The sequence below is a fragment of the Lygodium microphyllum genome, chromosome 1 (assembly GCF_053477565.2).
Source record: "Lygodium microphyllum isolate KBCC chromosome 1, Lygodium_microphyllum_v1.1.10, whole genome shotgun sequence".
NCBI lineage: Eukaryota > Viridiplantae > Streptophyta > Polypodiopsida > Schizaeales > Lygodiaceae > Lygodium > Lygodium microphyllum.
This window is the reverse complement of record NC_141135.1, coordinates 102687952-102832130: the sequence shown is the minus strand read 5'-3', so window position 1 is coordinate 102832130 and position 144179 is coordinate 102687952. Positions and strand designations below refer to the sequence as shown.

The following is a 144179-nucleotide window of genomic DNA, read 5'->3' as shown; positions in this document are numbered from 1 at the left end:
TGAATGCAGCTTCCGCACTTCGATCTAAATTCTCGACCAAATAGGGCTTTAGGCTCAGTCACCTGTTCTCACTAGTCTCTAGGATCCGTGTTACATTATTCATCTCATTCAAGGCCAAGTATGGGTTTGCAGATCAGTTTATGGCTCTAAGATGGGCCAAAAGCTCTGACGTGACTGTCAACGGTCATGTCTAGCTACCCAACTGTGATTTATGAAAAATCAAAATCCAATCCTAAAGTAGCACCCCTAAAGTGATTCGCTTCAATTTCTTGATCCAATCCTACTCTAAATGCAACAAAAATCAAAATCCAATTATGAAAATGATTTATCCTACTTGTCTATTCATCAAAAACCCAAAATACTTACTTGTTTTGAAGATTAAAAACCCCAAATCTCCTACCCATATCAAGCACTGATGCGGGTATGAAACCTTTGTTCATCGCTCAATTTGAGGCATGCAAGTGCTCAAGCTTGAATTTGTTGGTCCTGGCAATGGAACCAAAATGTAGTAGAAGCTTGCACCACTCATCCACCAAGACCTATGGACCGCTTATTGCATCAAGCATTTCAAGCGAGTGCAAATGGCTATCTCTCTTCTTAGATTCATAAGCTATGGGTGTCCATCTTGCACCAACACTTCCCCAGTGCCATAATCCGATGATGCATCTATGGAGATTTCAAAGTGCTTTGTAAAGTTTGGCAAATTGAGTACAAGGGTTTGACTCTTACATTTTTTCATCAGCTCGAAAGTAGCCTATTGCTTGCTTCCGCATGTGAAATTTCCATCTCCTTTGGTGAGGTGGGATAGTGGAGTGCTTACCTATCCTTGATGAATCTTCTACAAAACACCATGAACCCTGGGAATTCTCGAACTTCCCTCGCGGTCTTTAGCACAAGCCAATTTTTCATTGCTTCTACTTTCTTGGGGTCTATTTTGATGCCTTCCTCACCTACGATGAAACCTAGGAATTCTAACTCCATGAAAACTTGCATTTTTCAGGTTTGGCATACGGTTTGTGCTGTCTCAACTTCTCAAAAACTAGACGTAAGTGTTTCTTGTGTTCCTCTAGGATTTTACTAACACTAGGAGATCATCTACGTAGATAATGATAAAGACATTTATTTCAGGTCAAAATAATCCATCCATTAGGTTGCAAAAGGTGCCTGGTCCATTGCTCAATCCAAATCCTAAGATGAGTCACTCGAAGCTTCCATATCCAGTATGAAAGGCTGTTTTGGTAATGTCTTCTTTTGTGATACAATTTTGATGATATCTTGACCTAAGGTCTATACAACTGAAGTATTTGGCTCCATGCGATCTATCTAATAGGTCTTCAACTAAGGGCATGGGATACTTATTCTTGATGGTGATGATATTAAGAGCCCTGTAGTCTACACATAGTCGTCCGCCATCCTTCTTAACAAACAACATTTGGGCACAGAGCAAGGACTTGCTAGGTCTAACGAATCCTTGCTCTTCCAATTCATGTAATTGTTTCTTCAACTCCATGAGTTCAGTGTGATTCATACAATAGGGGGCTTGAGTTAGTGGGACTGCCCCTAGGATTAGCTTGATCTTGTGGTCTATCTCTCTTTTGGGTGGTTGGCCTTTGGATAGTTCAGCTAGCATCACATCCTCATATTCCTCAAGTATTTCTTCCACTTCTCGGTCGCCAACTTGTGGTTTGGGCTTCTTGGTGACCTCCTACTCAATGGGCCGAATCATGCATAAATACACCATGTCTCTCTACTTCACTGATTTCTCCACTTGTTTAACACTACAAGTCATGATGCAAGGCCTAATATGGGTAACTTATTGAGGTAGTACTTGAGTTGGTGCTCTTGGTTTGTTAGGTACTCACTTTGTCGTTTGGCATGAGACTCTAGGCTCATTCTCCTTCATCTGCACTTTGATTGATGTCCTACAAAGGAGTTGCATTCTTTCACAGGTTACTATAATGCCCTCTCCTTGCATATCTAGCATCATTTCATTTACTTCTTTTCCAAACATTGCAGTAACATACTTGTCATAGAACTCTATGCCAAAAATGACTTCAAAATCATCCGTGGGAATGACTAAGAAGTTGAATCTAGCCTTCAATTTTCCTACTTCTACTTGCACTGCAAAGACTTGTTTAACTTCCTTAGCTTCTCCTTGTGCAAAGGTTACTATTAACTCTCACAGGGCCTTGGACAATTCGAGTCCATATTTGGCTACACAATCTAGTGTGATAAAGTTGTGGGTGGCTTCTGTGTCTACCATGATTGATTGATCCCCTTCACTCACTCTACCTTTGGGGTATAAGTGTTGTACTACTACTACGTGGGCCGCATGCATTGGGAAACTAATTGTCCCCACCCTCAAGTGGACTAAGCTCTCTTCACTTCCACTAGGGATTTCTTGGATGTGTGGGGGCTGCGACTCCTCTCCTCCATAAGCACTAGTGACTGCCATCCTAGACCCACTTGTTGAGGTCATATCTTCCATGGAGCATCTATTTTGATAGGGGATCCCCCACACTTAAAGCATCTAACCCCTATGGTTGAAGCTTGGGGTCTCCACCAAGATGTATTTGTAATGATTGTTCCCCATCGCCTACCTGTTCCTCTTGGCACCAAGGCTAATTGTGAAGTGATTGGGGTTATTGTGGAGACTGACCTTGAATCTCTGGGAAGGGGCCTCTTGGTGTATTGGGTCTCGAGTCCAAGAGTTGGTGGTGAGTTTGATATTGAATCTAGTTTGGCTCCCTTGGGTTGTCCTCCTCCCCTTTAGGTTGAGTAGTCTTTCAGTCATCCTCATGCCCTCAGCTAAACTAGTTGACTCCTATCTTTCCATGTCTCTCCTGGTCCATTCTTGCATGCCAAATAGAAATCCATGTAACTTAGTGTCAATGTCCATGTTGGGTAGTTGCAACATCAACTGCCTATACTTGCTAACATACTCTTTCATCTTCCCTTGTGTTTGCTTGAGATTTCTCTACTCATCTCTAACTTTCAATTTCTCCATCTTTGGGATGAAGTAGTCTTTGAGTTCCTGTTGGAGTTCTTCCATGAAAAGATAGTGCATCCTTGCTCTTGTTCCAAAAAATACCAGCTAGCAACATCCTCCTCTAGGTAGATGGCTATGACTTCTCCCTTCGTGTCTTCAGTAATCCTAGCATACTTCAAGTATTTGCCTACCTTTGCAATCCACTTCTTTAAAATCAACATGTCTCTCTGTCCTTTGTACTTGGTGGGTTGGGGCATTTTGAACTTGTCGTAGTCATCTTCTGAACTCTCACTCTCCTCTTCTTCCTTATTGTTTTGCCCTTTGTCTTTCTTCTTGTTTCCTACTTCAACTATCTTCTCCTTGTCTTTCCTTGTGTCCTGAGTTCTCCTAGATGTCTCCTCTCTAGCTAACATATATGCCAATCTATCCATCTCTTCTTGCAGTTTATGTATTTTCTCATCTTCATGTCATTGTATCACCCACTCTCTGTAACCATGCTCCAATTCTAGTTTTCTTCTCTTTTTCTCTTCTTCTTCCTTCATTTGCACGTTCCTTCAGATTGAGTCTAACAAGCCTAACATCCCCTCCAATTGGCTCTCTAGGCCAACTACTTTCTCCTCTTGAGCTTCTCTCCATTCTTGACATCGGCTCTTCTTCCTCTCTTCAACCACTAGGATGGGTGCATTCTCTCTATTATCCTCCATATTGTTGTGGGAAACTACGCCTCCGTTTTGGTATTGTCAACGCAGGGAAGCCACGTCTCGCCCTCGAATGGTGGTTGTGCTACCGGGAAACCGCATCACGTCTTCAGATGTTGAGTTGTGTTCGATTGTCATGCCGAGAGTCATCGCGTTAGGGGGTTGATGCAATGGGGGTCGACGTGACATGGGGTGACACAACGTGGGGCATCATGACAAAATTTTGGGGGACTTGATCTCTCCTACTTTTGTGAGCACTTCTTCACTCTGAGCAAGAGTTGATATGATACTAAGTGTGATGCACCTCCACACAATCACTCACTCAATACAGCATAGAAAGATAATACGATATGTGAGATCAAGGTATACCCTTGTATTATTCAATGAAAGAAATGGTACGACATAGGCACATCCCAAGACTACACCCTCGCGATGCCACATATGTTAGGGCTCACCACTGGGTATAGGGCATCATACATAGAGTGGAAACCAAGTAGGGCTCATAGTCACTATTTGATGCCAGGAGGCATATTCCACGGTGGATTCTGTGAGGTTTTGTGGTGGATTCCGTAAAATTTTATTACCGGGGCTCATACACAAGGTGGATTCTTTGTGCGAGAAGTCGATGGGGACGCCTATCCTTTTCGGGCGTTTTGTTAATTTAATGTGTAAGTGGGTGATTCTATAGCGTGTGATTCCGCAAAATACATATTTAAATTAATAAATATTTATGAGTTTAGAGTGTGCACTCGTAATAAATTAAGGTTAGGATTGATTTCTAACCAATTTATTTTTGTAGCTAAAGAGTACTAGATATTCACTTTTGTCAGTTTAATTGTATTATTTTTCTAACAATTGTGAATGCTTCAGTTGATGTGTAGAGCAAGCAGCGGTGGTAGTGGAAAGCATTGGAGGATAACGTGTATTCAAATTATCATCATTTTTTAATGGGTGCTTATCTTAGGCATGGTGCCTATATTTTATCGCGCTTATTTATTAAAGCGCTTGATATTTATTTATTACTTTTGTATGCGTATGGGTGCACAATTTAAATATTTGTATTGGACATTGTATTTGGGTACCGCCTGACTTCTTGGGCGCCCAATAGCTTTCATTCTTTAGTGGCACAAAAGCAAACACAAAAGCTAAAGCGTGCTATTTTGTAAATTGGGCTATTTCTTGAGCTTGAAGATGAATAATATATAAAATACATGCTTTGTGGAGCGCTCACACAAGGCATGGGGGGAGATTGTACCCAATTGGTCTCTTGTTCATGTCGTGCAAGATTTCTTCATTGGTTTTTGTAAAAAAAGTAGAGTTCTTTTGTTCTTGGGGACCTTCTGACGCTCACTACGCGCGCATATGGTGACCGATCTATGCACCAGTGGTATCAAAGTGAAGCTGAGATCGAGAGCTTCCAATTACTTACCATCTCACGCAAAGACAGAGCTCCTGGAACGATCGAGCTCTATAGTCAGCTAGTGTGTTCTTGGCAATCAAGAACCCCCTGCTGTACACTCAGATCGCGAGGGACCGGCCTCTGTAGGTGGAGGACCACGCGGATACTTCCTTCATCAAGTCATTGATACAGATAAGAAATTCTCCTCCATAGCTTCAAAGCTTTTAAAGCTTTAAGGATAAGCTTATTAAGCTTTACAAGAAGCTTATTAAAAAGCATTATAAAACGAATTTATGTGCCTGCAGCGGCAGTATGAGCTGGTCGCCGTCGACGCTGGCGAAAAGCTCCTGAGGTCCACGAAAATCAAGCTTAGTCACTAAAGCTTTAAACTCCAAGCTCTCAAAGTTCCTCAAGTCGTTAAAGTCTAACAAGTCATCTCCAACAACTACAATAGCGGCAGTTCGTATTCAATTACACACGACCCACTTTACTACTCTTTGGAAGCCCCTGTTCACACCTGTGAACTGACAGAAGCAGATTATAGTAATTAATCATCAACACGCAGATTATACGCAGTCTATATGCAAAATTACTTTCTTGGAAGACGATTGTGTTATCGAATTTCGCAATCGTAAAGGAGAAATACCATAAAAGCCAAACAATATATATACAAGCCTTGTAAACCCACCTTTGAGCTACGCTCATCCCACTAACAAGGTTTCGAGTGTGTGGGGTCTTTTGGAATTTTGCAGGATGGCTGATCAAAACATGGACGATCTTATTGGCTGAAGGTGATTTACATGAACGAACAATGGAGCAAAAGTTGGATTTGATTATGATGCAGCTTCAAAAAGAACGAAGAGCACGACAAGCTTTGCAAGCTCAATTGGCCAATCTGCAACGATCTGCCACCAACCAAGATGGATTGTAACCTAAAGATCTTATACGACATACCATTGATGCAACACTTAAAGCCCAATCCATTCGCAAAGAAACAAAGATAAGTAAAAGAAACTTCAAATTTTGTACTTTCAAATGGATCACGCGATGGAAAGACTGTTCTTGCTTTTATCAGTCAATTTGATGATTACTTCCATGAAGAAACATATGTTGAGAAAGGCAAAATTAAATGTGTCACTAACCATTTAGTTGACCGAGCATCCTTATGGTGGACTGTGGTCCACAAAAGCATTGATTGTTCCACTACTTGGAAGACTTTCCAAAAGGAATTTTTGCAGAATTTCCTTCCTCCTCAATTCCACGAAAAAGCAATCAAGCAATGGGATCTTCTACAACAAAGGGATCGCGAACCTATAAAAAAGAAGAAGAGAAGAGCTACTTTTAGCCACACACAAGAATGAGATTCTCATTCACTTTTCAAGTTTATATACAAAATGCTAACCCTAATTCCCTTTGGGCGATCATCCCCTTTTTGGTCCCGAGCTTGGCCCATTCCTCCAACCCTTCTCTTCCTCTTTCCCTATTGGCATGGCCTCAACCCGTGTCTCTAACCATTTACAAAATAAATCATAATGTGCATTGTGCTCTTTTACAAAAGTATTGACTTGCACTTTTTCTTGTGCGCCTCTCTCCTTGATTAAGGACTTTTTTGCACTTCTTGTGCTTCCAAATTTTTCTTTGTGCACCTTCGTCTTTCGTTTCACTTTTGCCTTCTTGGCCTTGTCTTCTACTTTAGATTTTTCAGATTTTTCACCTTATTCGTCTAAGGGTTAAGATTACCCCCTCCTAGACAAGTACCAGTCCTATGGCACTCTCCATCGTAGGTAGCATGTGTTTGCATGCATCGAAGACGTGGGCGGAAGGGACTATTATGGTTTGTCTTGGAGTAGTTTTGATAGTGGTGTGGATGAAGGTCATTGGGGGAACATTGTTGGCCTAATTGGCTGGTGATAGGGTTGTTATAGTTGGTGATAGGGTTGTTCTTTGTCGGGAGTTGCACTCATGACTGGCATAGGTATTGGTATTCATGACAAGATTCTTTCCTAGGCTTACATGATGATAAAGGACAAGAGTTCCAAGTTGAGTGTTGATGAAGAACTAACTATACTTTTGATGGAGTCTTCAATACTTGCAATTGAAAACCTCTCATATGGTCTCTTCCTAGGGGTTAGTGCTAATCTTCTTATCGTGCACAAGACGTAGTTTGATTAGTTTGGGAGACATGTCGATCTAAGCAAGCCGAGAGTATTGTCCTATACTTGAGGACCCAAATTGTGTATAGATTGTGGTGCAGATATTATGTGAGTGCCATCGCAAATTGTCCTGCCCTTGATGTGCCTTGAACAATTCTGGGGGATATATAAAGGGCTAGAGGACTAGAGATAGAGCCAGCCGACCAAGGTCATTGGACACACCTAATTTGAGGACCCCTAGGTGTTGTGACGTGTTGTGATCGTGGGTGCCTTCTTCTTTTCTTTTCTTTTCTTTTCTTTTCTTTTCTTTTCTTTTCTTTTTGTTTTCTCTTTTTTTTGGATAAAATGAATACAATCAATGCAATATGTTGAGGCTATCAACCTTTCATTTGGATTGAGAAATGTTGAGATCCAAATGCTGTGAAAAATGGATTCTACACAAATGATTGTGTTACTAGCCTCGATGCTAGAGGAACAATTGTTGAGATGAAGAGATACACTTGAGATTTTGCAAACCTCTTTGTAACATATGGAACATCAGAACAATTGAGGTAGCAACTGGAGTGAGTTGTGCATGGACAAGGGACAGAGCATATGGAGAATTGAATCCTAGTTGATGAAGAAGCATTTGTCATTGTTGGAAGCGTGGCTCCTACCTGAATGTAGAGTTTGGCCAATAAAGTTAGAGTAGCCAATGACTATGCTTTGGGCCATGCTCAAATGCACTATGTGCTTTCTGCAAGGTTGATTTTCTCTTCCAGCGGGGCTTCCATTATGGCTCTTTGTTTTTGGGTATTTCTGTTGCTTTCTCCATAATGGTTCTTTGTGGGGTTGGTGGTGTTGCAGTGACTTGGACATTGAATGCTTTCGTATAGAGACCTGTGTCATCCTGCATTCACTTGGCAACTCGTGAGAGTATATGCAAGTCATATGCTTCAACCATAATGAACATGTGCAACTCAAAAAGACATCACTTATCTGAATCCCATAGTGTTGACTTCAATGCATATCACCTATGCTTGATTATCATTGCTTGTGTGTGTGTGTTGGTTTTGCTTCTTTTGGTATTATTTATGCATAGTGACAAAACACATTGTTTATTTATAGTCACAAAACACGTTGTTTATTTATGTATACATTTATGAATCCATGTTGCTTTATGAGGATAAAAACCAAGTGTAGAACTCATGATTGTACTGGAGTGTGGCATAGGTATCCAGTAATCCTGGCAGTCTACTCAATAACAACAGATATTTTGCAACATCGAGTAGCATGGTGCCTTGTCCAAGTCTATTGGCAACATGTAGCTCCTCCTCAGTGAGAATTCTATCAATCAGAGAGTTCTCTTGGCTAGTTCCAGCTAATTCCATATCCCAACTGGTAGTCACACTCGAAGGAAAGTTGGTGCCACATAGGTGGGGTCTCTTTGAGATTGCTATTGGGCTAGTTGCTCCTCTAAGACTCTCATATTGGGCTCCAAGTTTGGCCACTATAGCACGGTTTTCAAACCAATGTTTTTCAAATTGTTTTCAACCCTCTGTTTGTCGCTTTAGCTGCTCTATGTCTAAGAGATTTGGTTAGCAAAGTACTTCATGGAATGTCACAATTAAGCGTAGTTTATTAGCTTCCTCGTCAGAGATGAGTTGCATGTGTTCATGTAGGAGCTTGTCATAATGCTTGTTAAGGTATTCTTGTTCTTCCCAGGATAGCAGATATGACAAATATTCCTCAAGCTACTCCCTAGGGAACGTGCCCATGTCTGCAAGGACGTAGACACGTGCAAATAATTTGATTTTAGCATCCAACTTGGTCAAGCACTCTGTGACACTTCTATGTTCGATGAGGGCTTGCTCGGTTGCTATCTTATGCAAGGTTCTAGGAGTTTGTCTAGGCTTTAGCATAGCTAGGGGCTCAGGCCTAGATGAGCAAGATTGGTCAATGCTAGGATTGCTCATGTCCTCGAGGTTTTCATGTTTCTCCTGAGGCTTTGCTACTATTATGTCATGGTTCTCCTCAGATGTCACTTGTATAGTTTTGTCAACCTGTTGTGACAGTGTTGTATCCACTCTTAATTGGTCAATGTAAGCTCTATTGTCAATGGATTAAGCGTTTCAAGAAACTGTTGATGGTAATGGTTGCTTTGATTTATTAGAATACATGGATGTGTCTGAGGTTTCACCACCGTTAGGAGAGATGGTAATGGGTTCATTCATGGGTGGACTCAATGCTTTATTCCTCATCTCTATAGCACTCTTGGTCTCAATTTTCTTGGTGTCTACAGCCACTTGCAACAGCCATTGTTTTCATTGTTTTCTCCTCTTTTTCTTGAGCAATCGAGGTGTATCCTTTAAAGACTCAAGACCCTGAACTAGGTCAGTCGTTAATGTGCTTGGTTTGGCCTCAACATTCTCTTTTTCTTGTGTGTCCTCATGGGACATAGCCATGGCCTGCTGAATAGCCTCGCTAGGTTGTGAGGGTACAACTACCTCTCTTTTTGGAGAGTCTAGCTCTTCAACTAATTCCCCTCCATTTAGCCCCTCATCCAATTGCATTGGTAGTTGCTCCTAGTTGGGCATTTGCTCTAGACTCTTGTCCTTACCCATTCGAACGAGCATGTCTTGGAACATGCCTCCATTGCTTATTATCAGAACATGCCTCCATTGCTTATTATCAGAGCATGTGTTGTGTTTAGAGCTATTTTTCTCTTGCTCTGGAGGTTTGGGTGACTCTAGTATAGAACCAAGAAACGGTTTAGGATTCCTATCATGTAGGCTTGGATGAAACCAACTAAAGAAGTTAGGGTTGTATTGATGGGAAGCATAGAGATCTAGGATTGCAGGGTCTTGAGTAAGGCAAAAGACATATGCGCTAAGATCAAGTACCATGCTTCCTACTCCTAGCTTGCTAGCCATGTGTAGATCTTCTTGTAGAAGCAGTTTATCGTACAAGGGATGTTTTTGGATAGTTGGCAGAAAGTTGGATCTCATGGACCATTGCCAACACTCTTAATGAGGTCAGGGTAACGTACATGGGATCATGTATTGATGTCCAAAGAGCTTTCCTTTGCTCAGTGAGTGTCATTAGTTAGTGGCTAATTTTGGCTACCAAACTTTGGTTGGAGTACCATTTCTACACAAAGTTACATTGTCCTTTTCCTTTTTGTTTGATTGCTTCGAGCTTTTCCATTCTTGTCTCACATTGAGCAGTATAGAGTGAGGGTATCAAGTGCAATTCCCTAGCTATGGATTTTGGGATGCCCTTTATGACTTCTTCAGTGATAGCTACAAAGTGGGGGCAAACATGTCGTTCCTCATCCAAGTCAAGGGTTCAACAGCTATGAGCTTTGTGTGCTCTAGTGTTGACCTTCCAATGTCCACATGGATATACACACATCTGATGGCTGTCAACTTGTGATCAAGCTTCATCATGCACTTCATCTCTGGTTCGTTGGTCAAATGTGCTATCTCTTTGGCCAAATCTTTGAGAGGTTTCTCCTCAACCCTAGGCTTTAAGTGCTTCAAAAGTGCTGGAGGTATTAAGGATATTGGTTGCAACATCTCTTCTGTAGGTGAATTGCTAAGGACACGTTCCATAAGGGGCGTCATCCCGGCCAAAGGCTGTGATTGTTGTGATTCCTGATTGAAAGTAGTAGCGGCTAGTTCATTGGACTAGCTACTGTTGGTAGACTACAGTGTCAAGTCCTTAGGTAGATCAGAGGTGGTCGTGTCTTTTTTGTTGCCCTTTGCACACTCACTTGTGCAGATCAAGAGCATCAGTTGAGCTAGTCACGATAGATTTCATAGGCATATCCTTAGGCTGAGAATTAGGGGTGGTGTCATGTCCCGCATCTTGGACATTTCGAAGCTCAAACGAAGATAAAGATTAGGATTGAGCAACTGTACTTGATGACTGTTGTTGTGCTTCTTGTGTCCGTTTAGGGAAAGAGGGTGTAGGAGATTTGGGACTCCTAGGTGGACTTGGCACTAACTGGAAAATTTGCTTGTGGCTGTTAGACGATTCTTACATTTTCTTTGTTGAGCAATCAACCTTATCATGAGCAGCATTGTGCCTGTGGTGCTCATTATCCTCTTGGAAAGTCAAAGGCTCCTTGGGCACTAGTGGTCTTTGTGCATGCTCAATGGTTACATCTAATATTTGCTTGTTAAGCACGCTAAGTTGAGGATCTACCTTTCAAATAGTCATGTTTGGTTTCTTGATTTCAATCGTGAGGGGCTCAATCACTCCAATGTTGTTGACTCGAGACTTGGATTTTTTTTTTTGATTTCCTCTTGCACTTCTTTGCTTTTGATACAATCTAGCCTTTAGTTGAGAAAGATGGTTTAGCAAGGGGTTTTGGTACCCAAATCCATCGATTACCTGCGTAATACCCTTGAGCATGTAGCAACATTTTGGATATCCATCGTGGCATTGTGCTAGCTCTCCATCAGTACCTTCGTCTATAAGGCTTGGGCTTCTTTTGTGGTCTTCTATGTGTAAGTCTAAAGCCTATCCTTGGCATTGTCTCCTAACTTTATTGTTTCAAGCATGGCCTCACTCACTAGTTGTCTCTATTTAACATGCGCTTGTGTCAAGTCTTTCAACAAGTCCTTGCTCTCGTTACTGAGCTTTCCTGGTATGTCAAAATATTCATTGTCTTTCCCTCGAGGTTTGATGAGGTCATCCTTGCTAAAGGTTGTGATTATCCTCACACCCGATAGTATCAAGTGTATCCTCTATGCTACATAATCGGCCTCACACTTCGCCGCCCTTTTAAAGGGTCTTCCTAGGAGGGTTTCCTTTTCACAATTTGCATTATTTGGAGAAACATGGAACAGGATAGGAAAGCTTTCAATTTCAATAGTTATAAGGATCCTACACTTCCCTATAAGTGCTTGTGGGTGTCCCCCATAAGGATTAAGAGTTGGATTAGTCGGTGTGAGCTTTGGTTGGTCTAGTCAAGTCCATGCTTCATAGGTCAAGATATTAAAATTTGCTCCTTCATCGATGAGAGCATCGACACTGTGCTCTCTTTTTGCGGTGAGTTTGACCTAAGATAAGCAAGCGGTACTATGTCTTCATCTTCTAGGTCTTGGCTTATAAGTTCAAGCCTTCTGATACATGCCTTTGAGTCCCCAACTACACAACCAGATGTGGATTCTCTATTAATGTCTTGGGTCTTCTATGCAGTGCTGTTCAAGGTGCATCTATCATCAAGATTGCCATGTCTAGCGAAGTTGTAGCTCGATGTTATTGCATTCCACTTTGACTAGATGCAATCTGAATACAATATAATATATACGTGTTTTTGTGATGTGGCCTTTTTACCCTTGTTGGCTAGATTGGCCCATTGAGGTTCTAGGGTCTTTGTTTGTCTTTGTTCAGGTATGGGCTTTTGGTTGTTGTTTTGTAAGTGAGAATCTATGCTTGTGCAGAGCCATTACTACACTAGGATTTAATTTAGATCACAGCACGCATTTTCTCTCCAACCTACTTAGGGGAGGTGCAGGGGTTTGCAGGGGTGCCATGGGGGGTGGGGTAGGCGATCCCCCCCAACTCGCAGAGCCATTACACTAAATACCATGTGCGATTTGAAGGACCATTCATAGCCAAGTTTTGAACTACATACTCTAGATTTTAGCCCAGTGATAGATCTATGATGTGCTTTCGGCTCTATATGGTCTTTGGGTCAGTTTCAGGGATTAGATGTGTCAAATTTGTATTATGTTCACATGTCTGATTTTGACAGCTCAAAAGTCTAATTATCAGAATCGGATGTCCAATTTTGGGTTGGTCTGATCGGCTGATCGGACGGTCCAATTTTCATTGTGGTCTAATTATGGGTTGGTCCGATTTTCGTGTGTCCGATTCTGGAAGTCCGATATTAGGAATCGGATGTCTGATTTGACAACATGTGTCTAAGGGTCCGATTTTCATTCCAATTATGGGAAGTTTGATTTTTGAAATTGGACAGAGGGAATGTCCGATCGAACAAGATGGGTTGGTCTGAGTATTCGATTCTGGGAATCGGACCTCCGAGTCCGATTCTAGGAATCTAACTCTGGTAACAGTGTCTAATTCCTACGGATGAGTTTCTAGGAATGACAAAAATCAATATTCTAATGATTTTGATTATGAGGGGGATCACACAAACTTCCATAATGTAAGAACAAACCCTAATGAAGGATTGTACATACCTGGAATAGCAAATAAACTCCAAAATACAAATCGGCAAACAAATCAAACCCTCTTGCCCTGTTATGATAGCAAAAACCCTAATGCTTGTTTTCCTTTCTTTTTCCTATCCTAATGAATCCAAATCACAAAGCAAAAACCTACACTTCTCCAACCTACTTTATCCAAAAAACCAAAAACTTACTTGCTAAGGAGATCGAATACCCTTCAAACTCCCTTGCTTTCTACCTATCTACCTCATGCACCGGTTCAAGGAAAACCCTACTTCAATGCTCGATTCAAAGTGCACAAGCACACAAGACTTGAATCCGTTGGTCCCGACAATAGAACCAAAATGCTCCATTCGAAGTGCACAAGCACACAAGACTTGAATCCATTGGTCCCGACAACAAACCCACAGACCGCTTATTGTTTCAAGCATTTCAAGCCAAGCACTAATGGCTATCTCTCACATAGCCAACGCATGCTCTCTCTCTACGAGTGTAGTGAGCTTACCTCCATGCCCAATCGATTTGCCTCCTCTCCCAAGCATGCCGATAGCTCCATGATCCAAGCGCAAGCTTCAAGCGATCTCGATCCTCAAGCTCCACGCTCTAAGCTCCATTGCCACGAGAAAGACAAGAGAAGAGAAGAAGAGAGGAGAAGATGGAGAGCTTCTCCACCACGGTCTCTCACCCTCACACACTCACTCCCTCATACTCTCACACTCCCTCTCTCAAGCACAAGCTCAAGCAAGCAAGAACAGTAAGAAGAAGAAGAGGAGGAGGAGGAGAGCTACTTTTGGCCACACACAAGAATGAGCTTCTCGTTCATTTTTCAACTTAAATACAAAACTCTAACCCTAATTCCCTTTGGGCAATCATCCCCTTTTCAGTCTGAACTTGGCCCATTCCTCTAACCCTTCTCCTCCTCTTTCCCTATTGGCATGGCCTTAACCCATGCCTCTAACCATTTACAATTTGCACGAGTGAGATCCTGGCGCTCTTTTACAAAATAAATCATGGTGCACCTTGCGTTCTTTTACAAAAGACTTGCACTTTTTCTTGTGCGCTTCTCTCCTTGATTTAGGACTTTTTTGCACTTCTTGTGTTTCTAGATTTTTCTTTGCACACATTCGTCTTCTGTTTCACTTTTGCCTTGGCCTTGTATTATGCTTTAGTTTTTTCAGATTTTCTACCTTGTTTGTCTGAGGGTTAACAACATCCAAGTCTAGTTTTAGTACTCACTTCCAAAAGAGATTTCTATTGACACTTCCATTAACACCATTTATGTTGAAAGTAGCCAATTATTTTTATCATGCATCATTATTTTTTATGTTTCTCAAGATTTTGCATTCTTTCAAAACCATTTCCATTGTTCTCTAATGCTCCTTGCTCATTAAACCGTGTATTATTCAACAAAACTTCTTGCATTCCCCAATCTTTCTATATTGATTTGAGTTGTAAATTATCTATACTTACTAACTCCATATTGGAAACTTCTTTAAATTCAAAATCCATCTAGATTTTTGCATCTCTGCAAGTATAATATGTATCCAATTGATCCAATGGTACAATATCGAGTTGTGTGAAGATGTTGGTTTTGTCCTTTCCTATTTTTCGATATAGTCACTTCACCCTGAAAGTTCTCAACCTGCAATGGCTTGATTAGAGTGTTATTTAGTGCCATTGTTTTTTCCCTTGTAGTATAACCCTTCCTTTTTTTGTTCCTAACCATTTTCTAGCCCTCTTCTTTTCTTTTGATTATTGCCAATGTTATCACCTTTGCCTCTAACTTGTTGGCTCCCCTACCCCCTACTTAGGCCTTTGATGCATTTCCCTTATGTATCTCATATGGGCACTCCCTAGAATAATGCCCCCACATAGAATGCACCTACAAATTTACTCAATCCCATCTTGAACTTGAGTTTTTGTTATGTAAGGAATGCCAACATCTGAGTAATCAAGCTTGCTCTCTTTTATGTCCCAAAATAAGCATGGTTTATTTCTAAATGGTCTTGCAAAAGGCAACATGTAGAGAGGCTTTCTCAAGCCCTTGGTGATGTCTATAAAAAATTTCCATAAGTATTTTGGCAACTTTAGGATTTTCTCTTGGATAGGAATGTCTTTTTCAAGGTCATCTTGCCCAATCTCTAGTAATTGGTCACGCAACAAATTTAACCCCCATAAGTAGATGCATATAAGCAAGGACCTTTTGCTCCACTTTCTAATGATTAAAGAATGCTTCAAAGTAGCCCTTACATGTTATATACTCGGTAAACTATTCCTTCATTCTTAAGATTTCTATTAAAATGTGCAACTACATCCATTGTTTTTGTTGATTTTCCTATAAAGAACACCATGACAACTCTTGCTTTGAATATGAGAACATTGCTATAAGCTATGTCATCATCAAGGACCACCTTATTCATTGTCCATTTGACTTCTCCTTCTTATTATTCCTAATGGAGTCTACAATGATCTCTAAGACTAGTTGGATATTGGCTTCAACCCTAATTTTGTTTTCTTTGATGTCAATAGAACCCCCTTACATTGGATGATCTTCAACTAAAGGCATTGTGGACTTTGTGCTACCTATTGGGGGTTAAAGGCACCTATGTCTAGCCACCCACATTTACTTGCTATACTCTATAGCTGCACACCCATACACTATAAGTGGTGAGCACCCATCATTGTCCCTTTATCATTTATTCTTTTAGTGACAATAGAATAAGGGAAAGGCCAGTCACACATTATGACTATTAGAATTACCACATACTTTGTCTCTATCTTTTGCTCTCTTACTTCATCTACCATAGCTCTTACTTCACTCTTGCTTCTACTTGTGTGCTTCCAATCGAGCTCTACCTTTCAATCAATATCAAAACCTACATTTAAGGAGCTTCTTCATTTGTATTTCTTTAGCCTGTGAAGACCTACAACTTTGCTCAGCCCTGTTCTGGATTTTGTGTACTTTTTTAGGACCTTAATGGGAATGCATTGAGCACTATAATGTGCTCCTTAAGCTTCGGTCCCAACAAGCAAGGCTCTTAACCTGATCTAGTGTGATTGCACCTACCCCCTAGCCCCTACCTTTTTTTGATCAAATTTCACCTCTACTACAACTCCTTAACCTCTTGAGCACTTTGATAAATACTTGAAACAGATCCTGGCAATGATTGGTTGCATTTATTCACTTCTTAGACATGAAATATTTCAACTATTGAGTGTGAAACAGAGCAAACATTGTTGTAAACACTCCAAGATAGCATGTGTTGAGCTTTTTGTTTCTTTTTTGATGCCTTTGGAGCTTAGTTTTGATGCCTGAATCTTATGATAATTCCTTGAGGTGCATATTGGATTGCTTTGAGCTCAAATAGCTTAGCTTGTGTAGGGTTTTATTGCTATGCACTATTTGGGAAGCAAGCATTTAACTAGAAAAGCTCTATGTATTGAATCCTACATGCTCCTAGAGTATGTCACATGCTTATGTGAATACTTGACACTAATATATGCTCAAATATGTCTATGGTGACATTCCAAGCTTGGCTTTGAGATTCCTAGATGTATTTGGGAACTTGCAACTTGATTCAATGCGTATTCACCTCAAGTTGTGGGTTTGAGACCTATTGGATTACATGCTCCTTGATGTATATATAGTGTATCTTGATTGCCTAAATGTTATGTACTTAATTGATTGAGCCTTGTTGTGCTCTTTTATATTGTGGATTTATTTCCACTAGGAGTGCCTTGGATCTTTTATGTAGAGCTTGGTTCTTTGAGGTAGTGGGACTCTCTCTTCATTTATATGATTTCATGTATGCTCTTAGATTCATTTACTCTTGCTTGTAGGTTGATTTGACTTTGTATGCTTTAGACACTCACCCTTACATCTAACAGCGATTTGTTAGTGGTGTATACATGCATTGAGATATCTTATATGTTGGGGGTAAAGGCGCCTCCGCCGTGCCGCCCCGTGTATTACTACACTGACAGTACCCGCCACTGCACACTGCAGGTGGCGGGCGCCCGTCACGTCACTTTATTCTTTATTCTTTTAGTGACAGTTTGAATAAAGGAAGGCCCGGTCACACGTTGTGACTGTTGGAGTTCCCATTTCTTGTCTCTCTCTTTCTTGCTCTTGCTCTCCCGCCATAGCTCGCGTGCAAGCTTCGATCCTTCTCACCTTTCAACTGGTATCAGAGCTTGGCATTCTCTTGCTCGAGCTCGACTCAGTGCTTCCCGACCTTCGCATCGACTCGCTTCACGCATTGGGTCTCCATCCCGGCAGCCATAGCCGACCTCTTGAGCTCCCGACTCTCCCCGGCTTCCCGAGCTCCATCCTGGCCTTCTTGAGCTTCATCAGGGCCTTGCCCTTGAGGTATTGCTTCAGCATTTGCAGGCATTTGAGTGTATTCTCAGATTGAAACAGGGCAGGAACAAAGGGCAGCCACTCTTCTTGAGCTCCATAGCTCATATCTTCCCTCCCCTTTGCATTGGGCCTTCATGGCTTGGTATGTGCCTACCTTGGGCCATCATTGAGCCCCCCATTACCCCCTTTTCAACCCATGTGGAGCAACAGCAAGTTCAGCACCAACAGGGCAGATTGCATCATTTTTTCCAGGCTGTGAGCACTCATCTACTTCAGCTCCACACTTGGCCATTGCTTCTTGCTCTCTACCTTGATCAAGAGGGCTATAGACTTCATGTTTGATGTCATTCAAGCTTTGGGTATTGGTCTTGATCTTTCGGGGCTGATTTCTTCAGATTTGGGACTGTCATAAACTGTCATAACAGGCTGAAAACAGGGCAGCACCATTGGCATTAGCATTTGTTGCTTATACTCCATTCCGGTTGTGCTATTTGATGCCCGTATGCGGTCTACATGATGCCTAGTGCCTTGGGAATGTATGCACATGATTATGCCATGATTTTGGCTTGAAATATTGGCTGATTTGGGACTGTTATTTACTGTTATACAGTGCTGGAAACAGGGCAGCCACACTTGGCATTGGCATTTAATGCTTATACTCTACTCCGGTTACCTTGTTTGATGCCCGTATGCGGTCTACTTCCTACCCGGATGTATTGGGGATGTATGCATTTGGTTTGACCATGATTTTGGCTTGAATTTGGGGCTGAAATCTACTGTTTAGAACAGTAAATACATGCTGGAATAACAGTGGGCTGAAGGTACTTTACATGCTTTGGCACTTACCTACCGATACCGGATGTATGCTTTGAGCTTTGGCATGATATCTCTGACATTTGGGGACGACTTGGAGCATATGTATGAGATTATGGGATGCTTTTGAGCTTCGCATTAGCTCCGTCTTCACTGGCATTTGGACCGACTCGGCATGCTCGTGGACCGCCTATGCCTCATGTCTCTGCTTGACAGTTAGGCTTTTGCATTACATGCTTTGGTTCGTGACATATGCTATTTGGTTCGTGTATGCCATACCGACATTTGGAGCTTGGATTTGGATGTATTTGAGCATTCCCGGCTTACTTGATCACTGATCTTGGTTGCTATTTGGATGTCATTGAGTTGACCGAGAGCTTATTTGGGCTTATGTATTGCTTCATGGTTAATACGACCGGTGCTTCATGTATGTCATGCTCTCTCGAATGCGCTTGATGCATTGACAGGGTCACTTATCACTGGTGCTTTCTCTTGGGTTGTTTGAGCTTCTGAGCTCGCTTTGTATGCCTTTTGTGCCAGTGGGAGCATTTTACATGCTTTCTTGACCTTTGACAGTTGCATGCTATTGGAGCACTTACATGTATTTGGAGCAGTTTATGTCTTGAGCAGCTACATACACATTGAGACTTTGGGATCATACTCCGATCTTTATGGATATGCATTGATGTACTCTTGGTTCACAGGATGCTTATGAGCTGAGTCTCATATTTGGATCTTTCTCTTTGAGCAGATACCTATTTGTGTCAGGTTTTGGCAGTTACAGGAACACTTTGCCTAGAGTGTCTGGGGGTGTGCCTTTCACTGGCAGATGTTATTTTGACATGCTTGGTGTTGAGCTCATGTTCTTTTCACTGTCATTGGCCTTGCTTATGTCCGTTTCATGCCGGCTTTGGACCTAGCATTGTTTGCTTGACATTGGATCCTATTTTGGGACAGTTTGCTCTCTAGACTGCATACCTGCAATTTATTACAGCAAGCAGTTATTGGTGGACTGAGGTGTACTTTTCATGCTGAAATATCCTGATTTGGTGTACCGCACCTAGTACTAAGTGGGCAGCAACTTTTGGCACACTTTGCTCACCCTTTGGACCCCGTTTTGGTCATTTTTGGGCAGTTTCTGCAGTAAAACAGCAAGCAGTTTTGGACTGTTTGGGCATTTCCAGCCTGCATAATGGCGTCATCTTCGCATGATAGTGCCATCTTTAACATTACAAAGTTGGATGGTACCAACTACTCTTACTGGAAGAGTCAAATATGGCAGGTTTTGGTGCAGAAATCTCAGATTAAGCCACTTCGGTTGAGTGGGGAGCAGCCTGAAACTATGGACATTGACGACTGGCTTGAACTTGATGAGCTATGCAAGTCCACGATTGTATTGTCTCTCACTGAACAGGTACATTATAATGTATTTGAGGAAGCACAGAGTGCATGGGATCTATGGAATAAGATCAAGAATCTTTATGATAAGAAAAGTCCGGCGAGTCAGATGTACTGGTTGAAGCAGCTTATGGATCTGTGCATGAAGGATAATGCGACTATGTCTGCTCACTTGAGCCAGTTCCATGCTATACTGAAGAACCTGACTTCGCAGGATATCACCTTTGGAGAGGAAGTAACTCCTCTTTTCTTGCTTGGAACTCTGAATGAGTCATGGGATGTATTCCGCACTGCTCTTTGTGCCTCTAGTGCTACTCTAAAATTGGCAGATGTTGAGAGTGCTCTTCTTCAGGAAGAGGTGAATCGCAAAAACTTGGATGCCTCTTGTGGTAGTCATGCTTTGACAGTTAGAGGCAGGAATGACAGGTATGACCGTGGTAATGGCCGAGGCCGTGACTCGCAGAAGGGTCGGTCTAAATCTCGTGGTGGCAAGTCGCGTAGTAAGTCGCGTGGACGCAATGCAAATGTCACTTGTCATCATTGTGGGAAAAAGGGCCATATTAGACCACAGTGTCATGAGTTGCGCAATGAGAAGCGCAAGGATAAGGGGAAAGATAAAGTGCAGGAGAAGTCCTCTGATCGCAGCATAGTACCTGCGAAGTCCAACGTCAAGATTGAGGAAATTAATGTCACGCAGACTGAAGAGTCCGATGGTGGTGATGAGTTTATACTTGCAGCTAGTTCTTCTGATGCTTCACACTTGACTGAGACACCTAGTATGTATGCACAGTGCTGGTTATTGGATTCAGGTGCGTCCTTCCATGTGACGCCTTACCGTGAGTGGTTTCACTCTTACCGTACTGTATCTGGATCAGTCAAACTTGGAGATGACAGGTCTCTTGATATTGTGGGCTGTGGAGATATTCAGTTGCAGTTTTCCACTGGCAGTTCCTTTTTGCTCAGGGATGTACGTCATGTACCTGCGCTTACGCGTAGTCTTATGTCTGCAGGACAGTTGGATGATGCAGGATTTCATGTCTGTTTTGGGGATTCTACCTGGAAGATTACCAAAGGCAGACTTGTGCTTGCTAGAGGCACCAAGGCTGGCAGCCTCTATCCTCTTGTTGTATCTGGGTCTTCTGTAGACCATGTTTTGGCAGTGGGCTCTATCCCACATGTATCACTTTGGCATGCCCGTTTGGGGCATATGTCTTTGAAAGGAATGAAAATGTTATCTGGTTTGCAGTATCTTCCGCCTTTGGATTATGCATGTTTTGACTCGTGTGATCATTGTCTTTATGGTAAGCAGAATAGGTCTACGCATAAGAAATCGGGTAGGCCACACATGAGTGAGCCCTTGGCATTGGTGCATTCCGATGTTTGTGGGCATATGCCTTGCATGTCTATGGGTGGCGCGAAGTACTTCGTTACCTTCATTGATGATTTTTCTAGGAAAGTGTAGGCTTATCCCATAAAGCAGAAGTCCGATGTCTTGGCAGTTTTTCAGAGATGGCTTGCTCTTGTTGAGAACCAGACTGGGTATAGGCTGAAATGCCTTAGGACAGATAATGGGGGAGAATATGTCTCGCATGCTTTTGAGCAGTTTTGTGATGACAGGGGTATTAAGCGTCAGTTGACCGCCCCTTACACCCCACCCCAGAATGGTTTGGCTGAGTGCATGAACAGGACTATTCAGGAGCGTGTGCGCTCTATGCTTAGCCATGCAGGCCTACCCCCGAGTTTTTGGGCTGAGGCAGTTAGTACGTCAGTGCATGTCATAAACCGATCGCCTTCCAGTGGATTGGATTTCCAGGTTGCAGAGGAAGTTTGGGCTGGTAAGCCACCCTCTTATGCGCATCTCCGTGTCTTTGGATGTGAGGCATTCTGCCATGTGCCCAAGGACAAGAGGAGTAAATTGGATCCAAAGAGCATTAAATGCATATTCCTTGGCTATGGTGAGTCAGGAGAGATGGGCTATCCCCTATGGGATCCGCAGGCGCGGAAAATAGTACGCAGCCATGATGTCGTCTTCCATGAAGACAAGATGCACAGGCAGCCTGAGAAGGTGGTTGAGATCCGCAGAGTGATCTTTCAGGAGGAGCCTAAAGCTCCAGCACAGCCAGTAGTACAGCCTGCAGCAGTTCCTCCACAGGGCCAGGATGTTGGACAGGTAGTTAGACAGGCAGCAGCGCCTGCGGTGAGACGGTCTGCTAGAGATAGACGTCCACCTGACAGATTTCAGCCCTCTATGCATTATGTTTTGGTTACAGATGCAGGAGAGCCTTTCACTTATGATGAGGCTATGCGCAGGGGTGACAGTCACTCCTGGGAGAGGGCTATGCAGTCTGAGATAGACTCCTTACATAAGAATGAGACTTGGGATTTGGTTGCCTTGCCTAAGGGCAAGAAGGCTTTGCCATGCAAGTGGGTGTACAAGCTGAAAAGTACCCCTGGACACCCCAAGCCGGCATACAAGGCTAGATTGGTAGCAAAGGGTTTTAAGCAGGAACATGGTGTGGACTTTGATGAGGTCTTCTCTCCTGTGGTTAAGATGACCACCCTGCGCTTAGTCTTGGCTTTGGTTGCACAGCTTGACTTAGATCTATATCAGATGGATGTCAAGACGGCTTTTCTACATGGGGACTTGCATGATGAGATCTATATGGATCAGCCTAAGGGCTTTGCAGAACCTGGCAGGGAGCACCTAGTGTGCAAGTTGAAGAAGAGCTTGTATGGCTTGAAGCAGGCACCTAGGGAATGGTATCATAAGTTTGATGCCTTTATGCAGTCACAGGGCTACAGCAGGAGTGCTATGGATCCGTGTCTTTACACGAAGAAAGCCCGTGATGGCAGTTTGCTTATCTTGGTACTCTATGTTGATGATATGCTGATAGTAGGGAAAGCTCATGATGAGCTAGATGCTCTTAAATCTCAGCTAAAGAAGAGCTTTGAGATGAAGGATTTGGGACAGGCCTCACATATACTTGGGATGCGCATTAAGCGCGATAGGCATCAGGGACTTTTGTATCTCTCACAGCGGGAGTACATTCATAAAGTCCTTGAGCGCTTCCGCATGCATGACGTAAAGCCTATTGGCTGTCCATTACCTTCTTATGTGAAGGTATCACAGGCCGATTGTCTGCAGACAGATGAGCAGAGGGCCGAGATGGCCAAGATCCCTTATGCATCAGCCGTGGGCAGTTTGATGTATGCCATGATAGCCACTCGTCCAGATATTGCACATGCAGTTGGTGTTGTGGCACGCTATATGGCTACACCTGGCAGCAGACATTGGGATGCCGTGAAGGGTATCATGAGGTACCTGAAGGGCACAGCAGATATGTGTATTTGCTATGGCAGCCAGGATACAGGGGTCGTGGGGTACACTGACTCCGATTATGCAGGACATGCAGATAGTAGGAAGTCCACTTCTGGCTATGTATTCACCTATGCTGGAGGGGCTATCTCTTGGATGTCCAGGGTTCAGAAGTGTACGGCTTTGTCTACCACTGAGGCCGAGTATGTTGCAGCCACTGAGGCTTGCAAGGAGGCCATATGGTTAGGCCGTCTAGTTGCTGACCTTGGGATTGATGCTACACCTACACTGCATTCGGATTCTATGAGTGCCATTCAGTTGGCTAAGAATCCGGTCTTCCATGCGAAGACGAAACACATTGAGGTGAGGTATCACTTCATATGTGGTGTCGTGGAGGACAGGTCTGTTGACCTTGTCAAGATCTCCACTGACGAGAATCCTACAGATTTGCTCACGAAGAGCCTCACTACTGAGCGCTTTGCCTTCCTCAGGAGGTTGATGGGCGTTGGATGAGATGTCACCTTTCCTCACCTATGTACATTTGTACTGTCTTTTCTTTTTCTTTTCTCTCTCACTAGGGCAGATTCGCCTTTAAGTGGGAGGTTGTTGGGGGTAAAGGCGCCTCCGCCGTGCCGCCCCGTGTATTACTACACTGACAGTACCCGCCACTGCACACTGCAGGTGGCGGGCGCCCGTCACGTCACTTTATTCTTTATTCTTTTAGTGACAGTTTGAATAAAGGAAGGCCCGGTCACACATTGTGACTATTGGAGTTCCCATTTCTTGTCTCTCTCTTTCTTGCTCTTGCTCTCCCGCCATAGCTCGCGTGCAAGCTTCGATCCTTCTCACCTTTCATTATATATACTATGTCTATGCCTTTGGGGTATATAGTTTACTAACGCTTTGAGTTTGTGATTGTCTTTGGTATTGGTGGCTTATGCTTATTTAGTGTTAGTTGCATTTATATATCCTAGTTGCTATCTAGATATTGTTGGTAGTGGAAGCTTGTGGCAATTATGGGAGAAAATATGCAATCTTTATGACAAGTAAAATCCTGCACCACAAATGTATTAGTTGAAGTAGGTTATGGATGTTGCATAAAGGAAGGGACCTCTATGTCTGCTCATTTGAATGAATTCAATTCGATCGATTTTCAATCAATGAACTTCACAAGGCATTGAGTTCAAAGAAAACATGCCCCTCTTATTCTTGCTTGTTACACTTCCAAAGTCATGTGACACTTTTTTAATGGCCCAATACAAGGCATTCTTATCTTTGATAGCTGGAAGGGCATTGATAAGTTTAAAAAGGCATCCCTTTTTTTAGGTGGGGACAATTCAAGTTGGGGTAGCAAGTCCTCATCGTTTGTACAACCTTTGAACCACTAATCTTGATCTTAACATGAAAGAAGAGGTGCATATAAATCCATTGGAGACCCATATGATGCTTATTCTTCATAGGAGCATTTGCAATCTAATATTTAACTAGAACTATCTATTGTGCCAATACACCTAAAGATGGCTTGAAACTCCAGGATGCCAAGGGTGCTTTACTCATAGAGGTGATAAACAAAAAGAATGTGGATGCCTCTTGCACTTTTCATGCTTTGACTGTTAGAGGTAGACATGAGGGTAAGAGTAGTAATGATCACCATTGTAGATACTTATAAAGGTCTCAGTCTCAGTCTCAGTCTCATAGGAAATCTTGCAATAAGTCATGCTATTAAAAGTCCTCCTTGACATGTCACTATTTGGGAAGTAGGGTTACATAAGGCCACTATGTCATAAGATGCACAATGATAAGGGCAATGAGAAAGGCAAGGAAAATGTGTAGGAAAAAACAAAGAAGGATGATCGTAGCATTGCCCCTAGTAAGTTCAACATGAAGGTTGAAGAGATAAATATAGTGTAGCTTGAGTTTGGTGATGAATATATCTTAGTTGCTTTGTCTCTTGGTGCTACTCAATTGACTGATGCTTCATCTACTTACTCTCAGTAGTATTGGCTACTTGATTGGAGGGCTTTTTTCCATGTTACCTTGCATCAGAACTAGTTTCATACCTATCGTAGTATTACACATTCTGTGAGACTAGGAAATGAAATTGCATTTGATATCATTGGAATTGGGGATGTTAGACTACAGTTTTATTTAGGCATGTCCTTTTTTTTTACATAATGTGCATCCTGTATGAGCTTTGATTGAAAGCCTACTCTTTGCTAGATAGTTGGATGATGTAGGATATCATGTCTACCTTACCCCATAAATTTGTTACAAAGAACATGAACATGACTATTCAGGAAAGAGTCCATAGTATGCTTAAGTCAAACAGCCTTACCACATCACTTTTACGCTAAAGTAGTCACTACTACTATTCATTTGATAAATAAATCCCCATGTGTTGTTATTGGTTGTTATATTGTAGAGAAGATATGGTCTCAAAAACCTCAATCATATGCTCATTTGAGGGTCTTTGGATGTGAGGCTTTCTACCATGTTTCCAAGGACAAGCGCAACAAGATGGATCTGACATCCATCAAATATACATTTCTTCAATATACTAATGTAGGTGAGATGGGCTATCGTCTTTGGGATCCATCGTAGGCTTGGAAGGTTATCTATATCCATGATGTTATGTTTCATGAAGAGAAGATGCAAAAGCAGCCTAAATAGGTAGTTGAGGTACACATGGTGATCCTTTAGGAGGGGCCTCTTGTTACAGTACAATCAACTAGATAGCTTTTAGTTGATGATGTAGTGGCCTAGGATCCACCTATTGTACATCGTCATGACCTTGGACAAAGAGGACATGCCATATAGGCCCCATAGCCAATTTTGAGATGCTCTCTAGAGCTTCATGTCCTCATGATCGTTATGAGCCCTCTATGGATTATCTCATGGTGATAGACTCTACCTAGTAGCCACTTACATACGGGGAGGCTATGTGTAGAGATTATTCTCATTCTTAGAAGAGATCTATATAGTCTAAGTTTGATTTGATGTAAAAGAACCATGCATGGGATTTAATTTCCTTGCTTGATAGAAGGCATGCATTGCCATACAAGTGGGTTTACAAGTTGAAGAGTACCCCATAGTCACTCTAAGCCAGTATATAAAGCTAGATTGGTCGCAAAGGGTTTTAAGCAAGAGCATGGTGTTGACTTCAATGAATCTTTTCTCCTGTAGTCAAGATGACTATCCGTAGGCTCTTAGTATTGGCCTTGGTTGCTCAGTTAGATCTAGAGCTTTATCAACTGGATGTCAAGACGGATTTCTTACATGGGAAGTTTCATTATGAGATTTATATACAACAGGCTAAGGGCTTTGCAGAAAAAGGTAGTGGATACCTAGTGTGCAAATTGAAGAAGAGTCTTTATGGACTTACGTAGGCACATAAGAAGTGGTATTGTAAGTTTGATGCTTTTATGCATTTGCAAGCATATTTATGTAGTGATATGGATCTAGGTTTATACACAAAGAAGCCCCATGATGGTAACCTTATTGGTGCTTTATGTTGATATGCTTATAGTTGGGAGTGTTCATGTTGAGCTAGATGCTTTAAAGACTCGACTCAAGAAGAGCCTCGAGATGAACGACATGGGGCATGCCTCACACATACTTAGTATGCGCATTACATGCGATCCCTCTATGGGACTTCTCTACTTATCCTAGAATGAGTACATTCACAAAGTGCTTGAGTGATTCCATATGCAAGATCGTAAGCCTATTGGCTATCCTTTACCTTCTCATGTGAAGATTAGTTAGACCAATTATCTACAATCAAATGATGAGAGGGTCAAGTTGGCCAAGATTTTGTATACATCCGCAGTGGATGGTTTGATATATCCCATGATAGCCACTCATCCTAGCATAGCATTTGCAATGGCAATTGTGGCACATTATATGGCTACACTTGGTAGGGAATATCAAGATATTGTAAAGGTGTCATGAGATACCTAAAAGGCATAGCGGATATGTGCATTTGCTATAGTAGCCACGATACATAAGTTGTGGGTTGCAATGACTCAACTTATGCAAGACATGCAAAGAGCAGAAAGTCCACCTTTGGGTATGTCTTTACCTATGTTGGAGGTGCTATCTCTTGAATTTCTAAGGTGCAAAAATGTAGGGACTTATCTACTACACTGAGGCTAAGTACATTGCAACCATCGAGGCTAACAAGCAAACCCTATGGCTAGGCCCATTCCTGGCTATAAAAGTTGATATTACTTGACTCCTACACTCTAGGAGATGAGTGCCATTGAGTAGGCCCATGATCTGGTCTTCCATGCAAAGTCAAAGCACATTGAGATGCATTATCACTTCATTAAGAAGGTAGTAGAGGACGAGTCCATTGAACTTGTCAAGATACTAATGGATGTCTTTCATGTCATCATGTTATCATCTATGTACATGTTGTACTTTTCTCTTTTTTCTTTTACTCCTCTTTGAGGCACATTCACCTTTAAGTGAGAGGTTGTTAGAGGTTAAAGGTGCATGTGCCTAGCAATCCACATTTACCAAATGTACATTGTACCCACACACATGTACACTGCAAGTGGCGGGTGCTCATCACTATCACTTTATTCTTTATTTTTTCAGTGACAATAGAATAAGGGGAAGGCCAATCACACATTATGACTATTGGAGTTTCCACATAGTGTGACTCTCTTTTGCTCTCTTGCTCCATTCGCCATCGCTCTTGCTTTACTCTTGCCTCCACTTGTGTGCTTCCACTCAAGCTCTACCTTTCACTACCACCATCCATATCCTCCTCACCTCTTTTTTTATTGTGTGATTTGCTAATAGTTTTGTGGCTTTCAATTAGCACTTTGTTAACATTGATGCTCTCTACCTTCTATGGCCTCATCCTCCTTAGTGACTTTATTGTGATGATGTTTGAGCCACATGCCATGTGAAAGTTACATACAAGAGGAAGAGCCTTATGCGTCCATAAGCCCACATTTACTATAGCTAATCAATAATAATTAATCTATATAAAGTGCATTAAATGATATGTTCCCCACTCCTTCTATCCAAGTTAAAGGGTTTTGCATATTCCACACAATTATTTGAATACAAACAACAAATTCTTGGAGTTGCTTGTCTTGGAAAAACATTTTTGACCATATCAACTAGTTTTTGTGCAAGGGGATAAATATAAATTAATAGTTTATTTCAAAAGATATATTTGGTAAAGTGCATACATAAAAGTAGAGCTCACATGAAATGTTATCCATGAATACTTTGACCTTGAATGTGTCCTACTCCTTCATATAGGACTAGATTCTAATTGAGAACACTTTGCCCTTGATCTTTTAATCAAATAGTTGGTTTACAGTTATGTGATCATTTAAAGATTAATGTGATTGTGGAAGGAAACTAGAAAACAAAAACTAGGTTATTTTGATTGGATTGCAATTGCATGTTATGGAGGGATATCAAGAATGGGAAATTGGGCCCAATTGATTTTTGGTTTTGATCATGAATGGATTTTTTTTTTTTTAGACAAGCCACATAAGTTCCCTCAAATTTTATAAGGTAAAGGGGTCAATAAAGTTGTGGCCCCTAGTAACAATGAGTTTTTTTGTTACAAATTGGGGCTAGTGGCATAGCATATGTGGTTGTTCTAATGTTCTTTAGTGGAGTAAAGCAACATTTCAATTGGTTGCTAGGCATTCAATTCCCTCTCATCTATTGGCCCTCATTTGCCAATTTTTGAAAGGCTCCACTGTACATCATTTTTTGAAGGATGCAAAATTGAAACGTATTATATTAGTATTTGCAACCTCACATCAAAGAAAGTCAAGCTCTTACTGCTGCAAAGCCTTGCAGCTTAGAGATTACAACTTTGTAGCCATGTTTTTCCTCCTTGACTTCAAGAAGCCAAAGGACCCATAAACAAAATTTAGAAAAATGGTTAATAGGATCAGGGACAATCCATGTTGTCCCTTGGAAGAGCAAGAGGCTCCTTCCTTCCCAAAACTTTATTAGCACCATGCTCCTAATTACTTGCCATGCTTCATAGACCACCATTGTTATTCCTCCTTTTTGGCCTAGCCTCAGTCTCCAAGATATAGCATTGTGCAACTAAACATGGGAAAGCCAATCTTGCACTTTTTCTATGTCGTCCAAACCAAGCTACATGCCCAAAAGGTGTGGAATGTACTCTTCTCAAACTGCTTTTGCAAAGGGGACAGTGACTATCTACTTTCATTTGATGTACTCATCCCTTATAGGCAATTTTCACATGATTACCCTCTAGAGCACTAGATTATATTGAGCAAAGGGGATCACCTTCCAAGTATCTATAGCCTAGCTTATGACCTTTCTACTTTGTTGAATCTAGTTAATCACCAACTAGTTAATCTAGCAACCTTCGAATACCACAAATCCCACCACATGCTTACCCCCATGAGATATATATATATATACCCTTTGACTTCTTGGGAGAAAATCTACATCCAATAGACAAAGTGCCATGTATGTAATGTGTTGTTTTTTTGTAAAATTTTCTTGAATTGATTCTCATCTTAGCCTCAAAGAAGAGGTGCATATAAATCCATTGAGGAGCATTTACAATCTAATATTTTAATTAACACTAGCTAGCGTTGGATGCAAGTGGGGGCTTCTTAAACAATTTGAGACTAATTTTATTTTATTTTTTTCACTGTCGCGTAGGGGTTGTGTCCTAATGCTCGCTCTGACTTGTTGGAGTAAACCTACATCCAAGAAAGAAAGTGCCATGTATGCAATGTGTCGTTTTTCCATATACATTTCTTAAAATTCTTCTTAGGTCATTCCCAAGATGATTTGGCAAGGGAGAGTACCACGGCCCTAAAAATAGAGTAGGATTGTAGCACATTGCTTAAGAATCGCGAGTTTTCCCAAGAAGGACAATGACATTTTCATCCAATAATCTAACTTAGAAGAAAATTTCTACTCCAACCACTCTAATTTTTGCTTCATTGTGATTCCTTGTCCCACAAAGTAGCCCAGATATCTAAGTACATTACCAAGGCCTAGGTAACCCAAATATCTAGGCTCCTACAAGGTAGCCCAAATATCTAATTGCACTACCAAGGCTTAGGTCCTTTAGGTTGAACTTGTTCAACATCCTAGGATCATCACCATGGGACAATCTTAGAACCTCTATCTTATCTAAGTTCATGTTGGAACTAGAGACATTTGTAAACTGTGAATGAATCTCAAGCAGGGCGGCCATACTCCTTTCATATTTTTCAATAATAACCAAACATTTTCTCAATGATAGGACCCGTTCAACAGGGGTAGGCTCTTTATGTTCCTATTTACTACTTCTAGGTCTAGGTTCCTATGAAGTGGGCCCAATATGATTCCAAAAAATAGGGGTGAGCCTATTCGACAAATGGAAAGAGTGTAAAGGAATCCCTTAGATAGCCATTGATGCACAATTTGGATGAAGCATTGATGAAGAGGATGTTGACCATGTTGCATAAGGTGGACCCAAATCCCGTCTTCTTTAATGTCGGTGTGATGAAATCCCACTAGATGAGGTCATACACTTTCTTTAGGTCTAGATTGAATGAAATCCCTATTAAGGGTCAAGTGAGAAAATCAAATTCAAAATGGGCTTGTGTATACTTCTCTTGTGAATGAAGCCAAATTGCATTTGATGAAGTCCCTAAACCAAGCTATATTTCACCTTCAATGCCAATTCTTTGGCTAAAGCTTTGTATGATGCATTAAGTAGGGTAATAGGATGTCAATCCTTGTCCGTCTCTTGGGAATTTTAGGAATGAGCTTAATGATATCACCATTTATAGTAAAGATAGTGTTGCCCCCAACTTGGATTGCATTCAATAACACACAAAGGTCATCTTTGTAGGACTCCCAAAGAACTTGAAAAAACTCAATGGGCAGCCCATAAGTGCTTAGAGACTTTTCTTTTTTCATTAAAAATACTAACTTTCCTCGATTCTAAATGGCCTATCCATGGAAAGAGCCTTATTGGTTTGAATAATCTTTGGGACACGTTCTAGGAAGCGATTCACCTTGGAAATATAGTTGTCATCCATTTCATGCTTCTCACCACCTATAGTAGAGAGAAAGTTGCAAAAGACATTGGCACTATTTTTATATGTGGTGTGTCTAATCCCTTTCGAGTTAATGACTTCAACAATGATGACTTGGACATGCTTTTGCCTCAAAGATTTGAAGAAGAATGAAGATAAGCAATCCTTCAGACGAATAAGGTGGAAATTTTGGAAAAGCTAAAGCAGAAAACAAAGGCCAAGGCAAAGTGAAACAGAAGACGAAGGCGCGCCAAGAAAAATCTAGAAACACGAGAAGCGCAGAAAATTCCTAAATAAGGAAAAAGGCGCACAAGGAAAATCGCAAGTCAATACTTTTGTAAAAGAGTGCAAGCGCATCGTGTTTTGATTTAAGGAGCACCAAGCTCTCACCTGTGCAATTTGTAAATATAGACGGGCGGTGGAAAGGAAGCTAGGAAGATAGAAGGACAATGGGAAAAAGGGCCTAGGCCATGGCTGGCCATGTAAAAAAGGAGATAAGGGGATGACCGCCCAAAAGGGATTTAGGGTTTTGTATATAAAGTTGAAAAAGTGAATGAGAAGCTCATTCTTGTGTGTGGCCAAAAGTGGGTCTCCTCTTCTTCTTCTTCTTCTTCTTCTTCTTGCTTGAGCTTGTGCTTAAGAGAGGGAGTGTGAGAGTGTGAGGGAGTGAATGTGTGAGGGTGAGGAACTGGGGAGGAGAAGCTCTCCATCTTCCCCTCTCTCCTTCTCTTCTCTTCTCTTCTCTTCTATTCTATTCTCTTCTCTTCTCTTCTCTTCTCTTCTCTTCTCTTCTCTTCTCTTCTCTTCTCTTCTCTTCTCTTCTCTTCTCTTGCTCGCGGTGATGGAGCTTGGAGCATGGAGCTTGAGGACGGAGCTTTCTTGAAGCTTGCACTTGGATCGTGGAGCTACCGGAGTGTGCGGGAGAGGAGGTAACTTGATCGGCATGGAGGTAAGCTCACTACACCCGTAGATATGGATGGCACATCGTCTATGTGAGAGGTAGCCATTAGTGCTCAGCTTGGAACGCTTGAAACAATAAGCGGTCTGTGGGTCTTGGCGGTTGAGCGAAAGCTCCCACATTTTGGTTCCATTTTCGGGACCAATGGATTCAAGGCTTGAGTGCTTGCACGCTTCGAATCGAGCATTGGAGTAGGATTTTCCCCGAAACGGTGCTTGAGGTAGATAGGTAGGAAGCAAGGGAGTTTGAAGAGGTATTTGATCTCCTTAGCAACTAGGCTTTTGTTGTTTTGAACTTGCGAAAGTATGATGGAGTAGTGTAGATATTTTCCTTATGATTTTTTATTGCATTTAGGAAGGATAGGAGCAAACATTAGAGCTAACAGTAGGGTTTTCTGTTGCTGTATAACAAGCTAAAACAAGGAAAAGAAGGGCTAAAAATGAAATTTTGGGTTAAATGTTAGTAAGGGAGGTAAGACTAAGGTGAGTACATGCTTGGGTAGGGTGATAAGGGGCCAAGAGTGGTAAGAAAGGCCACATTGTGCATTGCAGGGTTTCACGAGAGCACGAGAGAGGGAGAAAGCTTCGTCGAGTAGATCCACTTTGATCTGGCCATTCAGGAGTTATTTGCCCAATCCAGGTAATTCTACACCTTCCCCTACATGAGTAGGTTGGGTCTGGAGCTCTCAACCAATGGGAAGGCCTCCAACTCTCGGCGCGGTGAATTTTGTGAAGTCCGACGAAAAAAACGCGCCGCGCTCGACGTGTCCCAGTGACGGCGATTCTGGGTCGAGTCCCAGAATCGGCCATCGGACCGCTCGGCCATTCAACCCTTAGCCCACTACCACTCGGACCACTTGACTTGGCCCACTCAACTCGAATACCCACCGTTCGGCCCATTCCGAATTGAGCATTCAGACCAACTTTGAAATTCAGCCTCAGCCCACTTGACTCGGCCCACCTGACTCATCCCTCGGCCCACTCGACTCGGACACCCACCGCTCGGCCCGTCCAAATTGAGCATTTGGATCAACTTTGAAATTCAACCTCGGCCCACTTGACTCGACCCTCAGACAACCAGACTCGGACTGGCCAAATTTGACATTTGGACCAGTTACATTCGGCCCTTCTACTAGGCTCTCGAACGGTCCGAATCTGGCACTGGGCCCCTGCAATTCGGACATGTTGGGCCGAATTTAGATTTTTTCAAATTTTAACCTATAGACCCTGAAACTGACCAAGAGACCATATAGAGCCGAAACCATATCATAGATCGATCACTGGGCTGAAACTTAGAGCAAGTAGTTCAAAATTTGGTTATAAAGGGTCTTTCAGATTACGTATGCCATTTACCGTAACGGCCTTGCAGGTCGGGGGGGACTGCCCCCTCCACCCCAAACCCCCGCAAAGGGGGCTCTACCCCCTCTACACCTCCCCCAAGTTGGACCCTAGTGTAGTAATGGCTCTACATGAGCATGGATTCTCACTTGCAAAAGAGCAACCAAAAGCCCATACCCGAACAGAGACAAACAGAGACCCTAGAACCTCAATGGGCCAATCTAGCCAACAAGGGCAAAAAGGCCACACTGCAAAAACACACATGCGTTGCATTCGGACTGCATCTAGTCAAAGCGGAAAGCAACAACATCAAGCTACAACAACGAGAATGACTAGATATGACAGTCCTGACGATAGATGCTCCTTGAATAGCACTGCACTGACGATCCAAGACATCAGTGGAGAATCCACATCTGGTCGTGCAGTTGGGAACTCAAGGGCATTTTTTAGAAGGCTTAAATTTACAAACCAAGACTCGGAAGACAAAGACATAGTACCACCTACTTATCTTAGGGTCAAACTCACTGCAAAAAGAGAGCATACTATCGATACTCTGATTGATTAAGGAGCAAATTTTAATATCTTGACCTATGAATCATGGACCCTACTAGGCCAACCAGAGCTCACACCGACTAATGCAACTCTTAGCCCTTGTGGGGGACACCCACAAGCACTCATAGGGAAGTGCAAAATCCTTGCGACAATTGAAACTAAAAGCTTGCCTATCATATTTCATGTTCCTCCAAATAGTGCTAATTGCGAGAAGGGAACCCTCCTTGGAAGACCCTTCAAAAGGGCGACCAAGTGTGAGGCCGACTACGTAGCACAAAGGATACTCCTGACACTACCGGGTGTAAGGATAGTCATGACATTTAGCAAGGGTGACCTCATCAAACCTCGAGAGAAAGGCAAGGAAGATGCTGACAGAACTGTCAAGCCTACTAACGAGACCAAGGACTTGTTGGAAGAGTTGATACAAGCACAGGTCGAACAACGAGAACGAGTGAGTGAGGCCATGCCTGAAACAAGAAGGTCAAGAGACAATGCCAATGATGGGCTTTGGACTTACAAATATCGTAGAAGACCCCAAAAGAAGCCCAAGTCTTATCGATGAAGGCATCGATGGAGAGCCAATACAACATCGAGATGGATATCCGAAGCATTGCTACATTCTCAAGGGTATTATGCAGGTAACCGATGGATTTGGGTACCAAAACCCCCTGCTAAACCACCTCTATCAACTGAAGTCCAGATTGCATCAAAAGCAACAAAGCACAGGACAAAATCTAAGAGAAACTCCAGGTCTCGAGGTAAGAAACCAAATATGAGTGTTCGAAAGAAAGAGCCTCAACCTAGCATGCTTAATAAGTAGATGTCATATGTAACCATTGAGCGTGCACAAAGACCACTAGTGCTCAAGGAGCTTTTGACTTCCCAAGAGGATAATGAGCACCAGAGGCACAACGCTGCTCGTGAGAACGTTGATTGCTCAACAAAGAAAATGGCACAATCGTCTAATAGCCTCGAGCAAATCATTCAGCTAGTGCCACGTCCACCTAAGAGTCCTAGATCTCCTACACCCTCTTTTCCCAAACAGACACAGGAAGCACAACAGCAGTCGTCAAGGGCGGCTGCTCAATCCCAATCACTATCTCCATCTAAGCTTTTAAATGTCCAAGAGGTGGGACATGACACCATTTGTAGCTCTCGGCCCAAGGATATGCATGTGCAACCTAATGTGACTAGATCAACTCATGCTCGATCTACACAAGTGAATACTCAAAGGCAAACGAAAGACACGACCACTTCCTATCGCCCTAGGGACTTGACACTGTCATCTACTAGCAATAGCCAGTCCACTGAAATAGTTGCTACTACTTCCAATCAGGGATCACAGCAGTCACAGCCCTGGGCCGTGACAATGCCCCTTGCAGAATGTGTCCTTAGTAGTTCACCTGTGGAGGAGGTGTCGCAACCGAATTCCTTGACAACTTTGGCACTTCCAAAGCGCCTAAAGCCTACGCTGGAGGAGTTAAACAAAAGGGAATTGGCTGAAGAGCTAGACTCTCCAAAAAGAGAGGTAGTTGTACCATCTCAACCTAGCAAGGCTGTCCAACAAGGTGCAGCTACGTCCCATGAGGACACACCAGAGAAGGGGAAAGGTGAGGCCCAACCAAGCACATCAACGGGCTGACCTAGTTCAGGGTCCTGAGTCGTTAAGTTATGCACCTTCACTGACCAAGAAAAAGAGGAGAAAATAGCGAAAACAACAACATTTACAGGTGGTTGTGGATCCCAAGAACATTAAGACCAAGAGCGCTGGAGAGCTGAGGAATAAAGCATCAATTCCATCCACCAATGAACCCATTGATGTCTCTCCTAATAGCGGTGAAATCTCAGACACATCCGTGTGCTCTGAAAAATCAAAGCAGCCATTGCCATCAATGGTTGGTTGCAACACCCAATCCACCAACAACAGAACTCACATTGACCAATCAAGAGTGGTGGATACAACGCTGTCACAACAGGGTGACAAATCTATACCAATCACATCCGAGGAGAACCATGACAAAATAGCAGCAAAACCTCAGGAAAAATGCACAAACCCCGAGAGCGTAAGCGATCCTAGTATTGGCCAATCTTACTTATCTAGGCCTGAGCCCCCAACTATGCTAAAGCCTAGGCAAACTCCTAGAACCTTGCATGAGATAGCAACCGAGCAAGCCCTCATTGAACATAGAAGTGTCACAGAATGCTTAACCGAGTTGGATGCTAAGCTCAAAGTGTTCGCACATGTCCATGTCCTAGCAAACATGGTGCATTCCCTAAAGAGCAACTTGAAGAATACTTGCCATTTCCCTTATCTCGAGAAGAGCAAGAACATCTTGACGAGCACTATAACAGGCTCTTGCATGAATGCATGCGACTCATCTCTAACGAGGAAGCCGACGAACTGCGCTTAACTGTAACATTCAATGATATGCTCTGCCAACCAAATCTCTTAGCGATAGAGCAACTGAAGCGACAATCAGAGGGTCGAAGTCAATTTGAACAACGTTGGTGTGCCCAGATCATGACAGTCTCAGAGGAGCGATTGGCCAAATGGCGGTCTCAAAGAGACCCAACCTATGTGGCACCAACTTCCTTTTGAGTGCTAACTGCCATTCGGGGTACGGACTTAGCTAGAACTAGCCAAGAGAACTCTTTGGCCGAGCACGTTTGGGATTCATCGGATATGGTTGCTCCTTGATTGGCATTGCATTGGGTGTCATCGGGATGTTATGAGTCACTACACTTGGATCTACCCCTTTCAGCTCATTGAGGGACCAAGAGAATACATCTATATACTCTTGCAAGAGAGCAATTAGACTTTCCTTCTCTTTCTTGGTCAAAGTCATTGGCTATGAAAATAGGTCGGGGGGTCTCCCCTTCCATATGCTCCATAAATTGGTTGGCCACTACACACTGTAGGTGGGGGACGCCTGTCACCGTCACTTTATTCTTTATTCTTTTAGTGATAGTTTGAATAAATTCAGGTTGCGTCAAGATTGCTAGGACCTGGCAATGATATGACAGCCTTCTTCGTTTGTGCACGGGTCATGACAATGATATAGGTGTAGCTTCGCTGTCCAAATTCTCGACACCAAATAGCCCCAATGGGACGGATGGCACATTAGCTAAGTTTGAGTAAGAAGCCTTGACCAACATCTCTGATGGTGTAGATGGGGCACCGTCCCTTTCTATACACCCTCCTCATCATATGCGCTTGATAACCCACTGTATAATCCCTTCCATGCAAATAGTTTTATCCTGCCTCGAGGCCTAATCCTTGGTTTGCATTTTGCAGGTCCCCCTACAGTAGCCGACATGGAGCACCCAGTGCTGTTGGCTTGCAAGGACGCTATCCGTCGTCGAAGGGAGCATGTAGCAAAAGCGCCTCCGCCGGAACGCTACGTACCTACCCTTAAAAGGTATGCAAAGAAACGAGGCCCCAAGCAACACCAGCCTGTATGTAGGCCAAAAGATCCCCAGGCAAGGGAAATAGAAGCTCAAGGGAGCACACGAGACGTGGCAACACTGGTTGTGCGGACCTCCACCAGATGCTCGGGCACCAGGTGCTCGAAAGAGGAGAGGGCAGCTCGAGACAAGCATGAATTTGATGCATTGTTCAAAAGCATTCCAGAAACAGTTGTGGCCAGGGACTACACCATCCGAGTCCTAGCCGATATTTTCCATGCCCAGCCTCACAAGAGCCCCTCATCAGCATAGCCTCAGTCGCCCGACCACCCAAACTCGCCCCGCCTTGTACAAATAGAGTAGCCCCATGTTGTATAAAAGGCTTATCAAATGCTACCTGGCCATGACTTTTTGTCTTTAAATGGTTAAGTGTTGACATGTTTCCCCATTGTACAAACTTTTCATATCTGTGTTTAATATATTTCACGTCTTTAGCAAAAGAAAAAGCTAATCAAGTGCAGGTGATAAGTATCCAAGTCAACGCCATGGAATTCAGATAAGTGATGTCTCCTTGAGTTGCACTGGTTTATTATAGTTGCGGTATATACCATGCATGTACTCTCATGAAGTGACAAGTGGATGCAGGATGATACAGGTCTTTGTGTGAAAGTGTTCAATGCCCGATCACCGCAAGACCATCGACCCCACAAAGAGCCGCGACAAAGCTACGCTGCCGAAAGCGAAAATCGCCCTTGCCAACTGCCCACATCGCATGGCCCAAAGCATAGTCATGGGCTATGCTCTCTTTCTGGGTCAAGCTCTATAGTTGGCTCACGGCAGTTGTTACCTCAATTGTACCGACATCGCGTGTCGCAAAGAGGTTTGCAATATCTCAAGTGTATCTCCCCATCTCAACAACTACTTCTCTAACAACAAGGCTAGGGCACAATCATCACTATAATATCCATTTCCTGATCCTTTGAAGCTTGACATTTCCCAACCCATTGAAAGGGTGATAGCCTCAACATATTGCAATGGTTGTACTCAGGCAAGTCCAAAAAAAAAAGAGAGAAAAAAATGAGAAAAGAGAAGAGAAAGAAAGAAAGAAAGAAAGAAAGAAAGAAAGAAAAAAGCACAAGAAAAAGAAACAAAAAAGAAAATAAAAAAGAAAAGAAAAGAAAAGAACGAAAAGATACGAAGCACCCACGATCACAGCACAGCACCTAGGGGTCCTCAAATCAGGTGCATCCAGTGACCTTGGTCGGCTGGCTCCGTCCCTAGTCTCCTATCCCTTTAGCATCACCCCCAATTGTTCAGGGCACATCAAGGACAGGACATACCTAGGGAGCTTGTCTCACCTATGGTTAGACCTGTCACCCTAACCCATTCGCACGATTCCCTCTTGCACTCTGCCTTAATACCATTGCAATCAATTGTGGTAAGCACCGCGCGAATGGCCATGAAAAGCACACCGTCCTCATCAAGGAAGTCCCATAGCTCCCCTTTATAAAAAATGCGGTGTCACTGTGTTCAATTATGCTACGTTGTGCAGTCACAATGCAAAGGATGTCTCATACACCTTCACATGTACTTCTTCTCAACATGGACAACTTTGCTTCATCTACATCTTGTTACGAGAAACCAACCCGCGGTCTTCTAACTACATAATATCTAAGTATGCACGAGCACTCACATAATATCTCCACTGAAATATATACACAATTTGGGTCCTCAAGTGCAGGACAATACTCTCAGCTTGCTTAGAGTTCAACCTATCTCCCAAACTAATTGAACTATGTCTTGTGCACGATAGAGAAGACTAGCACTACCCCTAGGGAGAGACAACCTATGAGAGGTTTTTAATTGCAAGCATTGAAGACTCCAACAAAAGTGTCATTTGCTCTTCATTGACACCCAACTCTAAATTCTTATCCTTTATCATCCTGCAAGCCCACCAAGAATCATCATGTGCAGAATCCCCAACAAACCAACACTTGTGCTGGCCATCAATGCAATCCCCAACAAAGAACAGCCCTACCACCAACTCCAACAGCCCTACCACTAGCCACCTAGGCCACCAACGTGCCCCCAATGACCTTCCTCCACACCACCACCAACACTCCTCCACGACGACCATCGATGTCCCTTCCACCCACATCTTTGGTGCATGCTAAAGCTTGCTATCTATGACGGTGAGTGCCATGGGACTGGCACTCATCTAGGAGGGGGTTTATGTTAATTGTTTGACGAATAAGGTGGAAAATCTGGAAAAGCTAAAGCAGAAGACAAAGGCCAAGGCAAAGTGAAACAGAAGACGAAGGCATGCCAAGAAAAATCTAGAAACACGAGAAGCACAGAAAAGTCCTAAATAAGGGAAAAGGTGCACAAGGAAAAGCGCAAGTCAATACTTTTGTAAAAGAGCGCAAGTGCATCATGTTTTGATTTAAGGAGCACTGGGCTCTCACCTGTGCAATTTGTAAATATAGACGGGTGATGGAAAGGAAGCTAGGAAGATAGGACAATGGGAAAAAGGGCCTAGGCCCGCCACGGCCAGCCATGTTAATAAGGGGATAAGGGGATGACTGCCCAAAAGGGATTTAGGGTTTTGTATATAAAGTTGAAAAAGTGAATGAGAAGCTCATTCTTGTGTGTGGCCAAAAGTGGGTCTCCTCTTCTTCTTCTTCTTCTTCTTCTTCTTCTTCTTCTTCTTCTTCTTCTTCTTCTTCTTCTTCTTGCTTGCTTGCTTGAGCTTGTGCTTGAGAGAGGGAGTGTGAGAGTGTGAGGGAGTGAGTGTGTGAGGGTGAGGGACTGGGGAGGAGAAGCTCTTCATCTTCCCCTCTCTCCTTCTCTTCTCTTCTCTTCTCTTCTCTTCTCTTCTCTTCTCTTCTCTTCTCTTCTCTTCTCTTGCTCGCGGTGATGGAGCTTGGAGCTTGGAGCTTGAGGATGGAGCTTGCTTGAAGCTTGCACTTGGATCATGGAGCTACCGGAGTACACAGGAGAGGAGGTAACTTGATTGGCGTGGAGGTAAGCTCACTACACCCATAGATATGGATGGCGCATCGGCTATGTGAGAGGTAGCCATTAGTGCTCAGCTTGGAATGCTTGAAACAATAAGTGGTCCATGGGTCTTGGCAGTTGAGCGAAAGCTCCCACAGGAGTTGTTGAAGATGATCCTACATCCTAAGACCCTCGAATTTTACTTCATATAGTTGCACATAATTATTAGCCTCAGCCAAAAGATACCCAAGAGTTTGATCACCAATAAATTTCCTAATAGCATGCATAAAAGCATCCCTAACCACCACCATTAAGGAGTTGCATGAACTTTTATAGGGAGCAATATTATGTTTATCAAAGCTTTTGGTTGCTTCTATTGAGATCTTAATGTGATGATCCCACCAAGCAATCGGATCTAGGTGGACCCTAATAACATGCATATGAGCATCCCTAGTAGCCATTGCAGGGAGTTGCATGAACTTTGATGGTGAGTGACATTCCTTCTATTTATGCTTTCGGTTGCTTCTATTGAGATCTCAATGCCATGATCCCACCAAGAAATCAGATCTAGGTGGGTCAAGACTTCACTCCAAACATCTTGCAAGACATTTAGAAAACGAAGACTTCTTTAGAAAAGAGAGATTAAGTATGAGGGAGGTGGGCTAGGCTTATGAGCCAAGATGCCCATATTGGGAAAGGATATGAGAGGTTGCATTAACTTGCATATGCCAAACTAAGAAGCTGGGTAGATCCATCATCCTTTGCTTGATATGTAGAGTCTATCTAGGCAAGCAACATGCCAAGAGTTAGCAGTATGTTTATTCCTTTGTTGTGTTGAGCTTTTAAGGTCTCTCCCATGGTCAATGTCAATCGCATCTACCAAGTCATGAATGATCCCAAACCTTTCCCAAGCTTGTAGTTCATCTAATCTCTTAGTCTTTGACTCATGCAATCAATTTTTAAAGGATAGAACCATATTCCAATTGCCAACAAAGATGACAGATACACCAATATCAAATGAAGCAAGTTCATCCCACAACAAACACCTTGAATAGCCACAAAGTTTCCTTTTCAATTGTGCAGTAGTTAGTGGCATTTAAAACCAGGAGTCACCAGTGGAGCATTAAGGAACCAATGGGTGCAAAGGCTACCTAGACAACACACGGATGGAGAGAATGTTTCATTGCAGGAAGTGGCCTATATAAAGGAAGGGAGTGAATCACCATTGTTCAAGCATACGCATAGCCATAGAGGTTAATCAAAAAAGGATCCTCTTGCTCCATGCCATATTTTTCTTAAGTCTTTCTGCCAAGTCTTCTTTGACTAGTATCATGGGTGCTCTCACAATAGAGCTCATATTGTACTATTCCCCTAGTCCTTGTGTTCGGCAATAGTACTACCTTGGTCATTGTATCTTACAATCATCCGATTCCCTTATATTTCTAGAGAACTTTGTCAAGGCCATTTGGTCCATGATTAATGTATTGATTTGCGGTTTTATCTTTGTGCTATGAATACTTTGCTCTGCGAATTGGGTGTTGTATGTCGAAAATGATGTTAATGTCTATCTGTGTAGGCTCTGAGTACGCTTGTCATCATTTTTATGATGCCGATTGTGCTTGGACGGTGATTACACATAGCAACCACAATTACTCTTCCTCTGCTTGTTGAAATGAATGCATATGTGTTGCCTGAGGTAGTTCTAGCATTATGCCATATACGACTATCTTGGTCTAGACAATGCCAAACGATACCTCCTTCTGAGGTTATTTTGTTCCTTAGTGAGGATGTATCTGAAGTGCAAAAAGCTTCTTCAAAATTCTGGAGGCATCATTCGCATTCCACTTCTCCAATTGAGAGAAAATCTAGGATTTTTGTCTTTCTGTCCATTACACCATTAAAGCTAACAAGTCAATTTCTAGATTCACTCCAACGAGTAAGTGTTCCATCATTAGTCACAACTTCACTTGTCCTTTTGATGCCAATGGTACACCAACCTAGCATATCCCTTCCAAAGTTCTTTGGATTTTCCAATGAAGATCCAGATGCTTTTATTAGACAATTTGACATAGCATACATAGTCAATTACCCTGGTTAGTTCAATGAAGTTCACAAAGTCACTATATTCAAATCCTTGATGTGGAAGAAGACTCCAACCTGGCTAGTAGCAAAACATGGCTAGCCATCATGGAATGAATCCCTAAATTCCTTCCATATCCAATTCCAATTAAACCAAAACAAATGCACAAAAACTCAAAAGACTCCACCATTTGAAGCAAGATGATAGATTAGTCCAGGCGTACACCACCAAGTTCACAATATTGAATAGTCACATTGATCCAAATGTGCAACTCGCAGATGAAAAGTTGAGTACTGTGTATGTTCAAGGTTTCAATACACCTATGCAAAATGAATTTTCTTCTGTTGATCTATCCGATAATAGCATTGGCTTTTTTATGAGAAACCTCTTAGGTTAGAGCAGTTTCTATCAAAAGAAAAGTCAAGAAAAGGGAAGAAATTTGACAAGTACGTCACAAAACATCAATATGTTGATAGTAGTGAATGAACTTCTAGCTCTAACTTGGAAGCGGAATCTAGTAGTACAACATGTGATTCCAAGGAGGAGGAAGAAAGAAAGAAACATAAGAGTGAGAAGAAAGACAAAGGGAAAAAAATGGTGGAAAACACCAAGAAGAATGAGGTCAAAACCTCTAGTACACATAGTGCATCAATCTTGGACATGTCTAGGTTGCACCAAAGATGGTGCAACATTTGCAACATGGCCATGCATAACATTGAGTACTGCCAGTACAATGGTTGATAGGTACTAGATATCTCATCCCCCTCGAGGATCACAACGGACTAAAACAAACAACTCTAACCAATGGACATTTCTCTAGGCCAATTTGGTTCCTGACCCTGCCATGGCACATAATACCAATTATCAGGACTATTCACAACCCAGCAATGGCCATAGTAGGCATAATAGAGGTGGAAGAGGTCGAGGGAATTTCTAGTCCTTTACTGAACATTGCTTTTTTTTTCATGTAGGAGGGACACTATCGAGTTAAGTATCCAAATGCCCAAGCATACAGTGCTTAGAAAAGACAAGTGCAAGGCCCAACAAATATGCATGTTGCCAATACAGTGGAGATTAAGGAATTATTCAAATTAGAGGTGCATGTGATTACTTGGTCCAACAATACCTACAAGGATGCCAAGTTGCACCTTACAGGCCCTTCATGGGCTGAATGAGCAAGAGAAATTCCACCACCATGTGGCAAGATGGGCTACATGCGATGCATACAAATTGATGGCCAAGAAACATTCGGCCCTGAGGTTGAGTCTAGAGGTTAAACTCGACAATTGGTCTGGCAGCTCCAAGCAACCACAACATACTCTCAATATATCCCACCCTCTCAAACTGCAAAGACTCACTCCCATCCAACATGGAAGAACCCAAGCCCCAACTTGATCATCAATTTGGAGTCTCTGAAGTTCAAAACACTAGCAGATTAGTCAAAAACAAGTTGCGCAAGAAGACCTGCAACCCAGTGGAGGGAAGAATCTAGGTAGTAGCCTTGGAGGTCAAAAAGGAAAGCTACTAGAAGCTAATCCTAGCAAGTAAAAAGTCAAATTCTACATATTATTACCCACTTTGGCAAATCTTATAAGAAGAGTTTGGAGGCTCAGCCTGAACAGAGGTAGAGTACAACCCCATATGCTAACCTCGGAGATAGTGGAAGTCATAAGGAAGTTAAATCCACCACCACAAAAGGGAACATGCCAAGTGCTTCGATTGTTTTGAACTCATTCAAAGCATCACTCGAATGGGGACTTATAAATATCACTGTTTTGCTGGGTGATTTACTAAACCTAGCCTTGGCTTTCAAATATCATCTCCTAAAGATGATTCAACTCAAGTACTTGGTATTGCCAAAATTGGAAGTAGTGGCCATAACGGCCCATGCTTTGAAGGAAACCCTCCGCAAGATCCAACAACAACTAGTTCTAGTAGGCCTCCTAACTAATCTAACCATTCCAATGATTCATGTTCGGTGTAAGGAATAGATCATCCAAAACATCTTGCTCGACAATAGATTAGGGGTGAATATCATCACATTGGTAGCTTGCCAACAATTGGGATTGATGGAATGGGAATTTCCCCCTTCCTAATGAGGATGGCTAATCAGTAGCAAGTATGACCTCTAGGAATTATTGGGTCAATACTTTAAGAAATTGCAAGAGTCCAATTGCTAGTTTCCTTAGTAGACTTAAATATGGAGCACATTGGCAAAGATTACCACATGCTATTAATAAGGCCTTGGCTACATCAAACTGGGATAAGGATAAACTGACTATCCAAAGAAATCAACACAAGGTAATGGTCTTCTTAACCAATGTTGCCTACCTACCCCACATTGATCAATTGTAGAGCTGAAACAATCAACATGATCGAAAGCCTAAGTGAGGATGAAGAAGAGGAGTTCCTAGAGGCTAATTTTGACATGCAACCCTGGTGTCTCATCAATGTTCCTCTCCAAATCAGCGAACAATACATGCAACCCCAAAGTTTGCAACCTCAAGCCTCAAAAGAGCAAAAATAGGACAGTAGTCCAAACAGTTTCTAAACTTAGAGCTCGAACTACACAGAAAGCAACACTAACACTAACTAGATTGCTAACGTTGATATAAGTGAAATTCTAAATTAAGAGTGCGAGTTTGAAGCACAAATACAATGAGTAACAAAAGTAAAAGAAGATGAGTTGGACATAGTCTATCTAGGTAAACCGATCAAGATCGGTGCTAAATTGCAACTAGCCTTTTATCAACAACTCATCAGTTTGCTAACCGAATTCCAGGATTTGTTTGCATGGGAATATTTGGATATGAAAGATTTGGTTCCTTGTTTCTATCAACATCAGATTCCTTTGAAACTGGATGGTGTTCCAATCCTCCAGATGCAGTGCTACAGAAGGAACCCTCACATGACTAAGTAGGTCAAAGAGGAGTTGGATCAATTGTGCTAAGAGTAGGATTCATCACTCTCGTAGATTGCACAGATTGGATATTCCCAATTGTCATTGTTCTGAAGAAGAATAAGAAGCTCCAGATATGTGTGGATTACCAAAAGAGCACAATCTTGAATCCCTTCCCTATATCTTATATGGATATAATACTAGATGAAGTCATTGGGCGCAAGATTTACTCCTTCCTTGTGATGGTTTGAATGGATACAACCAAGTGCTCCTTACTCTAGAAGGCCAAGCTAATGTCAAGATTGTGGGAGAGAAGGAAGGAGTCTCACTTGTAGCTTTCTTGCTTGCACAATGGGGGAATACACACAGAGGTGGAGGCTGAAAACAGTTTTCCTCTTCTTAGTTGTGTAAGCCAAAAAGAACTCTAGTACAAAGAAATAGAAGAACCCTATATATGGGTCTCAAACCAAACTCAACTAACTAAGGTGGCATACTAACTGAGCCACGAACTAGAGTAGATAAGGATAGCTATCATGTAGCTATTATTCATGGGCGGTGTACCAACGGCGTCTGCAACTGACAAGTCGGTGACATAAATACACAACGGTCACCCTGGCGTATCACGAGTGGAGCTCGATATCTCAACACTCCCCCTCGAGCTCAATCCCCATTCCTGCACACCAAGCAGGTCTCTGAACTTGCGCAGCTTCTCTGCGCCCAATGCCTTCGTGAATATGTCAGCTACCTGATCCTCTGTGCTGACATAAACTAGATCAATAAGACCTAGTAAAACCCTCTCCTGCACATAGTGATAATGAACCTCAATGTGCTTTGTTCTAGCATGATAGACTGGGTTATTTGCCAAGTGTATACTACTCATGTTGTCACAATAAATGACAACTGGCCCATCTGTAGGCTGATGCATATCATAAAGTAGCTTATGCAACCAAGCTACCTCACATGCAGCCATTGCTGCACCCCTGTACTCGGCCTCTGTGCTGGACAAGGCAACTGTAGGCTGTTTCTTGCTACTCCAAGTGATTGCAGCACTCCCAAAAGAGAACACATATCCACTGGTAGATAGTCTATCAGAAATGCTACCAGCCCAATCAGCATCAGTGAATCCATGCAACTGTATCTGAACCCCAGTCTCATAAAATAGTCCATACTGCAATGTGGACTTCACATACCTGAGTATGCGTCTAGCCGCATCCAAATGCGGTTTCCTTGGAGCCTGCATAAACTGACTTACCAATCCAACAGCATAGCTCAAATCTGGCCTGGTAATAGTCATATAAATCAAACTTCCTACTATGCGTCTGTACATAGTAGGGTCTTCTAGAAGCTCACCTGTATCTGTGCTCAGCTTCACATTCTGCTCCAAAGGAACTGAAATAGGCTTAGAGCCTGTCATCCCATATTTGGACAGCATGTCCAATCCATACTGCCTCTGCAAGAGCTGTATTCCACTTGGTGATCTGATCACCTCAATGCCCAAGAAATAACGCAGCTCTCCCAAATCCTTCATCTCAAACTTCTGCTTCAATAGCATTTTCACATGAAGGATATCTTCATCACTGTCACCTGTCATAATCAAATCATCAACATAAATGATAAGTAGCATAATACCTTTCTCTGTTTTTCTCACATAAAGTGAGAAATCTGCCTTGGAAATCTGAAAGCCAATAGTGACAAGATATTGTCCTATCTTGTCAGACCATGCTCTGGGTACTTGCTTCAAGCCATACAAGGCTTTCTTCAACCTGCAAACAAACTCAGGATGAACAGCATGCACATAACCTGGTGGCTGCTCCATATAGACCCCTTCTTGCAAATCACCATGCAAGAAGGCATTCTTTACATCCATCTGATGTAAAGACCATCCCTTTGATGCAGCCATAGCAATGACTGCTCTTACGGTTGCCATCCTTGCAACTGGACTGAATGTTTCTTCATAGTCAATGCCATATGTTTGTGCATATCCCTTGACTACTAATCTTGCCTTGTATCTGTTCACAGAACCATCTGCATTGTGCTTCACCTTATAAACCCACTTATAGCCAATTGCATTTTTACCTTTAGGCAAAGGTACCGATTCCCATGTAGCATTTGCTTCCAAGGCATCCATTTCTTCATCCATGGCTTTCTTCCATTTTTCTTTTCCCATGGCTTGCTCAAAAGAAGTGTGTTTTGGTTCCTATATCACTTTAACCATATATGCATAGTGAATGGCTGTAAATCCATCATATTTCAGCCTATCCACATGATATCTAGCTCTCATAGACCTGCGCAAGATAGGTTCACTCCCAGGTGCTCTCAAAACATTCCTGGTCTTCCTTACTCCAGATGTAACAATAGAAGGAATACCCAACTTATCATCAATGCTCTATTCTGAGCCACTGGATTCACCATCCACATAAGAGTGACCGCATTCACATCAAACATGGGCTGATCAACCTTCTCTTTTCCTTTTCGTGATACCTGCATACCACTATCTGCATTACTTTGAGAAGATTCTCCTGATCTCAATCTGCCTGTCCATGGCGAAGAATGTGAACCACTGCTAGAGGACACTCCAGGTCCACTAATATTTTGTGATTGCTGCTGTGAATTCTGTGCAGCATTACCATTTTGTGCATCTACATTATCAATCACATTTACTGGTTTATACCAGCTACTCATCTCATCAAAAACAACATCTCTGCTCACTGTAAACTTACGAGTAGAAGGGTTATAGCATCTATACCCTTTTTGCTGCAGAGAGTAACCAATAAAGATGCACTTCTCAGCTTTTGGATCCAATTTGGATCTCAACTCATCTGGCACATGTACATAGGCAATGCAACCAAAAATTTTCAAATGAGAAATATCTGGTTTCCTACCAGTATACCTCTCCTTTGGAGTCATTCCATGTATTGCTGCAGTGGGAGTCCTGTTCATTATGTAGACTGCTGTAGCAACTGCTTCAGCCCAATAAAAATCTGGCAAGTCTTTTTCATTGAGCATGGCACGAGATACCTCTCCAATATGCCTGTTTTTCCTTTCTGCAATTCCATTTTGTTGTGGGATATGATTGCATGAATATTGCTGCTTTATGCCATGCTCCTGTAGGAACCTTGCAAACTCATTTGAGAGGTACTCTCCCCCTCCATCTGACCTTAGGCATTTTATTTGCAGGCCTGTTTCTTTTTCAACCATAGCTTTAAGAGTTTTGAAGTGCCCAAAAACTTCACTTTTCTTTTTCATAAAATACACCCAAACTTTTCTGCTATAGTCATCAATAAAAGTGACAAAATAATGACAGCCTCCAAGAGATGCAGCTTTAGTAGTCCACACATCAGAGTGGATTAATTCCAATGGCTTCTCACTCTCTTGAACATGTCTAGGAAATGGTTTCCTTGCCTGTTTTCCAAACTGACAGGCTTCACATACCTTATGCATTTCTGCAACCTTGAATTTAGGCAATCCTGCAACAATATTTTGGGCCTGCATTGATTTAAGTCGCTGTACATTAACATGACCAATGCGTTTATGCCAAATATCAATATTTGCAACTACACCGGTCCCATGTGCAAACATTGCTGCACTCAATTCAGACATGTCTGCATCCAATGTAAACATTCTGCCCTTCTTCTTTCCTTTTGCTATCAAGCGACCTTTATTTTCCATATCCTCAACAAAGCATCCATGAGGATTAAATATGACCTGCAAGCCCTGCTCAACCATTTGACCAACAGAAACCAGATTCTTGGTGATATTCGGGACATGAAATACATCGGATAGGTATTTCTTTTTCCCATCCTGCATAGACAAAGGAATTTTTCCAATCTGCACAATAGGATGTGCAGTATCATCACCAGTCTCCACAAATCCTGGTTCTTCCATTTTCCTTGCATCCTCCATCCATTCTGCATGACCTATCATGTGGTTTGATGCACCTGAGTCAACATACCATACATCATTGCTTTCTTCTGCGCTTGTCACAGAATTGTTCATGTGCTGCACCATAAACAAATGCTCATTTCTGTCATCACCCTGTCTACTAGAAGATGCATAATTCCCTTGTTGCAGTTTTCCATTCATGATGTCATTCTGCTTTTTATAGCAGTCTTTAGCCATATGACCCATTTTACCACAGTAGTAGCATTCAACATTACTGTTTGCATTTTGGCCTCTTTGCCATCCACCACGACCTCTTTGGCTCCCCCTGCCTCTAGAGTTACCATGTCCTCCTCCATAGGACTGGTTTTCTTGAGTTTGCTGCATATTTTGATTTCTACCACGGCCTCCATATCGGCCTCCTCTACCTCTGCCTCTACCTCTTCCAGCATTTGAGTAGAAGACAGCTTCTTTTGAAGTTCCTCCTGAAGAAGATGCACTACCATTTCTCTGCTCCTCAGAAATTAGAAGAGCAATCAACTCCTCAAAATCAGAAAATCTTTCACGGACGGAAATGGATGTTCGGAACTGTGCATAATCCTTTCCTAGACCATTCAAGGTCACTGAGACTAAATCATCATCTTCCACTGGCGACCCAATGGAAGCAAGTGCATATGCAATCTTCTTCACCTTCATGTGGTAGTCATTGATGCTCATACTTTCTCTTTGCACATTGTGCAACTCTTGCTTGAGCTGCATTTTCCTGGCTTGCGTATTTGTGCTATACATTTTTTACAAAGTATCCCATGCCTCCTTTGGCGTACTTGCATCTTGAATATGCACAATCATAGAGTCTGAAATGCTGATAGACAGCTAGTACATAACTTTCCTGGCTCTCTCATGCCATGCTTTAAATGCCTGCATTTACTGTTGATTGGGAATATCAGGAAGAACTGGTTCTTCTTCATTTCCTGCAACAAATTCCCAATATCCTTTTCCCATAAGGAAATTCGTCATTCTAAACTTCCATGCTTGGAAGTTGTTCTTGTCAAGCTTTTCAGTGACAATCTGTGAAAGAGAATCAGATGCCATTACAGAAGACTGCAAAAAATTCTGTCACTGCAAAAAACACAGCTTCACCCTCACAAGGGAAAATCTGCAAAACTGGCGAAAGTGGTATTTAACCACACAGTCACTTCCTAGTGACGATTTTACATCAACAAGCAACAGGGATGATTCTATAACTCCCAATGTCTCTGCGCACAAGCATACAATGCAATTTCTACAGTAACTTTTCACCGACCTGTAGAATAGTGGCTGCACAGCATAAAACTGGGCCTTTTCCTGAGTGTGTGCAGAAAACTTCCGCGTCCAAAACAGGCCCCGAAATGGCCTCAAATCAAAAAAACAAGGTCGCCAAGGGCTAAAGCCTGCTCCCGCAGCATATACTGCCCTCTTGCTTCACTGCGAAGGGCGTCTCAACCTGAGACAATGCACTCCTGCACTTTCCAGCTGTGCTACCTGGAGAGATCTGCTCCCAAAACAGAAAATGAAAGCAACACTGCTCCTCTTACCAGAACACCGCGAGCTTGGCTTGCTTTCTTGAGCTACTTACCACGAACAAGGCTCTGATACCATGTCAAGATTGTGGGAGAGAAGGAAGGAGTCTCACTTGTAGCTTTCTTGCTTGCACAATGGGGGAATACACACAGAGGTGGAGGCTGAAAACAGTTTTCCTCTTCTTAGTTATGTAAGCCAAAAAGAACTCTAGTACAAAGAAATAGAATAACCCTATATATGGGTCTCAAACCAAACTCAACTAACTAAGGTGGCATACTAACTGAGCCATGAACTAGAGTAGATAAGGATAGCTATCATGTAGCTATTATTCATGGGCGGTGTACCAACGGCGTCTGCAACTGACAAGTCGATGACATAAATACACAACGGTCACCCTGGCGTATCACGAGTGGAGCTCGATATCTCAACAGCTAAAACCATATTCATCATTGCATGGGGAGTATATGTATGCACAATGATGTGGTTCGATCTCAAGAATGCTACAGCTTCCTAGAGAGACATGCAGGGGATCTTTGGGCCCTATCTCATAGATTTCATGAGGGTCTTCTTTAATGACTTCCCTATCTTTGGAAAGGTCACGCTTCACCTAAGGCACCTCTAGCTTTGCCTCACCAAATGCCAAGAGGTAAGTTTAAGTTTGAATCCACTTAAATGTGTATTTGCTATTCAAGGTGGTATTTTAGTAGGCCACTTTGTTTCGCAAAATGGCATCATTGTCGACCCCATCAAAGTGGCAAAAATTATGTAAGCTTCATAATCATATTTGGCATCCATGTTACTCCATTTTTTAGGACAAATTCAGTAGCATGGCTGCCACTTGTGTCTTTTGGTACATTTGGCTATTCCACTCAAAAAATTGGTGCATGTGGCCAAATCAATATATCAATGGAATGAAGAAGACGACTTGCATTCCAATGCCCTCAGCCCTCTTACTCTCAAAAACTCATATTGTGATTCCACCAGACTAGTGAAGATCTTCCATGTATTCGTAGATGCATCTAATATTACTATCGGAAGCATGCTTATGTAGTAGGATACTAATGGTTGGTTCAAACTTGTGTTATATGCCAGTTCAGAAGATTGTTTAATGATAATAAAAATTATTAAGTAATCGAAAGAGGGTGTCTTAGTATGATCTAGTCCATCAAGAAATTCTAGCATTATTTTCCAGGACATGCCTTTGTTTTTCATGTAGATCATTTAGTGCTAGTATACTTGGTCAAGTAGCAAAATGTCATTGGGCAACTCACCCGAAGGATTCTTATGTTGCAAGAATTTGAATACATAATCATTTACCATCTTGGAACCTAGCACTCATTGTGGATTTCCTATCCCACCTTAATTCTGGAGAATCCCCGACTAGTGTAGAAGATGACTTCTTGGATGCCCAGCTGTTTGCCGCAGAAGTGAATGCCTTTGAGACCCAAAGTACCCAACCCTTTGTGGCCATGATATGAAGAAATTATGATTTTCTTGGAAACTAGAGTGACTCCATCTCATCTTTAGAAGGCCCAACAAAAACGACTAGCTCTCCCAAAGTCGGTGTTTTGAAATTGTAATGGGACAATTGTACTATTCTCTCTAGGGTGTTGCAAAGAATGGTTCTCCCTATGGTGTAGTTGGCTGTCCTAGAGGAATCCCATCAAAGAATTGTTGGTGGCCACTTCACTACTAAATTTACAACTCGCAAAATCCAGCAAGCCAAATTATGGTGGTTGACAATACATTGCAATGTCCGCAACTAGGTCCAGCATTGTGATTCTTATCAAAGACTAAGCCAGTAGCCTAGAGCCAGAGACTACTTACTGTAGTATATCTTGATGGCAACAAATTATTACAACAAATGGGTCGAAGCATGGGCTCTACCAGATAACATGGCGAAGTTAGTCACCAAATGTCTCTTTAAGGATATCTTAATAAGATATGGAACTCCAATCGAACTTGGGCACGTTTTGTAAAGAAGGTAATCACGGAGCTCATATCATTCTTTTTTATTGTACATAAAACATCCTTTCCTTGCTACCCATAAGCTAATGGCTTAGCTGAGTCCACCAACAAAGTCTTATGTAAAATAGAAAGATTGGGCTACTAAGATTTTTGCCACAGTTTGGACTTTTTAAACATCCCTCAAAGTTGTTGCCATGACTTCGTACAAACCAACATTTGTCTTGGAAGCCATTACCCCCCATGATTTTGTGGTATCGAGTTTCTAACTCGTGGTGAAAGATTAGCTCATTCTGAAGGAGCCCCTTCCATTTTGAATGGAATCCATAGCCCAATTAGAAGAAGATCGGATCTATAGTATATATATTCTATTCGAGGTCTGATGGAAACACCAAATCAACCGACTTTCCAAGAAACCATTGTTCCAAAAGGGCCAACTTTTCCTCATATTTAAGACTCGGATGGGAAAACTTCTTGGCAAGCTCAACTTCTTGTGGAGTGGTCCTTTCCAGGTCTTTCACGATTTTAGCACTAATTCATTCTATTTGACTGATTTATAGGGCAAGCTGTGGAAGCTTGTCAACGGATTATGACTACATCACTATCATGTTGACGACCTCTAGTGCCCATTTTTTATCACATCGGATTCACCTGTTTTTGCTTCACCATTGGATTTGAACATTTCATGCCCATTGTTCGCTTGCCTTGATGATGATGAAGAAGAAGGGATTGATGAACAAAGCTTGGCACAGATCATTTCATTGAGAGAATGTGTTTCTCCTGGGGTGTACATTGACTGATTCTTGTTTGCGAATGCTGACCACCGAGTAGCCTTTCTTGAGGCAATTTTCAATTGAAATCTAAGGTCTGTCAGAGCAGCTTGATTGATAGCAACCATAAAAGAAGCACACTCATGGTGTTTGTTGAGTTGCAGCAGCTCTCTCAGATCATGCGTGGAGCCATTTTGGGTGTGAAGGCATTGCATTGGTGCATATTTATTGGCCACAAGCCTTTCACATTAACTCCACAACCTTTTAAGGAATCTTTTCTCTATCACTACCCTTATTTGTCATCTCCCATTTGTATTCATCACCTTCGCTTCACCATATACTCTCTTTGTGTCATTTGTGCATCACTCTTCTTAGGTGTTGCTTTCATGGTGGACTTCCAGCTCGCCATCTGGAGCCTCAAGAGAGACACCAAGGATAAATGGATTCTACTGCAAGAAAATCTATATTGTAACATCAACGAGCTTTTATTTCATTCTTTTGATGACCAAAACAAGGAAAACAACAAATCTTCACGCAACATCATAGTAGATATCTCCTCATATCTCCCACGGATTTGATAGAATCAACCATAATCTTCAACATCTTCACAAAATTCATTAATAGAACAAGGAACATAAAAGAATACACCATTTTTGAATGGAAATCAATCACATAGTATTCATCTTCAATGTCTTCATAGTTCTTTTTCTCAATCTCTCATAGAAATAAACATTGTTTTGATAGAATTGACTATCTTTGACTCTCTCTCTCTCTCTCTCTCTCTCTCTCTCTCTCTCTCTCTCTCAATAGTACATCATCTCACAATACTCAATAATGACACTTAATAATCCCTCTTAGGTTGTGGATGCACCTCCCAAGAGATATGGGAGATATGAAAGGGCACCAGAGCCACTATAGTGTCTCTTCATAGCTCACTACTGTCACTGTCACTATCACTTCAGTCTTCTCTTTAGTCTTCAGCAGCTTCTTCCATTTGTTTTAACTCTTTTGAACTTAGATTCATCCTTTCCAAAAGTTAGAAATTTTTTTCAAAGTCACACATACATTCTAAAGAACACTTACAGAAGATCTATAGAACAAAACAGAACAGGAACAGAGTAGAGACAGGGCAGAGACAGAGGCTCTACAGAAGGTTTACAGAGGATTACAGAATGTCATCAAAGAATAGCATATCCTCCTAACTCATACTAAAACCATTACAAAGTATCAAAAACTATTCAATAAGCTTTCAAAATATTTCAACCTTCATCAATCATCAATCCATGCTTCATACAGAAGAAAATCAGAACAAAACAGAAGCTATATAGAAGGCATCAGAACCAATCAAAACCTCAACAGAATCTATCAAAACATCACAGAGCTTCATATTTCCACTAAGAATCATCATGAGCTTCCAAAAAATAATTAATATCATCTAAAACACTCTCAAAATTTTCCAAGAATAACCAAACATCACTCAAAACCCATCAAAAATCACCATTCAGACCTCAAAACAACAAAAATCAGTCAAAATTTTAGTCTTTTTCCACTCTCAACACCATCAAGGAGGTATATCCACCTACTATTGAGGCCATCAATAGTGCATAGCCATGGCTCAATGCCTTGTAACTTGCTCACCTCTTCACCCTTCCATGGGACTCTATCCTAGTTCAAATGGAAACCCTGTCTATCCTTGAGCAACTTGATAAAAGCATCACCATCTACCTCCAAGGCCATAAGTATAGCCTCTCCACCAGTCGAGTGTAGGAGAAGTTGGCCATGCCAAATTGGCCCACCAACACTCTCCACCCAGGTAGTGAAAGATATCTTTGCTCCATCGCCAACAAAGAGTACCGATTGAGCAACCTCCTTGCACCACACAAATCAAAGAAAGAGACCCTCAAGTTCCTGGTTGAGGCCCTCTACCTGTAGGCAAAGGCATTCAACATCTCCTCAAAGAAGATAGCTTGTGTGTTCTTCTTGCCTTCTTCCATCTCTATTACCTAGGCTCATATCCTCCCTCTTAATCAAGGCCAAACATGTGGATGGTCAAGGCCAAACATGTCATCCACTAGCCATCCACCTTTCAATGCCACGAAGGTGATGTGTGGGCAACACTTCAATTTCCTCTTTCCACCCTTACTCTGGTCAAACCCCCACGTACTTTGCCACATCAATGGTAGACACCCCCCGGTCTTATCTCAAGACAGGAATCGCTTTAAAGCCCATCCCCAAACCCGTCAAGAACCTCATGGGGAGAATGTAGAAGGATAAGGACTCAAAATGGAGGACCCGCCCACCATGGAGAACATAGAAGACCAAGTCCTCAAAAAGGATGACTGACCAAAGAACACCCCTAACTAGTAGGCCACCACCCAAGATCTCTCCCCCTAGGAGACCCCATGCCTCGCTTCACACAAGAAGTCCACTTTTTGCCACAAGCCTCTCCATCAAGATCACCCTCCTTAAGTTGAAGGGCCAAAAGTGACAAAGGGAGAAGGACATGCAAGAAGAGAACCTCGGCCATGCTCTTGCAACTCTCACAGGCTAGACTGACATTGCCCTTGCTGCCCAATGCTACTACACCCTCACTACTTGTCCTCGTGTCAGTCAAGTTCGGCTCGAAAATGGAGCACCGATCATTGAACTTCATTAAAGGGTTCTTGAATTGGCAGTAGTAGGAGCTCATTGTGCAAGTCGATTGCTTTAAGCAAGTGAATACCACCCTCTCTAAGCAACTCCACCACCAGAAAGATGTTGCCCTCCTTTACCATTGACAATGGTTGGAGGCATGCTAGTATGCCTAGTTTGCCTTTGCTAAGTGACAGTGTTTGAAGTCAAGCCTAGTAGTAGGCAAGAGAGAATATTTTTCTCCAAGCACGTATAGCTGGAGCACAGGACCTGGATGGCATGACCTTGGTTTCCTTGAAGATCATTGAAGAACTCTAACAAGACTATGAGAGGGAGTGGATCAACCATTGGGAGAAGCTGAAACGCGAACTCCAGGTCCCCATGAGGGACTCCTACTCCAAGCTTCCACCTTTGCCTAGCAAATCAGATGAGCCGGACTTTGACGCCAAGTCCACTCCTATCCAACCACAAACCATTGTGGCCTTGTCCCCTCCCAGCACCAAGGTGCCCATCAGCTCTACCCCAATACACTTCACCTTTGACTCGGTGGCCAAATTCAAACTTGTTACCCTACCGAAGATAAAAAATTGGCCACTCCTTGGATCCTAACAAATTGACTAACCAAGGAGTTTGAACCTGAAGCAAAGTGCCCCATGCCCTTTGACAAATGGAACTAGATTGCCACGGAGGAGCCCATTGGTACCTCGAGCGAGGAGGACACTTTACCCAAGCCATCGATCCCACACTTCTTCAACTTCTCCATTGGCACAAGTTTCATGGATCTAAAGTGGCAGATGATGGTCAAACACTGCCAAGCACTGGAGCAGCAAAGCGTCGAGGTGGAGGAGCTGATTCATGTCCTACATCAGGTTGTTTTCCTAGGGACTAGAAGGCGAAATCCAACCTTCTCTGGAAACACATCCTAGAGAAAGAATGGGCTTGAGTGGCCCAAAAGATGAAGAAGACTAGTATTCCTTACCCTAGCTGACCCTCGCTCTCCACTAAAGTATCATCAAAGTGCTCACCTCCAGCCCAAGGCAAGGGTCAAGAAGGAGCCACACTCGGATCTGGGAGAAGGTTCCCCAAATCTAGATGACCCATGCAAGGGTCAGGGAGGCTTAGATCCTAATCCCGACGATCCGATCTCTAAAGATCCCTCCACCCCCACCCTAGACATCGTGAAGTTGGCTGAACCTCGCCCTCCACCAAAGCACTACTAGAGTGTTTGCCTCCAGCCCAAGGCAAGGATCAAGAAGGAATTGTACTTGGATCTGGGAGAAGGATCCCCAAATCCAAATGATCCATGCTAGGGTCAGGAAGGTGGAGATCCTCATCCCAATGATCCACACTTTGAAGACCCCTCCATCCCCCACCCTAGAAAGCATGAAGTTGGCTACTCTACACAACTTTGGGCTTGACTGATCAAATCCAAAGCCCTCTTCCTCAAGTGATGGAACCACATTCATGCCCTCCTCAGTATTGACACTTGGCATAAACTCGAATGTCAAGGAGTCTAGGAGTGCCTCATTAGGATCACTTTCGAATGGGACTAGTTGTAACAACCAAGTTAGCTTTGTGCTATTTACCTAGAGAAGCTTGCAATAGAGCTCATTTACCATGATGTTTCGCAAGTGCCCCTCTAGACTCTCATTGACCTCTGTCTGTAGCAGCACCACCTCTAGTACAATCCCCTTGCATCACTTTGCCACCCACCCAAAGGCCCCACAACACCTCAAAATTTGGGCCCCACCCACCTCACCCTCTACTACCTCCCCTTCCACAATTGACCCTTCTATCCCCACCTCAACCATTGGACTATTTCCAAGTTGCTGATGCACTTGACATAGAGGATGATTGCGACATCAGCGCGAGTAGCTTTGTGGGTCCAAGTCCACCATGCATGCATGTGTTAAAGGCGGCAATAGTTAGTGAGATTTAAAGCTAGGAGTTGCCAATAGTGTGTTAAGGAGTCGATAAGTGTAGAGGCAGTAAAGGCTACCTAGCACGACACATGGGTAGAGAGAATGTATCGTTGTAGGTAATGGCCTGTATAAAGAAAGGGAATGAATCCCCATTGTTCAAGCATACTCATAGCCATAGAGGTTAAGCAACAAAGGTCCTCTTGCTCCATGACATATCCTTCTTGAGTCTTTTTGCCAAGTCTTCTTTGATTGGCATCTAGGGTGCTCTCATAGCAAAGCTTACATTGTATTGTCCCCCCCAATATTCATGTTTGGTAGCAATACTACCTTGGTCATTGTATCTTACAATCATCTAGTTTCCCAGAGAACTATGTCGAGGCCATTTGGTCCCTGAGTTTGATATATTGATTCTGACTTCAATAATATACATATTGGATTGAGTCTTGAGTACATCTGTTGTTTGATCTATGTGCTATGAATACGTATTACTATGCAACCCGAGCGTTGTATGTCGAAAGAAATGTTAGTGTTTATCTATGTTAGCTTTTAGTATGCCTTGTCCTTTCTATGGTAGTTGTGCTTGGACATCGATTACGATTGCAACTAATTAAAATAGGTTTCAAGACCTTAGTTTGCAAATTATGGTAGTGTCTCCACCCCCTATAGTGGAGCATTTGTAAACACTTCAAAATCTTGCATCAAAAAGGGAAAACCATTGCCACAATTTGATCTCTTGCTAAGCCATCATCCGCACCTTCCTATTTTTTTATCAAATTTTTTGCTATGCCTTTCTTGGGGTTAGATCCAATCCCCCTAATAACTTTAAGATTTCTCATGGTCTACCATAATTTGACAAAGGCCTCTTTCCTTGCCTACTTCTTTAGCAATTCCTTCAGCTTGTTTTTGGATAGTTTCTACTCATTAGACATGTTTGTCTACTTTGGCACATTATTTTCTATGATGTTTGATGTTTACTTTGACATGGCCCATTTTTCACTTGGTGTCAGTTGTTGTTGCTTGTCTGCAATCTTCTTTGTGGACTTGTCTCTCATGCACACCATTGATGTCTCCTTTAACCTTTTTGCCATTGATTAAGATGTTTTAGCTTTCTCAAAAATGCTCTCTATAGTTTGCTCATCATCCTTCTTGTCATCTTGGTGCTTATTGTGCTTTTTGAGGTAGCTACAAGCAAAGTGCCATGATGTCAATACTTGTGGCATCAAGTGATTCCAACATTTCAAGAGGCTTCATGACATGGCCCATTTTTCACTTGGTGTCAGTTGTTGTTGCTTGTCTGCAATCTTCTTTGTGGACTTGTCTCTCATGCACACCATTGATGTCTCCTTTAACCTTTTTGCCATTGATTAAGATGTTTTAGCTTTCTCAAAAATGCTCTCTATAGTTTGCTCATCATCCTTCTTGTCATCTTGGTGCTTATTGTGCTTTTTGAGGTAGCTACAAGCAAAGTGCCATGATGTCAATACTTGTGGCATCAAGTGATTCCAACATTTCAAGAGGCTTCATCCTCCTATCCCATGAGATGTGAGCTTTCCTCTCCCCTCTAGGTTAACCATAGTAGGGGGTACATCTAGTACTTTCCCCCAGTATGTCTACAATAGTTCTAATCTCATTTTCTAGCAATGTATGAAAATTATGGAATGAGAGCTAGACCAGACATTTTGAAAGGAGTAATTCTTTTGGCAAAAAGCTTGCAGACCATGGCAAGCAATGAACAAGGTCCCCTCTAAAGCCAATAGAGCAAGACAAAACAATCCCTTTCTCTAGCCGAGTCAAGAAGCACTCGAAAGGAGCCCTACCTAATAAATTTCTATTGGACGATGGTGTCTAGGACGGCTCAAAGCAACCATCTGGGAAACTCCTCTTGAGATGGTATTTTGCCCATGAAGTACATAAAGACCCTACAACTTGCATAGTCCACATACTTATGTGCCTTGTGTGTTTCCTTTCCTTCTCCCAATGCTTTCATTCTAGTTGCACAGATCCCATTGGAGTTGCCTACCATTGCTTTAAACACCATTCTAGCATCATACAAGGGTCGCTCAACTTGCTTTGCATATGAGGTTGTTTCCATCATTGGTTCCTGACTTCTCTACCTTCATGCTCTAGGAGCCAAAAAAAGGGGGTTGGAGGACCCAGGGATCCCTTTCTCCTACCTATAGAAAGGGCAAACCAGCAGACATGGTACTGTCTTGCTAGCTGCCATGCCACGTATCACCAAGCTCTTAGTTTAAATGGCGAGTTTCCCACCTCATAGTCACTAAACCAAGCAATTGGGGCATCTACTTTCTCTAGTGTGCATCATTTGAACGTGTGCTTTTTGCACAACGCAAAATATTAAATTGGTAGCCATTGCCTAATGAAAGATAACAAGATCGACCCCTTTTTTTTTTGGAAATCCATGATGATGGAGCAATTGTAGCCATTGCTCAGTGAAAGAGCATCAAAATTGACCCTTGTTTTGGTAGTTTAGAAGATGCAAAGTCGTAACAGTGGTACCTTTATTCTGGGCTGTTGACTTAGATTGCTGAGTGAAAGAGCATCAAAATTGACCCTTGTTTTTGCAAAGTCGTAGTAGTGGTACCTTTATCCTAGGCTTACTTAAAATTTCCGTCTGATCATCATAGATTGCTTATATTTCCCTCTCATTCTTTGAGGACCTTGTTTGAGAAGTTACTTGCAGCTCTGAACTATACGGCAAAAGGTGGCGAGGGAGTGCTTCGAGTTTTGGGAAAATGTCGAGCGTTCCTGCTTCCAAGCGCGCGCGCAAGACAAAAGAACAGCAGCAGCAGGAGGAGAAGAAGCAGAAGGACGAGAATACCTCTTCTCCTCTCATCGTCTTTGCGCATGGAGCTGGTGCTCCCTCCTCTTCGGACTGGATGGTCAGGTAATGTACTTTGCATTTGTTTCTCTCTGTCTCTCTCTCTCTCTCTCTCTCACACACACACACACACACACACACAGAGAGAGAGAGAGAGAGAGAGAGAGAGAGAGAGAGAGAGAGAGAGAGAGAGAGAGAGACGAAAAAAAGAGAGAGAGAGATAGAGAGAGTGTGTGCCTTTTGCTCGCTACTTTTACTTGGCAGGTGGAAAAAGCTTCTCTCATCTGCAACACATGCAGTACAAGTCGTGACATTCGACTACCCTTGTACGTTCTGTCCCAAAACTACCATTAGCTAACCAAAAATACTGCGAGATTAATTAATCAACAATACTGCAAGGTAAAGAACTTGCAAACTATGGTATATTTTGTTTTGAGCAGACTGAGAAAAGAGCATATGCCCTTGCCGGTTTTTGAAAAGGTTTTGAGTTTAGATTGCATGTTTTCGAAAGTATCCTCTCAAGCAGTCATTAACTGTAAATTTCAAATGGCTTACATCAGATTGTGCTGGTGGAAAAAAAGGAGCACCTCCCAAAGCTGAAAAGCTGATTGAGCCACACATGGAGGAGATCAAGAAGGCTCAGTCTAAATATCCAGGGCACCCTTTGGTGTTGGTGGGCAAGTCAATGGGATCAAGGCATGTCTCTTTTGCTTATTATACTCAAGAAGAACTGATTTTGCATCAATTTAACCATCTAAAGCTTAGGTACTTAAGAACAACTGATTTTGCGTAAGACAAACAACCATCTAAAGCTTATGTAGCTTGTATTGGGATTGTCTCATCGTATTTTAAACATTTTGATTTTAACATACTTTGCCATTCACTATGTGACTGTTGTATCTTTGTGATTCACGAATGATAGGGTAAGTTGCATGGTGGCTGGGACAGGAGAGGTGGACATTTCTGCTGTAATATGTCTAGGTTATCCATTAAAGGTTAGTAGATCCTTTTTTTCCCCTTAAAGATCTCATGTAATTGCAAATGGCACTTTAGTGCATCAGTGTATGATGGCTGCTTTTGCATTTGACTTTGATGGTCACTTTTATGCCTGCTTACACCAACTATGTTGAGATGTGAACCATAGGAGGGGTCCAGGATTGCAAATTTTCTATGCAAAACAGTACGGTGTCTTGCAAAATGCAAAGTTACAGCTATGTAGCATTGATTATCTCAAAAATCACCACAATGAGTGATGATGTTACTTTTCCAGTCATAAACATCATGTTACCTCATAATGAACGAAGCTGCAAGGCTGTAGTGTAAACTAGAGATGTGTCTTTTAAGACCGTATAATTTACATGAAACCTGTCAATTTTGGATATTTTATCACCAAATGGTGATACAATTAATGTTACATCATGAAGAAAAGGAAGCTCGGCCCCCCTTTGCTGCCAATTGATATGGCCTTGCTGGACTATTGTCAACTTCTAGAAGATGTTGCCCAGCTTATTCAAATGCCACCCAGCTTGCCAGAGGAGTTCTTGCTGCTGTTGCCAGCACTAGGTTGTTCTGTGCAGCTTTTGGTGGTCTCATACAACCTATGTTTTTTGCTTCAGCTCTCACCTACATAATTCAACTATTGTTGTAAGTCATCCACCCTAGAGGTTGAATTTTGGTTCCAAGCTACTATATAGCATTAACATCCTCATCTGCAGCAATTGCCTTCTAATTTTGCTTGAGGTGGTTGCATTTTGGTTGCTGGTTGCTCTATGAAATCATTTATTGCATTCACTAGACCATGGCTATTGTATTATTGTCACTCTCAACTCTAGTATATTATATTGACATCATCATTGGTAGTTTTGTTGCACTTGGGATCCACTGTCGGAGGGCAACACTCTTCAATACTCTCCCTTAGTTTGCTACTATGGGAGACAGTGATTGTTGGATAGTGTTTGCTCCTTAAGCTTCCTATATCTGTATCACATTTCTTCATTCATTCATTACCTTCTTGCTTTTTCGTGTTAGTTGTTTGTACATTCTTGAGTGTTTTCTTTGCAAACTTAGTGTATCTTGACAAAGAGAGCTATACGATACTTTTTGACAAATTGTCTATGTGTATTGCTTCAATCAAGTGAATCTTTGTACCAAAGGATGATAATTTTTGCCTTACAAGATGCATTATAGTCAATTATTGTATTCATTTACATCAAGGTCTCTTGTAGAGAATAACATGAAAACACCATTAGAATTTAAATCTAAGATTTCTTTGAAGAGAGGTTCGTAAGTTGAACTTCCAATTTATAAACAGTTGATATATGCATATTGGACAAACTTATTGAGTGGAATGGTCTATTTTAAAGTATCTAGCCCACATTCCAAGTTGTTAATCCTTTTTGCATAGGTTGTCAACAAGCAATCAATCAAGTCATATAGGTGAAAGTGTACACTATCTTTGTTCCAATCCATGGCATGGGGGTGCCACGACTTGTGACTACTCACCAATGGTCAACTCTAAATTGACCATTCTTACTAACTTCTTTTAATTGAAAAGAAAAATGTATTGAAGTAAATAGACACACGTATAATCTTTACCATCTATCTTTTTATTGGACTTGTTAGCCTTATGACTTTTGTTTACTTGTTCTTAGTTGAAAAGTTCCTCTATGAAGTTAAATGATTTCAAGAAAAAGCCTGCATGGATGTTTGATCCATCTGTGTTGCATTTATAGATAAAACTTTAAATTGCATCATAAATGTTAAAGAAAATATGTCACAGTAAAAGATTAAGGAAATACAAGTATAAGAGAGGGAATAGAAGAGAGCATATAATTTAGCTATACTAAATCTATTACAATTGATGGATGATGATTGTCCAGGCACACGTATAATCTTTACCATCTATCTTTTTATTGGACTTGTTAGCCCTATGACTTTTGTTTACTTGTTCTTAGTTGAAAAGTTCCTCTATGAAGTTAAATGATTTCAAGGAAAAGCCTTCATGGATGTTTGATCCATCTGTGTTGCATTTATAGATAAAACTTTAAATTGCATCATAAATGTTAAAGAAAATATGTCACAATAAAAGATTAAGGAAATACAAGTATAAGAGAGGGAATAGAAGAGAGCATATAATTTAGCTATACTAAATCTATTACAATTGATGGATGATGATTGTCCACCCATGCACTCCTATAATTTTTAGTAAGCTTTGATAGTGATTTGGATAGATGTTGGATTGAGGACATTGAGTGTAGGTGTGAATACTCAAGAGCTATGAAGGGATGAAGGGTTACATAGTTTGTTTATATAGTAGCGAATAGTTTGTTTATATAGTTTGCATAGTTTGTCTACATGGTTCAATAAGCTTCAATAGTGATATTGGATTGAGAACATTGAGCATAGGTGTGAATACTCAAGAGCTATGATGTGATGGAGGGTTGCATAGTTTGCGTGTATAGTATTGGAGGTCAATTGGTTATAAACATATGTGGATGGTTTGATAGGATGCACTTGGCTTTGCATAGAATTTATAGAGGGTACATATATGACCGACAAATGAACTTAAAAATCACAAATGGAGAAATGAAAAACAAATGCGAAAATGAAAATTCAATGAACAAACAATGTAAGCAATGTGATACAAGGAATGTTGGAGTGGAAGGTTGTCCAATAGCTATTGTCTCTTGTGGGAGAGGATTGAAAAAAATTAGAGCAAAGTGAGATTTGATGTAGGTTGTCATGGTAGCAATGATGGCATCATGGAAAACCAAATGTAGGAGCTTAGGTTGTGTGGGGTGTGTTCAATTTGAGGAGAGCAATAGGAGCAAGATGTAGTAGTCCTTTGATGTATATGAAGGTTGAATCAACAATGCAGCCTTGTGGATGTAGCAACACAAGTGTTTGGACAACAAAAGAAACGTAGCTATCAGGTTGCTTTGAAAGGTAGAAGACTAAAAGTAGATTGTGAGCCGAATATGCAGCATGCAAAGCTATTGCCAATAACTTGGTGATATTGCTAGCTACAAGAGATGATGTCAATAGTAACAAATAGGTTGCTAGCTGAGTGTTGATAATGATGAGGTGGGGTAGGTGCTGTTGAAGGCCGAAATCAAGTGATAATAGGCTGAAATGGCAAGGGCAATGGATGTTGAAAGCAATTGTAAAGGGTGTGATTTAGGTGATGGCAAATGGCTATGATGATGTGGCAAGGGTAATGAAAGTTAAGAGTTGATGATAAGTATAATGGGATGGAAGAACAATTTTACCCTTGATCCCCAATTATACAACCTTTTGAGCTAAAATTTCTTGTTAAAAACCCTCGAGTCTTGAGTTTCAAAGGTTGAACAAGTTTTATCTAGAAATTGTTTTGGGGTTGTATGAGAGTTGAAAGAAATTAGCCTTTAATTTTAGATCAACTTTTAGGTTAATCATATGGTAGCTTGGTATTTGTTCTCAAGTCCAAAATGGAATCTAAAGGGAGATGACTACTAAGAAGTAGACTCTTTGCTCCAAAGGATCCCACCTCTAAGAGACCAAGGTGTCGGACCATGGGTGTCACTAAGGATTGCTCAAGGGCTTGCTGGGATTGCAATGGTGGTGGATGTCTTTTGAGTTGCCAAGAGTTGTAGACCAAGACATTAGACTAAAAGTATCTTGAAAGTTTGCGTTGAACCTTACCATTATCACAAAGACAATGGAGAACTCCTTAAGGATCTTGGTCTTTTTTATTTGGGCTTTTTTTGTTTTTGTTTTTGTTTATTATTCTTATGTTTTTTTTGGGCTAGTGAATCGTGACTCGAAAAGTTGGCCTCCATATGGATGTTTCAAGCTCTTAATAGGAACCTTAGCATAAGATCACTTCTTTGAGGCTGTTAGAGAAGATTGGTGAGGTAATCGTTGGCAAATGAATTTTCATCCTTCCAAGCACCCAACCAAGGTGTCATGCAAGACGGGAATACAAATGCTAGGGTTGCAGGAAAATACTAAGGTAACAGAGTAAGCATAGGATATACTCTAAAGATAGAATACAATTTGACAAATGCTCATGGGAAGAAGGGTGTATAGAAATGAGAAATATGCACAAAGAAGCCATGGGCCTTTGTGATTTGAGGATCAAGGTTGATTGTTAGTTGAAAATGTCAAAGATGTTGAGGACAACTTTGAGAGTGTGCTTGTAAAGAAATTCCCTAACACAAAAACATAAATGGAAACCATACGACAAAGCACATACTTATAAAAGAACACAGTTAGGGTTAGGGTAACTCAGAGACAATGAACACAACAAATAAATGAAGTGATATAACTACTGAATAATACGATGCTCATGTAGCAAATACACTATGCAGTGAATGAATATTGAACCTCGAACTCCTGTATCTCAAGGATCAAGGTAGGGTTAATGAATTGGAGAGTGTGTCGTACTTTGAACGGATCCTGAATCGCAGCAAGGCAGCCTCCGGATGTCGAACACTAGCAAACGTAGCAATGAGAAGTTGGGTTTGATGCAGAGAGCAGTGAAGAGAGAGAAAGATTAAAAATGCAAGATTAAAAACGCAGGCAGCAGGTGAGAGAAAGACTAAAAACGTAGGCAGGACAACTTGCAGGAGAGAGAAAGACTAAAAACATAGGCAGTAGGTGAGAGAGACTAAAAACGCAGGCAAGACAGCTTGCAAGAGAGAGAAAGACTAAAAACGTAGGCAGGCTATACAGTAGCAGTTTGCATATAGGAACAGCAGTCGCTTGGCTGGAATCAGCTCCAAACTGTGTAAAGAGGGCTAGAAATCAAGTGCCAATTGATGGAGACAGCAATGGACAGCTTCGGTTGAGATGTCCTTCGTGAACGGGGTGTGGGCAGCAAGCTAAAACACTTGAAATTTGCAAAAACGAGATTGAACAAGAGTGGAGGTTTGGCTGCCTATTTATAGAAAATTAGGGTTCTAGATCCTCTCCCACTTAACTCTCTCGATCCACTCCCCATTTTAGGGTTTTGGTTAAAATAAGCCTAAAATAAGCATGTTTTGGGGCTGTTTAAGTAGCTAAGTGCATTTCTTAGCACAACAGTGCCATAGTTGAGATGGATCCCAAAATGCAATAGCAATTTGGATTTTGCCACTTGACATTGGAGAATGATGATAATGTTGACAAACTAAGAAAGTTGTCGATGTAGACCTAAACGTAGTTGTATTTGATGTGGTAGAAACAACGACAACAACAAAAACAACAATAAGAAAGACCTCCAAGACAATAGCATGATGGCAGCTCGGTGGATGTTTGATGATGTGGTAGGAAGGTCATACAACAATGGGATGCCCAAAATATAACAATACGATGACATGGAGGACTAGTGATGGGAGCAATCAAGGTGGCACTCCTAGACTAGTGGTGCCTTTGTTCAATCAATTTTGGAGAAGGTAGAGAGTTTGAAAAGGTAGGTGATGGTAGGGATTGGTAGCAAGAGAATAGGATTTGTGCTACTAGTTTATTGAGAAAAAAATGATTCAATATTCTTTTGGGGGTGCCCAAGAGGAGAGAAAGCATAATGGTGTCCCTTATCTAAATAGTCCCATCCCAAAGGATCGATGCTTTAGAAGACATGAGACAATACAAAACCAATGTGAGTCATTGGCTATGAAGGCACTGGCAACAACTCCTCTCTCCACCAAGTTTGCTAGAAGTGATGATAGATGAATGACTAAGGAGACAAACTGACTAATATAGGCAAAAAAAGTGTCACATGAAAATGATAGGTCGGCCAACATTTAATGCTAGTTGACTGGCTGCAATAAATGCCAATACACATCAAATCAAGCAAAATAAAATGCCTAGATTATTGTAGGTTGATTGGCTGCAATAAATGCCAATACACATCAAATCAGGCAAAATAAAATGCCTAAATAATCTAGGAAGTAAATTGGTGCCCTAGCCCACTAAATCACATGCACAGATTCAACCTTGAATTGACATATGTGCTAACAAAGAACAGTGGATATCTTCTTTTGAGTAGGGCAAGTGATTTTATGGGTCCTTTCTTTGGGAAATAATATGGTTTTTGAGTTCTACAAATTGAAATCATGGTGCACGACCACCCTCATGGCGGTCATTGACAAAGCAATGTTGCTAGTGTTGTGATGAGTCAAGTGCTATGTATGTAGATTCAAGTTGACCACTTTGAAGAGATAAAAGGAAGATATGCTTTAGATGATGCAAGTGTTTTCACTTGGGTGAGTGCCCAATCTTGCTGCTAGTCTCTAGTGCTTGATTTGCTAAACACATTGCAATATGAGGGGTGATGCAAGTCTTGGAACATATGTGAAGTGGGTTTTACTTGAGCAATGTTCTCATAGGGGAAGTGCTCACGTGCTTAAGCCTCAAAAAGTGTCCTTGTGCAAAATGATCTTGTATGGGAGATAAATAAATAACTACAATAATCAAATCCTTGTGAGTGCGACATCGTATCAAAGCATTATAGAAGGGTTGATTGATCATAGGCAGACTTGATTGGGAGGATTCTTTGCAACTAAAGTTTGAGTTTTCAGCCTTTGGAGGTTGCGGTGAACAGGTTGTGTATGAAGGAGTGAAGTTTTTTGTAAGTCCTTGCTGTTCGTGAAGGAGGAAAGGTTGTGTTTTCAGCCTTTTGCTGCAAATTTGGAGTTTTCATTGCCTCAGGTTGGTGAAACTCTTTGAGGATGAGCGAAGGAAGCCCTAGCAGGCACTGGCACCTTACGTGGAGTCAGAGGGTGTTGCCCTTCTTTTTGTGCAAGTCATTCTATTTACAATATCGACCGAAATTGACGCGCAGTTTCAGGCTATTATGGACCATAAGATCCTCTTGTTACTCACTCTTTCTTTAGATCAAAAGCTTGATGGGGAGAAGTACCGCATATGGTGTGTAATGGCTTGCCATCTTGGAGCCTTATGATTTGGTAGAGCTCTTGACGAAGGCAATAGACCGTCCTATAGCTTGTGATGCCTCCAAGCTTTCTTCAGATGAGAAATTCGAGCTGATAAAGGTACAAGCGCATTGGGATAAATTGAATGCTTGCATCCATTCTTTCCCCCCCCCTCTCTCTCTCTCTCTCTCTCTCTCTCTCTCTCTCTCTCTCTAGCAATCATTGCTCATATCGAGCACTTGACCGTGGCTCTTGACATATGGTTAGAGCTTGATCAAATGTATAATCGGATGACCATGATGAAGCGGGTGTCTCTGGACGTTTAGATGAGGACTTTGAGTCCTAACAAGTCTTCATCTATGCGGGAGTATGTCAATAAACTTTGGCAATTGCAGATAAAGGTACAAGCGCATTGGGATACATTGAATGCTTGCATCCATTCTTTCCCCCCCCTCTCTCTCTCTCTCTCTCTCTCTCTTTCTCTCTCTAGCAATCATTGCTCATATCGAGCACTTAACCGTGGCTCTTGACATATGGTTAGAGCTTGATCAAATGTATAATCGGATGACCGTGATGAAGCGGGTGTCTCTGGACGTTTAGATGAGGACTTTGAGTCCTAACAAGTCTTCATCTATGCGGGAATATGTCAATAAACTTTGGCAATTGCAGATGCAAGTCCAAAGTGCAGGGAAGGCGATTACCTCGGAGGACATGGTAATAACTCTTTTCTTAGTTACCACCCTAATTCAGTGCATTTTACTCCCCCTTGATTGCTTTAGCGTGGTCACAGAGACTTTTAATTGGGAAGAGTTGGTTTGAGTACTAACAAGTCTTTATCTATGTGTTAGTATGTCAATAAGCTTTGGCAATTGCAGATGCAAGTCCAAAGTGCAGGGAAGGTGATTACCTCGGAGGACATGGCGATAACTCTTTTCTTAGTTACCACCCTAATTCATTGCATTTTTACTCCCCCTTGATTGCTTTAGCATGGTTAGAGACTCTTAATTGGGAAGAGTTGGTTCCTATGGTTTTGGACGTGGAGGAGCAATTGAAAGGACAGAATGCTTTCAAATGTGAGGCATTGACAGGTCAATCTTCTCAGAAGAAAAAGGACAACAAAAAAAGGAGACCAAATCGAAGAAGGATAGACAGAATGATTCCACTTGTTACATTTGTGGCAAGACAAGTCACTGGAAAAAGGATTGCACTGACAAGGAGAAGAAGAACAAGGAGAAGCAGAAGTTGTCAAAGGATTCAAAAGCTATGGCTGCTCGGTCATTAGTTAACTTCCTCCACTTGGAGGTGATTGAGGCATTGATCCCTAGGGCTTTTGGTGTTGTGTTGACAGCCCCACTCTCGTGAGTGGATTATTGATAGTGGTGCCTCTCATCACACGACTTCTTTTGTAGTAAGTGTTCACATTTGTGGCCTTCGCATGCACATATTTTCACCGGTGATAGCTATTTTATCCTTGTTCAAAGGAGGGGTAATATGCAACTTATTCCAGATGGGTAGGGTGGTGCTTATACTTCAAAGGTGCTTTATGTGCCAGGCTTGGATTACCATTTGCTTTCGATACACAAGATTTGTACTCTTAGCGTCTTGGTTAAGTTTGACGGGGATTCCTTTGGATTCTTAATTGTGGATCGAGACATGTCCAATATGCTTACCAAATATACAATGATCACGATGGTCAAAGTCAGCATACCTCAAACACGGCAAATAACCCAAACGAGAAAAGCACTTTCATTTTAGTTTGACTCATGTGTCCCAACTGGCCATTCTACAAAGACACACTTGGTTGCTTGGTTATGGCAACAACATGGTCACGCACACTAGATATATGTAATGAGTACTGAGTGTCACTCTTAGAGCCTTTAGCAACAATCCTAGATCCCCTACATATCTTTCATTTCCCATCCCAAAAGTGGTGTGATAGGCTTCATCATCTAGGACCTTGTGCTTATCAAGCTTTTCTTGGGCTAGGGTACATGCCTCACATTATGCAAGGTGAACACTGGACCATGTTGAAATGCCAACTACACACTACCAATCCTTGCAATGCCACATGTATAGTTGTCTCCTAAGTGGACAATACCATGTCTACCACCATTGTAGTCAGAAAGCCACTTACGGTGCGGTGTCACATGGAATGCGGCACTTGAATCAAGAATCCAAGTGTACATGTCATCATCAAAATTTGCAATCAATGACCATGCACTAAAAGAAGAAGCAAAGAGTAGATGATTACCACTACCACTTTTATGATTGACTACATTGATATTCTCTATCTTCACACTCCTCTTCTTTGTTGTTGGTTGTCTTTTTTTTTCATCTTTGCTATCATTAGTGCTTTTGTCCTTGTTTTTCTCTTTCTTCCACTTAAAGTGATCTTGCTTGAAGTGCCCTCTCTTGCCACAATGGTGGCACCCTACATCTTTTCCACAAGACTTGCTGCGTGCTTTGTTTTCAGACTTGCCCTAAGATCTGCCTCTATATGCAGTGCATTGGAAGACTTGCTTGCTGAATTATTTTGCCTATTTAGCTCTTCCGTGAGTTAAGAACTCTTCACATCTAAATATAACAGCATGGCATTGGAGTTACTCATTGTTGTTTTAAAAGTGTCCCAACTTTCAAGCGAAGGGCATAACAAAAATGTTGCCTTGAACTCCTTATCAATGTTGAACTCCAAAGCAATTGGCTGGTTGAAAATAGAGTTAAACTCATTCAAATGTACAGACATAGGTGTATCTTTCTTCGTATGAAGGTCCATAAAAAATTTCAACCAATAAATCTTTCTTGTTGCACTTTTTTGAGCATATATCTCCTCAAGTCTTTGGCACATATCATAAGTAGATTTCAATTTCTTTATGTTAAGTGGCAAAGTGTCCGATATTGAAAGCTCTACGGTAGAGCATGCAAGCTCATCTAACTCACCCCACTCATCTTGATTCATGGTTGTTGGTTTTACCCCTTTTTTCTTTATGGGCTTCACATGTTTCTTCTACACCAAGACATTATAGCATTGCTTCTGCCATATAGCAAAGTTGTGTGTACCCTCAAGCTTCTTAATGTGCAAAAGATTGCTGCTATCATTGTTGCCAGCCATGATTTACAGCCTAGAAATGACTCTAAAGTCAACAAATGTAAGCCCAACGGTCACACAAATGACCAAGGTACAAAATAAGTACCAACTAGCAATGAAAAACCAAGTAATTGCAGAAATTCCAGATTGGCAAGTCAATTTTCAGAGTCACAAAATGCTTTCTACAGCACACCACAAGTAATTGCAGCTGTGCCATGGACTAATACATCAAATTGCATGAGAAAGACCTAAAATTTAGTTGCAATTTCTGCTCCAAATGCATCCACGAGCACAAATTTGACCACACAGTCAAAAGTACCAAAACTTCTTCTCAAATTGCTCAAATTGCTCAAATTACATCAGACATAAATTTTGAGTAGATTTAACAATCCAATTTTGCTAAAATTTCACAAATTTTGTAAAAGCCCCAAATTCACACAAGGTCCAATGTGCTCAATTTGCATAGAAATTATATTACAAGTGCATATCAAGACTAAATTTGACACAAATTTTGCAAAAGCTCCAATTTTTGAGATCCAAATGTGTGCAAATTTCACAAAATTTACTCAATCCAGTATAATTCCTAAGCATACATTAAAAGCCCCAAATTTCGGGAGCAAATGCATGCATAATCTTTGAGATTTATTAATCTGTGCTTACACATGTGTGACAACCTGCAAAGTTTGCCAAAGGACGAACCCTAAAAAACTCATTTTTAAATTAAAAAAACGTTAACTATCGGGCTGTTGCGCATGATTGCCTAGCCTTGAAATTGTTGTTGAAGTTGACGCGTGATTGTCAAACACTTGTGCTAACTTGCACCAACAAAAAAAGTAGTCGCCTGAGCTGATGCTTGACCTACGACTTGCATCTAGCTTGCGGATTGCTTTTGGTAACGTGTGACCTACATCTTGTGTGACTTGCAACATGCACTTGAGACTTGGGTGACTTCCTTTGACTAGAGTTGAAGACGACTTGTTTTTCTTGTGTGGGCAAGGTTGATACAGCTCAAACGGCCTTCGAGAAGTGTGCTTGCGATAATCAAAGCTTTGATACCAATTTGAAGTGCTCGATGTGCAGTGGAGATGCAATGGTCAATGATGGCGATGGCAAAGAGAGAGCAATAGAGAGTAGAGAGTGAGAGAGATGCATGATGTGTGGGTACAAAATGAGTTGTATCTCTTTTAGGCTTTTGAGATAGATATATGACAAGTACAAGTGCTAAGGGTGTAGTTTACACCTGTGCGGATATAAAAGGCACGGTGGACCATATTTCGAACATCATGATGTTCAGTTTGTTGAGGTTCCAATCTGAGAGGAGGGTGAGGGCACCCCGTACTTAGAGATCTAGGAGATAGTTGGGCATCGGCGACTGTACCTTTGGAGTTTGTGCCTTGTGGAGACGCTTCCTCTTCAAATGAGAATATTACTTTTCCACCCGCTTCCTCGGCTCTGTCATCGTTGGTGGATGTTCTAGAGAATTTAGCAAATGGTGAACGTAGAGGATAAATCCAGTCTTGTCCTCATTGGGCACGGGACACACTCCATGATTTAGGGATTGAGGGAGTCCGTGAGGAGTGGCAACCGTAGGATGGATCGTGATAGTCTCAGAGGAACTAGGTCACATGCTACTGTGCTTGTTTATATTAACTATTGTTTGATGATCCGTGTCACAGAGAATAGGGAGGCTTTGCAATCATAGCCTTGGAAGACGGCTATGGAGCAGTAGTTGGATGCTATCGAGTGGAATGACACTTGGAATCTTATGCCTCGGTCTATTCATCAAAAGGTGATTGGTGTGAAATGGGTCTTTAAGGCCAAATATCACAATGATAGTACTTTGGATAAGCACAAGGCACGGCTCGTTGCAAAGGGCTTTGCACAGCAGCTTGGGGTGGATTTCCATGACACCTTTGCACCTACAACTTGGATGGCTACCATTAGGGTTGTTCTTGCCTTAGCCAACCATAGAAGATGGCCGATTTATCAACTTGATGTGAAGTTTACCTTCCTCAATGGTGATTTGAAGGAGGAGATCCATGTTGAGCAGCCTCTTGGCTTTTCCTCATCAGATGGACAAGTGTACAGGTTAAAGAAGGCCCTTTATGGCCTCAAATAGGCTCCATGTGCTTGGAACGAGAAGATAGACTCGTTTCTCCAATGGAAGTTGGGGTATTGATGCTCCTCTTTCAATCCCCAATTGTATATCCACACCTCAATTGGAGGGCATGCATTGTTTGTACTTCATGTGGATGATCTTGTTTTGATAGATGACCATGTCCAAAAGGTCAAGGAGACTAAGGGGGCACTACACGAGGTGTTCGAGATGACAGACATGGGCCTTCTTCATATCTTTTTAGGTCATGAGATTTACCAGACTCCAAGGGGGTTTTTCATCTCCTAGCAACAGTATGTGCAGGAACTCTTGGCCATGGTTGTGATGGAGGGATGTAAGGCCATTTCTACTCCTATGGGTCCAAACTGGAAGGAAACAACCCATGCAGATGTTCCGACAGCAGTTGATTGGGTCATTGATTTAGCTTCTTAAGACTTGGATCGATTTGTGCTTTCTTGTAGGTTTGTTGGTAGGGTTTATGTGTGCACCCAAGATGGTACATTGGTAGGCTGCTATGAAGATTTTGTAGTTCTTGAGGGGGATCCCCGCTCTTGGTATTCATTATTCAGCTACTACTCCAGATTTCCCTTTGTTTCTTACAGCTTGGACAGATTCAAATTGGATCATAGATGCTGACCACTGGAGGTCAACGACAAGATATTTTTTTACCCTTTCTTCCAACGAGGCAAAGTATCAAGGGGTGTCTTCTACTACATGTGAGACGGTATGGCTTCAGAGGCTACTAAGAGAGCTTGGTTGTCTTGATAGGTCTTACCACACTTCATTGCAACAATGTGAGTTGAATTGCTTTGGCACGGAACCTTGTGTTTCATGCTAGGTCGAAGCACATTGAGATTTAGTACCATTTCATTTGGGAGAAGATATTGGATGAAACCATTGGTACGGTTTATTGCAAGATGGAGGATAATCTTGTAGATTTGTTTACGAAGGCACTTCCTTAGCTTCTTCTCCGACAGCACTCTAGATCCTTGAGCCTTATGCTGCAATTAGGATCTGAGAGGGGATGTTAGCGATTAGTCATCCCTTGGACTAGCATTTTTCAGGTTACCATTGGTGTAGTCAATTTTGTCGGAGGTACTCTTGGAGGGCATTATTCATTATTCCTGACAGTTAGTGGGCATCTTCAGGAAACACAGTGTATGGGCAGTTTATCAAGCAGGTGATGATGCCATGTGGCAGCTGGAGGACTGATTATTTTATTAATTTATGTAGTAGTTGGCAGCTTTTTGATCAGGCTAGCCAGTTTTCTGCTGGCCAACTGCATTATTTTATTGCATTATTTCCTCCTATTTAGGCCTAGTTGGCAGCTTGCCCTCCTCACTTGCTTTTCAGGTGCTGATGGGAGAGAGACAGCTTGAGGAGATACGTCTACAGCCCTTGTATATCTCCCCTCTTCATTTGAGCATTCATTGACTGCAGATTTTTGTGTTCTTCTATCTCTTTTCCTCTCCCTTTCTCTTGTGTTAATTTTCTTTTAGTCTTGTCCATACGCTTCTTCATTCACTGCACTCTGACAAGGTTACATGACCATGAGGTGTCGTTAATTAGTGTGAGCACCTTGCGATTCAAGTGGTTGAGCCACATGTGTAGGGGTAGGACCTCCTATTGGTTGCCAAGGAGGTGTAAGTTTGCCCTCACGTGGTGGAATTGAGGTCTTGGAACTCCGGAGGAATAGAGTCTTGAGATTTGGTTTGAGTGCTCTTGGCCTTTCAATGGCACTCGTCAAAATAGCCAACCTTTTGGTAGTGTTAGCAAAACCTAAATATTCTGCCATTTTGATTGAGAACTACATTCATCACTTTGTTTTTCCTACTTGGTTGCCTCTTTTGGAAAGTGGATACCAGAACATCCTCTAAGGTAGAAAAGGTCTCTATGTGCACTTAACCATGCTACCTTGCAAAACACAAGAGCTGAGACTCTAGAACTGCAAAAGGTGGCTGATTGAGACTTTGAGATGGTTTGGAAGCAGTTTGTTAAGGAACAGAGTGACTTGATCATCATCTAACTTTGGGGGTTTAATTGTGGCGAACTTGTCAAGCAATTGCTGATACGCTGCCAACTTGAGTGTCAAATCATCCCTTCCACAGATCTTAAACTCTTGGAGCTCGTGGCTGAGATTTATGCATTGGGCACAAGCACCATCAGTATACTAGTTGCTCAAGTCAGCCCATTGGTTTGATCAAGGCCAAAACGTTGGAGATGTGAACTGAATTTGGGCATAAGACTCTACATCAGCTCAACTCTTCATATGTGTGAACAGGATCCCATATATCTTGCAAATCCAACACATGTTGCATAGGATTAGATCATGTAGTATAGTTCGAACTATTGATTAAACATGTTCTTCGCTATAGTGGCATAATGGCATCAGGAATGACATGGAGGCAAAACATTAGAGTGTGTTCAGGTGGGCACTTTATGCAACGCTGAGGTGCTCATTATACTCCAAGAACATAACCAGAAAATGGAGATGCAGTAAACGTGGCAGCTAGAAAGAAGTAAGATGGCCCGTAGGCATAGACATTGGAGCAAACTACGTGACATTTGAGATAGATTAGGGGCTTGATGCACATGAGAAGGATGTCCCTGCATTCTGAGCTCTCTATGATGCAAGGTGTGTGAAAGAAATTTCCACCACCATTGCACCTGTATAAGGATAGGAGTAAAATCTATAAGTTGCACATGCCTAAAGGAAAAGGGATCCTTGAGTGCATAGGTGGAGTGAAAATGGAGTGGAGTGGAAGGATCAGGGATAATAGGATTGGAACATTGGAGGACAACATTATAAAAGGAGAGAGTGGAAGGATTGAGGATTGGAGCATTTGAGGACAACATTATTAAAAGGAGGGTGGGTCATGTGGGTTTTGAATGTCGGATGGTGCACCAAAAATGAATTGGAAAAAGCTTGTAAATTTGAGGGGCTACTTGTCCTTATACCTCTCAAACCTCCTCTTCTCAAAAATGCACATACTTGGTATGGATCTAAGTTTCCACAGTATAACTGACTCCCAGAATGTGCACATCAGTGGGATTAGCAGTATAGGAATCATTTAAATGTGACACCGTATGACAATAAACAGGACAGTCCAAGCATGACCGTAATCTAAGGGAAGGGTCTTAATCAACGCATGACCACTTTAAAATGGATGGTGCCCTGTCCATCATTTTTCCCCTAGCTGCACTGTGCCACGCCTGGATGCATAGCCTCTTGGTAGGCCTGAAGCAGATTCAAATGGTCATCTTCGCACAGAGGCTTGTGATGCATTGGGTAAACCCTTTAACTTGAGCAAATATTTGATTTCCTTTTGGTGTGTGCCCTTCTTGTACCTGTGAAATAATACTTGTTTGGCACCACCAACTCCTAAAGCCTGTCAGCATCCACAGACTCTTATGCCTGCTAATCTAAGGTTGTGGCAGGAATGGGACCATGGTGCTTTATAAACTTACCGACATGATACATTGGATGGATCTTCCAATTTGAGGAGTAACTCCAGTCGATGGGTGACAGAACTCAGCAGAGTGGTTCTCAATAATGCAGAAAAGTAAGAAGAGGTGTGGAGGTGGTGGTTGATTGTGGAAGTCCTTTTGGACTTACATGCTTGTATCTTTGTGGTAAGTAGAAAGGGCTTCTATGAATACTGAGTAATCTCTTTGCTTCATTTCTTTTGCTAGTTCTCTTGCTCTCTCACCAACTCTAATTAATACTAATTATTATGTCTAATCACTTTGCTGAATTCCATATACCACAGTATCTGACACATGCCCCTTGTCAGAAGGATAACAAATCAAGTATCTGGCATGTCTCTTGTCAGAAAACTTCAACTTAGTAGAGCAATACTCAAATTAATTATTCTATGGTGCACTTCCAGCAGTCCTCGCAGATGGCTATCTAGAAGTTCTCTTTTTGTATCCAAGTACTAATTGTCTGGAAGTAGACTCTGAGTTAAGTGTATTACCTGAGCCATTGACACATACATGTCAACCTTCAAATGCTTGCCAGTGGCGATGCACCATAAACCCTATTTTGAACACCCTCTCTGAGCTCAATGATCAAAGATGTTGTAGAAGTGTAGGTCTAATGATAAATAGCATGAAAAACTTCTTAGCGATGGACTAAACAATTGATGAAACAATCCTGTGAATTTTGACCAATCGAGAAAGATTGTTAGTATCACATGCTTAGTGTTGGAAATGTTTGAAGTTTGGGTGTTTTTGAATTGTGGCATCACTACATGTGATGAATGTACTGCATCATGAAATGTTACGAGAATTTATAGACTTCCATATGATGTATACTGTAGTGGCCTTTTGTTCATCTACTTGCTGAAGGCAAATGGTTTATTGGTTTTTTGCAGGGAACTAATGGAGAATTAAGAGACGAAACGCTTCTTCAACTTAAGGTTCCTGTTATGTTTGTGCAGGTTCTCTCCATTCTAGTCATTAAGTTGGTGCAAAACTTAATTTTCTGGTGTCTTATAGTTTTGGGTTCTAAAAGATGATGCAAAGGTATGTTGGCACAGGGAGATCTGCCACAACTTACTGCTATTAGTTGTATACCCACATTAGTGCTCCTCCATTGTTGGCTACAGTGGTCGAATGGAGTTGAAAGCATGGGATGCAGGAGTGTTAGGCAGTACCTGCCGAGTTATTCTGGCACTGATTTTGGTTCCTTTTTTTCCATGCTAATACAGGGAAGTAAAGATACAGTGTGTCCACTGAACAAGCTTGAAGAAGTAAAGAAGAAGATGACATGCACCACAGAGCTGCATGTCATTGATGGTGGGGACCATTCTTTTAAAGTCAGTAAAAAGGTTCTAAAAGAGGGCAAGGTAAGCCAGGATGAGATAGAGCAAGAGGCCGTTGACAGCATCCAAGCATTCCTGGCTCAAGTTCTCCAACCCCCTGAGGTGTGACATCACGTCATGCCCTTTGCTTTTGTACATATGTGTTTTCCTTGACAGCAATCCTTTTATACTTACTGGACTAGTGGAAAGGATTGTGGAATTTTGTATAAAAGCTTAAACTGCTCTCTAGGCTAGGGAGAAAGAAGAGTGAGGTTGAATACACACCAAATGGTGGATGTTAACTTTGTAAGTGTTAACCAATCAAAGTACTTATTTAGAGGCTTGGCAGTTTTTTACACACTAGAGAGGACATGATCTGCTTTTTAACTGTTGAAAAGGTGAACTTCCGTCCATTTTTAGACTAGGAGTCTCCCCCGCCTAATTTGTAAAGTGATAGACAAGGGTGTACTTTTTACATTTGTAGCAAATCAAAAAAATAATCAACATTAAATTGCACTTTTTGGCCAATTGTTTCTTTTTCATGTAAAGACTTTGTGTCCATGCTCGCTAATTTCAAAAATTGCATGCCCACACCTTGGGGAGGGGTTGGGCATTTGTTGTTTGGTGTAACCAACTTGAACTTTCGCTTGTGTTTAGGTTAGGCTCACAACCCTTATATCTGTTTTTTTGGGGGGGGAGGAGCTTAGTTGGTTAAGTTGAAGGTGTGGTGACTAGGTTTAGTTCAACTCTTACATTTTGCAGTCATTTAGTATAGATGTAGAAGAAGGGAGATTTCAACCTTGGCCAATGGGTTAATTAGTAAGTGGCTTACCACTAAGGTAGCCACTAGATAATGGATTTAAAAAATAAACAAATCATAAAGATGACAAGTGGTCATGATTACTTGATAATAAATGTTTAAAAATATGAAAGAATAAGGTTTTTATTTAAGGAACAAGAGAGAAAGAATGCCATTTGTAGGGAGTGAATAAAAAGTACAAAATACGATGTGAACAAGTGCACTTATTTTTCTCAAAATGTGGGAGTAATAAGAAATACATAAGTGGAAAGAGAAAATCTAGTCTATATTCACAAGAGGACGAAGATCTCTACATATAAGAATATTCAATAGTAAACTTTATATGTAAGAGTATTGATTATAACTAGTGTCATGGGTGAGAGTAATGATTGTAACCAATCGATTTATTTGAGGCAAATGACAAAAACTTAGTAAAAACACATAAAAAGGAGGATTTAAACTCACTTAGGGTCAATCAAATAATATTGTCTAAGTGGTTAAAGATTAATCTTTATTGACCTTAGACTTGATCAATGAGGTGCATGTTGTGCATATGTCTTATTTGTAGTAGGACAAAAATGGGAAATCCCCAAGAATGAATATAATGGTCTAGTCTTTGGTGAGCCATGAAGAACAAACGATGAAAAAAATGACGAACAATGCCATATGCCTTGGGCATGTAGTAGCAATGGTAATGGGGACAATTAAGTCATTCAATAATGGTGAAATTTTATGGAGGTGAGTGGAGGAATATTTGAATACATGCGATCAAAGCATGTCCCATGAATTGCTGTAGCGGGAGAAGCCACATTTTGGTGTATTAGGTGAAACTAGATGGATTAGATTGTAGTTCTTGTTCTTGTGCTTTTTTGAAGTTTATCAATGTTCATATTTTCCATTAGAACATAATCCTATTTTTCCTTGCTTTAGGTTAAGAGATGAGAGGCTAGAAGGGGGTGTTTCACTGTAATGTATTGCAACAAGCAGAATCCTTCAAGATGGGGTGTGACCGCCTCCTAGTAGGGTATAGTTTCCTTTGGCAAGTTCCATCTCATTCTCACTTCTTCATGTGGGGTTGTTCCTCGATTTTTAATGAGCCAATGGCTAGCTTTGGAGTAAGAAGTTTAGCCAGATAGATTCCTCTCTTTTTGATTGAATCAGTAATGGGCGAAGTAATAGCCTAAGTTTAGAAGACATTTTCTTCTAGGTCTACCACTTTGTTAGTTCAACTGCATTTCCTGCTATCTAAATGGAAACCCAAGTTTTGAGAAGGCAAGAGATAGGGCCTTTAGCCTTGACTTTTTTTATTTCTTGTGTTATGAGTAGGTCCATTTTGTTTAGACTCTATGTGTATGGAATTTCCTATTTTAGTGAAATGGGAGCTCTATCATCATGAGAGCCCACTGACAGTGTGCCTTTAACAGAGGTAGAACAACAAAAGAATATGTGAGCTAACCTAACCTAATCCCCATCAACTCTTAGTAGTGTGCAAACTTCTTAAAGGGTGAACTCTTAGTGGAAAAAGTATATAGGGCTTTTATCTATATGCACTTTGACTAGCCCAATGCACTTGTCCTCAAGTAGCTAATGAATGAAGTTCTATATGCTTGGTCTTTGCATGCAACACAAAATTCTTTGCTAGCATAATGGCACTTTAGCTATCAATTTGTAACAATGGCATGTCTTTTCAAAGGCCCAAATTTTCCACTAGACCAGTAAGCCCTATAGCTTCTTTATGATTGGTATATACATGCCTCTATGATTGCTATATACTTGGCCTTAGTGGTATATAATATAGCATATTTCTACAAATATGTCATCCATGAGATTATATCACCATACAAAGTAAATATTTTGGTTGACTTTTTGTTGTTGACGCTTCATGCATAGTTTGTATCTATGTACCCAAGTACAACACTATTGATCCTCCCAAGTGGTGACTTACCTATGCATGAACTGGATTCTCATGAAGAGGGAAAAGTAGTAACTCGTGCTAGAACTTGGAGAAAATAAAGTCTACTTGTGATCGGGAGTTGGGAACTTTGGAGGTAAGTAGTGGTATGCTTAATAAAGCCTTATGGGGGAATTCAAAGAAAAACAAGAAAATGTAAGAGGATGTTGCTTTGAGAAAAAATATGAGTAAAGGGAGGAGTAGGATAGTGCAAACAAAGGGGAGAGAAGGGAGAAGCTTATGCATGAACAAGCAAGGCTTGAAGAAGGAAAGGGAAGAGCTATACTTAGGCAAGACATAGAGTATAAGAAAAGCACAAACACAACATAAGTTTTTAGAGGAGTTCATAGCTTGATCTCATAGGCAAGAATAGAGCATGTATGTTGTTCATAGTAGTGAATAACTGATGTAATAAAATTCAACGTACTTCTAAGTGCACCCAGGTCACGTACAAGAAGCCTCTTCTTACGTATGCTTGGCAGAAGCTTGGTGCTTATCAAGAGGAGTTAATGAGTGAATCTGGGACTGATTTGGATTGATTAAGATAGTTTTATATTGTTATAAACAATATATTACTACTATAATATTTCTTCCTTAATCTCTACAGGGTATTGAACCACTTATAGGAACCATATATGTCTATGTATGCCTTGGGCATATGCTTGGAGTATGTAAAGGATTGATTTTGAATGCATCTTGGATAGTGAAAGACTCTTTTTTATTGCTACAAATATATAGAGAACATGATTGAAATTAGAGCTTGAAGATATCAAAGGTTTTTCCTTGATTTCTATACATACTATTAGTGGAAGTCTTCTTGGTTGATGGTATTTGATAGTTACTACATGTATCTTGGGTTTTTTAATGACATATGGAGTTTATTCATTGGATTGAAGCTTATGTATAGTAGATATTTTTTCATTATCAGGGTTTCATTTAAGCCATCGTCTCACGTAGATTGGGCTATTGTCCCAAAACATAGGATTCTTATCTATTGACTAAGGATTCAATCTAAGGTTTCTCTATAGATTCATAGGGTGATTCGTGGATCTTAAATTAAGTCTCTCTTCTTTCTTCTTAAAATATCATATCCTTATTCTGTGCACCTCTTCTCTTCAAGTTCACATGATTAAGGCCTTCAACTAAATATACCCCGACATTTGGTGAACCTGACATAAATGATGTTAGAAGGGTTATAGGATGGGTGATACTTCAGGTTCTTCTATAGGAGCATTTGATCAGATAAGAAAATTAATACATACATTGAATATGTATTTGCAGTTGTAGCAACAACACTAGCAACAAGGATGCATGAATTGTAGCTCAAGGTTGCGATACTAGATGATCATGAGCAGGCTGTAGCCCTTAAGGCTTCGATTAGAGAGGGGTTTGTTTACTGATCCATATGGTGTGATAGCCCTTCGCATGTTTGGCAAGAGTGTAATTTGTATGAAGATGCACTAGAAAGAAATCTAATTTTTTGGAAAGAGGGAAATATTCATTCAAGGAAGACATGTCTTCCACTCAACCCAAGATTTAGAAAGGTGGGATGTAGAAAAAACTTGATGATTTGGCTACCAAGAATGTGCATGTGATTGTGGAAGCTACCATTTTTGGGCTACAAATTGAAAAGGCTCCAAGAATTGGTATTTTTGGAAGCAAAGCAAAGATTTAGGCTCATGCAATGCATGCAACTAAAAAGGTTAAAGTATCTAAGGTCGAATTAACTAGTGTATCAATAGGTGTATCAATATTGTATCAATAGGTGTATCATTATTGTATCAATAGGTGTATCATTATTATCTAGCATTGTATCAATAGAGAAAATCATCATTATCTAGCATTGTATCAATAGGTGATAAGCATATGAATGCTCCTCACTTTCAAACCATGCTCATTTACAAACATATTTTCTTTCTTCAAAGTATTCGACTCTTGCATGTGTTGAATTTTCCATGCCTTTGTACTTACTAAGAACATATTTTTGAAGGTGATCAAAGCTGCATGTGAACTCTTTATATTTCTAATATACATATACCTTACCATAGTATTTTCAATGACTATAGATAACCAATACATCACTTTTTATCTTTTGCATTCCATTCTTTCCATACATTTAATTATTCTACATTCATAGGATCACTTAGCTCTGATTCCTTTTCTTCACATGATAGAAACTTGTAAATGCCTTATTCAATAAGGAAGTTTTATCATATAAAACTTCCATGATATGCAGTTGATTTTGTCTAGCTTTTCAATAATAGGATTTTCATTCTTCTCATCTATTATAACAAAACTAAGTACCACATAACAAGCAAGCCTTCTATAACAACCTTTCACAAGAAGTGCACAACAATAAACTAGGTAATCTATTTTACTCACAACTCAATAATACATATAATCTCTGCAACTTCTTTGCATAGATAAACCTTGTGTTTGCTTCCTAACAAACACACCATAACTTACAGACTTGAAATATGTAACATGTATATCTAATAATGAGCTTTTACTTGTAGAACATATACCGTTCTACTTGCATAACAAATCTCAAAACAATCTGAGATTTTCACTCTGCCATGTTTTGGTATCTCCACATGTGTTATCCAAGGAAAGAGTGAGAGAATGGGAGAGCTTTTTACCATTGCTTGCTTGCTCAAATCCTTGCTCCTTCTCCTTTACTTCAACATCCAAAATTGACCTCTCTCAGTGGTGCATCTCTAGTACTATGTCACGAATCTTATGGTGGGGGAACTTGTTTAAGTTGCTATGTCGAATATACATAATACATACAAGAGGAAACTCATTCAAATACAAAGTCGAATATACATGACGCATACAAGAGGAAACTCACTCAAATACAAAGTATAGATAAGATATAGCATAAAGAAAAGTGGCATGCTAGGTCAAACAATGCATAACAGACTATATTGATCAGCTAGCACTATAACTATACCACTTGTAGATAGGTGTAACTAACCAAATATAATAAGTGATGAATCAATGGGATGTGAGGATCATAATGGACCACCGACGTGCTAAGTGTAAATATGCTAGCCAAGTGGTCCATTATCAATGTCCGCATGTGTTAAGTTTGCCATCTCAACACTAACGACTATGTTAATCACTTTATCACATGTTCAAAAGATTAAAATGCACAATGTTTTATCATTAGATTCATAGCATCATAGAATATTTTTTCATAAATTGTGCCTTGTATGCTTGTGTAATGGATCACATCAATTACATAAGATAGCCTCAATGCATGAGAGATATAAATGTTCTTAGTTGGACACACAATGAATGATTGGGTAGCCCATGTTTGAACAATCTTAATTGGACATGCAACAAACCAACATGAGTGGGTAGCTTATGTATTTTCATTGCTAGTGGTATGTTAGTAAGAAATATTTGTGCTAGGTCAAAGGCAACGAGTTGAACTATCAATCTATATTGCACGGCTTTGTGGGGATGAGACTGGAGATGGTGTTGTTTTCATATTCTATGGTGGGTGATATATGAAAAGGTTTGTGCCTTTGGCATGAGATTGCATTGTTCATTTTCCATGCTTCACATTTAAATCATTAATATAACTACAATATACCTTCTAACATGATAGATAGTGGGTCTTACCAAACTCTGATTTCAAATCAAAGGGTGGTGTCTACCTTGTCAAAGAAGTATCGGAGGATACGAGAAGAAAATAAGCTCATAATAACCATGGAGTAACAAAAGGGAGTATACCTTAGATGTATAGCTCTTATATGGCAGTGATCTCTAGCCAAGAACTTGTAACCTTATAGATCTTGATAGATGAATCCAAAGCTACAAGAAAGCCCAAAATTAAAGCAAGGATTTGTGTTGTTGTCACTATTCAAATATTGGTCTTGCATTGGTGTTGATCTCTTACATATGCTTTCTCTTCTACTATTCTAGCTTCATCTCCAATTGACAAGATATTCAAGGGCTAGGCTATGCAAGACAAACATATGGCACTCTATAAAAATGTTCATAAGCAATACAATCTTCATTGTATCTGTGACAAGCAATGTTTCAACATCGATTAGACATATTCATGTAGGGCTATCTTCATGTGAGTCCAAGCAAGTTGTCTGATTTTATGAGGCAAAATCCACGTACACTATCGTTGGAATTGTTACACATCCATGTAATAGCACCATTTTCTTAGTACTTCTACCACTTTCCTCGCTGCAATAGTCTACCAGCATTGGTTTTTGGTGTAGTTGAGTGGTAGCTATACAAAATGGTACAATTTATAGAAAGGATGTTTGGGTAGCCAATCCAAGATAAGTTTTGTAAATGAAACAATGAAATCCTAGGCCCAAGCTATAAGGCAATGTATATCAATCCATATGATTGGTGATTCTAAGTAATACAATATTCAATATATTTGCAACAAGCTATGCTTCTACATCAATTAGACTATTCGTGTATGGTTATCTCCACATGAGTACATGCAAGATGTGTGATTTGTGAAGAGAAACCTATGTATACTACAATTGAAATTGTTGTTTACATGAAATTGCACCATTTTCTTGGTGTCGATAGCCCTTTCCTTCATTTCAATAGTCTTTAAGTGTCATGGGCTAGTGTTTTGTGTATTTGAGTGGCAAGTGTACAAAATGGTATAAATCCAAAAAGGGATATCAATATGAATCCATACTCCAAATTTTAGCCTACATATTGGATGTGCCTTAGTTTTGTACAATACTGTACATTAGTGAATTTTATGTTTTATCAAAGTTTAGTTATAACTTTGCTAATATCAAAAGTCAATTTAAGCTAAAGCTAACTTGATCCAAGCTAGATACTATTACCTATAGCTAGTTTTTCGTGCACATAGTACCTTCACTTGAAAATAAGTTTCTATTAGCTTTACCTAGTAGTAGTCTTTTTAGTGTGTAATCTTCTTTTTACTTTTCATGAGGATTTTGTATTGATGTTTATTTTTTCCTTGATGTCTATTACATTATTCCTTGTCAATATACCTTTAATTTCATTGTAGGCATTTGTTTTCTAGTTGCCATGGCCTCACAAGGAGGTTAATATATGTTTCCTCTAATAGTGGATTAATTATTCTATGGGTAGAATGAAAAAAGATGAATATACTCCCTTTCAAAGATGTATTTTCTTCACTGACTATAGTTTTCACCACTACAGATGGACAATATCAAAGCCGCCAATGCATTGACCAACTTTGGAGGACACTCATACTTTGCTTACAAACATTTATTTGCCTAAAAATATGTTGTAACATCATATCCGTTAATGCAAATCAATTTTCTTTTCTAATTGTAGTTTTCACCACTACAAATGGATGATATCAAAGCCACCAATGCATTGACCAACTTTGGAGGAAGCTCACACTTGGCTTACGAACCATTCTTATCCTACAAACATGTTGTCAAATCATATTAATGCAAATCTATCAATATAACACATTGTTCCCTTTAATGTGGAAGTGTTCCTCTTTTGTATTCAACTTTTCTTGATAATGGATTTAATGGCCTTGATGAGGAGGCAAGATAAGGTAGATTTGGGGTGATGCTAATGGGTACACCATAATGTGAATAATGCACTAGTTTTGGGGACATCTGCATCTAAACCAACACATATTAAAGCCAATGGCATGCTTAATAAAGACAATATATAATATGCATTTAGAGAAATGAGATAAAGTTGGGAAGTGTTGCAACACTTCGATTACTTTGACAAGTATTATTGTACTTTATTGTGAATGGGAGAGAAGTGAGGATGTCACATGATCATGTGGTGTGCACATACACAAGGACATAGCACATTGAGTTTTCACATTGACATTGAGATGGCTCTTGATGTTGGACTCTCTTTGGTGAATTCTAAACCCTCTATATAGTCTTTATATTGGTGCCAACAAGTCTAACTCAAATGATGCCAACAAATGGATTGGATAGGATCTTGTTCCTATGTGTATATCCTCAATGTCAAAGGAAAGGAACTACAACCAATCCAATTGCTTAGGTTACATGTTGTACTACATGATTGAATGAGATGCTTAATAGGTAATTAATATTTTCCTAAGGTTCAAGGGCTATATACTCTCAACTCAAAACATGTCAAAGCAATATTAGTCCAAAGAATGATAGAGCTTTTATGAGGATAGGTAGTTTGATTTTGAGTACGTAAGAAAATGGGAATAACTCTCAAAAGGCCTCACATTGATAAGGTTTTGATTTTAAAATGTGCATATTGACATTATTTGTGAGTTTTTAGAAGCAAATAGATATTCTATTATGCCTTTGGGATGTGAAAGAGCAAGTTTTCATAAGGTTTTGATTTTAAAATGTGCATATTGACATTATTTGTGGGTTTTTAGAAGCGATTAGATATTCTATTATGCCTTTGGGATGTGATGTGCAGGGTTTGAACTCACACACCCCCATAACTCAACCCACATCCAAACCGCTATGCCACGACCCCATTGGCATTATTTGAGAGTTTTTGATACCAATGTTACAAATAGTATGTTATGAGTTCTTTAGGTGATTAATTTGAGGATAAAGTAGGGCTTTTAACATCTTTTTTTAAAAAAATAATGTGTGTTTATATTAAGAATAAGAATATTTACATCAAGCACAGTGGTGGAGATAAGTCATAGCCTAGGTATTAGCCTTCATAGCCTTGAAAAAGGCTTTAAACATTCTATCATTTTTCCCAAGTGCCCCCAAAAACATCCAAAAATTCTTGCCAACATTTGACCACATCCAACCCATAGTATCTTTTAAACGCCTAGAATATCTTGCTATACTTGAAATTTCACATGAAGCAAATGCGACCAGCACGAATCACATCCCACATTGCCAAAGACACTTCAGTCAATTTACCCTCAACCCCATTTTCGGAGAGAGAACCCTGTGGAAGCCCGCCCTATCCACCTAGGTTTTTAGCTCCCTCCAAAGAGATGTGATCTCAATACAATTCCACAATAGGTGTAGCAATGTCTCTTCCTCCCTATTGCACAAAGGGCACATGGGAGAAATGCTTTTGGCCTTTGCCAATCTTTCCCCACTTGAAAATTTATTCAACAGGATCCTCCCAACATAAAAATTCAATCTCGTAGCAAGAGTCCATCTCTAGAACCTCCTCACCCTCTTCTTCCATGTTTTGAGTTTGACCTAAGGGTAATATTTCTTCCAATGTCTGGCAAGTCTAAATGTGTGTCTACCTTCATAACACTCAAAGTCTTTCCTCTTGGTTTCATCCCACAAGTATTTCCTTTTCTTCATGGCCATTGACTCGAATGGATGATAGGTTCTCAGGAAGGGGGCTATGGGCCAATCATGTGTCTTTCTCTCATGCACTTCTTTCATCCAATTAGCTCCACGGTCAAACAATTGTTGCCATCTATGGGTCACTTCTTCCAACAAAGGGAGACATAGTTGCTTACTAACCCATATTTCCATCCACCTCCTAATACCCTTGTTGAAAAGACCTCTTGAAATCTTAGGACACCTATAGATAGGAACAAAATTATCTTCATATGCTCCCCCAAAAGTCCATATGACTTGCCCCAAGGAGTCATCACCCTTTCCCTCCATATTTCTAATCCATTTTGTATCTTTAAGGTAGGCTCTCCAAGCCTTGACTAGGCACCTAGCTATCTCAAACTATGAGACTTTGATCTTGACTTGCTATGCCGGAAGTACATCTTGCCATCAAATGCCATCCCAAAGGCCACTAGGTAGTCTATTGTGTTTCGTCCAACGTTTAATCATCAGCATCCATTGCCGATCCTCCGAAAGCCTCCTACCTAGACTCAATAAGAGTCTTGGGGCCTTCTCTTTAAGGATAGGGATGACCATCCCCCTCAAGCTTATCCACAGTTACCACTTCCCACAAAATGGCATGCTATGCATGTCAATCACCAGATTGCCATAGAAAGGAATGGAAGATCATGCCCCAACATTGAAGACCAAAATCTTGGCAATAAAAACAATCGAGGAGACCAACATAGAGTCCATGATGATTATCTTGTCTAGCAAAGAGACCACATGCAGTCTCCATTTCCTCTTCTTGCTTTCGACTCTGGTCATAAACAACTCAAACTTCTAGAGGCCTGTCACACCCAACCCTAGTTGATAGTCTAGGTACCAAAAGACTTGCCCCTTGGCAATTATCTTAAAGCCGTAAGACTCTACCCACTGCGTTGGGTCATCAAACCCAATGTAGAGAAGCTCGATTTTAACTAAGCTTACTTGAGAGCCAGAAACTGTAGAGAAGTTCTAAAACACTCCCAACAGGATACTCAAATTCTTTTTTTCAGTAGCCAATAAATTTGTTTTATCCACAAAAAATTGGGAGTACATTAGTGAGAACTAGGGACCTAGGCTACTTTTTTGGATTAACCAGTCAATCTTTCAAAGCACTAGATCAAAAACTAATGCAAATAGCAGTTGGGAAAGGGAGCACCCCTGCCACCTTAAACGCTTAAGGGGGAAACCAGCTGACACCTCACCATTAACACAAATGCATGTTGAACATTTATGAACAGTGTGGACACCATGCCTATGAATTTGGTACCAAAACCTAGAACTTGTAGCACTACTAAAATAAACCTCCAATTGACTTGATCATAGGCCTTATCAAGGTCCATGTTGACCACCATGCACTTTTGTCCACTACAAGGAGCCCAATCAATGGTGCGAATGCACTTACTAATGGTGTCTTGAATTATCCTGCAGTAGATAAATCCATATTGTTTGGGATGTACTACTCTAGAGAGGATTGTTTCGGTACACAAGACCAACAGCTGCTAGAACCTTATATGCCACAACGAGCATTGTGAGAGGCTGCCATTGGCCCACCTTGAGCTTGGCTTTAGACTTGGTGAATGAGTTTTATCGTGCCCTTATTGAACCCTCCAAGCACTGCATGCATCCTAAAGCACCCATTAACAAATTCCGTGAGATCCATTAGGAGATTTTCCTTCTTTCATGGAGTGTAATGCAAAGGAAACCTCACCAACAAAGAAAGGTGCAAACTTGATCCACCACCCCAACCAAATAACAACCCAAATAGCCTTCAAATAGTTTAGCTGGTCTCTCTGTGTTGTCTAGAGGCTACACAAATTTAGTACCAACTATGGATGACAAATGTTTGTGAAATGTCTCCATTATATCCTCATTTTGCATCATCCTCCTTCTCAACTCGTCCACAATACAAGCTATCATCTCCCTTTGTACTTTCTACTTGAGAACCTTAAAAGTACAAGGAAGACGATGCATATCCCCTTGTCAATCCCATCGAGACTTGAGTTGGACTTGTGCCACATGCACTTTGTACTTTCCCTACTCAAGTAGAAAGTCTTCACACTACTACAGTAAGCGAACAAGAATGTGGTCATTAGGGCAAAGATAAGGGTAGCTAGATAATTACCCTTCACTCTTGCCGCCTTATCTTATGAATCGCCCTTGGTCCTAGCTAGTTTTGGCCCATGCCTCTTCGCAAAATTCACAAGGAAATCATTACAAGCCGCTGACCTTTCCAAGCAATCAACATGCTTATCACAAGCCTCACACCACACCTTTGCCCTACCAAGAAATCTCCACCAATTCAAGGACTTGTTGATCCTAAAGGGAGGTGGGTCATTGCTAGACCCACTAGGGAGCACCACTCTAAAGGTTACTTGTAACATGACACATTAACCACTTAAAACCTCGATTCAACAATTTGGAGCAAGCCACCATCCATCATGATTGCAATGTGCTCTAACCTAGATGACCTCCATTTTGGCTTCCCCCCCAGAGATTATGCCATTTAAAGATGCATGGACAATCGACAAAAATAACCACATCCTTTAGTTGATGAGAGCTCACAAGTGCTTGCTACTTGTCAAAGTCCTTACTCATACACGACGTTTTATGGGAGCAATCCCTCGTCTTCTATTGTGTTCCAATCCCCCAAGTGCAAGACGGGGGAATCCTCATTCATCTTTTGTAAAAACTCTCATTGTGCTTCCCTTCGCCCAAACACATTAGATGCATAAACTAAGCCCACATGAACAATCTCGCCCATTTTAATAGTCACAACTACCAACTCACCATCCTCTGCAAGCCACCACCTTTATGTGGGATGAAGCACATCCTTGATAAATAGCATGGCTCCTCCATGTCCTCTCTAACAACCAAACACAACGGCACAATACCCAAGTGGAGCTCTTTGGATTGCATCTCCAACATTAACTTCGAATTCCTAAAGCACCAAGATATCCAACCTTCTCTCCTTAAGTACACTATATGACACCTCCTTCCTCTTAGCTAAGCACAAGCCCTTGATATTCCAAGGGATAGCAATCAATTCCTTTGAGATTCGTTCCATCTCAATAGCAAGTATCCTCCATATCTTCGGCTCCCTCAATAACAACATAGTAATTTCTATCTACAAGTGGGCAAGGTATTTGATCAACAGCTTACTCTTCTTGTTGGATTTGTTAGCCCCTTTGAAGCTTGGATCAATGTTCTCCTTATCATTCTTTTTGGTTTTAGCTACAGTCTAGAGTTTTGAGCACCCTGTTGTTTACTCTTACTCATGTTCGACTCTAGAGCACCCTCTTCAACCTTCTTTTTACAATGTATATCCGATGTAGGGCCACCTTTCTCTTGTATCTCCAAAGTCTCATGATCCTTCTTACCTTCTTGATGGAAGATCCTAAATATCGTTGAACTTGGTGTTTCTTTATTCTTGCCATGACAATCTTTTGCGAAATGTCCACTCTACTTGCATAGCTAACTGGCACGGAGGAAGGTGCCAAAACTGACTTGAGGAATGATGTCAACCCGTTAGTGTCTTGAGCTACATTAACACAGGGGGACATCTGTCTCCAATTTTCCATAGAATGCAAACCTGACGCTCTAGCTCAAGTGCTCCACAAATGGTAGCAATGGCTGGCACATAGAGCACCTTTCCCAACGCTAAGGCCAACACTCAAGCTGCATCGTCAAGCCACCATGGGAGCTCCTAAAATGTAACCCATGCATGACATTCATGAGGAAGCACGTTCTCCAAAGAGAAGCCAAGGCTCCATGGCCAACATAAAAACCAAGTTCCCATAGTATCCCACTACAGAATCCGATATTCAGTCACATTCAGACTGAGATCCCGCCAAGAGCGTTAAAAACCTTTCCCCACAAAATGAAATTGGAGCTCTACTCCAGCCTGTAAGGTGTTCGAAAACTAACGTACAAACTTTAGCTCACTAGGAGGCTTACCAAGAAACGTTTTTTTTCTTAAAGGCCAGCGCCAGCAGAGGACAGATTGGAAGAGCGTTGTTTGATTCCATCCAACAAGAGTGCAACCTTCGCTTGGAAGACACCTTTTGCCTACTGCAACCACCTCAGCTCGTCGCCGCTCATTGTATGCCTGTTGCTGCTCACGCACTTTCTCAGCCCCAAACAGATCCTTTGAAGCACCTTTGGCCACCGCCGCATAGTCCAGGTCCATGGAGAACCCATATCCTCTATCATCGTCCTCTTGCCGAAGCTTAGGTTCTTAGGTTCCCATCATCATTCCTCTTCCTCTTGGCAGGTTGCATGCAATAGAGGTAAGGGAGGCCCCATGCCAAGTCCCCATTAGCACTCCTTAATGATGCTTTGTTAATACTTGACATTTAACATCTCTTGAAATTGTCTAGTTTTTCACAATTGTTTCTTACGTCATGTGCATGTCCTCGTGTTATTTCATTATGAATCCTTGAAGGGTGAAATGTGAGTTCTTTTATTAAGAAACAAATCCTTTAATAGTGCTTTGCTGCCTAAGGCATGATTAACAAACAATGAGAGGCAGATATATGGTAACACTAAAAGATGTATTACTTTAAATTTATTATGTAGACGAAGATATCGTAGGAATGGATTGTTTTGAATCATTAAAAAACCTATATGTAATATCCAAGAATTCAGCCATATTTTAAAGAAATGCATCATGGCATGCCAAGCACATTGTTTGTTGCGCATGTACAGTTTATGATTGATTTTATTGTGGGCAAAGGGACAACTTGCTTCCCGTTGCGCACGGAAATACAAAGAGACACCAACCACGCACAGAGTTGATCACATTTGTTTGCTTTTAATTTTGGGCATGAATAGATCTATGACTCTGGGAATCAGCAACCTAAGGTTTGTGAACTCACAAGTGCAGGCTTCAAAAATTAGACTCCCAGCGTGTCAAATGCAACTCTGACAGAGATGCTCAATTTTTATAATTATTAATAACGTAAATTAGGAGGAAAGTGTGATAGAATAAGCCTTTCACAGGCTTGGTAACGCGGAGCCAATAATAAATGAAAAGCCAGCATAGTAAAGATGTATCGTGCGAATTGAGAGTGGTGAGACCCCCCCCCCACCCCCAACCTCTCTGTGTCTCTGTCTCTGTCTCTGTCTCTCTGTGTATCTGTCTCTTGAGCAAGCTCCAACTACATCTCTTTATTGGTTACAAGAGCGGTATGAGTTGGGCTGATGTAACTTCGTGCACTCCATCTTGGAAGTTTCCGTCGACAGCTCACAAAAACCCCTCCTCGTTCACTCAAAATGAATAATCAAATAGAAATCCCTACTCGCTTATGTCCTCCATTTGCTTCAACCACCCTATTTCGCCCACACTACCGAGTCGATTTCATTGCGAGCACTCTTGTAAAGCTCGAGTCGTTTGTTACAAGCAGCTCTGCGTTCCATAACAGCTGGATCTTCATCCAGTAGCCTCCCCAGATGCTTGCCCTGTTACAAACATTGTAAACAAGTGAACTCAGTGCTGTGCTGCCAGCAGACTATCAGCATAGCTCATGCTTCCTCTGTTTATCAGCATAGCTCATTATGTTTCAAACAGAGGAAGCATGAGCTATTAGGGGAATTTAAGCTTCCCCTATTTGAAGCATAATGAACAAATCAGGTTAGTGCTGTGCAGCCAGCAGACTACCAGAAAATATTATGCTACTTAAAACATAATGAACAAATAAGCTTAGTGCTGGATGGCCACCTGACTGACAGGGAAATTTTGAAGTCATTATTGAACCACAGCAGATGGTCTCACCTCTTTCCTTCCAAGTTCTGCAAAGAAGAAATCTAACAACGTCCTCTTCGCCTCCCGAACTTGACAATGCACAGCAGCTTTCGGTATTGAGTGCCTCAACGTCTCACACACCATATTTACATACGCTGACACATTCGATCCTATGATAATAACATGCAGCATGGTTAGATCATTGTACTGCAGCTCAGGACAGGAATGAAAGATTGTCTGAGGTATCCTACCTATGCGGCGGAGGTGCGCATCACCATAACGGTCTATGGACGATGCTGCAGGATTACCCCCCTTTTCCAATTCTTGGGGAAGCTTCCTGAAAAACTCTACAGTCAAGTAGCTGTTCTCCATGTCGACTAATCTCAAGACAGTCTTTTTGCTGTCATCACGAAATCTTTCCAGAGCTCCAATAGCTGCAGCTGCAACTTCTGCTTGCAGAGTAGGAAACTGCCTCAACTCCTGTTGGGGAATAAAAATAAAAGCATTTGCTTGAGACCAGAAGAACATAAGGCGATATCTTAAGCTACACAATTTCATTGCGCAGGCATACTTGCGTCTCTTGAACTGCCTTTCGAACAAGTTCTTTAAGAATGTAATGAACCTGCACAAGGATAATGGATTAACCAACCAGTTATAATGGAAGGAAACATAAAACACAGCAGAAGAATACAGTTTGGCATGCATACAGCATCAACGACAGCCTCTGCAGGGCCTCGCAGCAGTGTCAAGGAACCCTCAATCAAACGTCTGTACCCTTGCTCTGGAGCTATCAGATGGGGTTGATAACCATCTGCTTCACTAATGAGTTTCTTAACATTCTGTATAGATAGATGCCTGTCGAAGGGCAATTTCTTTAATGCCGCAGGGAACTGATTGTCAAAAACTGCATAGATTTTCTCACCTCCTGGTCGCCTGTTAACAAGATAAGGATAAGCTAATCGGCCAGAGCAAGGTCCATGATCCATACACAGCTCAAGCAGAAAACATATTGATTTGATACAGCCAAATCATCATTCCACACAACTCAAGCCAAGAACACAGCCAAAAAGTTCTTAATTATATCCCATCTCATGAGTGCAGACCATTAAGCTACCCAATATCAGAAACTCCACTACTGCCGATAAGTGAAAGGGAAGCAGCAGCTATAAGGATCTGAGAGACCTCAAGAGAACCTGTGACAAAATAACCAAGACTATCCCCGTTTGCTCTTTCCCTAGAGTGCACAACCACAGAGCTTCCAAATGTACCATTCAGAAATTTATCGACAGTTATTCACATGTGAGTACACGTAGAAGACTCATAAGTGAAAGGGAGATGCAGCTAGAAAAGTCATAAAATAATTTACGAGACTTCAAGAGAAGCTGTGACAAACTAACTGAGGCTATCCTGATAAGAGTGCAGAACTGCAGAGCTCCCAATACTATTCCAAAATGTATGCATTATTATTAATATATAAGTGCACATAGAAGGATCTCCCAATGCTATTCAAAATTTCACCTATTTGTGAGTGCAAGTAGAAGAGATACAGACAAATCCAATTTACTGAAAGGTTGACATAGGCTAAGCACAAAAGTTCAACTTAGAAGCATAAGTGCTTACAAAAATGCATCCAACTAGTATCTTGCATGATAGAATAGAAACTTCACATCTGGAAAGTGACGATGATAACTGCAAATCTCATACTTACGCGCCATCCAAATGTTCTTTAAAAATATGATCGAATGCTCTGCAAAGTTCCAAGATAGCATACAGTTGGCCCTGCACACACTCCATAAAGATTAGTAAGGCATACTTTAAAGGGAAACTTCAAAACTAGTACTTCTAGTGCTATTCTCCATTCTAGCAGAAGACTTACCCCAGCATCACTAGCAATTGGTCTACCAAGACTTTGCAACTCTGCTTCAAGTTCATCTATTGCTTTGTTTATAAGCATTATAATGCCTGGTATACGAGATTTTATGACAGACTCGAGATGCTGCAACAAGGAAAACCATTATTCAGGTTCTCAGTACAACAAGCTACACTATATAGAAGAGACAAACTTGATTCATGCACCCCTCCTGCCTTGTTGTATAGGCCACAAAAACCCGCTTACCTTTGAAAGCATCTGGCCCAGATATTCAGATCCCATACGACTGGCCAGATGTTTATAATCTGGACTAGTTGCAAAATATTCCCGCTCTCTCCGTCTTGCTGCAATCATGTCTACACTTTTGTTGATGTCTGCTTGAGATCGGTTTACAACCCCCACCCATGGGTGTTGCAGTTTGTAAGCTCGCCCTTCTAAAGTCTGATTCAGAAACACAATAAGCCAGGTTTTAACTTGTAAGTGCAGAAAATGTGCAAAACTCAGAATCCTCATACTTGCGTAGGCATAGTCATTTCCAAGCACATTAATCAAGTAATACACCCTCATGATGGATTTAGATCCCAAAGATTAAGTTTGAAGACTAAAGTACCTCCTCTTTGCGGTTACCACTTGCATATATAGAAACTAAAAGAAGATTTTAAGAACTATAAGTTGGGGACAAGAAGAAGACATCCACTAATGCTACCAATACTCTTTTGTTTGCATAAATATGCCACAGATTTGTTTGCATAAATATGCCACAGATTTGTTTGCATAAATACAGCAATGCAATCTAAAAGACAATTTGGACTTGAAAAGGTCCTGGCAAACTTACATCCACAGCATTGGTACCCTTGTCCATGAGATCCAGCTTCGTCAAAACACCAAAAGTTCTTTCGCCTGAACACATCAAGAGAGCTCATCAAGTAGCAATAAACAACATGGTTCTCTTACAACCCAAGTCTAAAGAGGACAATTAGACAAAAAGAAACCAAGAATAAGAATATATCTCATACAACCACCTGTGGGATCAACTTCCCGAGCAAGTTTAATCGCATCAGATGTGGCAATATCCTGGTTTGCAGGAGTGATAGCAAGTATAATACAGTTTGGCTGCAATCAATGGAGAAGAGTTAATCTATTATAGATTCATCACACAGTGTCGCAAGAGTAAGCAGCCCTGGGAAATGATAAAAAGCATACACATGAATATACAAATGAGACATTTGATACACAAAGGGAGCTCAATCAATGTGTGCGTTACACTGATAAGCTCATCTGTCTTGCTCAATAGGCACTACTACACAGAACAATAGTCAGTGTGAGCACATACATTGTCAACATACGAGCGAACCATGTTTTCAATGTCAGCAACTATACTTTCTGGTTGCCCCTCTGTGATCAAAGCACACAATCACAATCAGAGAACTGTGCTTCGAAACTTTGGATGTACCTGAAAAGCTTTTCAGGTAAAGTATCTTACCAACAGCAACCTTTGTTAGGCCAGGAAGATCAATCAATGTCAAGTTTACAACTGCCAAGAAGACAAGAACAGAACCCTCAGCATTGATAGACCACAGAAGACTTGGCTCAGTCTCTAGATGAGCTTTCTAAAGGACCGGATAACAAATATAATAGAGCATGTATCCCTGCATCACCATTAGGAGAATAGATACTGAGGTGGATTGGAACTGGCGAGATCTGCTTGCTGCGACCAGTCATCCTATCGGTTTCATCAGATATCTCCTTCCTCACAGCAGCTGCAAAAGTGTAACCTTTTAAGAATATAACGCTACAGAAATTGAACTAGCCTGCCCCGTACCAAATTGAAGGTGTTTACAGTGTCTGCATTTTTGTTTTGAAGCATTCGGACATGCTATTCAAGCCTACCAAAATCTGCAAACCGTCTCTTCGGCAGATGGAGGAATTCGGCATACTCTGAACCCTTCTCCGTTCTATACAGCTGCAGCACAAGGGGCCTTCTGGTGACAATACCTACATTGAACCAAATGCCACCAAGTTGTGAATTTTGGAGCTCTTTAAAGAGCTTCACATGCAGCATGATACTGTTTGTGAAGTACCTGCGCCTCGTGGCAAGAAATCTCGTCCGACGATGCTTTCTAGAACAGAAGATTTGCCCGAGCTCTGAAGGTAAACAGGCGAAAAAACAGTTATTCAGATCAGCATGCAATGATGGAAAAAAAAAAGACGGGGAATGGTAAGATAGATGTGTGAATAAACCTGGCCTCCAACCACGGCAACAGAAGGAAGGGCTTCCCAAAGAGTGGGAAGCGCATTATCGCCTCCATAGTCACCAAGAGCAGTGCATGCTCTTTGGATCCGGTTCACGAGAGAGATCAAGCTGTCCATGGCGAGCGATTCGACAGCGTTCTAAAAGGCGGCAATACGGTGATCGGCAGATACTTGAGCCGAGAGATTCGACGGCGTTCTGAAAGAAAGACTTCCAACAAGGTGACTGGCAGATGCTTGAGCGAAATGTGAGAGATCTAGAAATCAAATACTGCCGAAGATGCTCTCTGCAGCCGCCGATTTGGAGGGAGGGAGCTACTCGAGCGAGCTATGGATCCAAGGCCAAAATGTTTCCAGCACAAAAGTTCTGAGAAGAGAGACGGATCTGAGCCTGAAATGCTGGCCCGCTCCCGTTACAAAACGGTAACGTTACAGCTCGCGATCCCTCTCTCTCTCTCTCTCTCTCTCTCGGAGGACCAAGCGGGAGAAGATCTGCACTGAGATTAGAGACGATCTGCGACTCCCTGGCTTCGAGATGAAGCTAAGCTCTCGTGGCTTTGCTTCAAGGAAGGAGGCGGATTGGAGGCACAGAGAAGAGAGAGGAAGGAAAGGAAAAATATTTAAGAATCAAGATTAGCGCATTGTTTGTGGAGGAAAGGAGAGGGAAAGTGCACAGAAGGGGGGAGTTCCGACTGTGAGAGAGAGAAGAGAGAGAATATATCACGACAGGGACCGACGACCTGTCGCGGTAACGTGAATTCGTCGTAGCTTCATCCTCCTTCCATCGTTCCTCTCATTCCCCCCTCCCATCTACTCATCACGGCTTCCTTTCGCCACGTGGCACCCCCCCCCCCCCCCCCCATCAACCACACCGTCGGTGCCTCCGACCTCTCTTCCACAGTTCGCCCCCTTTTTCATGAACCAACCGATAGTCGTGTGACTGCACTCCATTGGCCCTCCTCACCACCCTTGATAAGAGCCTTCGCCCATGCCTAAATGAACGCAAACTCTTTTGCATAAAAGAATCCAAACCACAAACCCCAAACCCCAAACCACAAGCCGGTCGCGGGTCTCGCCCAAGCCATCTACGAGTGAGATTCGCTTTCCCCTCGGGGATGTTCTCATGCACATTTTTTGGGGGCGAGGCGGTTTGAAAGGTTTTTTCAAAAGACTAGAAACCCCCTAAGGTCACATGGAGAATTTTCTAGTTTTCTGGAAACCCCCTCCCCCCCCCCCCCCCCCCCCCCTTTCCATTGAGAAACCCCCCACATCAGAGGTTTCTACAAAGGATACCCTTTGTAGAAACCAACCAATAGTTGTGTGACTGCACTCCATTGGCCCTCCTCACCACCCTTGATAAGAGCCTTCGCCCATGCCTAAATGAACGCAAACTCTTTTGCGTAAAAGAATCCAAACCACAAACCCCAAACCCCAAACCACAAGTCGGTCGCTGGTCTCGCCCAAGCCATCTACGAGTGAGATTCGCTTACCCTCGGGGATGTTCTCATGCACATTTTTTGGGGGCGAGGCGGTTTGAAAGGTTTTTTCAAAAGACTAGAAACCCCCTAAGGTCACATGGAGAGTTTTCTAGTTTCTGGAAACCCCCCCCCCCCCCCCCCCCCCCCCCCCCCTCCACATGAGAGGTTTCTACAAAGGATGCCCTTTGCAATTTTTGGGAGAAGGCTTCAAGGCTCACCTTCACCTTCCCAAATTCGAAAAAAAGTAATGTATTTTAGAAACCCCCCACAGGGGTTTCAACAAAGGATACCCTTTCCCATTCCTGGGAGAAAGCTTCAAGACCCACCTTCAACTTCCCAAATTTGGAAAAAAAAAATCTATTTTAATATTTTCTCTAGAGTTTTGGAGTTTTCAAAAACTCCCCATATGTCATCAATTTGCTTTTGAAAATGGAAAACTCTCTAGAAAACCATTTCCTATTGGAAACCCACATGTGAACTTCTTCCTTGAGTCCCCCCTCCCCCACACCCGTAAAAAAACCCCTTGCAAAAAAAGGGAGTTTTAGCATTAAGGCTAACATTATTTGTGAGCATCACCAAATCCTATCAATCCTTAAGAATGCCAATGCAATCATCCTACCAATTGCAAGGAATGGTCTAACATTTTGGCAACAACCTTTTTTTGTCCCAACTCACTTCTAATCCATCTCTTCAACATGGTCCAACTACACTATATGAAATGTCACACTACTCCTACAAGCATTCTTTGGCTTGGCACAACCTAGCTCTAATCCTATGCAGTCCATCTGAGGTTAGTTAAACACTCATCAACACTCAAAAGGGTGCCTCTCTATGGCCACATATATTTGGCTAGTAGTTAGGCAACCATCTTGCCAATTGAGTTTTACACACAAGACAAGGAACCAAATTTCAATGTCAAAATGTTAAGCACACTTATGTCCACTAGTCTTTACACTTAAACTATTAGTTTAGTGCATAGCATAGACTTTAGTGTTGTGAGGTCACAATATTTTAGAACATTTTATTAGGAAGAGAGTTGCATAACCATGCCAACCATCCTCTTTCGTTAATATAAACATCCTCAGCCAACCATCCTCTTTCGTTAATATAAACATGCTTGTGTAGAGGAGAGGCCCTCTCTTGGGAGTCACTCTTCTAGTTTGTATTCTCCTCCTCACAATATAAAGATGTGCATACACGACACAAAATACGTGTGGAGCTGTAACAAGCAAACATGGGAGAAGCCCCACAACCATTCCCTGCACCCATCACTTTGTTCTTTTCAATTTTGTTAGTATGGCACATGACTCTTTTTAGTTAGATTTATTTATAAATTGTGCTTATTACTTGTATACTAAATTCGTTACTTTGTGCATTTATTTCTTCATCTTGTAGTTTTTGGGTATTTTGTGATGGAATTTTTGAGCAATTTTGCCAATGTTTATACAATATGTTCAAGGTGAGATCTAAACAAAACAATAAATTGATTTTTAGAGATATATGAGGGCCCAATCCCTAATGTCTCTTTAAAGCTACCTCTATCGAATTTTTAGTATCGTGTTTAATCCACAATGTTTTAGCCTTAGTTTTGGAACACATGCAACACATGAAGCATGTTAATTGTAAAATCCAAACACTTAACTCACTTTACTACAAGTTATAAACCCACATGTAAAACTAAAATGTCATGCAAGCATATCTGCATTAGAATATCCTCTGTGCTAAATAGACAAATTATGTGATTGCATTTTAAATCCCATCTAGCAAGAGCCTACGTGAGTAGGCACCTTCTTTGACCCCACCATTCTGGTCATTCATGTTCAATGCAAGGACTAGATCATCTAGAATGTCCTGCTTGGTAGTGGATTAGGTGTCAATATCATCACATTGGCCACTTATCAAGAATTCGAATTGATGGATTGGGAACTAGCTCCCTTCCTAGTAAGGATGGCCAGTTAGCAATGGGTAAGACATTTGGGTATCATCCGCTCTATACTTCTAGAAATTGCCACAATTCCATAGTTAGTTTCCTTAATTGTCTTGAATATGGAGCATGCCGACAAAGATTAGGCTTGCTCTAAAGATTGAGCATTGTAAGTAGACAAGAGAGGGAGAAAAGGGTTGAGGGTGCTCACCCATGAAGAAAACCTATATATAATGTGTAAAATTGAATAGAGATCTCATTATTGTGTATAAAAACTTTAGAGCTCTTACATTCTACCTCCTTCCCATCTTGTTTCTACCGTAGCCAAGGCGAGAGAGAGAGAGAGAGAGAGAGAGAGAGAGAGAGGGGGGGGGGAGCTTGGGAGAAGCTTCCATGCTTTCGTTCTTGTTTTTCTTATATTTTCTCTTCTCCACATGGTGTTCTTGAGGTAACTAGAGGCCAAAAGAGTTAGCTTAAAGTTTATCAAGGGAGCATACAAAGAATCATGAGGCCTTGGAAGCTTTCTCTTGGTGCATTGGACTACAACAAGAGAGCTGAGCCTACCATAACATCCTTGAGCCTTCTTCTTACTTGCTTACATTCATGGGTTTAAGTGGAGAGAGCATGGTCAATTTAGAACTTGAGTATGAGTTGGCTTTGCGAGTAATAGATTGAGCTCAAAGAGTGGAAGCACTTGAAAGAATATGTGTCCATCTTAGTCTCATTGTATTGAGCTCTTGTAGAGGCCAACAATGCGGGCTACCACCATCATGACATGGTAATCCAAACTCTTGAAAGAATAAGTGTCCATCTTAGTCTCATTGTATTGAGCTCTTGTAGAAGCCAATAATGGGGACTACCACCATCATGACATGGTAATCCAAACTCGTATGAAGTGTTACAAATGCTAATGAGGTGACATCAATATTTAGGATACAAAACTTTTGAAGCACTAGCAAGGATTCACTAGCACCTTAAAATATTGAAACATATGAAGCACAAATCTCATCCACCAAGTAAAGGAGGTTATGTAGCCTTTTCTAATTAGTATAGTGCATTTGTTTCATATATGAAACAATGTTTACTTAGTCATGTGTTTGGTTTGTTTATCTCTATATTATCAAATTATTTGTTAACAATCAAATGACTAAGGGCATAAACTCATCATAAATAGCAAAACCTCATAGATAATCCACATGAAGGGTAAGGATAGAAATAAACCCATTGTGAGTATTGGAAAAGCAAGAAACCCTTGCAATGCTTGATATATGTATATGAAAAGTAGCCAATATGAGGCCAACGGAAGTAGAATGGGAAATGTTGCTTTCAATATGTTTAGTCTTAGAACTTTCTAATACACAAAACATGTTATCCTCAACCTCAAGGGGTGCACCTCAAAAATTGTAAATGTACCACTTGCGATCAACATAAGGGTTATTCTATTTAGTAAAAATTTATAGGATTGCATTTATAAAAGGGGGTTTTCTAAATATAATTTGAAAAAAACATAATGCTTAAAAAATGGGGTTCATTTTATTACCTTAAGGAAATATTATTTTTAAATACCCTTTTGCATGCACATGTTATGGAGGATTTCTTATATGGACACCCCTAGCTCCTAAACTAATTGGGTGTAATGTCCAAGTTACGAGTCAAATGATGAGATAATGTATGCTCATCTTTGTATTTCCCACATGTATAATACTCTAGGATTCTCTTTCATAGTATTGCTAGACTTCTCTTCAATAATGGCACCAACCATAAGAGCCATTAGCTTTTTAATTTATCTCCTAAAGTGGACGTATGCCCATGCCCTTAGCTAATAAAGATGATGTTGTGAACTATGACTTTGATTTTGGCTTTAAACTAGGGCTTATCCTACCATATCACCTTGTCAAGAATGGCAAGTTTATGAGAACAAAGTTAGCCATGAAAAGGGAGGTACACAATGTAAAGTTTAAATAAAGCCTTCATAAACTACTAGTACAAGGACGCTGTTTATTTGCATTGCATAAAACAAGCTCTCATCCTCTACTCATGACGAACAAGAATAAGAAACAACACAACCAACACTGCTTGCTTTTGTCATTATTCGATTGTTTGGATTAGGGGGACAAACTAACATATTTTATAGTATTATATTATTTGTATGAGAATTCCAAAGCCATGATTGTGATTACACATTGTTAAAACCATAAGAGGATTGGATTGAAAACCTATTATAGAATGCACTCAAACATTTCAAAATAAAAATAAAAGGAGTATAGCCACTTGAATTGGTGCCTCAAAGTATCCTCATAGGATCACGAACGAAAGCAATCAAACAACAACATATATAATGAATTCCTAATAAGCTAATAAAAATCATCACGTTAGCTACTTTTCCTACCATTGGAAATAAAGCCACTTTCTCACAAATGCACTACATTGTGAAATGTGTAAGGGGCCCTATTTCATGCCCTCTTAGTTGATTAGTCTTTCTTGTTTGCTTGCTTATGTTGATTAAATTAAGTGGCTAGCAACACATCACACTCCACAATGACAACAAAGTGATTCTTGCTCTCTTACTCTCCAATGACAAGTACAAGATCACAATTATATCACCTTCTCTACAAGTCTTCATATAACATTAATGAAATATGTTAATATGTGGGGCAAGCTAATATAGACTTTTATGAATTGTTAGATTTTTTAAAATGAGGTTTGGGTATCTAAATGCACATTGGAAACTACTGGTTGTTAGAACACATAGATATAAGTCAGCATAAAGCACCATGTTTAGATGAAAGCTTATGCTTAAAGAAAAAGGTAGAAAAAAGAAATCATCATAATAAATAGCATAGTTTTGAACTTTTACTGGAAAATGATAGTCTTGGCAATTCTAGAGTGACTTGTAGACCTAGTCCATTTAAGTATTTATATAACCCTATTACCATAAATTGGGTAAATTACAATGTTTTTAATTCTAATGAGGGAACAACTCCAAGGCAACAAGGAAGATGTTATGCTAGACATTGTTTAGCACAATACCATCTCAATATCTTTGTAGACCTAGTCCATTTAAGTATCTACTAGCATTCCGCACGCGCTTCGCGCACACAGAACGCTAGGCCGGTTCGTGGCAGCTTTGTTGCCTCGAAGTGGCAAGCGTCCATTTCTCATCTTTCTCTCTCCTCTTTTTCCTCTCTCCCTCTCTCTCTCTCCCCTCCCCCCAAATTCCATATGTCTAATTTTCTCTCTCTCTCTCCTTTTTTTCTCTCCCCGCTTTTCTTCTCTCTCTCTCTCTCCTCTCTTTTCCTTCTCTCTTTCTCCTCTATTTTTTATTCTCTCTCTTTTTAAATTTTATATTTTCTCTCTCTATAATTCTCTCTACATGTTCTCTCTCTCTTCTTCTTCTTCTTTCACTTTCTTCCCCCTCCCTCAATCTCTCTTAAAGTATGTAAATTTTATCTTTTCCTTATATATAATTCTTTCTTTAGGTTTATATTCTCTCTCTTCTCCTCTCTCTCTCTCTCTCTCTCTCTCTCTCTCTCTCTCTCTCTCTCTCTCTCTCTCTCCGTCCCCTTTTCTTCTTCTCCCCTTTCTCCTAATTTTCCTTTTTTTCTTCTCTCCCTCTCTCTCTTTTAAATTTTATACTTTTCTTCTCTCCTTCTCTCTCTTTTAAATTTTATATTCTCTCTCTCTCTCTCTCTTCCCCCTCTCCTCTCTCCCTTCCTTTCTCTCTCAAAAAATTATTCTTCTCTTTTCTTTTTTCTCTTTTCTCTTTTTCCCTTTTTCCCCATCTCTTTTCTCTTTTCTCTTTTTCCCCATCTCTCTTCCTCTTTTCCTCTCTCTTCTTCTTATTCTTATTCTTCTTCTCTCTCTCTCTCTCCCCCTCCTCTCCTTTCCTTCTCTCTCCTCTATTTTCTTTTTTTTCTTCTCTCTTTAATTTTTTTTCAGAGAGAGCACCTTGTTGAGATATCGAGCTCCACTCATGATATGCCAGGGCGACCACTGTGCATTTATGTCACCGACTTGTTAGTTGCAGATACGGTTGGTACACCGCCCATGAATAATAGCTAGATGACAGCTATCCTTATCTACTCTAGTTCGTGGTTCAATTAGTATGCCACCTTAGTTAGTTGAGTTTGGTTTTGAGACCCATATATAGGGTTCTTCTATTTCTTTGTATGAGAGTTCTTTTTGGCTTACACAACTAAGAAGAGGAAAACTGTTTTCAACCTCCACCTGTGTGTGTATTCCCCCATTGTGCAAGCAAGAAAGCTACAAGTGGGACTCCTTCCACATGGTAGGTGCTTGTAGGCTTTCTACTTGAAGCAAAGGTTAATCTTGGAGCTTTGACAAAGATCTTGGAGAGATTTAGCCAAACCATGGCTAAAATGGCAAGTCATGTACCAATTTCCACCTATTTTGAAGAGCATTTTAGAGAAATATAGCTAACTGAGATTAAAGGAGCTATAAGTCTTGATTACTTTTCAAAACGAGGGCTCTCTTTTTTTAAGCTTTCTATAGGTTTCATGGAGTTTCCAACCAATATCTCTTCCTATCTCTCAAACCCTAGCTCTTCCTGACAAAGCAACACTTGATCAAGATTTCTTACTTCATGGCCTTCAAGTTGATAACCAACAAGCAACAAACAAGCTTAGCCATGGTGCTTTAAACAAGCCCTAAAAGTGCAGCACATTTTTCAATTTGATTCTTAGTAGCGCGACTTTCATCAACTAGCCCATCAATCTTGTCCAAGGTGATTACTCTAGCCTTTGACAAGTTCAATCATTAAGAAATGATGAAGATTGGTCCTTTTTTCTTCTTCTTTCACTCTCTTGAAACCCTAATAGTGTAGTCCATGGCAACCGTGAAAGCTTGAGTTCAAGCTTTACTTTCTCTCAAATTTCTTGAAGATTCTTTATCATTTCAGCTCAAGGACTCATCTTCATGGAGATTTTTATGAAGAAATTGAAGAGATTGAGCAAGACTTGTCAAAATTCAACCATAAGAGCATCCATAGAGTTAAGGTTTGGGGTAAAGGGGTTTTAGGTTTCAATCTCAAGCTATTAAGGCTTCAAGACCACTCAGATAACATTGATCATTAGGAGGCACCATCAAGCATTGAGAGCATTTAAGCCTTCTTCAATCTTATGAAAAAGATATTGTGAGTGGAGTTATTGAAGATTTGAAAATTTCACCTCAACGGTACAAAAACATGGCATTTCTTGATTAGTCTATAGAGATTCCAGGTTGATTATAGGTGTATTGAACCTTTGAAAGCAAGGTATAGGTGGTTGCAAAAGTAACATGACACTTGAGCATTTATTGGGTTTGATTTTCTACCATTTACAGGTGGTGCAATAGTTTATTCTAGACTCAATATAGATTTATTCTAGGTTGCTTTCTCCAAACAGTGCATTGGGGGTCATTTTGGGTTCTTTCAAGACCAAGTACGAGTGAGTGGTATAGGCTGTTTATTACTTCCCATAGGTCATACACAAGTGCCTAAGTGTCCTATAGTATCTACTCAATTTAAACACTTAAGCTATGGGGTTAAACATGGCTAATTTTGGTTTTATAGGTCTCCCACAGGGTCAATAAGTCAAGAACAAGTCATGGACAGTTTTTGTCAGATGTACTTGAGCTAATGTAACTTTTTCTATCCTGATTCAGATTTTATTGTTAAGTGTTATTCAAAGAGGGTGAAGTAAGCTTTAGTTTTAATTTAAAAAATTGTCAATTGGAGCTCTCTAGCAAAAGTTATAGCAAATTTAGTGACTATAGGTAATGTAAGAATGCATTGTGAATTGGTAGGGAACAGGGGTAAAAACCAAAAGTGATGAGGATTTACAACAACAAATGAAAGACTTCGGGGACCCTAAGGCTAGAGACATCCATAGGAATGATCATGAAGAGGATTCTTATGACATGGGCACCTATAATACATTGAATAATACCTTATGTTAGCATGAAACAAGACATTCAGATAGAGATCGTGAGTTATTGGATGCTATGAACAAGTTTGGCAATCAAACTCAGTCCCCTCTTGATAAGCTTATCACTCAAATCTCAAGATGGATGGACTTTCAAATGCTAGAGAAGGAAAAGGAGAGGCAAGAGAAAGAGCAAAACCGGTTTTCTATTGACAAACTTACTACCCAAATTACCAAATGGATGGAATCACAAATGAAGGAAAAGGAGCCATACATTATTTTTTATAAAGTGCCAGGGTCATCAGCCAATGAAAATCCTAATTCTTTGGGCATTTTAGGGAAGATTTCCCATTCCACCTATGAGATTGGTGAGGCTTCACATAAGGTAATGATCATTTAGGTAATGTAAGTTGGGGTGGTTATGCAAGTGGGGTCATTTCTTTGACACTAAAGTACCAATTCCAAGTGTTTAGACCTTAGCCCTCCTTGTTAGGGACTACTCTAACAATGGTAACTATGGTGGTACTAATAATGATCAACATCATGGTGGTGGACTACCAAATCATGGTAATGGAGAGTTGAGAAATAAGATTATATAGTTTAAGTATAATGGCCAACCATCTTCCCTGTGGCTTTTGACATTGGATGATTATTTTGATTTATTCTCTAGAAATGATGACCAAAAGGTTCACTTTGCTACTATACACCTAGAGGGTTTTGCCCACATTTAATACCACTACATAAACAAGGAAAACCATCAAGTGGACACTTGGGGAAGATTTCAAAGAGTCATCTTTTGGGTAGCAAAGAAATACCTTGAGACAAGGCCAGTCATGGAAGTAACGTGTCATTTAGTAGCCCTAAAGTTCAATGCTTCAAGATAGCAAGGTACTTTTAGTCTAGCAAACAGTCCAATAATGGATCATAAACAAGGGGACATCAAGCTTGAGATTAATTTAGCCCATTGGCAATCTGAAGTCTATTCCTATGGATCTCTACAAGGAAAGAAAAATAAAAGGGACTTTGTTTTAAATGTGGTGAGAAGTATATTGCCGATCGTGCCACAAAGTGTGCTTATAAGAATGCAAAAGGCAAGGTTCATAGTATATTAGTTCTTGAAGATTTAGAGGATGATAATGAAGATGCAAACGTACTTATGGCTTCCACTAAAAATGAGGATATTGATGAGGATGTAGGGGGTATGAACAATGTTATGATCCTATTGACACTTATCCTTTTGACCTTGGTGGTAGTATTGCTTTTGATCTAGGAGGGAATGATGCATCTTGTGTTGCCACTGTTTGTTCCATTTCAAAGGATGCATGGATAGGATCAAGAAGCCCAAATACACTTTGTATCCAAGGGAGCATTAATGGGAAAAATGTGTTCATTTTGGTTGATAGTGGTAGTATTCATAGCTTCATAAACAAATCAACCATAGACCAATTGAGATGTTTCCCTATTGATTTGCAATAGCCTATCAAAGTCCAAATGGCAAATAGAGATGAAGAAATCAATAACCAAATGTCTCCCCAAGTGTACATTCAATTGGCTAAAAATTATGGGCAAAAAATTGACTTAATTGCTTTAGATATGGGCCGCATTGACATTGTGTCAGACTGTGATTGGTCAATGCAATTAGGGAAAAGTATTGTAGACGTTTTTTAGTTATACGTACAGTTTATAAATGATGGATAGCTCATATGCTTAGATGGAATCCATAACAAAATTGATTTTCAAATTATTACAACAAAGCAAGCCAAAAAGAAGTTCAAGAAAAGATTCCAAATCTTTCTCTTGCATCTCAATAAAGAAGTACCAAATCAATCCAAATAATTGGCCAAGTATTTAGCGGTGAAAGAATTCTTGGAAGAGTATAAGGACCTTTTCTAGATACCTACAACATTGCCCCCCTAAAAGACAAGTTGATCATCCATTTGATTTAGAGCCACATTCAAAGCCAATTAACATTTGATCATCCATTTGATTTATAGCCTCTGGACAAGTTAGGGTTAGGGTTTTCCATGTCCTCCAATCCATTTATAACATGTGAGGAAGGTATTTGATGTCTTGAGACATCATAGCTTATTTTCTAAGAAGACTGAGTGTTCATTCATGAATATTGAGGTGGAATATCTAGGATACGTTGTTCATGAAAATGGAATTTAGGTAGACCCTTCAATGTATTAAAGATTGGTCTACATCCACTATTGCTTCTTCTCTTCATGGATTTCTTGGTCTCTTCATTCTACAAGAGATTTATTCACCATTATGTTACTATTGTAGCCCCTTTCATTGATAGGCTAAAGAAAGAAGCTTTCTTCTTAGATGCCATAATTAATAGGAGTTTTAATCAGTTGAAAGATTTGCTTACCTCGGCCCCTATCCTTATTTGTCCTAACTTTTCTAAAGAGTTCACTATCCAGTGTGATGTGAATGGTTGGGGCATTCAAGTAGTTTTATTGCAGGAGTATGGGATAATAGCCTTTGAGAGCCACAAGCTAAATGATAAGGAGATAACAATGACTATTTATGACCAAGAAATGATGGGCATTCTTCATCCAATCAAGAAATAGCATCACTATTCGTATGGGAGCAGATTCAGGGTGAAAAGTGATCATAGGTCCTCAAATATTTTCTATCTCAATCAAACCGCACTTTTCAAAGCAATGCATATAGGTAGCTATATTATAGAATTATGACTTTGATATCACACATACCAGGGGCAAATATAATATAGTTGTTGTATCCAAGATATGGGCATGCAAGGTTTCAGCTATTTGAGAGCTTCATAATGATTGGATAAAGGAGATCCATGAAGCTTATCTTTTAGACCATGAATTCAACCCTATATTTCACAAATGATAGTAAGGCATTATGGATGAGAACTCCTAATTTTAGTTGAGAAATGGTATCATATGGTATCATGGCAGGATTGTCTTTGCAATAGTGGCGTAATTCAATGAATGCTTTTCCTAGTCCCCCACATCCTACAAAAATGTCCAAGACATAGTCCATCTCCATGGTGAAGGTTGCTAGCAACCATCTGTAAGAGCTTATTAGCATCCTTTGACTACTAATACTTTCACATAGTAAAATAGAGGCACGATCTTTACTTGAAGAAATAAAATGCCCATTCTCCTTCGCCCTACAAAGGGCTCCATCCACATCTATGCACTCAAATGTATCAGAATCTAGGAGGAAGCTCCTTCTTGTGGGGTATTTGTATGGTCCCACTTTCTCTCCCTCCTCATGATCATACATGGGAACATGGACCCCTCCTACATACTTTTCCATTCACACAAAAAATTATATGGGAGATGAATTCCTCACCTATAGCCAGCTACAAGGTACCCCTTCCCATGATCATTTTTTATGAAAAGATAAACCCTCAGAGCGAGGAAGAGGTGGATCACATGCAAGCTCTCCTTCAACAATGTAATTTGAATTTAAAGAAGGCCCATGATCAAATGAAGCTTAATGCTGATGAGAAAAGGTGGAATTTAGAGCTCCAAGAAGGGGATTTAGTACTTTTGAAAGTGCCTAAGTCTTGTTATGCTACTCTCAAAGATGGTTCTAGTACCAAATTGGCTTATAGATTTTATGGTCCATATAAGATTTTGAAAAAGAGTGGGTGACTTGGCATATCATTTGGAAATTCCCTCATCCACTAGGATTCACAATGTCTTTCATGTGAGTCAGTTAAAGCCTTTCATTAGATCTAATGTGGATTATATCGAGGAGATTCCACCCATGGATGAGGAGGGCATCATTCAATATGTGCTTGAGAAGGTCATTACCCAGCAAGACAAGAATCTTAGATCAAGAATGATCAAAGAATACTTGATCATATGGAGAGGATTACATTTGGAAGAAGTTTCTTGGAGACTAGCATCAATTATGGAGGATTTCTCTAATCTCAACGAAGCAATCTTGGTTGAAGATTAGTCATTTATGTCCCCATTCTAGTATATATAGATTGCAAACAACTCTCTATTTTAAACCAAAATTTACTCTATTTTATGGATAACAAAAGACAACCTACATGCACTAAAGCATTTGGAAAGAGCTTCATTTTGATGCCTAGCATGCCTTGATTGGAGCTTTCTACTGAATGTTATGTCACATTTATTAGAATAGGATACTAGCAGACAACATGCTACTTAATGTTGGCAACCTTCATTTCACCAAATATTACATGCAATAAACTTGATCATAGCTCCTTTATTCTTTTCATATTCTTTTCATATTCATTGATTCATCCATTGTAATGGTTGAAATAGAGTAGCAGTTTGTTTTTCTCTATCGCATACTCTGTAATAAGTTCCAATTTTGTTTTTAGGGATAAAAGCATTTGGATGGGGATAGAATGCAAGAGATAGAGAATGATAATGTGGGAAAATACTAGCTACATTAGTGTAAGAAACTGGGAATAATCATACAAGAAAATACTAGCTACATTAGCTCGCATATGGGTGTAAGAGACTTTTATTTTTCACTGTTCAAAATAATACAAAATACTCCTCATCCACATCTTCTCTCTCAGCTTCCATGGCTTTGTTTTCTCTCTTCTTGTCTTTCTCTCTCTACTTCATCTTTCTCCCTCTCTTCAAGTAGTCTTTTTCTCTCCTTTGCACTCTTCGTCTCTCTCTTCTTTCTCTCTCCTGGTTAGTTTCTTTACAAAGGGAAAATAGGCATGTTTGCATTTATTAGTTTTGGCAAAGTTTCTCTTTTAACTATCTAACAAAAAAGGACGAGGCTATTAGGCATAAGTTACTTATGTGTGTGTAGCTCTCTTAGTAGATTTCCCAATCTAGGCAATGTACATATTTTACTTAATCTTATTACCACATTATTCAAAGAAAAATATGACCATCAACCCATTCTGTAGGAAAACCTTATACATACTAATTACCGTTATCCATCAACATTGTAAGTATAACCTAATCAATTTTCGCATGGAGGTCATGCTCATGAGGTTTATTTGTTTCCTTAAAAAAATCTATGCTAGTTATTGATTTTGCAAGTTTGAAATAGAGAATGATATGTGTCACATGATCTTTTTTTTTTTTTGAAAGGCCATAATGTCATCCTAAGTTGTTGCATTAAGTTAATAACACTCCCAAACACAAGGATTTCAACATAGTTGCTCTAAAGCAGAGAACACAAAAATTGCAATAAGTAAATATGAAGCATCACTTTCAAAGTTGTAATTGTTAAAGCCACATTTCCCAGCACTATTATGATTAATGTATAGTCACTTTAAGATTACTATTGCTTTTTAATAATATAGAGGTATTCCTAGCTTTTGCATAATATTTATCCAACTAATTGCACTTATAGTTCTCTTGTTTTTAAAGCTATTGCAGTCTAGTTTCTTAAATTGTTCCCATGTTTAAAAAAGGATGAATTTTTGGACAAGTAGAAAGGAAAAACTAGGCACTTAGTTCTATGAATGATTTTTAAAACCATCTACGAACTCTAGTATTTATTGTTTGTAGGGAATATCCCAATTTGTTCAAAATCATGCCAAGTCACAAGTTCTAACTTACTTTTGACAAGTTTTTGTCACCTATTTGACATAAGAGCTTTCACCAACTACTACAATTGATGGAAATGATGATGCCAACCTTTCTCTTGTACTAGGCCATGTTAAGATGATAAATAATACCATAAAAAGGACAGCACATTTAAAAAGGAAGTGAAAGTGAGATTGTGATGTCAAGATATCAAATATCAAGGAGCTTTGATTAGATCCTCTCACCTTCTCCAAGCATCACCACCAAAAGCACAATGCCTCCATTGTTGTTAGGAAGAAAGGAAGCCATAGTTATTGGGAATCTGACATTGCTACAACTCTAGCTTCCACACCCTAGCATGTACAAGCTTCATTCCATTTACTACATTTCACTTTCATGCTGTAGAATAGTTGTCCCCATCGAATCTTTTCTTCTCTTCATAGTGGTTTTTGCTCACTTGTTGTGAAGGAATTTTATATTTGTTGGAGTGTGGGCTGTTGGTTGTAGCTTTCAATGTATTAGGATTAAGCTTGAGATTAGTATTTTAAAATTGTTGGATATATATTATTTTTTATTAGCAACTTGTTAGCTCCAATGTAAGTTTGACACATTAATCAAAGCCATTTAAAGAAAATTAGTTAAATGCTTCCATAATTCTTGAATTGACATGGATTATATATATGGCAACTTGAATTTCTTGTGAAAACTAGTCAATCAAAAAAAGGAAAAATTTCCAACTTACAACGAAGTTGGTCTAAACTTGATTGCATTATAATGCTTGGATCTCAATGTATTTAATTGTTAATATGTCCACTAGCTATATTTTATTCCAAGTTTTCTCACAACCTCTTTAGTTATGTTTATCGTTTTCAAAACTTCATGTTACGTGCCTTCGAGATTGTTTCTAAAAATTCAAATTAAGAAAGATGCCCACCAAATAAAGTATCCATTGAAGAGGTCATAAAGTTTGGGATGGTAGTAATCACAACTCTTTCACCTCTACTTTCAAGACCTTGCAATCATTTATAATGTGCCATTTTGACATAAAATTGAGTTTTTAAAAAATGAGCTTTGGGACTAACATGACCTATTTCTTATTCATGCACAAACATGTGCACACACTTAATTAAGAAAGGTGCCCACCAAGGAAAGTATCCATTGAAGAGGTAATACTACTTGGGTTGCTAGTAATCACAACTCTTGCACCTCTATTTCAAGCCCTTTTAACCATCTATAATAGGCATTTTGCCTTTTTCACATAAAATTGAAATTCCTTTCAATGTATTAGGATTAAGCTTGAGATAACTAGCACGACCTATTTCACACACACACACACACACACACACGCACACGCACACGCACACGCACACGCACACGCACACGCACACGCACACGCACACGCACGCACACGCACACGCACGCGCACGCGCACGCACGCACCCACCCGCATCGGCACACGCACCCGCACACGCCCACACGCACACGCACGCACGCACACGCACACGCACACATGATTATTTGTGTGTGTATTATGCATGCATGTCTATACATGTACGTCTATGTGCTGCATGCCTATGGGCATGTGCTGTGTATGGATTGAAGTCATGCATCATTTACAATAGACATGCTCTCTCTTATGCTTGATAGGTGGGCCTTCCAAAGGTGTGGGCTATATTGGTGACACAAGGTAGGAGAATGCAATGTCAAATGGTAATAGTTAGTGTAACATCAGTTGAGATTTATATATCAACATCAATTGTTTGTCTTCCTTAACATTGACCCATGAGATGTCAAGAATGTAGCTGAAAATATTATTTAGTTTAATCAAAGTCAATGTTTTCATACCTCCCCCCCAAGATAAAATATTTTACATAGTTTTATTTATCATACCCCCCCCCCCCCCCCCCCCCCCCCCGCCCAAGATAAAATATTTTACATAGTTTTATTTATCATTTTAAAAACTTCATGTTATTTACATAACACCTATAGCATAGTCCATGATTTTGATTTTTACATATGTTGAACATATTCGATCAAGAATTTTGTAATGACACTTGGTGAAAGCATAAAGATTGATTGTAATATTTGAATAGTATGGATGAAAAGTGTACATTAGAGAAGGAGAAACTTCACATGAGGTTAGAGATACATGTTTCGCATGGAGATTATTTCCATGCTATCACACTCAAAAACTTTTTTACTTGAGCATGCAATTGGAAATGAAAGCTCTTCCATGCAAGAATGTTTCCATTTTACATGTCAAAAGAATTGTCTCACTAATAATACTATCAAACTTGCAACCATCTACATCAAGTTAGCAACTCTTTTACAATATGAGAATTTTTCTTCAAGTTTAAGGATTAAGTTGAAAACTTTCCATTGGTGCCACCTACTTCTCTTAACAAATGTGATATAGCCCCCCATAATTTTCCCATCAAGATGTGTAGAAGTCACATAATATAGAAAGAAGGCAAAATGTAGTGGCTCAAGGACTCTTTCTAGGCTAAGCTAGTTTGGCCACTTGTCTAACCTACATTCTCTTCAATGGCTTGGCCACATCTCTATCTAGTTATTGTATATAGATAACCAAGAAATAAAGTAAGTCTTATGAGTATTGCAACTTCATGTTATGTATAAAACATGTAATTGGGTTTCTATATGGTTAGAATAAATATCGATAAATTTTCTTTCTACAAGAGATTAGAGATGTCCTACTTTTGTATGAAATGAGCATTAAGTCTTGAACAATGTTACTGGCTTCTCGTTTCCCTTCTCTTTTTTCCATGTAGAACCATATGTGTTCTTTCCACCATATTTTGACAAATCACACCCACTTTTATCTTCTCATGTCAATTTTGCAACTTTACACAGATTGGTAAAACAAATACCACTCATTCTTGTAGATTTCTTAGCAAAACTATTGCATTTTTATCCCTCCACAATACCTCATTTGTGGATGATTGGATTAATATTACAAATACCATTCATTCTTGTAGATCATTTGTAGAGCTCATGGATAACGATCTTGCGATTCGGTGGGGGATTTTATCATTGTAATCACATAAGATATTAATTCCTAGTCTTGATGTAGGTAAGCTTGGGTTATTATATTACAACAATTTATAAAAGATATAGCTTGTGTTTTAGAGAAGGTATCTAATTTTACACAAGCAATCTCGATACGCTATACATTTGTCATATATCATATTGAGTGTTGTTACAATATTACAAGACATGTCACAGGCAGCCAAGAGGAAGCAAAGAAAGATTGAGGAAGCCCAAGTCAAAAAATGAATGAAGAAGCTCATGCGGCCCATGCAAAAAAAGTGGAGGAGAAAACAAGCTCAGAAAAACGTGGGAGACCGCTGAATATTCTAGCAAGGTGCTCTCAAGGATGAAGGAAAGCACCGAAGATTCTAGCAAGGTGCTCTCAAGGGCGCTTCTTCCTGGCACTCCAAATGTTAAGATCGGTGATATGTTGCTCCAACATTGCAGAAATTGGAGCTTGCTAACTGATTTAAGGAGAGCACTGAATATTCCAGTAAGGTGCTCAGAAAGAATGTGGAAAAGCACTGAATGTTCTAGCAAGGCTCTCTCAAGGATGAGGAGACCTTTGAGGGCTCTCGCAAGGAAAGTGTAGGGTGCAATGTAATTCATTTTATATGAGTGCTAGGCTCCCTCCTGTGCAAGTTGTAAGGTCTAAATGGACATGGGTGAAGGGATAAGGCAACTAGAATGGAATGGAGAAAGAGGACCTTGGCAAGTTGCTCGATCATGTAAAAAAGGGGATGGGTGCCCAAGGGATTTAGGGTTTTTTATATAAACTCAAAAAGTGAATAAAAAGCTCATTCTTTGGTGTGTGGAAAAAGTGATCTCTTCTTCTTCTCTTCTTCTCTCCTTCTTGCTTGCTTGTGTGTGCTTGAGAGAGGAAGTGCAAGGGAGTGAGTGTGTGAGGGTGAGGGATCGTGGAGAAGAAGCTCTCCATAATCTCCTATCTTCTTCTTCTCTTCTCTTTTCTTCTCTTGTCTTGTGCATGACTATGGAGGATGGAGCTTGAAGGAGGAGGCTTGAGGTTACTTGAGCTTGCATCTTGAATCATGGAGCTACCAGCTTGCTTGAGGGAGGAGGCTACTCATTCGGGTATCAAGGTAAGGTCACTACACCCCTGTAGGATCGAAGGTGCATTGGCTAGGTGAGAGATAGCCATTTGTGCGGTCCATGGGTCTTGGCTGTTGAGTGTGAGTACCCACTACATTTTGGTTCCGTTTTTGCCACGATCAACAGATTCAAGCTTGAGCACTTGCATGCCTCAAATCGAGCGTCGAAGTAGGGTTGCATCCCCGAACCAGTGCTTGAGATAGTAGGAGATTTGGGCTTTTAATATTCAAAACAAGTAAGTATTTTGGGTTTTTGATGAGTAGACAAGTAGGAGGATTCATTTCAGTATTTGTGTTTTGATTCTTGTTGCATTTAGAGTAGGATAGGAGCAAAAAATTGAAGCAAAAAGCTTTAGGATTTCTATTGTAAAACATGACAAAATAGGGAAAAATCAAGGGAAAAATGAGCTGGAACTCCATTGAGAAGGTTTGAGCACTAAAACGGGACATCACTTGGACATTAGGACAAGGGCTTAAGACCCAAGAAAGGGAGGTGGAAGGCTCATTTTCAGTTTCTGCGAGAGAGAGAGAGAGAGAGAGAGAGAGAGAGAGAGAGAGAGAGAGAGAGAGAGAGAGAGAGAGAGAGAGAGAGAGAGAGAGAGAGAGAGAGAGAGAGAGAGAGAGAGAGAGAGAGAGAGAGAGAGAGAGAGAGAGAGAGAGAGAGAGATGGAGCTTAGGGCGAATCAATCAGCTACCACAAGAGTTTTCCATGCATATCAGGTACATAGAATCCTCCCTATGTATGCATTCTTGCATTTTGAAGCTCCTTGCTTGTGGGTGTGTCCAAAATCGTGGCCACGATTTGAATTTTTGTTGTCATTGTTTGCGTGTCAGGGGAATCAGACATGGTCCATAGGGGTCCGATTCCTAGAATCAGACACTCGGACGTCAGATTCTTGGAATTCAAACATTTAGACTAACTTGACTTGTCCAATCGGACGACGTTCGTTCGATCCTGAAAATTAGATTATCCATCGCCTGTCCGATCGGACATTCACCCTATCCGATTGGGATAATTGGACTCATTAGAATTGGACTCGGACACTCGACCATTGATCACTCAAACAGACAAGACCTTGTCAAAATCAAATACTTGGCACTCGGACATGCCAGAATTGAATACTCCGAAATCGGACAGCCAAAATTGGATGTTCAACACTGAGAATCGGATATTATAAAATCGAGCATTGTAAAATTGGACCAGAATTCTAACAGTAGAGGCTGATAAATCTAGCGTATCCTGAGGAGGCAGAACACCTCCCGCAATCGAAAAAGGCTCCGAGAGTCTTATAAACAAAATTAATCCTAGAAATCATAGCTGGACAACTAGACACAACCCCGTTGATAGTCACGTCAGCTTTTAGGCCCTATTAGAGCCATGAGAGACAGACCTCATACCCCCATTTGACCCTGATCAAGCTGAACAATGTAGCACAAACCCTAGAGACTAGAGAGAGCAGCCAGTGTGACTGAGTGTAAAGCCCTATTCGATTGAGAACTTAGACCGGAGTGTGCAAGCTGCACTTATTATCCTATGTTTGTACCCACATTGTTTTCGACACTTGAAGTGCACTTGGAAAAACTGAAAGCCTGATTGCGCACATTGCATGGAAAAGAGCAACACACACGCACTGAGTGAACTAAAGTTAAGGGTTGGCTGTCAATAAAAAGGAACACACTCAGATCTAATTAATAGAAACGAACCCACCAATAGAAGGCGACACTCAAACCTAGATAGGGGATCAATCAACCCTGATTAGTAGAGCCAAGTGTGACATACACAACACGAAAGGCGAGACACATTAGAGAAGCAACACCATTGGGTATACAATGCTGCCTGTCGACACGATCAACCTCATCGACAACTTGGTGGAGCAAGAAACCGTAGACATGACAGAACCCGGTGTAAACCGCGAAAACGAGGAGCTCGACCTAGGAGATTTTTCAGTCAAAATCCAACGGATGGTGAATACATATGATGCACAAACCAGGGTAGACCACCATGGCAGACCACCATAAGACATCATAGCAGACCTTGAAGACTAGCGCAGAAAGTGTTGTAAGGCATAACAGCATACAACAGCAACAACAGGCTAGGAGATTGCGGCATGACATAGAAATGCGAGAAGTCCAGCGCGTGCTAGCTCTAGCAAATAGAAATCAAACATGATCAAATGCAAAAAGGGAGAGAGCGCTAGAGGCAGACTTAACGCTGAGTGAGCTTCTCATGAAGCGATTGATAGACAACACGTTAGAAAAAGCAAAGCACTACAGCACTAGCAACATCGTTGCTAGCAGGATTAGGAGTTAACCAGGGCTCCAAGAGCCAATCGAGAATCCTTGTAGTTGCAAAACAACTAGACAAGTACCAGCCAAGCAATGACCCATATAGTTTTATAGAGCAGTTTGAGTAGGTCTACGAGACTAACAGCCTCACCGAATCTTGCCCAGCACTCACAAGCTTTCGGCCTATGCTTAGGCAATAAAGGACAGATGTGGTACACCAGTTTGGACAATGTTGAATGCAATGACTTTAACACCCTCAAGTCTCTCTTCATCAAGAGCTTATCTGAGGCAGGATACTCTAACAATCTCATAGTTAGATTGATGAATGTCAAGCAGAAGGATAAGGAGGATATTTGAGACTACATCACCCATGTGCGGAGTCCTTTCAAGAGAATCCCAGCTGCATAGAGACCTAGCAAATGAGTGGTCTCCATTGTGTTCATAAGTGGAATCCAAAGTGAAGAGCTTTATAAGGCCTTGGTGAGCAACTCAACCCTACAAAGGGATGTGCTATCTAGGGTCTTCGAAGAAGCCATATGAGTGGATGACCTACTCAAAGAGAGGAGCTCAAGACCCACAACCTGATACATCACTGCTCCTGGAACCTCAGGAAGAACCCCAATCGCTAGTGATAGATCCAGCCAAGGCACCCAAGACAAAGGAAAGAATGTTGATCAGAGCCAGGAGTTGGCAGACGTGAAGCTAGAGTTGGCTAAGCTGCATGAGATGATGAGAAGGCCTACACGGGCTGTTGGGATAAAAGGCCCTTGGGCCTGCCCGTATACAGTGACCGCCCATATTCTTTATTCATATATATATGAGTGCAATAAGGCTGTCATAACATTGTGTGTGCTCTTCTCTCTTGCATCTCCTGCATCCCTTTCAACTGCTATCAGAGCCACTCCTTCGCGAGGCTCTTCTCAGCATCTACACAAGGTATGAGAGCTTGCTTCTCACTCAGTTCTCAACCATTCTTTCCTGTCATAACATTGTGTGCGCTCTTCTCTCCTGCGTCTCCTGCATCCCTTTCAATTGGTATCAGAGCCACTCCTTCGCGAGGCTCTTCTCAGCGTCTATACAAGGTATGAGAGCTTGCTTCTCACTCAGTTCTCAACCATTCTTTGACATGAACAATAGGGTTTCATGACGAGGCAGCCATAGCTTCCATCATTGAAGCTTGTTCTCTTCACCTCTTGCTTGGACTTGTCCTAGGCTTGTGTAAGCCTATTGTAGGCCTTCATTGGGCTCTTGCTTATCCCCTACCCACCCTGATTTGGTCCCTCAAGTACAACAGCATGCTCACGTTTTATTTGCGTCTGTATGCAAAAATGGCTAAAAAATCACTCTTTTTGTCATATCTTGAGCATTTGGAATCCGATTCAGGCAAGGTAAGAGTCTAAGTTGGGGTTTTGGCACGCTCCAGATGCGATGCTGATGTTGGATCTACCAAATTCTGATGATAAAATATTCTGCAATAGATTTTAGGTCTGAGACATCATGTATTTGTATGCCTATGGCTTATGTGATGCTTCTACTGATGTCTATTGATACCGGATCACTTATGGATGTTATGTCTCTTATGTGAGACACATTTGGAGCTGATTTAGCTCAGCCATTGACTATTTTGAATAGTCCTAGATCTATCCAAAACAGGGCAGCCACCTGTTACTTCAATTTTATGCTTATAGGTCTTGGCATTTGATGCTTGATTATGCCTGATTGGATGCTTACATCTCTGGAAATGTATGCCTATGAGTTGGCACATGATTTGAGCTTAGTTTGAGCATTATTTTACTCAGTTTTGGACTGTTATATTTGTTGCTGGAAACTTCAGGGCTGAAGCTATTTATGCTATAGTTGGGTTATGCCTATTGGTCACGGGGTGCTCCCGGCTATTCAGTATGATGACGTGATGTATTTGGACTATGCCACATGTCTTGTTTATGCTCCGGAATGCTTTTGAGCTGAGATTAGAGCTCAATTTGGGTTTGACTGTCACTTCTTTGTAGTTGGCATTTCATCTATGACATGGTTTATGCCTAGGCTACCCAGTATGGGTTATGATGTCTTGGTGCATGCTTTATGCTTTGGCTGTGGATGGCAATTGTTTGAGCTCGTCTCGACATTCATTTGAGTATTCCCTTGAGAAGTTAGACATTGACTTGGCTTTTTCTATTACGACCTTGGATGCTACATGGGATTTGATACTCTGATCATGGATCTTGGCTATTACTTGGATGCACTTTTACAGGTAGGAAAGTGAACTGCTCCCTTGTTTTGGCAGTTGCCTATTGAGTTGTGATTGCTTGTTTGCATTTGATATGCGGGATACTTACTGATCAATGGACTTGGATAGTGCTTGGGATTTACAGTTATGACCGTCCTGCTTCTCTGTTGTATGGCATCTATGCTATTTGGCTGCTATTGCCCGTGTATGTCAGGGAGCAGTTGATCTTTATGGCCACCCGCGTATGCACATGGTCTGCTACTATGTATTTTATAGAGCCTCTTACCTGGATGTTTTTACACATATATTTAGGCTTTTATTGGAGCTTGATTCTTGCAGGTTTATTTGCCACCTGCCATTCTTGGCTGGACATATATGTCAGTACATGGTATGAGACACTGCAAAGTTATGTATACTCCTATGTTTCGGGGATGCTTATGCATTTATGGCTCCAAGGCATGCTTATGCTTTTATGGCTGCGAGCTACAGTGGTTGGATATGTCATGCTTTTGTCTGCTAGGCTTGTCCGTGTGGGATCTTTTGCATCCGTGGTTGATGCCTTTTTGTTCTCCCCTTTTGGTTTGGATGAGTCCCCTTTGCAGTAGACTATGACGACTTCCAGCTCTTCTAGTCATGCAGACAGTCCTCTTGATGAGTTGTTCTCTCTGATGAGAGTTCCCCTGATTCTTTGAGCTCCTTGGATGTATTGGACAGCCCTACTCATGCTATTACAGAGTAGTTGCCCTCTTCTACAGGTTTTACATGTTCTGTTTGCTTTCATTGTGGAAAGACAGGGCATGTGAAGCGTAAATGCTTCAAGTGGATTAGAGAGCAGAAAAGATTGTGCTGCACTAGACATGAGAGCAGAGTTAGTGATATAGTAGGTGAGACAACCGTTGATAGTGGTATGGTGCATATAGTTACCCATGATGATGGAATTGAGCCCAGACTCCTGGCATTGTGTTACCCTGCAGATTACTTGCTCAGTGATATGGCCTATACCTCTGATTGGCTTTTAGATAGTATGGTATCTTGTCACGTCACTCCGCATAGAGCTTGGTTCTATTCTTTGTTGAGATATTGAGCTCCACTCGTGATATGCCAGGGTGACCGTTGTGCATTTATGTCACCGACTTGTCAGTTGCAGATGCGGTTGGTACACCGCCCATGAATAATAGCTAGATGACAGCTATCCTTATCTACTCTAGTTTGTGGCTCAGTTAGTATGCCACCTTAGTTAGTTGAGTTTGGTTTGAGACCCATATATAGGGTTCTTCTATTTCTATGTACTTGAGTTCTTTTTGGCTTACACAACTAAGAAGAGGAAAACTGTTTTCAGCCTCCACCTCTGTGTGTATTCCCCCATTGTGCAAGCAAGAAAGCTACAAGTGAGACTCCTTCCTTCTCTCCCACAATCTTGACATGGTATCAGAGCTTTATTCGTGGTAAGGAGCTCAAGAAAGCAAGCCAAGTTCGCAGTGTTTTGGTAAGAGGACCAGCGTTACTTTCATTATTCTGTTTTGGGAGCAAGTCTCTGCAGGTAGCACAGTCAGAAAGTGCAAGAGTGCATTGTCTCAGATTGAGACGCCCTTCGCGGTGTAGGAGGAGGGCAGTATATGCTGCGGGAGAGTGCTTTAGTCCATGGTTGCTCTGCTTTTTTTATTTGAGGCCATTTCAGGGCCTGTTTTGGAGGCGGAAGTTTTCTGCACGCACTCAGGAAAAGGCCCTGTTTTATGCTGTGCGACCACTGTTCTACAGGTCAGTGAAAAGTTACCATAGAAATTGCATCGTATGCTTCTGTGCAGAGACATTGGGAGTTACAGAATCATCCTTGTTTCCTTGTGAGGGTGAAGCTGTGTTTTTTGCAGTGACAGAATTTTTTGCAGTGTTCTGTAATGGCGTCTGATTCTCTTTCACAGATTGTAACTGAAAAGCTTGACAAGAACAACTTCCAAGCATGGAAGTTTAGAATGACGAATTTCCTTATGGGAAAAGGATATTGGGAATTTGTTGCAGGAAATGAAGAAGAACCAGTTCTTCCTGATGTTCCCAATCAACAGCAAATGCAGGCATTTAAAGCATGGCATGAGAGAGCCAGGAAAGTTATGTACTGACTGTCTATTAGCATTTCAGACTCTATGATTGTGCATATTCAAGATGCAAGTACGCCAAAGGAGGCATGGGATACTTTGTCAAAAATGTATAGCACAAATACGCAAGCCAGGAAAATGCAGCTCAAGCAAGAGTTGCACAATGTGCAAAGGGAAAATATGAGCATCAATGACTACCACATGAAGGTGAAGAAGATTGCAGATGCACTTGCTTCCATTGGGTCGCCAATGGAAGATGATGATTTAGTTTCTGTGACCTTGAATGGTCTAGGAAAGGACTATGCACAGTTCTGAACATCCATTTCAGTTCGTGAAAGATTTCCTGATTTTGAGGAGTTGATTGCTCTTCTAATCTCTGAGGAGCAGAGAAATGGTGGTGCATCTTCTTCAGGAGGAACTTCAAAAGAAACTGTCTTCTACTCAAATGCTGGAAGAGGTAGAGGCAGAGGTAGAGGAGGCCATGGTAGAAATTAAAATATGCAGCAAACTCAAGAAAACCAGTCCTATGGAGGAGGACTAGTAACTCTAGAGGCAGGGGGAGCCAAAGAGGTCGTGGTGGATGGCAAAGAGGCCAAAATGCAAACAGTAATGTTGAATGCTACTACTGTGGTAAAATGGGTCATATGGCTAAAGACTGCTATAAAAAGCAGAATGATATCATGAATGAAAAATTGCAACAAGGAAATTATGCATCTTCTAGTAGACAGGGTGATGACAGAAATGAGCATTTGTTTATGGTGCAGCACATGACCAATTCTGTGATAAGTGCAGAAGAAAGCAACGATGTGTGGTATGTTGACTCAGTGCATCAAACCACATGACATGTCATGCAGAATGGATACAGGATGAAAGAAAAATGGAAAAACCAGGATTTGTGGAGACTGGTGATGATACTGCACATCCTATTGTGTAGATTGGAAAAATTCCTTTGTCTATGCAGGATGGGAAAAAGAAAAACCTGTCGGATGTATTTCATGTTTCGAATATCACCAAGAACCTGGTTTCTGTTGGTCAAATGGTTGAGCAGGGCTTGTAGGTCAGATTTAATTCTCATGGATGCTTTGTTGAGGATATGAAAAATAAAGGTTGCTTGATAGCAAAAGGAAAGAAGAAGGGCAGAATGTTTACGTTGGATGCAGACATGCCTGAATTGAGTGCAGCAATGTTTGCACATGGGACCGGTGTAGTTGCAGATATTGATATCTGGCATAAACGCATTGGTCATTTGTTTTGAGAGCATCTGGGAGTGAACCTACTTTGCGCAGGTCAACCAGAGCTAGGTATCCTGTGGATAGGCTGAAATATGATGGATTTACAGCCATTCACTATGCATATATGGTCAAAGTAATACAGAACCAAAACCCACTTCTTTTGAGCAAGCCATGGGAAAAAAAAAATGGGAGAAAGCCATGGATGAAGAAATGGATGCCTTGGAAGCAAATGCTACATGGGAGTTGGTATCCTTGCCTAAAGGTAAAAATGCAATTGACTGTAAGTGGGTTTATAAGGTGAAGCACAATGCAGATGGTTCTGTGAACAGATACAAGGCAAGATTAGTAGTCAAGGGGTATGCACAAACATATGGCATTGACTATGAAGAAACATTCAGTCCAGTTGCAAGGATGGCAACCGTAAGAGCAGTCATTGCTATGGCTGCATCAAAGGAATGGTCTTTACATCAGATGGATGTAAAGAATGCCTTCTTGCATGGTGATTTGCAAGAAGAGGTATATATGGAGCAGCCACCAGGTTATGTGCATGCTGTTCATCTTGAGTTTGTTTGCAGGTTGAAGAAAGCATTGTATGGCTTGAAGCAAGCACCTAGAGCATGGTCTGACAAGATAGGACAATATCTTGTCACTATTGGCTTTCAAATTTCCAAGGCAGATTTTTCACTAATAGAGAAAGGTATTATGCGACTTGTCATTTATGTTGATGATTTGATTATGACAAGTGACAGTGAAGATATCCTTCATGTGAAAATGCTATTGAAGCATAAGTTTGAGATGAAGGATTTGGGAGAGCTGCATTATTTCTTGGGCATTGAGGTGATTAGATCACCAAGTGGGATACAGCTCTTGCAGAGGCAGTATGGATTGGACATGCTGTCCAAATATGGGATGACAGGTTGTAAGCCTATTTCAGTTCCTTTGGAGCAGAATGTGAAGCTGAGCACAGATGCATGTGAGCTTCTGGAAGACCCTACTATGTACAGACGCATAGTAGGAAGTTTGATTTATATGACTATTACCATGCCAGATTTGAGCTATGCTGTTGGATTGGTAAGTCGGTTTATGCAGGCTCCAAGGAAACCGCATTTGGATGCAGCTAGACGCATACTCAGGTATGTGAAGTCCACATTGTAGTATGGACTATTTTATGAGACTGGGGTTCAGATACAGTTTCATGGATACACTGATGCTGATTGGGCTGGTAGCATTTCTGATAGACGATCTACCAGTGGATATGTGTTCTCTTTTGGGAGTGCTGCAGTCACTTGGAGCAGCAAGAAACAGCCTACAGTTGCCTTGTCGAGCACAGAGGCTGAGTACAGGGGTGCAGCAATGGCTGCATGTGAGGTAGCTTGGTTGCATAAGCTACTTTATGATATGCATTAGCCTACAGATGGGCCAATTGTCATTTATTGTGACAACATGAGTAGTATACACGTGGCAAATAACCCAGTCTATCATGCTAGAACAAAGCACATTGAGGTGCATTATCACTATGTGCGGGAGAGGGTTTTACTAGGACTTATTGATCTAGTTTATGTCAGCACAGAGGATCAGGTAGCTGACATATTCACGAAGGCATTGGGCGCAGAGAAGCTGCGCAAGTCCAGAGACCTGCTTGCTGTGCAAGAATTGGGATTGAGCTCAAGGGGGAGTGTTGAGATATCGAGCTCCACTCGTGATATGCCAGGGTGACCGTTGTGCATTTATGTCACCGACTTGTCAGTTGCAGATGCGGTTGGTACACCGCCCATGAATAATAGCTAGATGACAGCTATCCTTATCTACTCTAGTTTGTGGCTCAGTTAGTATGCCACTTTAGTTAGTTGAGTTTGGTTTGAGACCCATATATAGGGTTCTTCTATTTCTATGTATATGAGTTCTTTTTGGCTTACACAACTAAGAAGAGGAAAACTGTTTTCAGCCTCCACCTCTGTGTGTATTCCCCCATTGTGCAAGCAAGAAAGCTACAAGTGAGACTCCTTCCTTCTCTCCCACAATCTTGACATTCTTACAGAGGGATTGTCATGTTATTGGTACAAGGGATATACACTTGGCTTTGAGAAATGGGTCTTCTCTTATGCTCTGTGATGTCTTGCATATACCTATGCTCAATACGAGCTTGATCTCTGTCAGTCAGTTGTATGGTGCAAGATATGATGTCTCTCTTGGGGATACTTCATGGATAATTCGTCGTGGTTGCTTGGTATTGGCCAGAGGTGCTAGATATGGTAGTGATTATGTAGTGCATGTTTCTCATGTGGGAGATTCTATGGTTACAGTTACGCAAATACCACATGCATTGTTATGGCATTGTCGCCTAGGCCATGTATGACACACTGAGATGGATGCTTTATGTGGTATGGGCTTATTGCCTGCTCTTCCCCATGCTACTTGCCCTCATTGTACTCATGGTCCGTGCATAGCCTCTTCAGCTTATGGCGATTGTGTGAGGCGTGCTCCTCTAGATCTAGTCCATGTCGCAGTATATGGACCTATGCCTTCCCAGTCATTTGGTGGAGCATCGTATTTTATGACCTTCATGGATCATTCTACCCACTGTGTTGGGCTTACCCTTTGGTACGGATTGAGAATGCTATTACTATGCTTGACACGTTTATGGATTCTGCAGGTAGCAGGCCTAGATGCTTGCAGATGGATTATGAGAGCTATGCTATCTCTCCTAGCTTACAGATCTCTTGTTAGCAGTATGGCATTGATTTCTTATGCCCCCGATATTATGGGATTGCTCATGGCATGTGCTTGACCTTACAGGCGAAAGTTGCTGCTATGCTTACCACAATTGGATTGTCTTATGGCTTTTGGACTGAGGCCCTTATGACGGTAGTCTACTTGGTTAACAAGACGCCATGCTTGACTTTGGACAGTATTACACCACATGAGGCATGGAGTGGTATGAGACCCTCCTATGATCACTTGAGGATATTTGGCTGCCAGACCACTATCAGTATGCCACATACGCCTATGTCATGTAGATGTCTTCTCCTTGGTTATGGAGATGGTGCCTACGCAGCTGTCATGCTATCTTTTACTAGACACATACACCTCTTAGAACTCTTAATGCGCGTTCAGTGCACTTTATGGCTGATTCTACAGCTGTATGTCAGTCTTGCACTTCGCTGAGGTTGCATACTGTCTTGAGACATGTGTTGGATGCTGTCCCTCTTTCAATGATTGACTCTAGAGAGTTTGGATGCTCTCCATTGTCTTGTATGCGCCATGCTGATGCTATGCGCTATTTGATGATGATGATGTACAGCCTTGCACTCATGAGTTGTGTTGGATTGCTCTGTTGTATGGAGCTGCGGGATCACTTGCCTCCTGGATGTCTCGGACTTGGAGATTCCCGACACTTATTGCACACCTCTTTCCGATTGGGCATTGGGTGAGATGTCATGATTCCTCACCCTGCCTCTTTTCTTTTGTTTTGTTTTTTCACTCCCTGGCCCATTGGCCTTTTAGTGGGAGGTTGTTGGGGTAAAAGACCCTTAGGCCTGCCCGTGTAGAGTGACCACCCATATTTTTTATTCATATATACATGAAAGTGTAATAAGGCTATCATAACATTGTGTATGCTCTTCTCTCTCGCGTCTCCTACAAGCCCTTGGGCCTGCCCGTGTATAGTGACTGCCCATATTCTTTATTCATATATATATATATATATATGAAAGTCCAATAAGGCTATCATAACATTGTGTGTGCTCTTCTCTCCCGTATCTCTTGCATCCCTTTCACGGGCTTGTGTCCAATGTGTGTATTGTGGGTGCAAACCACCTTCTAGTTGAGTGTCATGACCCAAAATCGTGACCTTGCACCAATTGCAGTAGGTTTGGCCACAACACCATGCACTACAGAGATTGCTACGAAGACTCCCATATTTGTAGCCTTACAACTAGCCTTACCTAGGGAATAGATCCCTGAATTTCTTCGAGAGAGGACCCCATTGGCCCTCCCAGCACCTAATGATACAAAGCCACACATCCCTAGGATAGAGATCAATCCCACATGCATACCTAGGCCACTTGGACCGTACATAACCCACCCACCAGGCGACGCTCTAGTCCACTACGTGGAGGAGCCTAATGATGAGGAGCCCCATGTGAACCCTTATGTCTCATACGACAAAGAGGGCAATCCAATTCTCATGGACTATCGACTAGTGCTTGTGATGGTGTTAGGAAGAGGGAGAGGTAGAAGCGTAGGAGGGCAGACCCAAGAACCAATTACTTGTTGGCTCACCCAGGATGACACATCTCTTTGCGCTACCCCGAGAGGGAGCAAGCTAACCGAGATAAGACTGATCTTAGATGCACTGAGTGTGAAATCACTCACCTTTTAGCCAATTGCCCTAGGCAGGAGCTGTCCTCTAGTTTGAGAATTTTGCCATCAGTACCACTATGCATGATAGCTAGGAACTCTAGTAGTCGACCAACACCAATGCACCTACCACAAGCACCTCCAATGCTAGAACCCCCTACAAATGTAAGAGTAGCCACCATTACTAAGATTGAGGAAGAGGGTGAGGAAGTGATGGCACCTACGTACCTATGCATATTAGTGTGACTAACCAAAAGATGCCCTTTGATGCACTCATTGATGATGGAGCTGACTATAACATCCTTACGCATGATCATTGGACCCTCATTGTCAGCCCCAACTGCAGTCAACCAACAGTTAACTCAATCCATTTGGAGGAAAGTCCTACTCACTGTTGGGAAGTGTAAAATAACGATCGCTATTGAGATTGAAAGCCTACTTATGATCTTCTACATGATGCATAATGCTAAGGCCGCTGGTAAGGAATCACTGCTAGGACGCACATTCAAGAAACAAGTACATTGCAATGTTGACTATGACTCGCAACACATTCACCTTGCCATTGGCAATACTCAGATAGTGATAGCTTTCAACAAAGGCAGTGCAACTCCATCAAAGTCTGCGATCTCATTGGTGGAGGAACTTAATGCAAGGTCTAAGGAGAGGGGTCGTAACTTGACCCATCCTACAAAGACAAGTTGGCTGTAGCCCAAGGGAGACACACCAAAGATTACTGAGCAAGAGCTCAAATGGGTGCCACCTGCACAAATTCATGACTATAGAATATCACGTCCTAGGCCTAGGAGGCAAAGTTAGCACTACCGAAGTAGACAAATGATCAAAGCCACAATGGGTTCCCAAAGCCCTATTGCACGCTCAAGGCTACTATGAAGGCAACAACTAGATTTGGATGCCCAAGTCTAGAAACGGTACAGGTGCCCAAGCCAATGAGGGAGGAGAACTTCATTACCTCAAAAACCACCAAATCCATAGAACCTATCAAGCAAAGCCACAATTATCCGGCCCTAGGACAACTCAACCTAACATTTCCAATGCCCCAACTGCTCCACAAGCCAGGAACAACATGTCAACTGAGCCGCAAGACTAGGCTCTCGCACAAGTGATTGACAGACACCCCATTGAACTGGCCATGAGGCAGGCATCAGTAGTCAAGCTATCTAGCTCAACCAAACCCCAACCTCCTATAGGCCTTAGACCCTCCTATAGGCATCAATCCATCCTTATGTTGGCCATGGACCTAGCCACGAATATAGGGGACAACTTAGTCACTTGCATCAAGAGTTTAGACGCCACATTCACCATGCTAGCTAGGAACTATGAACAGTTGGGGACTTAGGCCTCCTTGATGAGACATTAGCAAGGGAAGTACGCTCCTTGCCATGCACTTGGGAGAACTATGAGTTTGTGTTCGTTAAGATTCCTGAGGTAGCCAAGGAATTGATTGACAATGAGTTCTCTCGAGAGCAAGCTTGCACACAATGACTGATCACATTATATCATAAGGGCAAAATCCTTGCAATAGGCCACGAACTAGGAGAGCTGACAAAGCTGCAAGATCTAAATGTACATGGGTGAAGGGATAAGGCAACTAGAAGGGAATGGAGAAAGAGGACCTTGGCAAGATGCCCGGTTATGTAAAAAAGGGGATGGGTGCCCAAGGGATTTAGGATTTTTTATATAAACTCAAAAAGTGAATGAAAGGCTCATTCTTTGGTGTGTGGCAAAAGTGATCTCTTCTTCTTCTCTTCTTCTCTCCTTCTTACTTGCTTGAGAGAGGGAGTGCGAGGGAGTGAGTGTGTGAGGGTGAGGGATAACTCTCCATCATCTCCTCTCTTTTTCTTCTCTTCTCTTCTCTTGCATATGGCTATGGAGGATGGAGCTCAAAAGAGGAGGCTTGAGGTTGCTTGAGAGAGCTTGCATCTTGAATCGTGGAGCTACCGGCTCGCTTGAGGGAGGAGGCCACTCATTGGGCATCAAGGTAAGCTCACTACACCCCTGTAGGATTGAAGGCGTGTCAGCTAGGTGAGAGATAGCCATTTGTGCTCGCTTGAAAAGCTTGAAGCAATAAGCGGTCTGTGGGTCTTGGCAGTTGAGCATGAGCATCCATACAAGTGTCTCTATAGGGATAGGTGACTCAATTGTCACTATCATTAAATGTCATCTACAATATAGGCATGAGTCGATGTGTGATGGAATTTTAGGTATGTATAAGTTTCAAGGTGATAAAAACAATGAACTATGGTGCTGAAAACTTAGGTATATCATTCTTGTTGGGAAAGTTGTGATATCAAGTATGCTAAAGCATGTGACAAGACCTACATGTGAATTAGACTTTTGCTAGGGGCAAGTCTTATGGGGATATGAAAAGATTGCAATAAATCTTTGGATGGTATTGGCTAAGGAAATGGCTATTGAGAAATGGGAGACGTGGCTAACTGAATATTTCAAAACTTCATTATGCAATGTTATAAAACATAAAAGAAGTACACAAGTTAACAACTTTAGAAAGAATAGAGGGAAGGCATGATAGTGTCCCACCCTCCCCAATGAGAGAAGCCATGGATTTCCATTCTCCATTATGGAATTATGGACTTGTCGATTACATACTTATATAGTTGTGTATGATGTTGTATTCAAAGTAAATATGGAAACTCTAAAGATAATTTAGACTAGCACATAGAGGTTGCTATTAAGTGATAGAAAGGATGTGGGTAGAATCATGATATTCTGACATCACCATTGTGTCAAAAAGGTGTCAAAACCCAACCGCAATACTTGTCGATAGATCCTCAATGTTTCAAGTGCTAGTTTATTGCCAACTACTAATAATTGTTAATCAAAAGTAGCAAATAGAAGATATACCTTGACTAATTTTAGTTAAATATGGTGTGGCATCCTATATTCAACAAATAGAACCCCAAACTCACTATCAATAGTTTTTTCAAATCAAGTATGAGTTCATATTCTCTTTTTTAAAGCAAGTGATTACCTATGAGTTCTAGACATCCCATTCTTTCTAGACATTGGTATGATTTTGTCACATCTCATAAGTGTAATGGTGAGACTTTGGACAAAGCTCATCTTGTTTCAAGAGCTTCAACTTACCTCAATGTTGCTATCTCTCACCTAGATACTACACTCTTCTAAAAGTACATTCCCCTTTAAAACCTTTCAAGTAAGAATGCAAGATGAGTTGAAGTGAGCTCAAGTTCTTGCTTGTGCTTACACCTAAGATGGATTAGAGGTTTTGTTTTAGCTTTGTGAAACTTTGTGACTAGTAGAAGTTTAGGGTCAGAATCATCACTTCCATTCATTTCCAACTCAATATCCTTAGTGGAGAATCAAAGGCTGTGTCAACCTCATTATCACCCATTAGTACTTCTAAGATGAGAATCTTATTAGTGAATCAATATTCTATTTTCTCATAATCAAGTATTTCTAAGTTCTTCAGCCATTCCAACTCTAATTCGAACAATCCAAATAGTCCAACTCCAATATTTCATTCACTTATAATTAAGTAATTCTTAGTGATCCAACCATTCCAACTTAGTATTGCACTTGCATCTATGAGCAATCCTTTTGTTTGAGAGGGCTTAGGGTCTGGTGAGATTTGCTATTACTATCAATGTGGTATTCAATGGACTTGGTATGAGATTCATATTCATTTTTGTCTTTAATAAGTTTTTCCTCCTCAAATTGGCTTTCCTCGATATCCACACCTTGTTCTTGCATTATGGAGATGCATAGGTCATTATGATAATCAAATAGGACTTTGTGGAGGATTGTCCATTTCCAATTGACTCCATTAAGCAATTCTTCAAAAATCAAGGTCTTTGCTTTGGGTGTACCATGGAAGCATGGTCACCATTGGCTTAGTATTATTACATGTAGTTCAAGCATGTTCATAGGAGTGGGATAGTCATTGGCATGGTTTGGTGGCACTCTCATGGACCATCACGAAGAGAGGCATTGAGATAATCTATTTGAGGTTTGATCATTTGGATTATGGATTCTTGTTGGGGGTAAAGGCACATGCATCTAACCGCTTGTGTATTCATTACATTGACAATACATGCACACATGTACACTACATGTGGTGAGTGCCCATCACTGTTACTTTGTTCTTTATTCTTTTAAGGACATTTGAATTAGGGAAAGATAGTCACACATTTTGATTTCTAAAGTATTGATAGGTATATGAATAGTTGTTCTCTCTTGGTCTCTTGCTCCATCCGCCATATCTCTTGCTTTGCTCTTGTTTTTGCTTGTGTGCTTCCACTCAAGCTCTAACTTTCAGTTCTCGTGCTCCTTACTAACTCAAGAATTCATATACCTCTCAATACTCTAGGTCCTTTGTAAAAATTAATTCAAGTTTAGTGAGTATATGCATCCAATCTTGCTAATCTTGGAGGCACAGACTTGGAGGCATAGAGTGTACCTAAATGGGAGGCTTTTGGGCAGGAGGATAGTTAATATCTTCACACCACATACTAGAAATTACATCAAGATTGATTGTACATGTCCTCTAACTCTCCATTTTGACTTATACTACATCCTTCCTATTTTGTAGGAAGACTAAACCATTTTCCTAGTCCTAAATAAGTTGTGCATTGCACATCAAAGGACATCCAAGCAACAAATCATAATCAAACCCTTTCATGACAATGAAGTTAATTGAAATTTGTACTTCAAGTATTTTGAATGTCCAATTCCATAAGCATGCCTTGTGGTTGAACTTTGAATCCATAGGCAATGATCAAATGTACATGTTCAGTAGCTACATTTCCCCATGCACAGAGCACATCTTGGATAACTATGCTTACTCCAGCTCTTGTATTGATGATTTTTCATCTAATGGAGTCATTGAGAGCTTACATTGGAAGAGTAGCATGATACTCTACTCCTTCCCAGAAGCTATTTACTCCCAAGGCTCCTAAATTTGAAGAGATTGAGAGGCTAGGTTTTGTTGAGATATCGAGCTCCACTCGTGATATGCCAGGGTGACCGTTGTGCATTTATGTCACCGACGTGTCAGTTGCAGATGCGGTTGGTATACCGCCCATGAATAATAGCTACATGACAGCTATCCTTATCTACTCTAGTTCGTGGCTCAGTTAGTATGCCACCTTAGTTATTTGAGTTTGGTTTGAGACCCATATGTAGGGTTCTTCTATTTCTTTGTATGAGAGTTCTTTTGGCTTACACAACTAAGAAGAGGAAAACTGTTTTTCAGCCTCCACCTTTGTGTGTATTCCCCCATTGTGCAAGCAAGAAAGCTACAAGTGAGACTCCTTTCTTCTCTCCCACAATTGTGACATGGTATCAGAGCCTTGTTCGTGGTAAGGAGCTCAAGAAAGCAAGCCAAGCTCGCGGTGTTCTGGTAAGAGGAGCAGTGTTGCTTTCATTTTCTGTTTTGAGAGCAGATCTCTGCAGGCAGCACAGCCGAAAATTGCAAGAGTGCATTGTCTTAGGTTGAGACGCCCTTCGTGGTGAAGCAAGAGGGCAATATATGCTGCGGATAAGGGCTTTAGCCCTTAGCGACCCTGTTTTTTTGATTTGAGGCCATTTCGGGGCCTGTTTTGGAGGCGGAAGTTTTCTGCACGCACTCAGGAAAACGCCCAATTTTATGCTGTGCGACCACTGTTCTACAGGTCGGTGAAAAGTTACCACAGAAATTGCATCGTATGCTTGTGTGCAAAGACATTGGGAGTTACAGAATCATCCTTGGCTCCTGTTTATACAAAATCGTCACTAGGAAGTGACTGTGTGGTCAAATACCACTTTCGCCAGTTTTGCAGATTTGCCCTTGTGAGGGTGAAGCTGTGTTTTTTGCAGTGACAGAATTTTTTGCAGTGTTCTGTAATGGCGTGTGATTCTCTTTCACAGATTGTAACTGAAAAGCTTGACAAGAACAACTTCCAAGCATGGAAGTTTAGAATGACGAATTTCCTTATGGGAAAAGGATATTGGGAATTTGTTGCAGGAAATGAAGAAGAACCAGTTCTTCCTGATGTTCCCAGTCAATAGCAAATGCAGGCATTCAAAGCATGGCATGAGAGAGCCAGGAAAGTTATGTACTGCTGTCTATCAGTATTTCAGACTCTATGATTGTGCATATTCAGGATGCAAGTACGCCAAAGGAGGCATGGGATACTTTGTCAAAAATGTATAGCACAAATACGCAAGCCAGGAAAATGCAGCTCAAGCAAGAGTTGCATAATGTGCAAAGAGAAAGTATGAGCATCAATGACTACCACATGAAGGTGAAGAAGATTGCAGATGCACTTGCTTCCATTGGGTCGCCAGTGGAAGATGATGATTTAGTTTCTGTGACCTTGAATGGTCTAGGAAAGGATTATGCACAGTTTCGGGCATCCATTTCAGTTCGTGAAAGATTTCTTGATTTTGAGGAGTTTATCGCTCTTCTAATTTCTGAGGAGCAGAGAAATGGTGGTGCATCTTCTTCAGGAGGAACTTCAAAAGAAGCTGTCTTCTACTCAAATGCTGGAAGAGGTAGAGGCAGAGGTAGAGGAGGCCAATTTGGAGGCCGTGGTAGAAATCAGAATATGCAGCAAACTCAAGAAAACCAGTCCTATGGAGGAGGACGTGGTAACTCTAGAGGTAGGGGGAGCCAAAGAGGTCGTGGTGGATGGCAAAGAGGCCAAAATGCAAACAGTAATGTTGAATGCTACTACTGTGGTAAAATGGGTCATATGGCTAAAGACTGCTATAAAAAGCAGAATGACATCATGAATGGAAAACTGCAACAAGGAAATTATGCATCTTCTAGTAGACAGAGTGATGACAGAAATGAACATTTGTTTATGGTGCAATACATGAACAATTCTGTGACAAGTGCAGAAGAAAGCAACGATGTATGGTATGTTGACTCAGGTGCATCAAACCACATGACAGGTCATGCAGAATGGATGGAGGATGCAAGAAAAATGGAAAAACCAGGATTTGTGGAGACTGGTGATGATACTGCACATCCTATTGTGCAGATTGGAAAAATTCCTTTGTCTATGCAGGATGGGAAAAAGAAATACCTGTCAGATGTATTTCATGTCCCGAATATCACCAAGAATCTGGTTTCTGTTGGTCAAATGGTTGAGCAGGGCTTGCAGGTCAGATTTAATCCTCATGGATGCTTTATTGAGGATATGAAAAATAAAGGTCGCTTGATAGCAAAAGGAAAGAAGAAGGGCAGAATGTTTATGTTGGATGCAGACATGCCTGAATTGAGTGCAGCAATGTTTGCACATGGGACCGGTGTAGTTGCAGATATTGATATCTGGCATAAATGCATTGGTCATGTTAATATACAGCGACTTAAATCAATGCAAGCCCAAAACATTGTTGCAGGATTGCCTAAATTCAAGGTTGCAGAAATGCATAAGGTATGTGAAGCCTGTCAATTTGGAAAACAGGCAAGGAAACCATTTCCTAGACATGTTCAAGAGAGTAAGAAGCCGTTGGAATTAATCCACTCTGATGTGTGGACTACTAAAGCTGCATCTCTTGAAGGCTGTCATTATTTTGTCACTTTTATTGATGACTATAGCAGAAAAGTTTGGGTGTATTTTATGAAGAAGAAAAGTGAAGTGTTTGGGCATTTCAAAACTCTTAAAGCTATGGTTGAAAAAGAAACAGGTCTGCAAATAAAATGCCTAAGGTCAGATGGAGGGGGAGAGTACCTCTCAAATGAGTTTGCAAGGTTCTTGAAGGAGCATGGCATAAAGCAGCAATATTCATGCAGTCATACCCCACAACAAAATGGAATTGCAGAAAGGAAAAACATGCATATTGGAGAGGTATCTCGTGCCATGCTCAATGAAAAAGACCTGCCAGATTTTTATTGGGCTGAAGCAGTTGCTACAGCAGTCTACATAATGAACATGACTCCCACTGCAGCAATACATGGGATGACTCCAGAGGAGAGGTATACTGGTAGGAAACCAGATATTTCTCATTTGAAAATTTTTGGTTGCATTGCCTATGTACATGTGCCAAATGAGTTGAGATCCAAGTTGGATCCAAAAGCTGAGAAGTGCATCTTTATTGGTTACTTTCTGCAGCAGAAAGGGTATAGATGCTATAACCCTTCTACTTGTAAGTTTACAGTGAGCAGAGATGTTGTTTTTGATGAGATGAGTAGCTGGTATAAACAAGTAAATGTGATTGATGATGTAGATGCACAAAATGGTAATGCTGCACAGAATTGACAGCAGCAGTCACAAAATATTAGTGGACCTGGAGCGTCCTCTAGCAGTGGTTCACATTCTTCGCCATGGACAGGCAGATTGAGATCAGGAGAATCTTCTCAAAGCAATGCAGATAGTGGTATGCAGGTATCACGAAAAGGAAAAGAGAAGATAGATCAGCCCATGTTTGATGTGAATGCAGGTCACTCTTATGTGGATGGTGAATCCTGTGGCTCAGAACAGAGCATTGATGATGAGTTGGGTATTCCTTCTATTGTTACACCTGGAGTAAGGAAGACCAGGGATGTTTTGAGAGCACCTGGGAGTGAACCTACTTTGCACAGGTCTACGAGAGCTAGGTATCCTGTGGATAGGCTGAAATATGATGGATTTACAGCCATTCACTATGCATATATGGTCAAAGTGATACATGAACCAAAACCCACTTCTTTTGAGCAAGCGATGGGAAAAGAAAAATGGGAGAAAGCCATGGATGAAGAAATGGATGCCTTGGAAGCAAATGCTACATGGGAGTTGGTACCTTTGCCTAAAGGTAAGAATGCAATTGGCTGTAAGTGGGTTTATAAGGTGAAGCACAATGCAGATGGTTCTGTGAACAGATACAAGGCAAGATTAGTAGTCAAGGGGTATGCACAAATATATGGCATTGACTATGAAGAAATATTCAGTCTAGTTGCAAGGATGGCAACCGTAAGAGCAGTCATTGCTATGGCTGCATCAAAGGGATGGTCTTTACATCAGATGGATGTAAAGAATGCCTTCTTGCATGGTGATTTGCAAGAAGAGGTCTATATGGAGCAGCCACCAGGTTATGTGCATGCTGTTCATCCTGAGTTTGTTTGCAGGTTGAAGAAAGCCTTGTATGGCTTGAAGGAAGCACCTAGAGCATGGTCTGACAAGATAGGACAGTATCTTGTCACTATTGGCTTTCAGATTTCCAAGGTAGATTTCTCACTTTATGTGAGAAAAACAGAGAAAGGTATTATGCTACTTGTCATTTATGTTGATGATTTGATTATGACAGGTGACAGTGATGAAGATATCCTTCATGTGAAAATGCTATTGAAGCATAAGTTTGAGATGAAGGATTTGGGAGAGCTGCGTTATTTCTTGGGCATTGAGGTGATTAGATCACCAAGTGGAATACAGCTCTTGCAAAGGCAGTATGGATTGGACATGCTGTCCAAATATGGGATGACAGGCTATAAGCCTATTTCAGTTCCTTTGGAGCAGAATGTGAAGCTGAGCACAGATGCAGGTGAGCTTCTGGAAGACCCTACTATGTACAGACGCATAGTAGGAAGTTTGATTTATATGACTATTACCAGGCGAGATTTGAGCTATGCTGTTGGATTGGTAAGTCAGTTTATGCAACCTCCAAGGAAACTGCATTTGGATGCGGCTAGACGCATACTCAGGTATGTGAAGTCCACATTGCAGTATGGACTATTTTATGAGATTGGGGTTCAGATACAGTTGCATGGATACACTGATGCTGATTGGGCTGGTAGCATTTCTGATAGACGATCTACCGGTGGATATGTGTTCTCTTTTGGGAGTGCTGCAGTCACTTGGAGCAGCAAGAAACAGCCTACAGTTGCCTTGTCGAGCACAGAGGCTGAGTACAGGGGTGCAGCAATGGCTGCATGTGAGGTAGCTTGGTTGCATAAGCTACTTTATGATATGCATTAGCCTACAGATGGGCCAATTGTCATTTATTGTGACAACATGAGTAGTATACACGTGGCAAATAACCCAGTCTATCATGCTAGAACAAAGCACATTGAGGTGCATTATCACTATGTGCGGGAGAGGGTTTTACTAGGACTTATTGATCTAGTTTATGTCAGCACAGAGGATCAGGTAGCTGACATATTCACGAAGGCATTGGGCGCAGAGAAGCTGCGCAAGTCCAGAGACCTGCTTGCTGTGCAAGAATTGGGATTGAGCTCAAGGGGGAGTGTTGAGATATCGAGCTCCACTCGTGATATGCCAGGGTGACCGTTGTGCATTTATGTCACCGACTTGTCAGTTGCAGATGCGGTTGGTACACCGCCCATGAATAATAGCTAGATGACAGCTATCCTTATCTACTCTAGTTCGTGGCTCAGTTAGTATGCCACTTTAGTTATTTGAGTTTGGTTTAAGACCCATATATAGGGTTCTTCTATTTCTTTGTATGAGAGTTCTTTTTGGCTTACACAACTAAGAAGAGGAAAACTGTTTTTCAGCCTCCACCTTTGTGTGTATTCCCCCATTGTGCAAGCAAGAAAGCTACAAGTGAGACTCCTTCCTTCTCTCCCACAATCGTGACAGGTTTTGGGCCACATGTTGATCATGTAAGTTTTGTTTCATCCATTTGATTTTTTGAATGCTTGTTATATGGCAAAGCTTTTTTTCATCAAGGCTCCTAGCGGAATCAAGTTGTTGGTAAATCTGAGGATTGAGATAACACTAGGTTCTATCTCTTGATATTGGAGGTGGCAACACTCTACATCATGAGGATTCGCATGCTTTCATTCTTATGTGTATTGGCGAAAGTAAAGTGATTCGGCTTTGAAATCTCCAAGGTTTGGGATTTTAGTATGCGGTTAGGAACATGTGACACATGAGAGAGGTTGGGAAGATTGATGGTCTCAATAGCTATCCCTATAGGTAGTTCATCATGTGCTACCATAACCCATTCCTTGACTTTATCTATGGTGGTTGACTATTGCTCAAGATTGGGATACTTTCCTATTTTTCCTATGGAAGCTTTCTTAGTCTAGGGTGTTGTTGTTGCGCTCTTTGCAATTGAAATATGTGCGATGCAGTAGAGGGTGGTTAGGCCTTCACTTTTCAATTTAGTGTTAGTGTGCTTCCATCGTTTCTAAGTATCCTTTTTGTCTATAGTTGATCCAATTATTGTGGTTGGTCTATTGATGCTAATCCACCTTCCTTACTTTGCCCTCAAGTAATGACATTGACTAGAATTAGGATGGATTTGTCTTTAATCATTTCAACAATGAAGAGACTTAAGGGCATTGAGGATATAATTGCCTTGCTACTATTAGCTTTGCATCTGGGGAAATATTAATACATGTAAGTCATTCCACATTCATGGCACCATTAGTCTGCTTCATTTTCCTTAGGTTTCTCTTATGAGGACAATGCAAAGACACTTGTCCTAGTCTTGACTGTTCCAACAAGCTATTGTCTCATGAGCGTGTATCATTTCATACCTTTGTCCTCTAACATCATGATTGGCACTAGCCTATAATCCATCAAGACTGAATGACCCTCTTTGTCATAGAAAACAAAGGGGTTTGTGTAGTTCTCTTCTTCTATTGGTTGTTCAACATAATGAACAAGAGAATCACTAAGAGGGTGAGTGATGTGATCAGGCCTAGTGGTCTAAGGATTCATGAGGGGTTGTTTTCAATTCTCTGCACTACTATATGTCTCTACTCATAGGGAAGTGGTAAGTCAAATGGTGGTGCTAACTATGGTTGTCTTTGATAATTGAGACTAAGTTGTATTATGGATAACTGAAATTCAGTTAGGCTTGAAAGTATTTAAGGAGCTCTAAGTGGCTTCATGCCTAAAGCGGCCACAATTTGTGCAAGTTCTATAAGAAATTGCATGGTGGGGGGACTTGCTTGAGTTACTACACCAAACACACAGTGTACACACAAGAGGAAGCTCACTCAAGAATACATGAAGAGAGATGTAGGCCAAGACGTTTTCTTGCTGGTTTCTTTTTCTTCTTCTACACACAATACAATGTACATAAAGTATAGATAAGATACAACATAAAGGTAAGTGGCCTACTAAGTCAAATAGTGCAAAACTAACTATACTAATCGACTGGCGCTATATCTATGCCATCTATAGGTAGGTGTAACAAACTAAGTATAATAAGTGATAAGTTAGTGGCCGTGTGAGGATCATAATGACCATTGATGTGCTAAATGTAGATTTGCGAACCATCTAGCCAGATGGTCCATCATCAATGTCTACACGTGTTGAGCTTGCTATCTCAACACTCCCCCTCAAGCTCAACTCTATCTGTGCAACTCCAACTAAGCTTCGAAACTTTTGAAGCTTCTTTGCACCCAATGCCTTTGTGAAAATGTCAGCTATCTAATCATGTGTGTTGACATATACCAAGTCAATCTCTCCCGCAAGTACTTTCTCTCCCACAAAGTGCTAGTGCACCTCAATGTGTTTTGTCCTAGCACGGAACATTGGGTTTCTAGCTAGCTGTATGTTGCTCATGTTGTCACAATGAAGGACAATTGGACTATCTCCTTGCACATCCTAATCACCTAATAACTTTTGCAGCCATACCACCTCACATACTACCATAGTAGCACCTCTATACTTAGCCTTTGTACTTGATAAAGCAAATGTAGATCTCTTTTTGCTACTCCATGTAACTGCTACACTATTAAGGGAAATCATGGATCCATTGGTAGATCTTTTGTCTAACATGCTACCAGCCCAATATGCATCTATGTTTTCAAACATCTGTACATTTTACTTACCTCATAAAAAAGTCCATAATGTAAAGTGAACTTCACATACCTCAATATGCATCTAATTGCATCCAAATGAGGCTTTCTAGGCATCTGCATAAATTGACTAACAAGGCCAATAGGCCTTGTGATAGTCATGTAAATCAGACTTTAAATAGTCATGTTAGCACTCAACTTCACATTTTGCTCCAATGGTAGTGAAAGAGGCTTACATGTTGTCATACCATACTTGGATAACATATCCAAGCCATACTACCTTTGGGATAACTATATACCATCATCACATTTGATCACCTCAATACCAATAAAGTATCTCAGCTCACCCTAATCCTTCATCTCAAACTTCTTCTTCAAGAAGTCCTTAACTTCAACAATCCCATTGTTACTATCACCTATAATAATCAAGTCATCCACATAGATGACTATGATGACCAAACTTGCATCTCCTCTTCTCACATAAAGTGAGTGATCAACATCATAAATATAAAAGCTAATATTGACAAGATACTCTCCGATCTTGTCAGACCATGCTCTAGGTGCTTGCATTAGCCCATAGAGTGCCTTCTTTAACTTGCACACATATGTGGGATGCTCTAAATCCTCATAACTTATTGGCTGCTCCATATACACCTCTTCTTGCAATTCACTATGCAAGAAGGCATTCTTAACATCCATTTGCTGCAAACTCCAACCTTTGGCTGCTACTGTCAAGGCAATCACACATCTAATAGTTGCCATCCTAGCAACAACTGGACTGAATATCTCTTCATAATCTATGTCATATGTTTGAGCATAGCCCTTTGCAACCAACCTAGCCTTAGACTTGCTAACTGAACCATCTACATTATGCTTGACTTTGTAAACCCACTTAAATCCAATAGCTTTCTTGGTCTTAGGCAAGGGTACCAAATCCCAAGTCTTATTGGCTTCTAATACAGCCATCTTCTCATCCATCTCCGCATCCCAACAATGAGCGTGACCAACAACATCCTCAAAACAAGTAGGCTCAACATCCTCAACTACCTTTACCATATAAGCATAATGGTAAGCTACATAACCTTCAAAACCAAATCTTTTAACAAGGGGTATCTGACACTACTAGACCTGCATACCACTGGAACACTCTGTGGAGCCTTTACATTACTATGTGCTCTTTGTACACTTGACGTCTTGACATAAGGAATGCCAAGCTCATATTCCAAACTTTCTAAACCACTAGAATCTCCATCAAATTCCAAATGACTACTAGATA

General features: G+C 41.0%; 2 protein-coding genes across 3 annotated transcripts; one reads left to right on the top strand and one right to left on the bottom strand.

Moving 5' to 3' along the window:
- The first annotated feature begins 60944 nt into the window (after positions 1–60944).
- Positions 60945–79507, top strand: LOC148041471 (alpha/beta-Hydrolases superfamily protein). 2 transcript variants are annotated; one of them, XM_087688357.1, is made up of 6 exons: positions 60945–61219; positions 61418–61479; positions 61714–61849; positions 62076–62148; positions 78623–78667; positions 78959–79507. In XM_087688357.1, the coding sequence occupies exons 1-6, from the start codon at positions 61068–61070 to the stop codon at positions 79178–79180; spliced, it is 690 nt and encodes a 229-aa protein (XP_087544483.1). In that variant the 5' UTR covers positions 60945–61067; the 3' UTR covers positions 79181–79507. The 2 variants fall into 2 exon arrangements, with proteins under 2 accessions (XP_087544483.1, XP_087544473.1); XM_087688347.1 differs by having other exon boundaries at positions 60951–61219; positions 78623–78688; positions 78959–79500.
- Positions 79508–94017: 14510 nt separating this feature from the next.
- On the bottom strand, positions 94018–99728 carry LOC148041470 (phragmoplastin DRP1E-like). Its single transcript, XM_087679885.1, has 16 exons — positions 98963–99728; positions 98803–98866; positions 98612–98716; positions 98380–98481; positions 98205–98255; positions 98055–98116; positions 97744–97834; positions 97557–97621; positions 96968–97162; positions 96728–96847; positions 96560–96630; positions 95559–95784; positions 95423–95473; positions 95103–95331; positions 94882–95021; positions 94018–94568 (listed from the first exon to the last, which is right to left on the bottom strand). The coding sequence occupies exons 1-16, from the start codon at positions 99089–99091 to the stop codon at positions 94440–94442; spliced, it is 1830 nt and encodes a 609-aa protein (XP_087536011.1). The 5' UTR covers positions 99092–99728; the 3' UTR covers positions 94018–94439.
- Positions 99729–144179: the final 44451 nt, after the last annotated feature.

Bases quoted from the DNA above. Each gene is read 5' to 3' on its own strand.
- LOC148041470 (XM_087679885.1), bottom strand. From the start codon at position 99,091: ATGGACAGCTTGATCTCTCTCGTGAACCGGATCCAAAGAGCATGCACT. The intron at 98,867-98,962 runs GTTTATTCACAC...GTTTACCTTCAG, and splicing joins TTGCCGTGGTTGGAGGCCAG to AGCTCGGGCAAATCTTCTGT. The intron at 95,022-95,102 runs GTAGGATACCTC...TTATTATCATAG, and splicing joins TGCGCACCTCCGCCGCATAG to GATCGAATGTGTCAGCGTAT.
- LOC148041471 (XM_087688347.1), top strand. From the start codon at position 61,068: ATGTCGAGCGTTCCTGCTTCCAAGCGCGCGCGCAAGACAAAAGAACAG. The intron at 61,850-62,075 runs GCATGTCTCTTT...CACGAATGATAG, and splicing joins GGCAAGTCAATGGGATCAAG to GGTAAGTTGCATGGTGGCTG. The intron at 62,149-78,622 runs GTTAGTAGATCC...GGTTTTTTGCAG, and splicing joins GTCTAGGTTATCCATTAAAG to GGAACTAATGGAGAATTAAG.